The sequence below is a fragment of the Telopea speciosissima genome, chromosome 2 (assembly GCF_018873765.1).
Source record: "Telopea speciosissima isolate NSW1024214 ecotype Mountain lineage chromosome 2, Tspe_v1, whole genome shotgun sequence".
Lineage (NCBI taxonomy): Eukaryota > Viridiplantae > Streptophyta > Magnoliopsida > Proteales > Proteaceae > Telopea > Telopea speciosissima.
This window is the reverse complement of record NC_057917.1, coordinates 2,034,791-2,178,969: the sequence shown is the minus strand read 5'-3', so window position 1 is coordinate 2,178,969 and position 144,179 is coordinate 2,034,791. Positions and strand designations below refer to the sequence as shown.

Genomic DNA, 144,179 nt, shown 5'->3' with positions numbered 1-144,179 from the left:
AGGGAGAGAGAGAGAGAGAGAGAGAGAGAGAGAGAGAGAGAGAGAAGCAAGAGGGTTTTCCCGAGGCGAATGGATACGACGACAGGAGACTCAGTAATGGGAGGGGGTCTACTAAGACTGTACTCCGCGTTTCACGGCACTCGCAGAAGACTCGATGGCGACTCGACTCTGTGTCTACTGTCATCCACTCTCTCTCTCGCACAGCGCTACAGTGGCACAGGCCCAGTGGCCCTTTCTGCCTTTCTCCACAAAAGCAAACTCCATCCACTACTCGGCTCTCGCTGTGGTCAGAAAACTCAGATATGTCATCGATACGTAACATCGGTTTCGAATGGTCCCCTACCGCTCGACCTCTCACTGTCCTTGCCTCGCGCCGGTCCTCTTCGCCCTTTATTTCTGGGGCAAAATTTTTTATCAATATAAAAAGTACAAAAAAACCCCCTAAGATTATCAGTAGTCCACTAGTCCCCTCCCTCCCCCTGTCCTCTACCTATCTTCACAGAGTTATGAATTATCATCCCTACGACCCTAACCCTAGCTGTATTCGACTTGTTCGTACCTAAACATAAGAGAGAGAGAGACAATAGTAGTTGTCTCCCTCAGTTTTGCCCTGTCGAAACAAAAATTTTACATCATATATCCAATTCAAAAATTTCATGTTTTCATTTGTATCAAATTCCAAATTCCAAATTCCAACTTCCAACTTCCAACTTCGTCTTTTGCCCTTTTCCTTTCACGGGACACTTGTTTCATCAAAGGTGGATAGTGTGAGCCTGAGAGGAGAGATTGATTTGTTTTCGATTCTTCGACTTGTGGATGCAATTTGATATTGGATTCTATGATTGGGTATGCACAGAAAGATCTTTTGCAAATGAAAAATAGACAAGACAGATCAGACAAGGTCGTAAATTTGAGGGGATACATTCTCAGGTCACTTCAAAGTACTTCTGAAACATAGCTCCCCTATCTTATATTTTAATGCTAAGTTTTTAGTTTCAAGTGCCCGCGGTAGCCACGGATCATTCCAGGCACATGTTTTAATATAAATTAATATAATTTTTCTCTACCCACCATTTCAGGGTTCACAAAGTTTTCCTGGGGTTTTTTATGGTCCAGATACCTTCGGGATACCCATTTTCGTCATCTCCCACCCCATTCATCGAGGGTGGAGGAAAACTCGATGCATTGTTAGAATAAAGTTTTCCTCCACCGATGAAGGATGACTGTCCACTAGACCCACCATTCTAGAGATCACAAACCCTTTCTAAGGTTTTTAAGTATGGGAAAGAAGTTGCACCGCGACGGGGAAAGTGGGTTAATATTTTACCTGTAACCGGCTAACCTAAACTCCATCTTTTAATTTTAAAAAAAAAAAAAAAAAACTCAATCTCCACCGATAATACACAGGGATGACGGAGGTGGGAGGAGCGAACGGGGCGAAACCTATACTAAACCTCACTGGCGGAGGTGGTGCTCAGATCGTGCTGCCACCAAAACCATTTGTGCCTCGCTGGCTGAGGTGGCGATGGATTACTCTCTCTCTCTCACACACACACTCTGTTTCTCTTTCCCTCTCTTTTTTTTCTCTCTCTCTCTCAAACACCACTGCAAACTTCCCCGTCACCCCTGCCCCCTGTTCAATCCCCCTCCCTTCAGGCTGCAAACCCATCTCTGTTTTCCCGCAACCCGCCGCCGCTGCAATTTTTTCCCCCACCGCCGTGGCTAATCAGGCTAATCAAGCGCTGCAATTTTTTCCCCTCTGCTGCTATGGTAATTCTCACACAATCCTCGCCCTAAACGATGCTTTCCCATCTGTTTCTCTCTCCATCCCCTGTTCGTCCTCCCAACTTCACCCCCTAAAACCCTCGGCGAAGAACACAAGAGGGCGAATAAAAAAAAATTGAAAACCCCGATCTACAGTTTCAGATCTGAAAACCCAAATAAATTTTTTTTTACCTGTATGGTGATTTTTAACATTCACAATGGCTTCAACTCCGGTGAAAGAAGGGAGTTGGGATGGAGTAGGAGAGAGATCCGAAGTAGGTCACTGCCGGAGAAGAGGGTAAAGTTGTGAAACCTGCTGTAACGGTGAACAGGTTGAGTGGTATTAATATATATTCAATGGTTAAGATTGAAATTAAAAAAAAATCAACAGCTCTGATTACACTATTGTGTTTGGTGTTGAGTTTAACAAAATAACCCATAGCGCTGCTACCACCCACCCTCTAAGCATCTCCCATCTTTTTTAGTTTCGAGATTGATGAGGAGGGAGAGCATTATATTGGGATCGGTGAGCGATCAAATCAAATTAGTAGTCAACTCATTGTAATTGCTCTGGGATTCAGTTGTCAGTTCTTTCCATCCACGGGCCCGTCACGAGACTTGGCTCCAGTCCAGCCATGGTGGGAGCTGGAGCGTGCCCCCACATGTGAAATGATCACCCCACTCCTGGTTTTGCTGTTGTTTGATAGGATTGGATGCCTCCCGCTCCTGCCATGGTTGGACAGAATCCTTTTCCCCTAATTTTGTATGGCCATACCGTTCTTTGTACATTATTGGTATTTTTTTTTGGAATTTTTTCACGTACCCCCTTAAGGTTTGACGTAATTATGAAAATCTTTTTAGTTTTAAAAAATTCTATGTATCCCTTGAGATTCTTAATAGTTAATAGATACGTTCATTCCGTTAGTTTAAGTCTAACAGTGTTAAAATCAAAGGGTGAATTGATAAAAATGCCCTTACAAAGAAAAAAAAAAAAAACCTGCAACTCGTCTTCCCCAAACTATTTGGAGAAGATGAATTGCAAATATGAACTCTATTGGGTTCTTGTTGGTGAAGATGAGTTGCAGGTATGAACACTATTGGGTTCTTGCGGTTTTAGACTTGGATTCCAACAATTTTCCAAGATTTGAGAAGAATGAAGACAACTCAATAAAGAAGAGTACATGGCTCCACTTACTTTTCTTCAAGCTCTAGATCTCGACACCAAGGAAGAGAAGCATGAAAAATCGAAAGAAGTAAAGTCACAGAATAGGGGAGTAGTTGAGGGGATATGGCTGTGCAAAGTAAATGGATGTCATCCACTGTCTCACGCTAACTCGACTCTTTTCTTCTTACACACTCTTTCTTTTTGGGCGATAAATTACACCATTCATCCTTCTGTTTTACTTCTGATTTTGAATTTTGATATGGTAAAACCCTTACCTCTGTGTCAACTAAACTACTAAAGCCAGTTATCCCTGTCCTGATATCAAATTTTGTATTTTGATTTCAACATTGTACTTCTCTGACTAAAAGCAAAATTCTAAATTCTAAAAATTCTGCACAAACAGGGGAAAGATACATAAATGTTTTAAAAATTGTGATATCCAGAATTTATCTTTATCATAGGGTCCATGGCCTTGCTTCCTCTATCGGTTGCACCTATGAATCGATCACTTGCAGTTTGGCTTCTAGTAGAGGCCTGAAGTTGCTGTAAGCTCTCGTAGATAGCTTCGAAAGAGGGCTTTCCACTCTTGCCGCTTCCAGCTCCATCGTTCCCTTCTTCGCTCTTTACAATAACACTTTTCTTGTAGAGGTCTTGAAATGAAATAGCTTGAGAAGATGAGGACGAAGACATCTCGTTGGGTGGAGGTGTTGCGTCAAGAAATCGTCGGGTGGTCCTTCGGGTGCCGCAACTTACAAAAGGACGTCAGGGATAAAGGAGAACCGGTGTGGTTCCGGCCTAAGATTCTCCGATGCCTAAGTTAGATTTCTAAAAACAACAACTGAATTACTGAAATTCAACATAGGTTCATGGGGGGAGAACACTTGAGAATTTATAGCTGGGTATGGCGGTGTGGAGAGTCCAGGTAGTTGGTGATAGGCTTCCTTGGTAGGAGAGTCTACCACATAGTAGATCTCCTCCTCTTGGGAGATAGAGTCTGGGTAGGGAAGGAGTTCCCTCGCAGATAGACATGCGTGCTTCTCAAGTGTTGGATAAGATCCATGAGAGTCGTGCACGGGTAAGGTGCATCTCCTTTGGGATAAGATCCCCTTGCCTACAAGATGATGTAGATTTGGGTGGTGATGCCCTTGTTGACCAGTGTAGTGATCTTGGTCCTGGAGTGACCTACTGGGTTTGTCACACCCATATTCCTGACAAGGAATATAATATAATATAAAGGGTGACTAGGACGACGCGTGTCATCCTACTAAGCTGTCCGGATCACTGACACAGTGTCCCAACACACAATCATAACCAATATTAACACAATATAATATCAAATGCAGAAAAAGGAAATATTATATTCCAAAGATCAGTAGTACTGCGGAAGCGTATAAAATCAAATAGTTACAAGATGTTCAAAGGCTAGATGATAAATACAGTAGTTAGTTACATTTCCAATGACCATCTAATAACTATCAAAAGGGTATAACAGTAAATGTTTATACATGGGCCTAAGCCCCAAAAGTAAATCAAAAGGGACCAAGTCCCGAATATCCTCACGGCCCGTAGGCGCAATCATCACAAGGACACCTGTCGCCATGTTCCTCGAACACAGCTTCCGACTCCTCTTCATCAATATCATCATATCCTGAGGGCTGAACTCCAAGTCCCGCGAGATACCCGTAACCTGCATCATAATCTAAAAAAGTGTGCGCACGAGGGGGTTAGCTCCATTGAGCCAGTAAGGGGATGGGGATGCACAAACACGCAATTCACATAGTCCAATGATGCATCCACATGTTAATTCCATTTTTTCACCTAACAAACAACTAAGTCAGAGGTATATGCTACTGTGACAACTCGAAAGACAATGTGGGTCACTTATCTTATCACCACAATGAATTCTCAATTGTCACCAGGGGGCCTACGCCGATCAAAACCTCCAAGACCACTCAGTGGCAAACCCCAATAACCAATACTACCATGACTGGCCTCTCTCCCCTCCACAGAATCCGATGTACTGATTACCCAACACCTAAACCCTTGTTGGTAAGGGTCGTAGCATAAGAGTGCAAAATCCTAGCCGCAGATATACTACATGCAAGTCCTATCGTCCAGAGAGGTAATCCGGGCGCATCAACTTTTCATCTGATTTAGTGCCCAGTTACTAGCACGACACGGCGCATACAGTGCAACATGACATTCAACAAACTTACTTCATAAATATATATAGTATCCGGGGTTTCGGCACCGGCACCGTAACCCATCAAAGTAAAGCATCTCCAATCAACATCATAACAATCATATATAAAAGTATGCAATATGCGCAAGCATGCTTAATAATTTATAATGATGACATAATATACAATGCAATAATAATATCAAGCCCAAATAACCAAACCCACTCACCGTATGTGTTATCTCTCAAGTTATGGGTTACCGCCTGGGTTAAGTAACACGTTGCAAGAAAGGGGAAATATAACCTAATGGAAAAGTGAGAACAGGGTTAATTATGTAAAAAGGGAGAATCCCCAAAAGATACCCTATAATTTAGCTAAGTTTAAGGTTTCAGAGATAGGGTGGTTTTATCGGTGGTCTCATGCCCAAAACCTGAATCCACATGTAAATCCTAGCTAACCAGGGGCTCATGAAGGTCTCTGCCTAGTGTGGTTTTACGGGTGATTTGTCTCAGAACATGAAACCACACCTAAAACCGACTTTAACAGAGAGCTTTCTTAGGAGAGTGGTTTCAGGGTGGTTTCTCGTAGGTACTGAAACCATATGTAAAACCACACACCTGCAGATCCGAAAATAGAAAGGTTTCTCATCAGGGGTTCCTTCCCCAAGGGGTTTGAGGGTAAGGAGGCTTCAAGAAAGCTTCCCCCTAAGTTCAATAGGGTCCTATGACCTCATTAGGTCCATGTTATCCCAAGGACTCAAGAGGGAAAGCAACGAGAATCCTATTTTATGGCACAATAGGATAGAAACCCTAAGTCTTTCAATTGGAGAGGGATTGTGAGCTTTAGGACTAGCCATGGAGTGAAATAGCTCCACAATAATCACAGCCAAGGGTTCCAATCGATCTTTGAGTTCTAAGACAAACCCTAGACCGATTCTTTCCCATTTCTCCAAATCCCAAATCAAAATAAAAGAAGGGAGAAAGCTTTAATTGCTTACCTACCTTAAGGTAGAAGCTCCACATTGAGGCTCCAAGTGGTGGGGTCTCAAACCTCCCACTAAGCTGCTCCACCCTTCTCCCTCCTTTTCTCCTTCCTCTTTACTCCTCCATGTTTAGGGTAGATGAGAATGATGAATGAGAAGTAACTGCTCTCTCTCCTTTTTGGACTTATTTATAACAAGTGGGTATTAGGTACCTTAAGTTAAATGGGTCATGAAGGCTTAATGGGTTGACCCATTAATTCTATTTGGGTAAGAGAAAGGAATACCCAACCTTGGGTCAAATAGAGTTAGATGGACTCTTAGGTTAAATTGCCACTTAAGCCCAATGGGCCTCTTAAGCCCAATGGGCCTCTTAAGCTAATGGGTCTGCCCACTAGTTATAATTAAGAAAGAACCTAATTAAAAGATGAGCTCACATGATATGGGTATAATTGCTCTTCACATGTTTCCCCAAGGCAAGTGGGACCCATAAGTGAATTATTTTCTCACTCAACTAAAATAACCCGGGCGGTTCAACCTTGGCCCGTACTTCGAGGTCACCACGGGAAAAGGATAAATAAACAATTTAAGGGCTAGAACTTACACTTCTAATGTCATGGTTTATCACCCATGAGCCCAAATAGCTTCGCCACCGCAATGTCAAGCTCATGACTGAACGAAGTATCTAACCGAGGTAACGATCCAGGGTGCTCCCTCCTAAACTTCTCGCTTCCCGGGCTGGTACTTGGAGGATAGTCAACAAAATCGCCGTCAATGAACTTTCCCCACTGGCGGTTGAGGAACCTTTCCTCTACAGGTAAGCCCATACTGTGATCAATGATTTTGTAGCTGGGTTTGACCATCATGGAGAACAGGTCACCAGCATACATGGCAGTGGTATTTACACTTCACGAGAAAGAAATAATATTTAATTGCATTCTGGGGTACGGGTATAACAGGGTCTCTTCCTCTTGAGCTCAGCGGATGAGTCTTGAAATAACTGAGTCTGAGTTATTCTCTCTTCATGCCATGCCACGTGGCGGATCGAGGTTGGCCCCGAGTATTTATGATTTATCACGTGGCCCCACTCTCTTGGAACAAAGTGCTCAAGAGAGTAATGTTCTTGTCTTCATGCTTGTGAGGGGCTTGATGTAAATAAGCCTTCTTGGAAGGTGTTCCATGAGAAACTTTTTGTGAGTGTGAGGTGAGGGGTTCAAATTCTCTCTGTAGACGTTGAATTTTGTCACCCCCCCTGGCGATAATGATACCAGGACACGGACAGACATCGGTATCTTTCTCAAGAAGGACTCTTGTCCCTACATCTAAGTCAAATCACCCTAACATTCCTAAAATGACTTATAAAACTCTTTTACCAAATGCTGAAGGAGGTATTGCTCACCTTCCCCAACCACACCCCAAACAGCAAAGAAGCCCATTTAGGCTCAAAAAGTAGGAAAAGGGGGACCACACTGTCCACGACGAGGCACCGTGGATAGTTCCCCACTGCCCCGTGGAGGCCTCCCGTGGCAGTAGGGTACAAAACCATGCCACCGCGGAAGGCTACAATGTCAGCTTACTGACGTCATCCATGGCGTCGTGGAGGACTTATCCAGCACTGTGAGGTTGGGACACCCCCTATAAATAGGAGGGTCCCCTTCTCCTTTTTTTCATGGATTCCAAGCCTAGGGAGACCCTCCCAGTCTAATTTTTGCCCTCTTTCAAGCCTTTGTGAGTGAGTTTTGAGTAGTATTCCGAGTTGTGGGTAGATCCATCGATTACCCGCTTGAGTGAAGAGCGCTCACCTCCTAGTCAAAATGTTATTCCTTTTGCATACGGATAACAAAAGCCTCCTTTCATAGCCGTTATTCTGTCTGTATACAGATAACGAGAATCCCTTATACAGCCGTTGCTCTGTCCGAAGTCTGAGTAACGAAACCCATCTCATATAGTCCTTACTCTATCCGACAAGAGAGAGGCAAGTCGATCGTCCGTCTCCACCTGAGCCGTGGGACATCACATATTTCGTATTTGGTACATTTTTATTTATTTCTTGTATTTCTTGACAGATATCTGTCTCTTTCCTTCTTATTATTTTTTGCATAATGTAGACAATTAAAGTAACTCGCTTTAGTATACATAGTAAATGATTTTTCTTTCTTTGTCATGATTAGTGCATCATAACTTAACCTTGCATGTTAGTATAGGATATATTATTAAGGAAAAATATTTGAAAACAAGCATCTAGTAGAAAGACCAGTTTAACCGGACAAGGTGGGTGCCTAATACCTTCCCACTCTCGTAACCTGACTACTTACCCTGAATCTCTGACCAGACCACATGAAATCACATAGCCCTTTCCGCTAATCCCGGGTGGGGCTACACCCATTAGGTCCTAGGCCCTAACCCTAGTTGGCGACTCCATTTCTTTATGCAGTATGATCCCAATCCCCATGATGATATGTCGGAATGATATGTCGTTATTCATCGAAACCAATCCTTGTTGCCATAAGGCTGAGAAATCCTCGTCCCGAGGACCGCGGTACTTACACATGGTAGACTTGCAGGCTCTAGTAGATCTCCTCAAAGGCTCAGTATCAGCAGCAGAATCAATAGGAACAGGTGCCTCAGCCTCTGAATCTACAACAACCTCTTCAACGGGCAAACTATCAACTGCAGGAATGGTGTCGTCCACAATTACCTCAGACGGTGCTTCAACAGGTAAAACAATGCCAACAAGTCTAGAAAAGGAAGTCCCAGTCTCTCCAAAACTCCCAGCACACAGCTCATCAAAAATCAGGTTGCAAGAGACAGGCATCTCACCCTCACACTCAAGAAACTTGAATGGGTAGTCTCAACAATCCTATTTCCTGAGCCTGGATTGTAGAACCTGTAACCCTTGGATTTCTTCGGATACCCCACAAAATAACAATTCACTGTCTTGGGGTCAAAAACCTTCTCATGAGGGTTAAAGAGCTTGGCTTCTGCTTGACATCCCCAAACACGAAGATGTCTAAGGCTAGGTTTTCTCCGAGTCCAGAGTTCAAATGGGGTCTTTCTGACTGACTTGCTTGGTACTCTGTTGAGAATGTGAGTGACAGTTTTAAGTGCCTTAACCCATAGAAAGTCTGGCAAACTGGAATTGCTCATCATTGACCTTACCATGTCCTTCAGGGTTCTATTTCTTCTTTGGACAACCCCGTTCGGCTGAGGAGTTCCAGACATGGAATAGTGTGGAGCTATCCCATGTTCCTGTAAGAACTTGGCAAAAGGCCCAAGGTGTTAACCAGCATCACCACTTTTTCCATAATACGTACTCTCCACCCCTATCAGCTCAGATCTTCCTTTCTTCTTACTACCAGGCAGTACCCTGTTTTCCAGTTAATTTTTGAGTTCTTAGTCTGATCATAACTCTCTAATTAGGTGATCAGTTTGCTACTAAACTTCATATGTGAGCATTTGAAGTTGAATATTGCAAATAAGATCACTCAGCTCTAGTTTGCTGTTGCAGTTTTTTATCTTTTGCCATCTTGCTTTGTTTTCTGGTTTTTTCTATAGCAGACCCACCATACCATTCAAATCGGCATTAAAATTCTATTTTTTTTGGTTCATATTGATCTCTTGAACCTGGGGAATCTCTTTTCTACAGTTATTAGTTAATTTGGACCTAGGGGTATCATTACAGTAGCTATTCTTACCCATTCTTACCCTCTTCCCTGTCAGCTCTTCTTTGATTCTGGAATTTCAAATCTATTTACTTTTATGTACATATTAAGTATTATTTTGTAAAAATCAGTTTAATCTATTTTTCTGAATCTGCTTTAAAATTTTGAATCTTTTGCTTTTTTCAAAATTTTCAATTCTCTGCGAGTTTTCAGTTCTGGTGTAATATATTAGTGGTTTTCAGTAAGCTCTTACTCTAATTTGCTTCAATCAGGGTTTCAGCTTGCCATTGCCTCATCAAAAAGCCAATGTGTTTGGCCTTTTCCTCCCCTTTTCTTCCCACGTGAGGTAGAGGGTCTGCAACATCAATTTTTTTTTTGACAGGTTCTGCAACATCATTTGGTTGATTGCAATACATGAGACGCAGAAGGAATGGATTTACTTTCACTTCCTCTAGGATTTATTATAGGAAATGGATGAATCTGCAGAACATTCATATGCCCATCTACCTTGGCGTTATTCTGCAAAGAAATCTCTACTATTAACGACGAGTCATTTGAAATTGCATTTGTTTGCTCTCTCTCTCTCTCTCTCTCTCTCTCTCTCTCTCGGGCCATTTGAATTTTTTCCTCCCTCTAATGGTAGTTGAAGATGAGTTGTAGCTAAAAAATTGAATGTAAAATGGATAACTATGAAGAAAAACATGAGAAACAGGTTCTATTATCTCTTCACTAGTGGTGCTCCTGGAGTCTTGAGAGATTTGAAATCTTCTGAACCTTAAATTGGTACAACTGACAACACCAAACCGGTAACAAGGACATAGTAATTAATACTTGTCAAATAACTGTGAATGATCAAGTAAAGATGCCAGTATGTAAGACTTTGCATGATCAAGACAATTCAGACTTCTACCCTGATTCCTACTGCTAGAATAGTTCTCTATCACCACAGAGATTAATATTTGTAATTAATTTGTCCAAAACATCTCCAGATCATATCTTATTTGCGAGATATTGGGCTTAATCTGTTTAGACTTCCAGTTTTGTAATGAAGAACCCACCCAAATGATACAAAAACCTAATGAAACAGGTCAAAACTGAGGCCTTAAGGTATGGTATGGTATGGTATGGTGGGAAGAGTAAACAAAGTAGTACACTCAGATTATGAAATTAAATAACATCAACCCAAATTTGAAAAGTGGCTAACTAAGATAAAAATAATGTAGAAAACTTATAAGTAGAGACACTTATTGTTTCCAAATGAGGAAGTCTGGAACAACATTTATAAAATATTGTATGATCTCAGGTTGAAGATATTGCAAGATCTCAGCTCAACAACTAAGCCTGACTCCAATAAAATGGGATCAGATACAGGAGGAGCTCTGTTGCCTTTCCTTCAACTCTAGCTAATTCAATTCATATTTGTTTGTTGTCAAGCCAAGGGGCCATTAATGTCTTTCGTCAGTACTCTCTAGGTCACAAGTGTTTTGAAAGATCTCACGATCAAAATTAACACATTTATCCTTTAGATTTACTGCTGTGACCTCAAAATTTAGGAAAGAAAAAGGTCGACCTTGATTTGTCAACTAGCGAGCAGATGTGTTCCGGGTGAAGTAGACATGGGGGCACTACTGCATTGTACACATGTATTGAGAGTGGAACTATCCGTGGAAGTAGCTTCAAGAAAGACTATTAATGCAACAACAACGAAATGGAGAGATGTGATTGCTCTGATGGCTGGGGAAAATTACGGGAGAGTATGAGAGTAGAGACATAAAGAGTTTGGCGGAAAATTATCACCTCCAGTTTGCTGACCGGCCCAGTTCCCCAGTTCCTCTAATAGGGGGATGGTGGACCCCACTCGGGCAGGGTGTTTGGGCATGGGTAGAGAGGTCATTTCAGCCCCCCTTTGTTAGAGGAACTGGGGAACTGGACCGGTCAGCAAACTGGAGGTGATAAAGATCCGAGTTTGGCTAAGTGTTACTATATCTTCTAAGAAAAGAGTTTTTGCATTTAATGAAAGGAAACCGAAGAGGTGTGAAAGGTCTGATGCTTGAGAAGGAGAAAACTATGGCAGGATAGTATTAAGATCGAGTAGAGAATAGAATCCGGATCAGCTACCCACATGGGGACGGGTGGGGACAGATCTGACCCCTCCATGGGGCATGGATCCCACACCCCCATGGAGGGTTCAGATTTGTCCCCACTCATCCCCATGTGGGTAGTAGATCAGAATTCGAATAGAATCCGAGGGGTTTGTAGGGGTGTAAAAAAACCCCGAACCTGCCCTGAACCCAAACACGGCTGGGCTGGGCTGGGCCTGTGTTTAATATTAGGGCCGAGCCTGGGTTGAGGCCCCGATCTTGTATTATTATTATTATTATATATGTAGAGTGGCACTTGGTGCAATAGTCAAGGTTGCTTCATTGTGTCTTAATCTGGAAACAGCTTTTCTTCAAAATAAGTGGTTTTTTAATGACCTGGATTGTGATAGGGCTTTGTTAGTTTCACAACTCAATGGATCAAGATATTACGGGGCTGGGCTTGGGCTTGGGTTTAGGTTAAGGTTCCTAGGTTTGGGCTAGGGTTTAGGGTAAGCCCGACAGCCTGTTGACACCCCTAGGAGTTTGGCATGGATTCTCTAACATCTATAGTGAAGTGATCGGTAAGGATTTCCTCAATTCACTTCTTCCCGACACAACAAACACACATTTGTTTGTTTGTTCATACAGGCAGCGAGCTTAGGGGAGGGGTTTGCTTCCAAGGTGGTTAGTTTGTTCATACAGGCAGCAAGCTTCGGGGAGGGGTTTGCCTCCAAGGTGGTTAGTTTGTTCACACAGGCATGACTACTCAACTCTGGAACGAAAATTGTTACGACTGTGCCTTCCATCAAAGTTGTGCTGAATGGTAGGATTACTCTACTCTATAAATAGAGGTTTTGATATGTTTCTGTGCCCTAAAAGAAAATCAAAGATTTTTCTAATATTAGCATGGCTGAGATGTACTATGGATATCACAGAAAGGTCCTCTCATGTTGGAGAGGAGAAACAAGAAGTAGAGAATGACCTATGCAACTGTTGATTTATCTTTAAGGCCAGGAACTTTTCGTCCTGTAGGAGACCACATGCTTTGTACCCTCCTCTCGAGGACCTTTATTCTCTGTTCCATTGTGAGCATGCGGTCTCCTACGACGACAGGGTTCGCTTGGCGCAAGTGTCTCTAATAGGCCTTTAAGATGGCGGACACACAACCAAGGTTTTAAAACTCAGAATCAGGAACGGAATCGATCAGAGAGGATTCTGATCTGAATCTGTTCAGGAATCGAAAATCTAAACTATTTTATGATGAAAGTCGAATTGATAATATGGCCACTGGGGGGGGGGGGAATTATTAGAAAGAGCTTGGGGGATATTATTTTAGCCTTATGTCAATTTTGGAGTTGGCTCTAATATGGTTGCTGGGGCCAAATCTCTCCTTCTTGGGTTCTGTTCAAATCATAAGATATCTCTCCTAGTTTCATTGATAGTGATTCTAATATGCTTGTTCAAGAATCGGGAATCGGCCCAATTTAAGATGGATTACAAAGAAAATGATTAGGAATCGACTGATCCAATTCTGATCCACAGCAATAGCATGTTCAGCCTTTATCCTCCAATCAAACTGATCATTTGACACCTTAATCTAAGAAATTTAACCTACAATTCAATCATTTAGGATGACCGAGGACTCCATTTTAAAATCCTCACACACTTGTGATGTGAATAAGGGGATTATTGGGTCCTCCCTTCCCAAACTATAAAATTTTTGTCCCATTTAACATCATTGCCATTTATATGTTTGAACTAAAGTGATTGGCAAAGAGAGCTTAGATGCCTTTTCTAGTTCCTTAGGAACATATGGCCATTTGGGAAAAGTAGGTCCAGAAGAAATATTCTCATATTTTATCATATCATTTAGTTGGAGGAAGAATAGAAAAGCCACAGCTCACAGTCCCACGGCATCTTTTTTCCCATATCATCATCCAATTAGTTGAAGGAATAGAGATAGAAAAGCAAAATAATAGCTCACGGCATCTTCCAATGTTTCCCATATGCCAGGCCTTTTCGTGTGGAAAACTACTTCCAAAAGTAAATATTCTATTCATCATTTGGTTGGAGGAATCCAAAAGTATCTCTCAAGACGTACATCTTCCATTGTTCCCCTACCCCCCCCCCCCCCCCATGTGCAGGTGGGTGTGTTGTTTTTTCTTAAGAGTAGAATCGGGACTTGGATTCATCTCAGTCAATTTGGATTGGTGAAGAATGATTAAAAATATGCTTCAAACCTAGAATTACTATGTGAATCGGATTGAGATTGGCCTCAGCTGATTCTAACCCGAATGGTTCAGTCTGTTTTGATCTAATCCCAATTCTTGAGGGTAAGACGATCATTTCCAGGAAGGCAAGTGATTTGTGACCCTCTCACCCTAGGCATTTTTTTTTTGTCTTAATCGTGTCTGGAGAAGTACATTTGCTCTCTCTCTCTCTCTCTCTCTCTCTCTCTCTCATGAAATGGCTATTGTCCTCTTATGTATGAAATTATTCTATCGCACTGCATTGGTACACCCATCTATTTCTCTTACCCTATAAAAGGAGAGAAGGAAACAGGTGAGGGCCAGAAGTCTCTATCTAACTTGCATATCTCCTAGTGAGCATGGTTCATCACACCATGCTTCACCAATTGTGCGCTCCTCATCTATTTCCAATTTTTTGAATCCATGCTTTCAACAACTTTTAATTTTGTTATTTTTGTGTTGAAATTTGTTAGATGGGATAGGAATAGAATCCTCTATTACATTAACCCATCTATGTTCATATGTTTTTTATGTTACAGTTGATGTTGCATGTGGTGGCCTTTTAGGCTTTATTTTTATTTTATTTTTTTAATCATGAAACATATATTTGTTATTTGGCCGTTTAGATGAGACCGAAATTGTATGAATAAGTAGACCTATAAATAAATAAATAAACTCCTAACATATTTTTCGAATTTCAACCCAATTGAATTTACCAAGTGACAAAAAAATGATTTGAAAAATCTATAAAGTGAGAGAGAGTGCATAGAAATATATTAAATACGCAAGAACATACATGTCAATACAACGAAATATGAATTCACGGACCTTCTCACTCTAGCCATTTCATTCTCTGAACCAACAGGGGAGAGAACGCTAGCATTTCTTTCTCTATTTCTCACCTTGTCACGTGAAATGACTTTGCTGCCCTCTTATGTACGAAACTTTTTATCGGTATGCTCATCTATGTCGCTTATTCAAATACCCTCTGCTATAAAATTAAAAAAAAAAAGAATTGCGAGTGAACGTATCAGTTATGGAACCGTTGGATTGGAATGTTCTCCTTGGATACGTACTCTATTACTATAGTTTTAGACTGCAAAACCTCGTTTTTTGTAATAGAATTAAAATGAGGGACAAAAATAATAATATAAGATCCATGAGTTTGAAAAATTGAACCGGATCAACTGAACCTAACTCCGGCTGAACCTGTGGGAAACTAATAAGGTTTAGGAGTGTTTTAGCCGGTTTGCATTCCATAAACCCAAAATTCCTTGCATACGAAAGTCAAAATCCAACAAATTAAATTATGGGGACCTCTCTTTTTGACCATATCTGCATAACTTGCCTTTTAAAGGGATTTCAAGTCATCTGGAAGAAGCCTTTTCTTGACCATATGATTTCCTTTTGAATAAATCATTATGCACTCTTTATTGTGCGTCCATTGGCTTAGCGTAGGAGATGTCAATGTTAATCCACTATACATATGCCTCTCGTCTTCAAACCCACAAGGTCCACTACCATTAGATCATAATATAGCAAATTAGCAATTTTACCGTTGCACTGAGGTTCGCCCTCTAATTTTATTAATCTTGTATAACTAACGATATTTTCAACCTGCACATCAATACATGTCTGTTGCGTTTTTAAATAGAGAGAGGGTTTAGTAACTCCAAAATAATGAATACCGAAACCTATATGGAGACATCATTTTATTATAGGACTTAAAAGGGGGAGAAAGTATTTATCAAAAAAAAAAGGGGGAGAAAGTAAAATTGCTAAGAGTGTAAAAAATAAACCCGAATCTATTGGATTGATTTTAAAACAAAAAAAATCGAATTGAGCCAGATTGAATTCATTATTGGTACGATTTCAAATATGTGTTTTTTAAAGTTATTGCTTTGGTTTGAACCAATTGAGCTGATAAGACAAATTGAATGAATCAAAATTGGGGGGAAAAAATCGACAAAACAATGATAAAATCAATGTTTTTTATATGAGAATTGAGATCAAACCAATAACAACCCAATAATAAACTAAAACCAATCAGACCGATAACTATCAGTTTCAATTTGAACTTTATGGACTGATTGTTTATTGGTTCATTTTTAATTTGATCCAATATATGGAAGGGGAAAAAAAATCAGATCCAACCAACCATTTGACACCCTTAAATATTTGTCAATACAGACGGCGAAGAGGCAGACTAAAGGGTGTTAAATGGCTCCGTTTGGTGCAAGGATTTTTTAGATAAAACCAAAACCGAATTATTTACTGAACGTTCTCACATGTTGAAATTGAAACGATTTATAAACAGTTTTAGTTTAATCAATTTTATAAGATTTTTAATTTTTTAATTCAAACGGCTGTTTTCTTTTACATGTCTTTTAGATTATTTTTATTGAACTAGAAACATGAACTGACTTCTTATATGTTTTATTTAAATAATTATTTATTTGTATCATTACATTTTATTGTTATAATTAATACTTAATTTTTACAATTACATATTATTAATCGATTTATATGATTTGATTTGGTCCGATTTAAACTGTTGAATTAAATGATCTCAATTTAAAGTCAAAATCGAACCATTTATTAAAAGGTTAATTTCATGGACACCTCCTGTAAGTATGCAATATGTCACGGACATACCAAACTTTAAAAAAATATCACAAACAACCTTTACTTTATGTTTTTATTTAAACTTAATCCACTTCGTTAGGTCTGTGCAGTTAAGTTTCCGTTAAGTCTTTTATAATGACAAAATTACCCTTACCATAGGGTAAACATCCTATAATACCCTTAACACTAAAACTCCAAATACAAACCATTCTTCATCGTCTTCGTTGCTCTGACGGCAGAAGAAAAGAGCTTCTAGATCTCAGATCCACCCCAGGAACTCGATGAATCGAAGAAAAGAGCTTCCAGATCTCTGACTTGCGGGAGGGTTCGATGTGAATCGATTTCCGTCGACGGAGGAAACCGATGATGGGACCGTAGTATCTTCTCCTAACAACACTCTATCGTCGTTCCAAATGGAGAGGAGGGAGCAGTAGCAACAACAAAAGATACAACACTGAACCCATTGACGCCGATGCCATGAACGATATCGATACGACTTAGATAGCTTCTTCGAGAGCAAGCGATGAGACGAAAACGGTCTCGCTCGAAAGAAGCTCAGGCTCTCCAAAGAACAGTCCGCTTTCCTAGAAGAGAGCTTCAAAGTGCACAATACTCTCAACCCTGTAAGTAATGAGCAACAATAGAGAAGGAAAGAAGAAATAAAACGAATGAGGAAAAGAACCGTTTGTTTTTTTTTTGTTCCCTCCTTTTGGCTTACGTTTTCTCAATTCTTAAATGTTGCAGAAACAAAAGCTTGCTCTTGCAAAACAGCTCAATCTTCGACCTCGCCAAATAGAAGTTTGGTTTCAGAACAGAAGAGCCAGGTATATAATTTGTCATTAACTTTGTTTGATTTCTTCTAATTTTTTTTTTTAATCTTGAAGTTATCTTCTAAAAATTTTGAAACTAAAAAGGCCAGAAGGTGGCAGCGCTCAAGGCACTGCTATTATAAATTAATAATAGCAGTGCTCCATCAATCCGAACTGTTAAATTGTTATAATCTAATTTGAAACGTTTAATTTATTAAACCATCTTACCTATTGTTTACCCACCTAGTGGGTGAACCACATTAATAATAGCAGTGCTCCATCTCTTTCAAACACGATCCCCAAAATCTGATTTGTACCAAAAAAAAAAAAAAAACCCAAAATTAAGTTCTTTACAATAAGGGTATGAAGGGTGCACAATTACTTTGGATGATAGTGCACAATTACGTTTTAACCATTTTAAAAAAATTAAGTTAAAATTTGTAGGTTTTTCCTATTTTCAAGCAATGAATGTGATTTTACTCAACTATCCTTACAAAATTATTTCCAACTGGGTCCTAAATTGTAGTATGAAGAGGGCACTAGGTGTCTTGTTATGTTTGGATAAATAATAGACCCCTGTTACATTAATAATTTTTCAATTTTTTATTATCACTTTATTATCTATTATTATCGATTGAGCTTTTATTTTTATTTTTTAGGGGGGAGGGGGGGATTATTCATTTTTTTTTTCTCTAAATATCCTTAAATAGATAGGGATACCTCTAAACTATAACGGATGCGAATCTTCAAATATCTCCTTACGTCGGTTGCTATACCTTATAGAGATATAAACGGATCGGATATAATCGGATCCGGATATTCCACGATCGAATATGGGTATCCCTAAACGACTACGGATGAGAAACCAATGTAGTGATTTTTGAATATTTTGATTTACATCCCCTGATTTGTGTAACCAAGACTTGCCTGCACCCAACAAATACAATTTACTCTCAATCCATGTCTCTCAGTGGATCGAAGTCTCATAATTCTCATTTTACTATTACTTAGATCGGATATGATTGGATCCGGATATTCCACGACCGAATATGAGTATCCCTAAACGGATACGGATGATAAACCAATGTAGTGATTTTTTGAATATTTTGACCTACATCCCTGATTTGTGTAACCAAGACCTGCCTCCACTCGACAAATACGATTTACTGTCAATCCATGTCTCTTAGTGGATCGAAGTCTCATAATGCTCATTTCACCATTCCTTAGATCGAATACGAATCGGATGTGATCGCCTCATAAATCTCATTTCATCGAACCTTAGAACTAGTTGAATCATCAAAAACCCTAATGATCGCGGTCAATGATTAATTTTTTATTATCGGTTGAATTTTTTTGTTTTTTCTTTTTTTCGGATTATTCATATTTTTCCCCAGATATTCTTAAATAGATAGAGATATCCCTAAACGATGCCGGATGAGAAACCAATATAGTGATTTTTCGAATATTTTGACTTACATCCCTGATTTATGTAACCAAGACCTGCCTCCACTCGACAAATACGATTTACTGTCAATCCATGTCTCTTAGTGGATCGAAGTCTCATAATGCTCATTTCATCGTTCCTTAGATCGGATACGAATCAGATGTGATCGCCTCATAAATCTCATTTCATCGAACCTTAGAACTAGTTGAATCATAAAAAACCCTAATGATCGCAGTCAATGATTAATTTTTTATCATCACTATATTATTAGTTGAATTTTTTTTTTCTTCGGATTATTCATATTTTTTCCCCGGATATCCTGGTCGATCCCGTATCAATGGGTTGATACGAACAAGGGTAGAAATGTACAAAAAATAAATCTAATGTTTGAACAAAAAAGTATAAACCTAATCGACAGATCGATTCACATCGGTATCGCTGAGACCAATACCAACAAGGGTGTATATATATATTAAAAAAAATATTTTTTTTTTTAAGAAAATAAGATAACCTAACCGATGCAATCTAATACATATCGATCTCCATCTCCACCGATATCGATCCAGGACGGTATTTATTGAACTGGATCGGTTAGGTTATCCTATGTTCTTCAAAAAATTATTTTTTTTTTTTAAATATATTTTTACCCTTGTCTATACTGACCCACCGATAAAAGATCGACCAGAAATCGGTTTTGGTCTCAGCCGATATTGATCTAAATCGATCTATCAATTAGAAATAATTAGATTTTTTTTTTTCACATTTTGACCTTTGTCTGTACCAACTCACCGATACGGGTTCGGCTAGGAATCGATATTGGTATTTGCTAAGGAATTGAAGAGAGAGAGAGAGATCATTTAGAACAAAAATTCATTTGGGATTTGGCTGTGTTGTATATCGGATACGGATATCGGATAGTAAATATGAATGTTCGATTGACCCGTTTAGTGAAGTCTAAAATGATTTTGTATCTCAAGTCTCATTTCATCACCTTGCTGTTCACAATTTCCAAAGTTTGAAGAGGATAACGTGCATTCTCTTTTTATTTTTATTTTTATTTTTATTTTATTTATTTTTTTGGGGTACAAATCAGATTTTGAGGATCGTGTTTGAAAGAGACGGAGCACTGGTATTATTAATGTGGTTCACCTACTATATGGGTAAACAATAGATAAAGTGGTTTAATAAATTGAACGTTTCAGATTAGATTATAACAATTTAATAGCTCGGATTGATAGAGCGCTGCTATTATTAATTTATAATAACAGTACTCGAGCGCTACTACCGCTCGCCCAACTAAAAAATTACATAACGAAACTAAAACAGACGAAGGTGGATTGCGGGTATCTGAAGAGATGCTGCGAGACATTGACGAAGGAGAACAGAAGACTACAAAAACACTGTCAGAGAAAAGACCCAGTGGTGGGGATTTGTTCTCGCAGTTTCTGAAGCAAAGAAAACCCTTAGTCGAGCGGTTGGAAGCTGTGAATGAAGAATCACCAGTTGGGTCAACGACTAGTGTTGGGATTAAGAAAGAAAACAATGAGCCATGAGGTAAGAGTTGGATCGCTCTACGGCATCAATGAAAGGGGATTTCGGTAGCTCAAAAACTGTTTCAAACTCGTAGCAACGCCTTAAGAAAATTGGGGAATTTGCCCATAGTTTCCAAGACTCAAAAGAGTTGGATCGTTATCACCAAAAATGTCAAAATTCAAGGTTATATGCAATTTTGTCAGAGATTATATTTTATTTAATTTATTTAAATAACTACTGGGGGTTAAAATGGATATTTCAACTTTAGGTGTTAACTGGGCTTAACGTCAAGGAAAATGTTGATATTTTACCAAAGTTTGGTATATCCATGACATATTGATACTTACGGGGGGTGTCTGTGAAATTATCCCTTTATTAAATAGTTTCACGATTTATGTAAATAAACAACTTGATTAGACTTCGATAAATCGTTTGGATTTTATTTTGATACTCTTATTCTGGCAGGCCTCATGGGTCAAAGTCTGATACCTGTTGCCAGAATCTAACTAATCAAAAGTTTTTAGGATTATAATATAATAATAAGAATCTCTCTCTCACTCCCTCACTCCCTCACTCCCCCTAAAGTACTTACCTATCTTATGGATATAATAATAATAGGAAAAGTCAACAATCACGAGGGCTAAGCTGTTTATGTAAAAACAGGTCATCATCTGCTGTCTCACTCTATCAAACCATTTGAAAAGTCCCCACCCACCCAACACGGAAAGCAACATTAGTCTCTCATGGAAAAGGAAAAAAAAGGAAAGAAAATAGACTAATCTTTCTATAGTGTCCTATCTTTATCAAAGGTTTGATTATAAAATATGATTATTGTTTCTAATTTCTCCCCTAATTCACTCGTCCCTATTACTTTACGAGGAGAGAATGTTCTCAACTCTCACGCCATACTGACGTAATACATACATCATCTACAAAATTACAACGTTCTCCTTTAACTCATTATATAAACTGTTGCTTTCGTACTAAAAAACTGAGAAAAAAAAATCCATCTTGGAACATAGGAGGTTATTAAGGTATCCGAATCTATACCGATATGTACGGCTGTCAATTGATCAGTCTAATCCAATTTTGGTTGATTGAAACAGTTTTGATGTGAGAAGAATTCAAAACCAAACCAATAAAGAAAGCTTCGATTTCAATGGATTTTTGTTTTAGTTTGGTTTTGATTTATTTTGGTTTTTTCTAATCAATTTGATATCATTTGTTTTAATGATTTTTGGGTTATTATTAGTTTCTTATCTGTTTGATTTCGGTTTCAGTATAGTTTTTCATATTCAGTACAGTTCGATTTTCAGTTGATATCACAATACTTCAATCCAAAACCAACCCAATTAGCCTAAGTTCGGTTAAGTTCAGGTCGAACATAATTGGTTTCACAGTTTCGGTCCATATTTTGACATCTCTATCGATATGTATTGTTTGAATTGGTTTGTATCAATCTAATAGTCTAAGCCATCTTTTGAGATTGACCTTTATATTAGCTGCAATATTTATTGGAAAATAGTAAAAATAAAATAAAATAAAATTTTGAATGTAGGTTTTTTTTTTGTATCGGGTCACCATTAGTGATCCGATACCATGACCGATATGATCAAATGTGCAAGTAGATATGTATCGGTCAATACGATACCGATACCTAAATCCATGGATCGCATACTTGCCAAGTACGCATAGGTCATTTTCATGTCAAACCTCATCATACCTAAAGATGACATGTTTACTGTGATTAGTATCTTGTATAGTCCATCAATTTTTAGGTTATGGAATTTGCCAACGACACAAAAAATATCACACGAAAAGGGCTAAGGTCTCTTATTCATAAGAATTTTAACCTAAATAGAGTTGGTCAAATAGAAAAAATAAAATCTTGAATGAAAATAAAATTAACTATACAAGGAAAAAACACTTATATATTAGAAAGCTTATGATTGAATTCAAGCCCATCGTTTTACACATGACTACCCCAAACCATTTCCTAGATATCCATTGGTTAGATTTTCTTCGAAAATATGCCAATGAGGTAAATTACCTTTCAAAAAAGATATCCACAAGTTATTGGTATGGAATAGAATTTTTCGTGCCAAATCAACGGAAGCATGGGAGGACACGTTTTACAATTCATATACAATAAGAACCCAAATAATAGAGAAATGAGAGAGTATCATGAAAAAGGAAGAGAAAAATCTTTAATTTTATTCCTTTTTTTCCATGAAAGTTAAATATATATATAGAACTTTTAATGGGCTATTGTATAAGGATCGAGTTTTTCTTCAATTACCATGAATGAGAATCCATTAACTGTAGTAGTTTTCATATGCTTGCATGGTATGTTCTGAGGGCATTTTAAAGAACATACTAAAACCTTATAGGGATTTGTGAACCCTATGATGGTAGTTGAAGCTAAACCATCACCGTGTGGTGAAAGAAAACTTTGTCCATTATATAATATTATACTCTAGGATGGATTGGTAAGATGTAAAGAAGAATGTAATATTTGGGATTATTATAATTAATGTAGTATTTACTATGCCAAAATTTATAGGACTTCGATTGGCTAAAGCGTTTCCATTCCATTCCTTTCACATATTTTTGGATCGAGCTTCTCTGCGGTGCGGGGGTGCATTGGAAGATGTCTACGTACTTCTAGAGTTCGACACGTGGTCAAGGATGGATGCACCCCACCAAACTGGAAATCCTTTTCTCCGTCGCATGTGCATCTAGTTTGATGGTGTACAGTCATCCTCTTCATTCGAACAGCACCTTGGCCACATGTCGAACTCTGGAATTCACCGAACATCTTCCGGCGCACCCCGTGCGGTAGAGGGAGTTCGATCCCAAAATTTTCTTCTTTTCTAGGCTAATGCCTTCCGTCCCTAGTCCAAATCCAGTCCTATGTAATATGTTTCCAAATTTCAGGTAAGACAAAAAGGGCACAGGTAGCCCACTTTCTGGGCCTCCCTGGTTCTCGCACCGAGTTTCCAGGCTCTCCCTCTCTCTCTCAGACAATTTCACAAACACTTCGCTGGCCTGCTCGCGGGCTCGTGGCACGTGTTTTTATGCATGTTTGCCTCCCTCGTCTGAGTCTTAGGTGAGGTCCATGCATGGACCTTTTCTAATCCAGCTGGCATCGTCGAATCGGAGACATCGTACTCTATTCTTAAATTTTGACTCATTGACTATTAGGGTAAATCTATGCATGCTCCGTGAATCAAATTAAGCTTGAGCCAACGGAGACGGTCTCCCTGTCACTTACCAAAAAAACAAGAAATGGTCTCTGTCCCTCTCTGTACAAAATTGTCCTTCTAATCTTTATTCGTGTGATTAGGGATGTAAATGGATAATCGAAATTTGAATCCGCATCCATTCTGTTTATGGATATTCGTATTCATTTAGAGATATTAGAAAAAAATCTGAATACTTCAATTAAAATTCGTCTGAAAAAAAAATCTGAATATTTAATAATAAAAAATTAAGTAAATAATAATTTCAAGGGTTTTTGAAGATTCAACATGTTCTAGAATACGATGAAAAGAGAATCATGATCTAAGATATATGGATTGAGAGTGAATTGTATCCATTAGGGAGAAGAAGGTCCAGATTACACAAGGCAGAGATGTACATGGATGATCGAAAATCTGAATCTGATCTGCATCCAAATCCGTTTAGAGATATTCGTATTCGGTCAGAAAATATTCAGCTTCGATCACATCTGATCCGTATCCGATCCGTTTACATCCCTACGTGTGATGCTTATTATAGTCTTATACCACCGCTCATTAAAATTAGACATGGGTAAGAGAGTAGTAACATTATTTCATATGAAAAAAACAGAAATAGAAACAGGGGTTATCCCATGGCAGTTCTAAAAAAATTTTCCTACAAATAAAGAAGCAGAGAGTGATTGTTAAGGGTGTTATAGGTGATTGCAATTGGCATTTCCAAAATTGATCTAATGCCGATACAATTGACCGTTTTAACCCTCTCTTGTACTATAGTATCGGTATTGGTCACGATTGACACAATTGATCTAGTACCGATACAATTGACCATTTTATTTCTCTCTTGTACTATGGTATCGGTATTGGCTCTAACACCACTTATTAGGGACTTTGGTAGAATTCATCTTCAAAAGCTAATTGTTAAGGAGAGGGTGTCCAAATACCAATTAACCCATTCACATCCTTATTCATATTCGATGTGAGATTATTTTTTCTGTCTATCGCGTGGAACCTCAACAACGTTTTCCTATATCAAGTGGATCATACACCCAGATACAAGAACGCACAAAACTACCATCTTGATCTATATTAATGATCCATATTAATGCTCTTATGCATGCTCTCATTGATCCAATTTAGTTCATGGTCACACGATCAAGCTGTGATCTCTTGCTTCTAAATAAGTAAATAAACAAAAGAAATAAAGGGAAGAGATTTATGCACGGGACAAAAAGCCTCATTGAATATTCGAAAAGGGGGGGTGATTTTGGTATTTGGATATTGAGCTAAAAACTGATGGCTAAGCATGTAAACCCCCAATAAAGCCGCAGAACAAAACCGAATTGGAATGGCCCAACAATATGCCAATCGGACGGTCGAACAGCACAACAGTCAGAAAGCAACACTGTCCGTTTTCCGTAAGGGCGGGCGAGAAGAGAAAGGAAGAGCGGCTATAAGGTATAAAAAGTATAAAACGGATAAGCTTAAGCGGGACCAACCCGCCATTAATGCCATCTCTTGCTCTCACACTCTCTCTCTGTGTGTGCAGAAAGCTGGAAAGAATAGAAACGAAGCTTTAGCCAAGTCAACTATGAACTAACCTCGCCTTTCGGAAGGTCTAAACCAGCTTCCAAGAAACCCAACCTAACGAAACCTATACACGAAAAAGTTTTACCCTGTCTTAAATGTTCCTTTTTATCTCTGGATTCGGCTTTGTGACGAGGAAGCGATTGTTGTCTTCCTTTTTCGTGTTCGATTTGGTGTTTCAGTTGAAGTTTCTCTCCTGCAGTCAATTGGGGAAGCTGTATTTGTGGATGTCACCTATCTTTACAGGCAAAAGTTTGTGTTCACACTAGATCTGCTCTGCTTCACGGACCTGATTCGGTTTTTTTCTTAACAAATTCTCTGCACCTGAAACTCTAGTTCTACCGATCTTTAGATAGGAGGCAGTCGGAAAAAGAGGAGACATCCTTCTGTATTTTGTCTCCATGGGAGCTTGCTGGAGCGCTCGAATCGCTGAGAGTCCGCTCCACACAGGTGCTTATTTACTGAATGTTCGTTGCTTTTTTCGAGCTGCTTGCAGCAATATTTTTGGCTTCCAATGCGGATGTTGATCGGTTTAACGCGCTTAATTTGCTTGTTTTTTCCATTGCCCTGCTTGTGCTGGATGGATCCTTGTGGATTTTTGTTCGTTCGGTGTGTCTAGTTGATGAAACTCCGAATTCCACTGCGGTCCGGGTTCAGTTCGGTGGTAGCTTGCGATTTTGGTGTTTAACTAGAACAATTTTTTTACCGTGTCTGAGTTGGAAATTTTCCCCCTAACCGTCCCTTTATCCGTTGCATTTTTTTTTTCCTGATCATCTTTGTTGTAGTTTTTCAGTTAGATTTTCGCACCATTTCTTCCCGAAATGACGGTTTTGTTCTGGTAAGCTCACTTGTTTTCACTGGAAATCTTGGAGTCCGTCCCAGTATCTGTTTTTGACTGAAATGGTTGATCTGTGGAAGATTAGTTTGTTAGTTTTCTGAGGAAACGCGAGTTTGTTGCGGCTAGAGCATTTGTTGTTTTAATTGACAATTTTCTGATGTAATCGTGATACATAACTGAAATTAATTCCTGGTGTAGTGTTATTCTGTGACATCTGCTGTTCTTCCATCTCAAATTATAAATTTTTCTTACTTCCTTTTCCAAATATATATGAAATGTCTCGTTGATCCTGCAGGGGTGAACTCCAAATATGGTAGCAAAGAAGGAGGTGATCTGAGTGGTGCAAGTAGCAAAGTTTCTTCTGTTTCCGTGCCTCCAACCCCTCGGAGTGAAGGTGAGATTTTGCAGTCTTCCAAAGTAAAGAGCTTTACCTTTAGTGATCTCAAAATGGCCACTAGAAACTTTCGACCTGATAGCGTCTTGGGAGAAGGCGGCTTTGGTTCGGTCTTTAAGGGGTGGATAGATGAACATTCATTCACGGCTACCAAGCCTGGTACCGGCGTGGTTATCGCTGTCAAAAGGCTCAACCAAGAAGGTTTCCAGGGCCACAGAGAATGGTTGGTGAGTGATTCATTTTTTGGAGATCTGATTCATCTTTCTTTTGGAATCATATATTTATGCTTTAATAATGGTGGGTAGATCTGAATATGCAAGGATTCTATATACACTGAGATTTAACTACTCGATGATGCTTGTCTAGTATTGTGTTATCCTGGTTGAGTCTGCCTCTCACTTGTTATTTTCTTGCAAATCTCAGGCTGTTTATATGCAATGAAATATTAAACTTTTTAGATTGGAGATTTATTTAATTTTGAATGGTACTTGTAACTCTACAGGCAGAAGTTAATTATTTGGGGCAACTCTATCATCCTAACCTTGTAAAATTGATTGGCTACTGCTTAGAAGATGAACACCGACTGTTAGTATACGAATTTATGCCTCGGGGAAGTTTGGAGAATCATCTGTTCAGGAGTGAGTTCCTAATATTCTTCACTATTAACTTGACAAATTCCCACCCTTCCCTCCCTTCTTTTTTGCTTTGGGGACAATCATTCCTTCACAAAGAAACTTTTGTAACACCAGTCGACTCAATAGTTTATCCTTCCGTGAATGATGGATTTAGCTGTTTCTGGAACAGGGGGTTCTTACTTCCAACCACTTTCTTGGAACCTCCGCATGAAAGTTGCTCTTGGTGCTGCAAAGGGGCTTGAATTTCTTCATAGTGCCGAAGCAAAAGTCATATACCGGGATTTCAAGACTTCCAATGTTCTTTTAGATTCGGTATGAAATCTAGGAATCGCATTTAATTGATTCAAATATTATTACTGATTTTACTAGACCATTACTAGCTAACCCTTAGTTTTTGGAAATTAAAATCGCAGAACTACAATGCAAAGCTTTCTGATTTTGGTTTAGCGAAGGATGGTCCAACTGGTGATAAGAGCCATGTGTCCACTAGGGTCATGGGGACGTATGGATATGCAGCTCCAGAGTACCTGGCTACAGGTATTCAGTTCACTTGTCTTTGTTTGCCTTTATATATGCATGTCAATGTGCAGTTCTAAAATGTTTTCTGATTTTTGTAGACTTGTGTGGCGTCTATCCACTTTATTTTTATGTTCTTTGGTTGGTGTGGCAGTTGATGTGCCTGATTTTATGGCAGGCAAAAGAAAAACTGAAACTAGTTGGGTATGACATGGTTTTGTAAGTAAATGTCACCTGTTTTCTTGGACAGGTACTTGTGTCCAAATCCAACTTGGTTTTAGTCTGGAAATGGTTGATTTGACCTGTCTTTTCTGACTTGCATACTTACATTTGCACATTTGGAAGCCTTGTATGGTATTGAGACCAATTTGTCCAAATAGGGAAACCCCAGCCTGACTCAGCTTTGGTATGACATGGTTTTCTAAGTAAATAACATGCAGACCAAATTGCAAGAGATGAGTTCGACCTTCATAAAATGGATAAACTTAATGATTGGATTCACAAACTTCCCGTCATGCGAAAGCTATAGAAGAAGCTAGGTCTAGATTGTGGATTGGAATGAGCTCCTAATACAAGTGTCACTATCTTTTTTTGACCCATCTGATGAGCTGGACCTGCTCTATTTTAGTCCACACTAGAACGAAGACCAGTGTTCAAACAACAACCCCCCCCCCCCCCCCCCCAAAATGCCGGCTGATTATGAAGCTGAGTGAGGCTGGGGTTTTCCCATTTGGATAAATTCGTCTCAATACCATACCAAGGCTTCCAAATTTGCAAATGTAAGTATGCAACTCAGAAAAGACAGGTCAAATCAAGGATTTCCAGACTAAAACCAGGTTGGGTTTGGACGCGGGTACCTGTCCAAGAATACAGGTGACGTCTAGTGGAATTGCTGAAAATGCATGATCGATCTATGTGTGTGCTCACACAAGTTGTATTTCCCATGCTTTACATGATCTGCAAATCTTAGTCTGTTTGGTTAGACTTCTCCCCTAGCATTGAATATCTTAACTGTAATGAGGCATTTCTTCCATACATGTGTTCTGTACATTTTGACTTCCAGCTCAGATCAGTCTGATATATCGTTCCTTTGATCTCAGTTTGAGTTTCTTCTTTTTTAGGTCATCTAACTGCTAAGAGCGACGTATACAGCTTTGGAGTTGTTCTCCTGGAAATGTTATCTGGCCGACGAGCTATAGATAAAAACCGGCCATCTGGAGAGCACAACCTTGTTGAATGGGGCAAGCCTTATCTGACAAATAAACGTAAATTTTTCCGTGTTCTAGACACACGTCTGGAAGGCCAGTACTCATTGAGTGGAGCCCTGAAAGCAGCAACCCTCGCTCTCCAATGCTTGTCCACAGACCCCAAGTTAAGGCCAGACATGGATCAGGTGGTAGCAGCATTGGAGCAGCTTCAAGACTCCAAAGATGTAAGTGCTGAGAATGGGAACCACCCAAACCATCAGAGCCGCCCCACAGGTGGTCCCAAGTCGCGTTCAAGAAGAAGTGCAAATGAAGCTTCTAATGGGAAGGCTTCTTATCCCAGGCCATCTGCTTCACCCCTCTACGCTTGAGAGCAAAGGCAGGAACTCGATTCACCTGTAATCCTTCCTAGTGAGAGAAGTTCACCTCAGATGGTTTGGGAGTGGAAGACCACCATGGTCCCAAGTACTGCACAATGTAATGTACCTGTATCTGTTCGATTAATGTACAGTTCTTTTTGGGCTAATATATTTGAAGTCAGCGATAGGTAAAATAGTGGTTGTGTCTGGAATATGAAGAACATGAGCAAATTAGGAGCTGAGGTTCACCAAGAAGTCTCTAACATTTGATTGGTCAGCTTGGATAGCAAGGTTCCGTGTCATCTGGGGAAGGTGCGGGGTAGGCCCTTTTCGGAAGAAGGAAGCAGAGGGTGTGGGAAAGCTGATTTTTTGCATACATTGCAATACTTTTTTTTAAATATATACTTTTCTCTACTAATCCGGTTCATGCATGTCACTTGGCGTTTCGTTTTTATCCTAGAAATGATGATTCCACTAGCTTCACATGTGTTCCTTTTTAAGTTTCTTTTGTATGGATTTGTTTGCTTGTCTCGGTTCTCATCATCGACACTGATTGGATATTATCGAGGAAAGAGAAAAAGAAGGGATTTAGGGGGTTGGGTGAGGGAGTGGATTTCGTATGAAAGTGTCTGATACATGAATCCAACATCCAAGGATCTAAAATATGTAACCCCATGTCTAACATCGTTTTCTTGGTTACCTTTCTGTGCTGCCCGATGAATATCGGCTATTAGTGGTAGTAGTTCTCTTGTTCTGCATCTTTAACCATATTCAAAGTCTGTGATACACGAATCCAACATCCCTTTCTTGGTGAGACTAGTTCTTGTTCAGCTGTGAGATGGATTTTTTCCCTCTGAAAGAATAGTAGGTTTAAGACCATCTTTCCGTTATCAAGTGTAAAGTAGGGCAGTCGGGTTTAATGTAAGGTCCTTCCCTTGTGCTCCAACTGCGTCTGAAACGCATATAGTTATAGACTTGTGGACATGCTATGGCCATATCTTGTGACCGAAACATATTACAGTGGTCAAATTTCATATTATCTATCCAGAATGCTTAGAATCGTTTGATTTTTGAATCAGTAAAAAGTCGTTTAATTTCACATCAACTATCCAGAACTATTTGGCCCATTTGTCTTGCTAGACATGTTGACCAGCTATTGCCTACCCTGTGAAGGTATCCGTTCCATGACCAGACAATTTCTGCTAGCCTGCAAACTGAGTTATTTGGGCATCCAAAAGTATTATACACTTCATAAAATGTCGCAGACTTGCAAAGCAGATGCAGTCGAGTACTGGTTCTCATAAGTCGTTTGAGTAAATAAAATCAGTAACAGTAAATCCTATACCAGACCACCTAATATAGCCGGTCTGCTTTAGATTTCATAACTGCCATCAAATGGTAAAGCTGCAATTTGAATAAACCCACATTTTGAGCTCGAAATAGCTCTCATATTGTAAGCGTACTAAGACCAAATGGATATATATCCAAGCCAAAGCTAGACAGTAAGGTTTAACAAGTACAAGCCAAAAAGGCTTTATGTTGAGATCGAAATGGTTCTCATCCTTGATCCTCTTTCAACACCTAGTTACAGCAACACAGTAAGGTTCAAGTATGAGTTCAACACACCCCCACCCCCACCTCCCAAAAAATATAAAAAAAGAATATATATGTCGGCCTAAAGCAGAACTGGGTGTTTTTAGGACTCCCATGACGCAAGAAACGGAACCATGGGGACTTTCCCTACAATTGCACATAAATATAAAGAGAAGAACCTCCTCCAGCTGCAAGGTGACAACCACAAAAAACATGTCATAAGGTGTATGAAAACTGAAAAGTGAAAGACACCAGTTAAACAATCAACAAGAAGCTTAGACTGGTGGTCTTGCTCTGCAACTTGCCTTTACTTTATCTGCTGTGTCTGGGTGACAAGTCAGCAGACCTCGATCGTGACCCAGATGGTGATCTTGACGCACCTCCAGGAGATCTCCAACCTACTTGTGTTCCCTCTGCATCATAGATAGGCTTCCTGAAACCAATGCATGGCAAATGAATACATCACAAAAAATAATCAACTAAGGCCATCAAGGAAGTTGCAGAAACAAACTACTGCAAAAAAAAAAAATACAGAAAAAATTATGATGGCAGAAAAGAGTAGATCCAGCCTTTGAGGAACAGCTTGTCTTCAGCCTTCATGAATGTAAGAAATGAGATGACTACTCATGTATCATCAATGCAGCTTAGAAACCAACCACTACTCATGCAGTCCAGGAAAGAATGACTGTAATATGTTGGCACTAGAAGGGGTACAATTCAGCCTTCACGAATGTAACCAATGAGATGACTACTCATGCATCATCAATGCAGCTTAGAAACCAACCACTACTCAAGCAGTCCAGAAAAGAACGACTGTAATATGTTGGCACTAGAAGGAGTACAATTCAGTTGAAATCTTACTCATGATCTCTGTCAGCATCACCATAACCTGGTGAATACGACCGTCTCTGCAAGCGGTCATCTCGTTCTGGTGGAAGATCCCTTGGTGATCTAGAGCGATCTGCCTGCCTTGTCCTTGGGGAAATGGAGTAGCCACCTCGCTGCCTCGGTGCAGGAGAATAGGATCTAACAAAATCAATGAGAATGCATCATTTTCTTCAGCTCCATCTCACAGTAATAGGGGTGCAATTCAGCTGAAATCTAAGCAGCTTACCTCGAACGGTATCGACTCCTAGAAGGTGGAGCATAACGAGGGGAACGTGAGCGGGATACTGAACGGGAATGGGAACGTCCTGAAGCATATAGGGCGTAAAAAGCATTACTTTCAGGAGGGAAGGAAGAGGGTAAAACAATTCCAGATGAAAGTACTCACTGAATTGAGAAAGTAAATATACAGCTAGAAAGTGTGCCTCCTGCTGAAGGTCACATTCCCAATTCATTTTTCAGTCTATCCTCGGTCTTTTTAACACCTCTAATCTGGATCATACCTCCAGCCCAATCCAGTGGTCGCTGATACAAATACCCACACCACACCAAATAACTATCCTTCAATACCATCATGTTTGGTTGGATTCCAAACTTTCTGATTGTCAGGAATGGCAATACTGAAATTTCTTCTCCCAACAGAGACAAGTCCTAAATCACCTTGAATTTTTGTAATTTATTATCTTACTTCTAATATTTCCAATCATCTATCAAACATCCTTAACTAATAAGCACTAATTTTCTTTATTTGTTGTTTCTTTGTCTCCCAACATTCAATTCCATAAACCATTGCTGGTCTTTTGGTGTTCTGTGAGTTTTAAACAGAAGTCCCTTTGCTTAAGTAATCAATAGGGCATGGAGATGGGGGAATCACCATGAATCATTCATCACTGGCATATCAAAGACAAACCCAATAAAAATTCTGCAACAGGGAACAGCAAACTATGCCTATTATATGAAATTTAATAAGGATCTATCAGGAGGCAAGGAAAATTACCTTCATAGAGGGTGATTTTCTAGGGTGTTACTTGAAACTCACCTTTCAAAAAAAATAAGTAATTGTCCAAAAAGAGTATTACAATGTACACTACAAACCCAGGGTCCAAAGCCAAACTACCATTTGGGTGTATTTTTTATTTTTTTTACAATTTAGGGGTTCCACCATGTTTAAGGGGCCTAAAATAGTGTTTCCTACAAGTTTTGGAGATTAATTTGGCCATTTGGGCCTCGAAACAATCAATCTTACTTAATCTTCCAAGTTTCAACCAAAATTTTCCGTGTTCTGTAAAATATTTCAGTTTCAATCCTAGTCGAAACCATGCTTGAAATCGAAACCTTGAACCTTGCTTGCCTCACTATCTCTAGGTGGCCAGATAGAACCTCGAATTTTTATCACCTGCGGTTCCCCTGCCCGGTACAGTTCCCTAGTGCCTCTAATAAAAGGGGGGTGGACGTGTTCAGTCAGGGGGTGGAATGGTCATTTCAGCCCTCCCTATGAGAGGAACCGCACAACCGTACCAGTCAGCGAACCTCAGGGGATAAAGGTCCATAGAACCTCACTGGACTCCAAGAAATGAATGGAACTGCTGGTTCTTATTTCATGCCAAATATAGTTAAACAAACTCTATTATTCGAAAGGAATACAGACATCTGAAAGCAATTTCACAAATTCATTAACTAATTATTACTCCCAAAAAAAAAATATTCATGAAGGTTTTAAAAGAAAGCACCCAGTAGACTTCAAGCTTACCGTAGTATGATGATCGCTGTCCTCCATAACCTGAAGGTCCCCTGTATGTAGCACAACCAAGAAAATGTTCAGAAGGAAATATAACATATCAAACATTTGGGCATGCAATTATTTGTAAAGACATTGTTCGGTTGTAGGGAAAGGTTGGATGGAAAAAAAGTGGGGATCCATGTGTTTTGCAGTGTGAAGACATGGATAGTGAAGTGAGGAAAAGTTGCACACATTCCCACAGTTTTTCTGGTTGGCAGTGTGGGATAGCTACGAGTCTACCCTTAATTATAACTATATTTACCAAAGTTGTTCCCATCAAGTTTACAACATACGCCATTTGAAGATCCCTCTCCTCCAGTGGCTGTTCCAGTTGCTGCAATTGTCCAAGGCAATTCTGCCACGGCCGAATTTGAAAGCATAAGACTGAAATTTTTTTTAATAAAATCAGGAGAAAATCCTGCTTTGCAAAAAGCTCTGCAAATGAAGTTTAGTATGTTAGGACTAAACAGAATTGGGAAATTGAAGGTATATGAATCCCCATTCATATCCCTGCAAATCCAGCACCTTCTCCTTCGCCTGATTCCATTAACTAACCCCTGATCTCTCTCAATAATTCCTTTCTGCAAGTCTGGTATTTCCGTAAATCTGGCATATTCTCCTCTGATGACCATCCTCGGAACTGTTGATTAAACCCCCCCCCTTTCTACTTTTTCTGTGTTCATTGTTGTCTTCTAAATTAGGGATACATGGAGGGCGGGAAAGAGAGAGAGAGAGAGACTCACAGCCAGGAATAGTTGCACCAGCAAATCCCAATGATGCAATCTAGGCTTCAAACCCTAATTAGATCGTTGTGGACCCACCGGAGTAAACAAAAACTCAATTTTGTAGTGTGGCAATTTTGAAGGTTTTTCAGCATAGTTGGGACCCTATTGGAAGTAAGGGTGTCAACCGGTACAGTTTTGGTAATACGGTATGGTACAGAAAATAGGTACCAGATACTAATATCGTACTGCATAATATGTATATTTCTAATCCCGATTCGGTACGGAATATATATGGTATGGTTTCCTCAATGCAGCTTACATCGACACAGACTCTCTGCTTATCGCTGATCTCACCCTCTTCACCAATTTAAACAAGAAGGTAAGTGTGAAATCTAAAACAACTAAACCAAAGATCAAATAAAGAGAGAGAGAGAGAGAGAGAGAGGAGGAGGAGAGGACGAAGGAAGTGAGGAAATTCCGAGCAGCGCCAGCGATTGAAGCCATTTCCCTTCCTTGCGGCGATACTTTCGTTGCTGAAACCTGAAACCATGCTTGCCCTGTGCAGATACCTTCGTTGCTGAAACCTGAAACCATGCTGCTCTGCGGCGACTGAAGCCATTTCCCTTCCAATGACTCAATAGGTAAAACTATGTCTCATTGTCTCTACTTTTAAAAAAAATTACAGAATGGCATAGTTTTTTTTAGAACAAATTGGATAATGCTCTAAGTATTCCCATTCACGATCTTGGAGACCCACATGCGTTTTATTCAACTGTCACATTTGTGCCCCCCCCCCCCCCCCAAAAAAAAAGGTAAGCGTAGACTTCAATTACATGGTCCTTCAGCTCTACTACGAAAACACCCTCATCGCCACTCAAGCCATCGATCCTTTCTCCGTGTCAAGGACAGAGTCAAGGTTCCACACCGTGGAGATGATCTGTAGCCAAGTTCTGCCCATGGAAGTCACGCAGAAACTGAGGAAACAGATAAAGGGATTAGCGGAAGAGATCAGCGAGAGCGAGATGAGAGGAAAAGGGCACAACTTAGCAGAAAAAGAGAGAGTCACAACGAGCCGCGAGGAAGGGGAAAAGGCCAAAAGGATGAATCAATGATGATTAGGCATTAGGGTTTTGGTTTTCCACTCTTCCAGTTTTCTGTTTTCAATTTCATATCCCTTTAGTTACAATCTTACCCTCCAAAACGGTCCGGTATCGGTGCATACCGATGGTTTCAGCTTAGAAACCGATACCGTACTGTACCAAATGCAAAACCGTTTTCTCGTACCATACTGTACCGAAATTGTAACAGTACGGTTTGTTACGGTTTTATGCAGTCGGTTTCGATTTTGGTATACAACGTTAAGGGCGGAGGATCTTTCTGGAAATTCAATTCAGAATAGAAATAAATTAGAAACAAGTTACTGTATGAAGGGGATTTTGAGTTATTATTAGAGATTTTGTCCCTCCTAGCAATTAACAGAATCTGTCCTCCACTTCCTCTCGACACAGAAATTAGAGGCGAAGAGATAACGTTAGGCAGGGACTTCCGACTTCTTAAGGGAGCTGTAACCTCCTAGACACAATCCAACAGAGCTGGAACTCTGGGACTGCCATAGCCCAGCTTTGATATTTGTTCTAAAGCCAGAAAATATTATTTTATTGGGACTCCAGTTGAGGTTGTGAAGAATGACATGCTTAGTCTGGGTCTTGAGCCAAGTATGACCTCAGACAGAGCCTTTTGGAGGGCAAGGATCCATGTTATCGACACTATGTAGCTGAGATTTTCCTGATTTCCTGGGCTATCCTCTTCTTCTTACTTTCATTGTTCATTTTACATTACTTACTTTTCTTATCCCATTTCTTCATTGTAATCTGCATTCCTCTTACTTTGTTTTTTAAAGGATCCATGTAGCCGACCCCATTCAGTTAGGGATAAGGCTGAGTTATTGTTGTTGGGACTCCAGTTGGTGCAATAGATCTGCAACTGAATATTTCCAGAAACAGAGAATAGGTTCAGACTTGCCATATATGGAAGTTTAATCTCAGGTATGGGACCAGAAATCAATAGAAACTAACAGAATCTTAACTGCCAAGTTTGAGAAGAAGCTAAGCAACAATGAAGAAGAGGAAATGACAAGAAATAGATAATTCAAAAGTGGCTGGAAAACAGGGTATCCGCCCATAACTAGAAACAAGGAGAAAAGAAGTGGAAAGAAGAAAAAATTGAGGGAGAATAGAAAATGAATAAGGATTAAGAAGAGATGACACCTGAAAGGAGTGATTGAAATCTGCTTCAAACAGGAAAGAGGTAGAAGATAAGCTGTCGGCCAGCAAGCATACGGAGCAGCGACCTTTAAAAATCAGTTCGATTCAATCCAATTCCCACTGAAAATAGAGTTCCAACCTAATTAGGAGACTCACTCCTAAGTAGCTAAAATAGAACCCTACAGCATCACCCAACATATTTCACACATTTTTCCTTATCCGAGTTGATCACAAGCAAGAAATGACCATGGGGATTTTAGGGCAGGTGAGGTGGAAAAGACTGCAGAATATTACAAAATTTCCTGTTTTCCCTCCATGGTTTGCCAACTAGATACACAAAAACACTGTTCATTGGGAAAATCATTCAACTTTATCTTACTGTTCATCCCCACCCCGCCAACCAAATGGGGTCAAATAGAAACGAGGCTATTCAGTAATATTTTGCTACGACTATTTGCTAAGCAGAATTGAATATATAAAGATATACAATGTACCTCGTTGACCTGGATCGGTTACGCATCTCTTCTGGCCTTTTCCTGGTCTCCGCCGCAAGAACCACAGTTATCTCTCTCCCACAAAAAAGTTGTCCATTCATATGATACTGAGCCTCTGTAGCATCATAAGGATCCACGAACTGCACAAATGCAAAGCCACGAGGTTCCCTGCATAGGAGATGCACTGAATCTTCATGGAAAGTATCTAAAATAAGGCAAATTACAACTTGTGGATGACGTGGAGAATTATATGAAGTTCTCAAAAAATAAATTCCAGCATAGTACGTTGCTGCAATGTCATTTTACTTGGTATGCCTTCCTTACCTATAAATCAACTAGAGTGCACTTTCACAAGAAGTACACCCAGTTCAACTTAAAAGCAGTTAGCAATCTAAGCTTAGTGGCTGACCTTTCCTTCTATGGTCAAGTATGTACAGCAACTTCAAAAAATGCAATGACTTGAAAATTCTTCACATTCTTGTAAATATATGGACTTGAAATCAACGTTGCTCCACAAATAAAATCTTCTCATGCAATCACCCTTCAATTTGACGTTCAACCTCTTCCTCATCAAACTTCTATTGATGTGTGAATTATATAATTTCACTTCATACAGGAACATTCTTCAATTGAACAATACTCTTTAACACCCTTGAGGAGACCCATAATTTAGGCAATGCAAAACAGTATGCCTTCATCGGGGCTTCGGCTTGTTTTAACTTCAAACCAACAGACCCCCTGACAAATCATTTAAAAAAGTAATTCACAATGAAAAGCATAAAACAATTGACTTGACAGGAAAATCATAACCTCCCTCCCTAGAAACAAGTTTCTCCATACCATTGTCAAGCACCATGATCAAATATCCAAAAAAAGGAAAGAAATAACATAGAACAGGTATATGAGAACTAGCAATGCTAACTGCTATAGCTGGATCAAATTCACAACTGCATACACACACACACACACACACACATACACAGATTAATTTTGAAAACTGGAATAAAATGGAAGAAGCAGAGTAAAACTGAAAATAAGCTGGAGCATGCAAAAACCTCACCCTGTGTAATAATCTTTTGGCAGATACACATCCCTTACTGGTCCAAATCTTTCAAATGGAACTCGAAGATCTTCTGGTCTGCAAATACCGACAGATAAATGCTAAACTAGATCCATGTACAAATCAGGGGTAAGAGGATTTTAACAAATTATATATTGTATAGGAAAACAGACAGAGCTACCAATCACTTCAAGGGAAAGTTACCCGCAATTGAGAGGAACATTTCGAACCAAAAGACTTCCATTATTCTGCTCTCTGCGTCCACCATACCCACCATATCTCCTTCGTGGGGGACTCCTTCCTCGACCCCCATATCCTCTCCTTGGAGGACTATGATACGCTGGACTATACCTTCGCATGGTAAAGCTGTAATGGAACACTTGTTAGTTGTTACAAATATTTTTTTCTTGGTAGTTTTTACAAATATTTTTTTCAAAGTTCATATTCACGACTTTCAAACTTCAATGCCACCTAAAGGGCGTAACCAATGCACAAGGCTCCCGCCACTGCGGGGTATGGGGAGGATCATAATGTACGCAGCCTTACCCCTGCTTTTTCAAGACTTTAAAAAACGAAAACCTTTTTTTACCTAAACAAAATAATGACAAACAATGATCATAGTGCACAAGCTTAAAATGCTGGTTTTATTTTAGTGATTGACCATCTCTGTACTACATAGTTTGATGTAGGACAAAACATGAAGAAAAAGAGACCAAAACACTGTTCACATTACTACTCACATGAACCATGTCACAGCCCCTTATTTTGGTTTGGTGAGAATATTCTTAGGAGAATCGTGGGGGTATTTTAGTTAATATCACTTGGTCTTTCTTCAACACAGCTGCCAGCAGATAGTTTCTATGTGGGGACCACATGAGACTCCAGTTTTGACCAGGAAAGGATTGGCTGCACTTGAGAAGATTATATTTAGTTTCTATTTTCATGTTTCTAAAAATTAGTTTCTATTTTTATGTTGAGGAATGAGCTTTGTATGATGTACATCTTGCTTCAGCCCATAATAGAACTCTGTGCAGTAGATCGAAGCATATTTTTAAAAAAGTTACTGTTCACGTGAACAGTGATTTGGGGCTGATATGGACTACAGGCTTAGAGGAGTTATTTTTGGTGTTATTTTTATTATTAGACACTTATTTAGTTTCCTATTTGAGTTGTAATCCTAATTGGGATCCTAGTTCTGTTAGGAATCCTAGTTAGAGTCTAGTTTCTAGTTTATAGGTTTTATTAATTAATTTCTTACTTAGATTAGGATTGGATTGTTTTATTACAGATACATGTATGTGGCTGAACAGAAAAGAGATACAGATTGAAGAAAAAGAGCTACTGATGAAGCTGTGAGATTCGGCAACGGTGAGACATCATGGGTGAGAAGCCCTGGATGAGAGGATGAATGATGGGCTGAGATAGCTGATCCTAAACCCCCCCCCTCTTTTATTAGGTGGGCTTCACATAGAGAACAAAAGAAGAATTAGAAGGAGGGGGAAGAGGGAACTCACGTTCACACACTCACACAGAGCTTCACTAATAAAATCTCATTAATTAAATCAGAGTTCTTATAGCACGGTTACATCTATTTAAATAAAAGAAACCCAACAAGAAAGGAAACTAACTCTAACTTGGAAACTCAAATGAATAAGAAAACTAAATTCTAGTAGCCTACTAAAACTGAAATAAAATCTTATGTAGCTGACCCAAACAATAACAAGAAATAAAATAAATAACTAATTACTAATTAATTCCAAACCTTGTTGGACCAAAAAACCTTGGACCAGTTCTGTTTAGGTTTGGGTCTCCAGATCCTAACATGCTTGTCCAACCAGCCAAGTGATATTGCATCATCTATATCCCTTTCTTCTTCTATTTCTTATCCTTTTATTTTCTCCTTCATATGTAAACAGAAAATAGCATATATATATATATATATTTATTTATTCTTTTTTCTTTTTATTGTATTGATCCTGCTGCAATCGATCTCCTGCTGGTTTCCCTGGTTCGAGGTTGACTTTTGCATTACTCCGGTAACACAATTTAGGAATGTGGTTTTCAATTTGTGGAGATTTCTCTTCGAAGAACTGTGGAGGAATCACGAACTCGATGTGCACAACCTCATGCTCTTCACAAGGAAATCGAACAGGTAGTGTTGTATCCACGTAATAAACCATAATCTTCTCCCCTACCTTCACCATTACTTCCAGTTCTTCTTGTGGTTAGATTGCTAATGCTGCCTCTTTTGGCTTCTCCCCTACTTATGTCGCGATCAACAACACCACTTCATGCTTCCAACCATTATCAATCAACTTCAATGAAGAATTTGGAGGATTCCAAAATCTAAGAATAGGCACCATCACAATATTGAGAAATTGAAAATTCAAAAAAAAACAGTTCAAATTCAATGATGATCTCATTGATCTTTGATAACATCTCCACCACTTGCTGCATGACGAAATTATCACTTTGCCCATCATCTATGAGTAAAATAAGAGTTTCTCTGTTGGCCAAATCAACTCTGACCTTGTAAACATTGGTATCCATGGCCAAGTTCGGCTCTGATACTAATTAATACAATTTGAAAATCCAAACTATGGATAATGGGGGACCGAAAAGGAGAAAGGAAAAGCTAGAAAGAAATCAGAATTGCTGCAGGGGGGGAAGGAGTGCACACGCACATAGCCTTAGGCTTCATTTTTTTTTTTTTTCCGGGTCTATCCTACTCAAGGGCCCGCAGGCCAACTACAAGCTAAGGGGGAAGGCTAAGACAAGCCCACAATCTACAACTTAGTGGGGGGGGGGGGGGAGTGCCTTTTTGGCACAATATGCAATCCAGGAGAGTCGATCCCTTGACCTCCTGAGGGGCATGCACTCAACTTGCAATGCCTCCAACCAACCGAGCTAGCGGTTGTTTGCTAGCCTTCAATTCATTCTTCAATAATCTGTCCAATATGTTGTGGTTACAACCATATAAATAAGAAAATAAAAGACTTTAAAAAGGAAACAACTACTCAAGGACTCTTAACAAAAAAAAAAGACAATTTAAAACTTACTAAAACTCATCCTATGAATCCAACCACATTTGGATCCGGTTCATCTCCATCTAGAATTCTAGATACGCAACAAGGTTTTGTGTCGGTCCAAGGTAGTGCACCAGTTGGGTCACCCCGGTCCAAGAGTTTCCTGCATCAATTCGCCCAGAGTTTAGAAAAACTCATCCATGAGTTTTGTAGAACAAGAAAATCAAAATCGTGCGATCGACGTCAACTATCAGTCCACATCCAACTTGTATAAAATCTATGAGCCAAAAATCTTGATTGAAGTAACCATGAGAAAGCAAATATTCAAATGGATCAACTAAGCGTTCAACCGTCACGATTTCTTGATGTTAATCGGCCAATGGCATTGCTTGGATTAAAATCTGATCCTTCACGAATTCTTGATATTCATCGGCCAACAGCATTGCCTGGATTGAAATCTAATCATGGAACTTCAATTCTTAGATCGGACCGTATGATTTCATTGTGATCTTCAATTGTCTGGGTCGAAATTTGATCATGGAGCTTTAACTTAGCCTTCAACAATTCATGGTTTGCTTCAAGGGCTCTTATGGCTTCGTCATGTTGTGGGAACTTTAACTCAGCCTTCAACCATTCATGGTTTGCTTGAAGGACTCTTATAGCTTTGTCATTTTGTTGAAGTATTCTGGTCCACTCTTCAGGACTCATCGGGGTAGTGAATTGAAAGAGAAGAAAAGAAGTGTGGTGCAATGATGGGTGGGGACTGGGGAGGGGTAAACTTGGAAGCACAAAAATTAAGAGTTTAATGGAACATAAAGCTGGAGTAGGAGGCACTATGGGAATTAGGATAAAATACAAAAAAACAAATATAAGGTTTGGAAAGTGAAAAGTATAAAGGGTGGGCGCAATTCTGAAAACTAAAGAAAACAAATAGGCAACACTTAAGGGCGGGATGATATGGAGGAGGACTTTTTTAACAAAAGAACTTATCGTGGAAGAGGGGCAGACGACTTCGACGAGGAGTCTCCTGCCTCAGAACTAGAGGAACAGCGCGAAAGGGGTAACCATCTTTGACGAGGATTCCTTCCACGCGATATATTACGCTGGATTATTCTGCTACGGAACCCTGAAACCAGGTATTCTCTCTGAAACCCTTCTTTCTCTCTTCGCTTCTTCACTTTTTTTTTTTAGGAATCCTGGGCGAGAGAGAGGGTGCTGATCGAAGTTGCAGATTAAAAGAGAGAAAAGGGAGAGTAGTGGGGAAGCATTAGCGCTGGGGAATCGAAGAGGAGACTTCTGGTGGGGATTGAATGGATTACGGTCACAGCGGGGCAAACGAAGGGAAAAGGATTACTGTGAGTCGGCAGGGGTTGGGATGATTGAGGGCTGCAGGGATTTTTTTTTAAAATTCGACTTCTCTGTTTTTCAACAGTGTCATTTTTATTTTTTTTTGGAATGGAACTGCTGCTGTTGGGGTCAGAGGGTGAAGGAGTGTAATGGAGGGGAGGGGTTTTTTTTTTTTTTTTTTTTTGGTTCTGCTGGTGATGGCAAAGAAACAGGACTGTTATGGTGGTTTTACGGGAATCAAAGGAAAGGTGGGGGTTGCTGCTGGTGTTGTTCAGTCACAACAGCAGAGAAAAGAAATTAGGAAAGAAAAAGGAGGAAGAACAAAATAGGAAAAAGAGAGACTGAGAGGGATAGAATCTGAGAAAGAGAGATTCACCCAGGTTTGGGCTCTGATATCAGATAATGGGGGACCAGAAAGGAGAAACGAAAAGCTAGAAAAAAATCAGAATTGCAGGGGGGAAAGAGAAGAAACCGTGAGAAGAAGAAAGAAAAAGGGGGGGGGGGGGGAAGGAGTGCACACGTACACAGCCTTAGGCTTCAATTCATTCTTCAATAATCTATTCAATATGTTGGTTGCAACCATATAAATAAGAAAATAAAGGACTTTAAAAAGAAAACAACTACTCTAGGACTCTTAACAAAAAAAGACAATTTAAAACATACTAAAACTTATCCTATGAATCCTACCCAATTTAAAAGATCTCCTTACACAATTATCCCAATAAATTAAATAATAAAATCCTAAATATCTACCAGAATAAAACCATATCTGGATCCGGTTCATCTCCATCAGGATATGCAACTAGGTTTTGGGACGGTACAAGGTAGTGCACTAGTTAGGTTTCCCCGGTCCAAGATTCTCCTGCATCAATGGATCTCAGATGTAAGCAGGATCGATGATCAAATCCGTGATCAGATCTGATATAAAGGAAGTAACTGCATTATTAAGGGTAGAAATCAGACCGATCTTGTTGGAAGGACAGAAAAAGTGTGGAAGAAACGACAAAAGAAGAGAAGAAATCAGATTTGGATACCAATCCTGTATGCACTGCTCAACCGCACTGTAACACTTAAAAAAATTCATATTCTTTACCCAAATCATCTCAAATTGATGGGAGGTGTACTACATGTATAAAGACCCTATAAAATTCCTAAAATGACTTAAAGACTCCTAATCACTCTAACACACTCAATAAAGTAAATACTCTCAAAACAAAACTCTTAACTAATAAGTATATTAATCTAACCAAAATTCTTAACTCTAATCCCATATACTAACTTTATCCCCTGTAAGTTGTTATAAATTAGGTTCATTACAATGAAAACTAAAAAATTAAATGGTCAAACCTAAAAAAATAAAAGGTCCAACCTATAATATAACTACCCAAAGATCAATTTCAGCCCATTGGACCGCCACCAGCACTTTATGTTAATCCCTTTCATTCTTAGAGACGAGCCAATCTAAGGAATTTGGAGTCCATTACCTGTGTGGGTTGTGAGAAATCGAGTTCAATCTCAGGCTTGATTCTTGTGTTATCGTCAGGAACAGATTCAGACTACAGAAATATCTTCTTCGCTTGTTGTTGGGTTGGTCATTTTGGTGGTTTTCAAGAGAGTTATGAGTTGGAATTCAAACCCTAAAATCTCAACTCAAACGGACTTGGTGTGAAGGAGTTCTTCCACTTGAAATCCTTGCTGGTTCTACAGCCTGCAACTCCATTCAAAGGTTGAGGACAACCTAATCGTGAGTTGCTTCTTTTTAAAGCCTTACATATTTATTTCCAAATTTACCCCCATTCTTTATTTCTAATTCACAGAAGATTTTATTTGAGTTGTTTAACACTTGAGTGGGCTCAAAGCGACTAGGAATGGGGGTTATCAACATCCGTGCTCGAATCAATATAATTTGTAAACTGTTAATATTCTTTTCCGCATTCCAGTGCCACCAGTATATACATCAGCCAAATTTAGTACACAATTTTTCTTTCTTCCAATATATTTCAAAAATTGCTTGAAGAGTAGCAGGAATACATGAAATGAAAACAAAACAAGAAAGCAATATGATATCCAAAGCATTTAGTAAGAATATGGAATTACCAATAGAGTACAACAAAAATAATTCTCTTTGTTACTTATCAGAAATATATATAAATAGGATTAAGCATCATATTAACGAAACAGCTGAATTCCAAGGGGTACACACATTCATGAAGGGATTAGGGACCCCCGATTACAGTTGAAGTGCGATAAGTGTGGCCACCCACTGATGCAGATAAGTCACATAATGGGCTTATTTTATTGGAAATAAGCCTTTGGTGGGGTTATGTACACATTGGGCCTTTGATTCTATGTGTTTTCTTTGTAATGGGCCACTTTAATGGGCCTAAAATGTGGGTACAAGGAGGGCATACGGGATTAGGCTTAGTATACCCATGGGATCAAAAGCCCAAAACCTACATAACCCAACCCAAAGTATTTGCAATAAAATAAGTCCTTTAGGTGACTTATCTGCATCAAGCATAGTTCTTTAATTATTATGATGCTTGTGGGTAGTTTTGCTTTTAGCTCAAGAGTCATAGATCAACTTTGAGATCAATGTTGCTCACTCTAGTTTTTAAATTTCATAAATAAGAGTGAAACCCTTTTTTTAATGGTAGAATGGACTAAATTTAAAGTTCACCTCCCAAATTTGGAAAGCACAGAAACCAAACCCCTCCCATTCCAACAAGCTACTGAGTTGATAATCGAGCAGGAAGCATGCAAGGCCATAACAGCAAGCATCTCCCACAATGGAAGTAACATTGAGTGCTACTTCCAGAGAAGCAAAAGATTCAAGCACTATTATCCCTTTGACATGCAAATATGTGCCAAGAAGCCAAAGCACTCACCCCAACACCAAAATCCATTGCAAGGTAATTAGATATATTCTGACAACATCCTCAATTCAATAGTATAAAACAACTATTTCCCAAGAGGTCAGTGAAATTTATCTCCCAGTGATCAAACACCAACAAATCTTTTCTCCTTTGAGAGAGAAGAAAGGGAGGAGGAACTCATTCTCCATGTCTTCGTACAGTTGTGCTGGAACTAATTAGATATATTCTGACGACATCCTCAATGTACTAGTACAGAACAACTATTTCCCAAGAGGTCAGTGTAATTTATCTCCCAGTGATCAAACATCAAACAATCTTTTCCCCTTTGAAAGAGAAGAAAGGAGGAACTCATTCTCCATGTTCTTTGTGCAGTTATGCTGGAACTGGTGAAAAGGAGGCATTAAGAAATGCAAAGAGTTCACCAATGGCGATGAAATCAGAACTTGTGAAGATCATAGCTTACTTTAAGAAAAAGTAACTTCATGAGAGATTGCTGGAAAACCATAATCCTGCTGGTACTTGGGGCCTCACCAAAAAATAAATAACTACCATAAGGTTTCAGCAGACCTGCGAGGCCACAAAGAAACGACCTAAAAATTCCCCCCATCACTTGCTTAGTTAAGTAGATCAGAACTCCCCACGTATCAGTTGTTCCGCGCCTAAGCAAAGGCTAAATTTTCTAGCTGCATGCCCCAAGACTCTTTAGCTCCGACGAGATAATCCGTACAACGTCCACACCACAATAATAAGGAACAGCTAATAATCGAACTATAGTTAAAAAACAAAAGAGAAGAACAAATAAAACTTGGATGAAGAAAAATGTAATCGAAGCCAACAAAGCACACAAATTGACTACAAAAAACATAGGACAATCAAACTAGTATGGAACAACTAAACAAGAACAAAGAGAGCATGATTAATTTAAAAACCCTAATCATAACCGGAAAGGGGAAACTACGGACAAAGCTCTCTTATAGCGCTCTAGAAAGAGAACAGAATGGGAAAAATATGAGGAGAAGAAAAACAAAGAAGAAGAACAACAAAGATGCAGAATGGAGTAAAGAATAACCTCCTGCGTACCATTAGCATTCATTAAGCAAACCGAAATAATGGTGGGTTAGGTTTACCTGGAGAACGAGAGCCGAAGGAACAGGAATTGAGCAGGGAGGAACGTAAGTCCGTAACTTTCGGATGAAACCCTAGGATGGGATTGAAATAGCTTAGAGAGTAGCTGACGAGTCTGTTGAGCGGTATCTATGATCTTCAAGTATTGAACGAACCCTAGAATAAATCGTCATCGACCTGAGTCCAGAAAAATACTTATTGCCCAAACAACCTCTCACATTCTTTTTTTGGGAAATTTTCACGTACCTCCACCTTAGGGCGTATTTGGTTGCAAGGGGAATGGAAAAGGGAAAAAAAGGGAAGTGAAGGGAATTTTTTTTGCCCTTTTAAATCGTTTGGTTGCAAATGAAGAAAGTGAAATTAATTTTGCTAAGTCGTTTGGTTGTTTGTGAAATTGATGTAAAATTAATGTAAATTTTTTTAAAATTTATAATTCAACCCACTTTACTAATTTTAACTTATTAAGGTTCTTTTTTAATCATTTATGAAAAAAAACGCAAACCGGTGCTACAACGCAGTGTGTACCTGCGCTTAGGCATTGTTGTGCAAAATGGCCGATGCACCCCCTGGAAAGGCAGAAAGGACCAGGGGTACACCGGTCATTTCAAACTTTTGTAATATATAACAAAATTTCAATGAATTTGAATACTATTTGAAAACATATCATATCCACCCCATTGAGACCCATAACATTTACATACAAATGTGCATGGGCAATTAGAGAGCCTCTAAATTTTAACAATTTGGATGGTCAGATTGCAATGTCAAATTCCTAATTGAAGTTTTCCAACTACGATGTGAGCACTGTATACAAGGGCAAGGATAGGGTTACAAGAAAAGAATATATATACGAATAGAAACTAGGATCAAATACCATATCCAAAGATCAAAATTAAGTTCCACAGGAAACACCAATGAAACTCAACAAATGAGCCAAACATTATAAATCCAAAGTGCAAACAGTTCCATACTTAGCTAACCATGTTGTATCTTATGTAGCTAACAATGTTGTATCTTTTGCTAATTCAGCTGTAGGTTCCCAACCCCACACCAATGTCTTTGCCAAAGTCAGATCTGAATCCATCCTTAGCCTTAGAGTCATAAAAAAGTTCATTGAGTATGCCAGTGAACACAATGAAGGCAGTCCCTGCTCCAAAGACTCCTTTCCTCAAGATCTCACAAGAAGGAGGTTGGTCCCCAAAAACCGTCATGTATCTGGTATGGTAGGCATTCCTCACAAAACCCACAAGCAAGCAAATCTCCGCGATAAAAAATGCCAACCTACGATGGACAAATCAACATTATATTTAATGGTTGGAGCAAAGAAGGAGAATATTACTAATGTCATGGAGTGGAAAATTAAGGCATTGGGCAGATACAGATCAAAGAGAGTTCAATTTGAAAATTTATCCACCATTAATAAGTACCAACACCCTAAATTTCATCAAGCAAATCCAAGTATGCTGCAAGGGAACCTTTTCCCCAAAATAACAGAGTACAACCCCCCCCCCCCCCAATAAATAAATAAATAGCAATCAATCAATAGAATCAGTTGAGACCAATAAAAGGAAATATAAGTAGGACTTATTGAAAAGAAATAAGAGTTAGGCAAGAGTTTCAAGCATGGAGGTATTGAACGTGATTAAAATGGTTGTTTGTTTATCCTTCTTGCTGATCAGCCAACAACAAGCATTTGGCAGATCACATTTCTCAAGTATACAAACTGAACCCTTTGTTTAGCAGAAAAACACTACAAATTAAAAGTTAGTATGACTTGTGCACCCTTAATTTAGCAGAAGTAGAGACAAAAAATAGAAACTAAGAAAAAACAGAAAATAGCATGTAAGGAGAACTTGAATAACTCTCAATCCACCACTGTGATGATGCTCAAGTTTGGGTTGAATGGAGTAGAAGGGGGAGGGAATAATAACATAGTCAAAACTCAGCCCCATCTGATGTTTAGATACTCTAAAAACAGAGTCTAGGCTTCAGACTTATATGTTGTCAAATAACCCTATCGCAGACATGAAACAACACTAAAACATATAGTGGATAGAAAGAACTTGAAGAGAAAGAATAAAAGATTAAATAAGCACACAAAGTTCTAAAATCACCTAATAAGAGTTAGAGATAGCCGCTGGAATACCTATTGAACAATGATGAAAGAAAGAGGAAAAGAAGGGGTTATGATCATAGTCTTCACCATCTATGACGTGTGGGAAAGGCTTCACCACCAGTCCCAAACCAAGGTTTCACCACCTTGGGTTGCTACTTGCTTCCCCACAAGGACTGTGACTCTTACATGACCAATGCCATCAGTAGGTGCAACAACTGTACTCTTACTAGCTGAAGTCTCTGTTCTCATTCCAAAGCTATTAATATAAAATTGGATAACAAAAAAAGAATGAGATAACACAAATCATGCAAGTAATGTAGTGAATAACAAAAAATAGAAACACAACTTTGGTGATTTGTCACAAAGATATTCATTCCCTAATTCCATTTCAAATCTCAGTTAAGAACAGAATCCAACTTCATAGCTATTACAAGCAAAGCACAAAAAAAAAGATGAAGATATTCAAGAACATAATCCAACTTCACAGCTATTACAAGACCCCCCCCCCCAGAAAAAAAAGTACAACCAATGCCAGCTCTAATGGATATTATGTCGCCTCCGTCCGATAGTCAACCCACATTTGCCTCATAATTGCAGTCCTAATTCTAGCTCCTTCTCTTGCTTCTGTCACTCTACTAAGGTATTGCATTATGTGGGCATCAGGCTCAGGTTTGAGATTCACAGGTTGTTGTCGCAGTTCATTATCAACAATTTCTAAAAGGTAATCATTTGGCATTACAGTTCTGATGTGATTATGGACACAACAACATGCCATAACTATGTCAACCTGCATCTGGAATGGGTGCATAGGTACATTGGTTAGGATATTAAATCGCCTCTTCAAAACTCCAAATACACGTTCAATCTCATTTTGTAAGGATGAATGCCTATGATTGAATAACTCGATCTCGGTTTGAGGTGTTCTACCCCGAATTTCATTAAGATGGTAGTGTACACCTCAAAAAGGGATAATGAAATGGCACAAGAGTGGGAACCCAGCATCAACAAGATAATATTTTCCTACAAAGAAATATTACTAAGATAATTATTACTCTAATAGAGGTTGAATATGTAAATTATGATGTCAACAAAGAACTTGGTGCATACATTCTTTTTGTGTGAGTGTTTATTTTTATGCTAACAGGATTCATTGTACAATGCTGAAATCTGATGATCTTTTCTTCTATTATCAAGTGATCACAGATCATACTACATAACTTCTTCTCCTGCTGCTGCGAGTGGTGATGTAAGCGATTGGATGCGCATGAAAGATAAGGTAGGTTATTTGACTAATATAAAAAGCTTTAAGCTAATCTTTATTTAAAGTTTTTTATATCATAATTTTTTGAATCAGATAAAGGTCATTACCTCAAGAAGGCTGCACATTTGAAGATGATTATGGAGAATGCAAAGGTTGGAGGAAAGGTACAACTTTAGTCTGGATGTAGTTTAGAATTACAATTACTCTATTATAATTTGATTGCTCTGTTTTTTGTTATTTCGGCATAGAGATCGTACTATAATCAAGCTTTTACACACGTTCACGTGAACCAAGGCTCTGATACCAGTTATTGGAAAGAGTGCAAAAATCCTTTCTCACCTGTGTGTAAACAAAATTGGAGAAATACAACAGTATATGAATAGTAAATGTGAATAGTGTAATATGAATAGTGCCATGTAAATAGTAAATATGAATAGTGACCAAGTGTGGGGCCCATGTTAATACAAAGTGAGAGCGTACAAAAAACATATAAAATGATAAAAGTAAACAGACTCACAAACACAAGTGTTTACGTGGTTCGGCAATGCCTACATTCACGGGCGTAATTGGGATTTCTTCACTATGAGAGAACTTGAGAAAATAATCGTACAAGTCACTTAGATTTAAACCAAACCCAACCATGTATCCAAAGCCGGATACCCCTTGTACACCCTCTATCAACTCACACTCTCAAACCCCTGAAGAGATAACACAAAATCCAATACTCTACAAATAATCACCTACTCAACTCACTTCACCTCTTGAACTTGTATATTATTCAAGTGTATAGAACCCTTACCCTTTACCCCTATTTATAGGAAATGGCAAGGATGAATATGGCACGTTGAACGGGTGTAGATAAAGGGGCAGGTAGGTGAAAGGCACCCCCTCCTCTCCATTTTCCTTCTTGCATTTAATGGCCACCCCCTTTTATCCTATCTCTTTTAACTGTCTTCTCTTTCTTTTTCTTTTTCTCATTTGTTTTTTCCTTGACTTTTTTACACAACACACCACCACCCAACCCATTTATCAAGGGCGGTGGCTGGCCCTCATAAATGAGGAGGACCCAACATTACTGAAACTGATGCTGCGGGGATACAAGTGCCGAACATTGATTCGGTCACAGTTCAGAAAGAAAAATTCTTGCTTTCGATGAAGAAGAAGAGGAAGATACTAGTCGATTCACCTATCAATGAAGAACTTGGTGCATACATTCTTTTTGTGTGAGTGTTTATTTTTACGCTAAAAGGATTCATTGTACAACGCTGAAATCTGATGATCTTTTTCTCTATTATCATGTGATCACAGATCATACTACATAGCTTCTTCTCCTGCTGCTGCGGGTGGTGATGTAGGCGATTGGATGTGCATGAAAGATAAGGTAGGTTATTTGACTAATAGAAAAAGCTTTAAGCTAATCTTTATCTAAGATTTTTTGTATCGTAATTTTTTAAATCAGATAAAGGTGCTTTACCTCAAGAAGGTTGCACATTTGAAGATGATTATGAAGAATGCGAAGGTTGAGAAAAAGGTACAACTTTAGTCTGGATGTAGTTTAGAATTACAATTACTCTATTATAATTTAATTGCTCTGTTTTTTGTTATTCTGGCATGGAGATCGTATTGCAATCAAGTTTTTACACACGTTCACGTGAACCAAGTTCTGATACCAGTTGTTGGAAAAAGTGCAAAAATCCTCTCCCACTTGTGTGTAAAGAAAACTGAAGAAATACAGCAATACATGAATAGTAACTATGAATAGTAACACATGAATAGTTTTGTGTAAATAGTAAATGTGAATAGTAATCACGTGTGGGACCCACGTTAACACAAAGTGAGAGCGTACAAAGAGTATATAATATGATAAAAACAAATAGACTCACAGACACAAGTGTTTACGTGGTTCGACAATGCCTACATCCACTGGCGTAATTGAGATTTTTTCACTATGAGAGAACTTGAGAAAATAAGCGTACAAGTCACTTAGATTTAAACCAAATCCAATCCTGTATCCAAAGCCGGATACCCCTTGTACACCCTCTCTCAACTCACACTCTCAAACCCCTAAAGAGGTAACATAAAACCCAATACTCCACAAATAATCACCCGCTCAACTCACTTCACCTCTTGAACTTGTATATTATTCAAGTGTATAGAACCCTTACCCTTTACCCCTATTTATAGGAAATGACAAGGATGAATATGGCACGTTGAACGGGTGTAGATAAAGGGGCAGGTAGGTGGAATGCACCCCCCTCTCCATTTTCCTTCTTGCATTTAATGACCACCTCCTTTTGTCCTATCTCTCTTAACTCTCTTCTCTTTCTTTTTCTTTTTCTCATTTATTTTTTCCTTGATTTTTTTACCCAACACACCACCACCCAACCCATTTGTCAAGGGTGGTGGCTGACCCTCATAAATGAGGAGGATCCAATATTACTGAAGCTTATGCTGCGGGGATACAAGTGTCGAAGATCGATTTGGTCACAGTTCAAAAAGAAAAATTTCTACTTTCGATGAAGAAGAAGAGGAAGATATGAGTCGATTCACCTATCAACGAAGAACTTGGTGCATACATTCTTTTTGTGTGAGTGTTTATTTTTACGCCAAAAGAATTCATTGTACAACGCTGAAATCTGATGATCTTTTCCTTTATTATCATGTGATCACAGATCATATTACATAGCTTCTTCTCCTGCTGCTGCGAGTGGTGATATAGGCGATTGGATGCGCATGAAAGATAAGGAAGGTTATTTGACTAATAGAAAAAGCTTTAAGCTAATCTTTACCTAAAGTTTTTGGTATCGTAATTTTTTGGATCAGATAAAGGTGCCTTACCTCAAAAAGACTGCACATTTGAAGATGATTATGGAGAATACGAAGATTGAGGAAAATGTACAACTTTAGTCTGGATATAGTTTAGAATTACAATTACTCTATTATAATTTGATTGCTCTGTTTTGTTATTCCTGCATGGAGATCGTACTACAATAAAGTTTTTACACACGTTCATGTGAACCAAGGCTCTGATATCAGTTGTTGAAAAAAGTGTGAAAATTCTTTCCCACCTGTGTGTAAATAAAGCTAAAAAAATACAGCAGTATATGAATAGTGTCACATGAATTGTAAATATGAATAGTGATCACATGTGGGACCCACGTTAACACAAAGTGAGAGCATACAAAGAGCATATAAAATGATAAAAGCAAATAGACTCACAGACACAAGTGTTTACATGGTTCGGCAATGTCTACATCCACGTGCGTAATTGGGATTTCTTCACTATGAGAGAACTTGAGAAAATAATCGTACAAGTCACTTAGATTTAAACCAAACCCAACCCTGTATCCAAAGTCGGATACCCCTTGTACACCCTCTCTCAACTCACACTTTCAAACCGCTGAAGAGATAACATAAAATCCAATACTGCACAAATAATCACCTGCTCAACTCACTTCACCTATTGAACTTATATATTATTCAAGTGTATAGAACCCTTACCCTTTACCCCTATTTATAAAAAATGACAAGGATGAATATGGCACGTTAAACGGGTGTAGATAAAGGGGCAGGTAGGTGGAAGGCACCCTCCTCTCTATTTTCCGTTTGCATTTAATGGCCACCCCTTTTTGTCCTATCTCCCTTAACTCTCTTCTCTTTCTTTTTCTTTTTCTCATTTGTTTTTTCCTTGACTTTTTTACACAACACATCACCATCCAACCCATTTTTCAAGGGCGGTGGCTGACCCTCATAAATGAGGAGGACCCAACATTACTGAAGTTGATGTTGCGGGGATACAAGTGTCGAAGATCAATTCGATCACAGTTCAGAAAGAAAAACTCTCACTTTCTATGAAGAAGAAGAGGAAGATACGAGTCGATTCATCTATCAACGAAGAACTTGGTGCATACATTCTTTTTGTGTGAGTGTTTATTTTTACGCCAAAAGGATTCATTATACAACGTTGAAATCTGATGATCTTTTCCTCTATTATCATGTGATCACAGATCATACTAGATAGCTTCTTCTCTTGCTGCTACGAGTGGTGATGTAGGCGATTGGATGCACATGAAAGATAAGGTAAGTTATTTGACTAATAGAAAAAGCTTTAAGTTAATCTTTATCTAAAGTTTTTGGTATCACAATTTTTTGGATCAGATAAATGTGCATTATCTCAAGAAGGCTGCACATTTGAAGATGATTATGGAGAATGCAAAGGTTGAGGAAAAGGTACAACTTTAGTCTGGATGTAGTTTAGAATTATAATTACTCTATTATAATTTGATTGCTCTATTTTTTGTTATTCTGGCATGAAGATCGTACTGCAATCAAGCTTTTACACATGTTCACGTGAACCAAGGCTCTGATACCAGTTGTTGAAAAAGTACAAAAATCCTTTCCCACCTGTGTGTAAACAAAACTGGAGAAATACAACAGTATATAAATAGTGTCATATAAATAGTAAACATGAATAGTGATCACGTGTGGGACCCACGTTAACACAAAGTGAGAGCGTACAAAGAGCATATAAAATGATAAAAGCAAACAGACTCACAGACACAAGTGTTTATATAGTTCGGCATTGCCTACATCCACGGGCGTAATTGGGATTTTTTCACTATGAGAGAACTTGAGAAAATAATCGTACAAGTCACTTAGATTTAAACCAAACCCAACCTTGTATCCAAAGCCAGATACCCCTTATACACCCTCTCTCAACTCACACTCTCAAACCCCTGAAGAATTAACACAAAACCTAATATTCCACAAATAATCACTCGCTCAACTCACTTCACCTCTTGAACTTGTATAGAACCCTTACCCTTCACCCCTATTTATAGGAAATGATAAGGATGAATATGACACGTTGAACGGGTGTAGATAAAGGGGCAGGTAGGTGGAAGGCACCCCCTCTCCATTTTCCTTCTTGCATTTAATGGCCATCCCCTTTTGTCATATTTATCTTAACTCTCTTCTCTTTCTTTTTCTTTTTCTCATTTGTTTTTTCCTTGACTTTTTTACACAACACACCACCACCCAACCCATTTGTCAAGGGCGGTAGATGGCTCTCATAAATGAGGAGGACCCAACATTATTGAAGCTGATGGTGCAGGGATACAAGTGTCGAAGATCGATTAGGTCACAGTTCAGAAAGAAAAACTCCTACTTTCAATGAAGAAGAAGAGGAAGATACGAGTCGATTCACCTATCAATGAAGAACTTTGTGCATACATTCTTTTTGTGTGAATGTTTATTTTTACGCCAAAAGGATTCATTGTACAACACTGAAATTTGATGATCTTTTCCTCTATTATCATGTGATCACAGATCATACTACATAGCTTCTTCTCCTGCTACTGCGAGTGATGATGTAGGTGATTTTTCTACTGTTGAGAGTCGTGATGTAGGCGATTGGATGCACATGAAAGATAAGGTAGGTTATTTGACAGAAAAAGCTTTAAGCTAATATTTATCTAAAGTTTTTTGTATCGCAATTTTTTGGATCAAATAAAGGTGCCTTACCTCAAGAATGCTGCACATTTGAAGATGATTATGAAGAATGCGAAGGTTGAGGAAAATGTACAACTTTAGTCTAGATGTAGTTTAGAATTACAATTACTCTTTTATAATTTGATTGCTCTATTTTTTGTTATTCCGGCATGGAGATCGAGGAGGATAAACAAGCTCCTCCTGATGCAGAGTCTGAAGCGAAGGAAATTAGAGGATAATTTATTATGTGTACGTATTTTTTACACTAAGAGGATTATTTCTACAATGCTCAAATCACTGATATTTTTCTGTGATCATTCATTATGTGTACGTATTTTTTACAGTGAGAGGATTATTTCTACAATGTTGAAATCTGCTGATATTTTCCTGTGATCATTCATTATGTGTATGTATTTTTTACACTGAGAGGATTATTTCTACAATCCTGAAATCTGCTGATATTTTCGTGTGATCATTCATTATGTGTATATATTTTTTACACTCAGAGGATTATTTATACAATGCTGAAATCTGCTGATATTTTCCTATGATCATTCATTATATGTGTTGGAATTGTGTGTCCATCAAACCCAAATTATTAAATTATTGAATTTAATTTTTATATTTTATTATTTTATTTGGGCTTATAAGAATGTTTCATAGGTCTTTACCTAAAACTTGTCTAAACTGGTAACGAGACTGGACATCCTGTTTATATGGTTTCCATATCGCATGTCACGAGAAATGGAGATTTCGGTGCATGGATGTGGGTACAATTCGAGAACGTGTATAGATGAGAATCTAATACGTATATCTTATGTATTGCTACTGGTTGTGTGTGTGATATACTTACCCGCTACTCGATGGCCTTTTGACATGAGAGATTCCATTTGTTGCAGTGTGGCATTACGGATTTTGGTAAGCCAATGGTTGATGTCCAATCGGACTATAAACCGGTACACTGGATTCGTGATCCTGCATTGTAAGCAAAGGGTTTCTCAACATAGAATCCACTACCCGTTTACGGGGAATATCTAGGAGAGAGAAAGTTGGTGATGGTCAAACAAAAATTTGGATCCAGTGTTGATTCGAAATGTTTTATAAATTTATTTTCAATATAAAATTAACATATATAATATATTAAATTTTATTTTGAAGTTTTATGGTCGTCCGGTCGTAATCATATATTCTCTCGATCAACGTATATGATGAATTGGGGATACGTAGCATTAAAGTACATACCCTATAATTCATTATGGGATATTAAGAAAGTGAAAGGGCTTATATGTAATAAAAGAGTTTATTGGACACATGGCATTTTATGGGAGAACAAATTATTTATGGTTAAACATCTTTTTATATTATGGCAAGAGATATTATGAGAATATCTCATGGACCATAATATAGAAAGATTGTATGTCTTCACTTTAGTAGTAAATTGGAGTTGCAAAAATTAAAAGATTCACAAAACACCAAAATAGAATATTGAGCCAAAGCCAAGATGGAAGGAAATTGCTTGAGATTCAAGGATCTCCAAATCTATAAAAGAGGAAGAGGGAGGAAACTCCCACAATTTTTGGCAGTGCTCTCTCCCCCTCTCTTGTAGTAGTGTGTATGAGACTTGAGTTAGAGAACTCAAGAGGCTTTGGTGATTTTTGTGTTCTTCTAAAAGGTTACAAGGATTGATCAAGCTTCAAAGTGTTGAACAATTTTTCAATCTCCAAGTTTGCACAAGTTGGAAGACCTATTATCTATAGGAGGAGTTTCATTTGCGACTCTAAAGTAACCATGAATGTTATTTTGAAATTGTTTCTTCCCTACTCTTGATCATGGACCACAAGTATTGATCCGATACAAATTCCGCTACGCATCGGGTTTATTCCCAACAATATGTACATATTTTTTACACTGAGAGGATTATTTCTACACTGCTGAAATCTGCTAATATTTTCCTTTGATCAATAGATCTGTCTTCAAAGACAAATATGAGATGAAATCCTCTCTAGTATGTAGTTTTGGTACTTGATCAAGTTTCTTCCTTTGCTTTTGTGCTGTTTATACCTTTAATTAGATTTTGTGACCTATTTTTGCATTCTCAGAGCAAAGCTGCAATGGATTGGTTGACGATGAGTGATCAAGTAAGATTTTTTATAGCAAAAAAAGCTTAAGTTTTTTATGATCTTTGTCTGAAGATATTGCATTTATATGTCTAGGATAAATCTTCTTACGTGGAGACTGCTAAAGAAATGAATGCTATACTAGTAGATGCATTTGAGGGACGTGCACTGCTTTGTGGAAGGTATGAAGAGGGAGCGCTCATGTTCAGATGCTATGGAGACGACGAATATGAGGAGAATTAATTAGTCTCTGAAAGACGTCACTATTTTTTTTTTTACCTCTTACAGTGACCTAATTCTTCATCATGAGTCGTCTATATAGGTGAGTCAAACTTGGCATCATCTTTCTTGGAATGCATGGAATGGCGGATTGAAGAAGAAGTTTCTGGTTCTTGGCCTTTTGTTCTTAGCTAGTTTTTCATTAGTTGTATATGGACAAATGAACAAGTGAACTTCAAATTGATTCGTTTTAATTCATTAGTCGTATCAGTCTTCTTTTTCTAGATCCAATACAACACAAACAAGACCGAAAGACCCAGCAACTGACTGGAGACCATAGAAATAGGGTCATTACACCATCAAGTATAAGCATTTTTTTCTGAAATATCTTCTTTGTTTTCTGCCCTTTCTGCTCTGTTTACGCATAAAAATCATCCTTGACATACAAGACGACCATTGAAAGGCATACAATAACCACTTTGTGTGAAAGTGAGTATTACTATAAATGAAGAATTGAACGATGAAGACGAAGAAGAAGAGACATCAAAGAAGCAAAGCAGAGTCTCTCAGAGGTAAGCATTGAGTCGAGAGTTTGTGCTCTCGCTGCCTCTGACTTGCTTCCAAATTTTTTTGATGTTGAATCATTTTACTGCTGCTACTTCTATTGAGAGTGATCGCTTTGGGCTTCAGTAATCATATTGGTTACCACCGATTGTGGATTTATACTCTCGCTGCCTCTGATTTGATTCCTAATTCTACTAATGTTGAATCGATTTGCTGCTGCTACTTCTATTGAGAGTGATCGAGTTTCTTTTTGCTGTTCGAACAAGGGTTTCAAAGTGCTAATCGTATCTGATTTCTCCTATGCTCTTTGATGAATCGAAGATTTCTGATGCTCTTTTTGCTGTGCCTGCTGAGTTGATTTTTTGAATTGAAAGAGTTGGTGTATCGTTCATTGTTTGTTCAATGATTATTGATTTTCGTTTGCTACTAAGAAGGTTTTCTGCTACTAGTCATGAGTCACATGACTCATAAAATATTAAAAAATTATTATTACTCCACCAAAGTGTGTGTTACTGTCCTCCGCCGAAGTACGTGAATTCCCTTTGTCTTCTTCCTGATTTTTGAACCCTCTGGTTTGTTGTCAGATCTCAATCCAATCAATCAGCACATCACTTGCTTGTTTCTCCAATCACTCAGTTCCCTTTCACCTACACTTTCCTACCTGTTTCCTCCCCTCACCACCCTGCATGGAAACTCCACGCCTATCACCATCATCTCCCCCCCACCATCCACAACATCCAACTTATGGTGATCAATCTCTATCTCCCTCGTCCTCCCACCATGCTTTACACCTGAATCAGGTTAGCCTTCCCCTACCACCTCCATCCCCTTCCCACCAGACATACAACCAAGACCACTCCACCTCTTCAAACCCCCACGGCACTCATGACCACTGCTCACCCACTGTAACCCTTACCAAGAACCCCTTTCCACAACCGTATCAGGAACCCACCGATGAGGAAGAGGACGAATCCTTTGAGCTTGACAATGAATTAGAAGGTAGGTTAGCACAATAGTATGAGAATAGCCTTGTGGGATAGGTGATTGTCTGTCGTCCCTATCGTAAACAGGCAGTTACTGAAGCCCTGCCGAGTGTGTGGAATCTGAAGTTTTCAGTGGAGGTTATTTCTTTCCATGGGAACAGGTTTCTCTTCAAATTTTGCCGCCCACTAGATGTGGTTAATGTATTGGCTGAAGGATCATGGTCGATTGGAGGTAACTCGATCGTTATGGAAGGATGAAGATCGACGGAGGATTGGTCCTTTCAAATGGTCGAGTTCTGGATACAGATACACGAGGTTCCACAGGAACTGTTTTGTGTTGAAGTGGCAGCCCGTCTTGCGGCTAAAATTGGGGTGCCAAGTCAGGTCATTCTGTTTGAAGGTGTTCAATTTGGAGAGCGAGTTAAATACTTTTGATGCAGGGTTGCTATAAACATCATAAAATCTCTCTGGCATAGCGTCAAGATCAAGAGGAACTCTGGACTTGAGGTGTCTGTATTGGTGAAATATGAACGGCTTCTAAACTTCTGCTACTTCTGTGGGATGCTTGACCATGAAATGAAGAGGTGTGGCTCAATTGTGTGTCGCTTTGGCCCAAACCTCCGTGGTGTTACTCCTTTGCCACGACAGTTGGAGAATCAACAGATCACTAATCTTGTTAATGGAGTTCTCCCGGCTACTCCACCTACAGTGCCACCTCAGGTGCCAACCAATAGAGCCAGATGCGGCGGTGCTACGACGACTGGTAATAGTGACACCACAATGGTGGTTTCTGCAGTGGCTACCCCACTTGGTGGACCACGTGGCGTCATTTCTCCATTCCCAGGTACCCAGCCTACTACCCCAATACCAATTCCTTTCACATCTCCCGTTCCATCAATTCCCCACCCTCCAACTACCCACTCAATTATTAACCCCAGGGCCCACATAGACCCCAACATCAACCTCCCCTCTTTACTCCAAAACCCTGAGATAACCCACCTTCTGCCCAACCTCCTTCCCCACTTATCCAATATTTCCATCACGTCTCATACCCAACACCCCATCCATAACCAACTGCTAAACCCCATTACGTCAACCCACCAACTTACCCACACCCAATCACTACACCCCACTACACCAAGCCACGCCAACCTTTTAACCCCTCCACAAGTCCTTTCCCCGAACCCAAAGGCCACCTCATCACAGACACGTCACCAACTCAACCCAATAAAGACTGATATGAATGTAACTGTTGGGGCTGAGCTGCCTCCACGCCACCACCTCTCCAACAACCAAGAGTTTGAAAGAAAAGGAGACACAAAAAAGACCTCGACTGGTCATGGAGGCTGAGGAACACCCTACCATGAATGAAGTACCCGTGGAAGCTGGGGAGCAGCTCCACGGGGAACAATGAAGATCCTATCTTAGAACTGTTGGAGGTTAGGGAGGACCCCGACAGTAAGATCCTTACTTCACCTCTCTCGCTTGGAGAAGCCTGAATTTATCTTTCTGATAGAAACAAAATGTCAGTCAGATAAAGTTGAGCAACTTAGGCGAAGGTTACAAATGCAAGATAGTTTCTGTGTTACTTCAAATGGTGATTCGGGTGGTTTGGCGTTATTCTGGAAGGCCAATATTACTGTGCAAGTCTTGTTTTCTTCACAACATGCTATTAATACAATGGTGACGTTGGAAAATGAAGTCTCTTTTTTTCTAACATCTGTCTATGGCCATCCGGTTAGAGAAAGGAGACAAGAAGTTTGGGATGAGATTGTCAATATTGGTGTTGGAAGGCATGATGGGTGGATATGCTATGGGGACTTCAACTCTTTCCTCTCGTGGCATGAGAAAGAGGGGGGGAACAAAAAAGGAGAGAGAGACCTCCAAAATTTTTGAACCATGGTGAGCTCATGTGCACTAATGGATCTGGGATCTCATGGACCTACTTTCATGTGGTCTAATAGACAGAAAGGCTCATCCAATATCATAATCAAATTGGAAAGAGCGCTCGTGACCCTGCCTAGAAGGAAACTTTTGCTGATGCTGTAGTGATGGTTAAGCCTGCTCTCAACTCTGATCATGCCCCCAATAATTATTGACTCAGAGGGGGGAAAATTTAGAGGAGCTCATCCCTTCCCGTTTGAGTCCATGTGGTTTTGCCATCCAGACTGCAAACCGATTGTAATATCCGCATGGTCTTGTCAATCCTCGGATGATGACACCCCTACTTTGTTCCAGAAAATGCGGAATTACAAGAAAGTCTATCGGAGATGGAACAAGGAGACTTTTGGTCACATTCAGACCAACATTAGGAGACTGCAAGAGGAGCTTGAACAACTACAGAAGGGATCAACTTCAAATCAGATGCAAAGAAAGGAGGAGGAGGTCTCAACTTAACTGAATGGGGCCCTGGCACCAGAAGAGGAGATGTGGAAACAGAAAAGCAGGAACACCTGGTTGACAGAAGGTGACAAGAACACAAAGTTCTTCCACATGTCTAATATGTAGAAAAGAAGCCACAATAGGATCCTCCGTTTGCAACTGAATGATGGAGCGTGGATAGAATCTGAGGAGTAGGTGTACAAGGTCATGGAGAACTATTACCGTGATATATTCACCTCTGAAGGTATTGACACTGATTCACTACACTTTTCTCTGGATTCAATCCAACCTTCTATGACCGAAGATATGAATGCTAGTTTATGTGTTGTGCCTTCTAAGGAAGAGATGTGATCTACTCTCTTCGCAATGACACCCCTTAAGGCGCCAGGTCTTGATGGACTTCCTCCAGCTTTTTTCCAAAAATATTGGGACTTCACTCACTCTGACCTGTATATGTTTGTAAGTGATTTCTTTATGATTGGTGCTCTGCCTGTGCAATGTAAATAGAATATTCTTTGTCTAGTGCCGAAGTGCTCTAACCCTGTGAGTGCTGACCAATTTAGACCTATTAGTCTGTGTGATGTTGCTGTGAAGGTCATTACCAAAATAATGGCATGCCGACTGAAGGTGGTTCTGGATATGCTGATCTCACCAGCCCAATCGGCTTTCATTCCTGATCGCTCAATCTCTGATAATATTTATACTGCACACGAGCTCTTTCATTACATAAACAAAAAGAAGAAAGGCAAGCAAAGATTCATTGCACTCAAGTTGGACATGCGGAAGGCTTATAACAGGGGAATGGGAGTTTATTGACAAGCTGCTTCATCGATTTGGGTTCTTGGACCACTGGGTTAATATGGTGTCAGCATGTCTTCGCTCTGTTTCTTATAAGCTGCTGATTAATGGTGCAACTAGGGGAATGGTTTCACCCACTCGGGGAATCAGGCAGGGGGATCCCCTATCTCCAGCCCTTTTTATACTATGCTCTCAAGCTCTTAGCTCCATCATCAATAGGGCAGAGCAGGAGGGCTTGATTAAGGGACTTCGGGTTCGCAACAGAGCAAGGCCCATTACACATCTACTTTTCGCTGATGACTACCTTCTTTTCTCTGAGATGCGGCTCGAAGAGGTGTGCCACCTGCAGGAATGTCTGAATATTTATTGTAAGACAAGTGGACAAGCTATTAACCTGCAGAAATTATGCCTTTCCTTCAGCCCTAATGTACCTCCGAGATTTAGAAGATGGTCCTCAAGGATACTTAAGGTCAAATATGGGAATGGTCCCAATAAGTACCTTGGTCTTCCTACCAGTTTTGGAACATCAAAAGCTAAACTATTTCAGGAGATTTCAGGCAGGGCTGGGAAAAGGTTTGATGGATGGAAGCATCACCTCCTCTCGTAGGCGGGTAAGGAAATTATGATGAAATCTGTCGCCTTCTCTCTCTCAAATTACGCTTCCTCACATTTTAAGCTTCCTGCTTCGCACCATACTCACTTGCGTCAAGAAGCGACTAACTTCTTTTGGGGAGATGGGACAGAAAAGAAGAAAATCCACTGGATTTCCTGGAACCAATTGTGTTTATCTAAGGAGAAAGGTGGATTGGGTTTTAGAGACCCTGTGCTACACAGCAAAGCCCTCCTATCTAAGGTGCCTTGGAAACTGTGGAAAGAATCGGATGCCCCTTGGGCCCAATTTCTCAAAAGTATTTACTTTCTGAGATGTAGTTTTATGGAGGCACAATTGAGGTCTAACCCCTCTTGGGCTTAGCGCAGTATCCTTGTGGGAAGGGATGTTCTCAAGGCTAGACTTGTGTGGCGTATTGGAATGGGATAGCAGGTCAACATTTGGGGTGAGAAGTGGCTGCCAAACTTGCCTGAGTTTAAGCTGCAATTTCCACCGTTAGTGGATTGCCCATTAACCATGGTTGGGGAGTTGATCGATCATGAAAATAGGTGCTGGAAGAAGGAACTAATAGACCTATTCTTTCACCCTGCTGATGGTGCAGCGATCTTGCAAATTCAACTCAGTTTCTTCAACTTGGAGGATCGGCAGGTATGGGGAGGTTCGAAGCAAGGAAGGTTCTCTGTCAAAAGCACCTATCACCTCTTGTGCAACCTACAGGAAGCGGCTGTGAGGGAGGCAGCGACGTCTTTAACCAGGCATGCCTGGGACGAAGTTCCTGGGGGGGGGGGGTATGGAAGGCCATATGGGCTTGTAACACGTTGCCAAAAATCAAGAATCTCATTTGGAGAGCATGTGCGAGCGGACTCGCATCGGCCACGGCTTTAAACCAGAGACAAATTCAGGTCGATAAAATGTGCCAACTGTGTGAGGAGAGTGAAGAAATGACTTTCCATATTTTTCTCACTTGTCCGTTTGCAAGGAAGGTGTGGTTCGGCAGTCCATTGTCGCATTGAATACTTGAGGAAGGTAGTGTACAACTTCACAGTTGGATTCAAGGCTGGTCTATTTTTGCATCAGGTGGGAAGCAAGCAACGAAGGAGACTATCACGTTAATCTCCTTCCTATTGTGGTTCTTATGGAGAGCTCGCAATGACCAAGTTTTTGGGTGCAAGATTTGGCTTCCAGAGGAGTTTATTGAGGCGGCTTGTAAGGTGTGTTATGAATATATGGAAGCAAATCTTCTACAGCAGCACCAAGTTCCAACTACTCGGGTAACAGAGATTGAAGACCTGATACCGCTGGAGGCTGGGACCTACACCTTGAACTGTGATGCTTCCTTGATCAAGGGTGGAACTCGGTCTAATATTGGCTACCTGCTACGTGACCATACTGGGAAGTGCATGGTAGCAGTCTCAGATCCCTTCAACTTCACAGAGGTGGTCGTAGGTGAGGCAATTGCAATCCACCAAGGTTTATTGGAAGCGATCAATGAAGGTTTCTTGAAGCTACGGGTTGAGTCGGACAGCCAAGAGGTCATTTCTGCCCTTAAGAACCCCTCCCTTGACTCTAATCTGGCAGCCAGGCCAGTGTTAGAAGACATCCTTCACCTTGTGACGTACTTTGATGACTGTCAATTTCGTTATATTTCAAGGGTTGCTAATGTTGCAGCAGATACCCTTGCCAGGAGGGCACAATCCGTTACAGGGAGGATTGTTTGGCCCATTTTCGATCCCTATCTAGTTACCTCTCATGTCGTAGACGATAGGAGTTTATCCGTTCTTGTTTTATGAAGTTTGCATTCTAACCAAATTAAAAAAAAAAAAAAAAAACCTGTAAACACTGGACAAAATAAGCATGCAAAGCATGGCAAAAGCCAAGCTTCTTTCAAGGGCGGCGAGGGTCCAGATGCCAGAGTTATATATTTCTCTGTAAATAACTGTCTCGATCAAATTGTTTTCACACTTAATTACACAAACTGTTGGACAAGTGTGTGTCCATCAAACTCGGTTCGGTCCGGTTCAACCCGGTTCACCTTTGTATTGAACATTTATACATTTTAGTTTAATATTGTCACATGCGATATAAACTTTTTAAGCATTATGTGTCCGTAAGTTATACTTAAAATGGTAGTCACGACTAGGGTTTGGGCTGGGCACCCTTATCATATGGTCGTCGCATTGGGTATGCCTAGACATGTGATGTCAAGGTACGAATGCGAGTGCTCACATGTTTGATGTGTGCATTGGCGAAGAATCTACTTTATCGATTCCCTCATGTATTACTGCCGATGTAGGAAGGGATAGACATGTGTCACCGACACCTGCACTGAGGGAACCTCCTCACGCAAAGTGTGATCGCATTCTTTGGTTCATCAATGACCGAGACTCAAGCGAGTCAAAGCCGGTGTTCGGGAATGCGTGAACACTTTGTGAGTGAAGGAGTTATCCAACACGGTCACTCTTGCCCGATTGGGGAACACCAAGATAGAGACTGCCAGTGCATGGTCGGATCGAATCGGATCCAATCGCTTTTGGAAATGGTTTTGCAAAATTTATTTTACATAAAATGATACATTATTTATAGTTATTTTAAATAAAGTGTTTTATCGAGTTTTGCGGGACCCGATCGGATGCACAGACGCTCTTATATGGACATGTACTATGGATTGGGGTTTGGCAGTACATGTGTACATGCCCTAGATTCCATAATGATGGTGTTGATTAGTGGGGGGTTGTATATGATAAATTGTTATCATATAGGGAGTTATTTGGAATTTGCAAATTTAATTGGCTCTTTATTTAATTAATGGATTTGGTGCTAATTGTAATTATCCATTAATAATTAAATAAAGAATCTAATTAATACTTTTCCTATTAGATTCTGCTTCTTCACCTGTGTAGCACTTTGAGTTTAAACAGAACTGCCAGACTGAGAGAGAGAGAGTCAGACTCTCACTAGGGCTCTATTAAATCTATCTAGGATTTAATTAAACCCTATTATTATAAATAGGGGACCATAAAACGCAGAAGAGGAAGCTCTCCACGTTTTTGGAGCAGACACTCTCTCTCCTACATTTTTGGTTTCTCTCTCTCCCTCTTGTGATCTCTCTTCTTCTTCTTGCTTCTCTCACCTGTGTTTGAGAGTTGGGATTTATGAAACCCTAGATATGTGCTGAGGAGTTTGAGGGCATCTGGGATTGGCGTGTAGAACCTTGGTAGCACCATTGGAGGTTCAGATCTGTTTGCTTGGAGCGCTCACTAGAGGAAGAACCACTGTCTATTGGAGGAGCAACACTTGAGGCTCACCAGGTTAGCAGTTCTTTATTAATTCCTTCTGTTCATTGATTATTAATATTTATGGGGTGCGAAAGAAACTCGAATCGATTAATTTCCGCTGCGCATTCGAGTATGGGATGGATCCCTCTTGCCATGTGATGGACTAGAGACGAATTTCTCCGTCCCTATTGTGATAATTAATTTTATGGGACACAATAGGGAAGGAGAAACCCTAATAGGGATGCACCAGGGTTCCCATGAAAAACCATGGGACACCCTAAAATTAAAATGGGGCACCCATGGGACACCATGGGATAACCCAAGGCATGCAATACCCTAATTGGTTTATAATTGGTTTCCCTACGGAACCATGGTTTGATCCCTAGACCGTTGTTTGACCAACACAAACAACAAACTTGTACCTTTTCTCTCTCTCTCTCATCTTTGAGAAAAATTTTCTTAATGAGAGACTGAGAGTGTACCGCCCGTACTAGACACAGTTGGAGGGAGGGTGGGTGGGTAGGAGGGGGGAATTGACCACCCTGCACCCTATGAAAGGCAGAAATACCACCCGCATAATGTTTCCATGTGTTCTCTCATTGGCCCCACACACATATTTCTAAGGATCATAGCCATATTAAAGATAAGGGTCTCCTTAGGCGTCAACGCTTCACTATTTTCCATTTGACAATATATGGGGCTAGTTCATGTGTTAGAGGACCAGGCAAGCATCTCGTTGGTACAATTTCAACTTAGAATGAGTAGAGGAAGTAGATAAAATTACAAAACATATCATTTGTAATTTATATCCATCTCCATTTAATGGCATTTTGATAATTTTATTAAAACTTTGAATCAGAGTTTGAGCAACTTTCTTTGTTTATATAATTTAGACTAAAATTTGGCCATTCATATGCATATATGTGGCAAATAGTAAAGCGTTATACCTCATTAGGTGTAGTGACAGGAAAGAAAACCCTTGCATAAATATACCAGTTGAGCTTCTCTATCGAAAAACTTAAGTTTTTAAATTAAGTAATTTAACAATAAGAAAGCACAATAACAATATTTTAAACGCTTGGTAAACCACCCCCCTCCCCTCTCTCTCTCTCTACTTGTTTGTTAAAGCACACGAAAACTTATGTCTGACCACAAATTCACAAGTAAAACAATATTTAACAGCTAAAGCTCAAAAGTGTGAAAGTGAAAACTACTTGTCTTAACCTTTAATTTTGTTTACCAAAAAAAAAAAACCCCCTTTAATTTTGACTTCCCCCAATTCAAAGTGGTGACACTTATGAGAAATTAGATAAAATTGATGTTTCCATAAATCGTACCAATGACACAGTACATTGGGCTTATAACTATAAAGAAATTAAATTAAATTTGATATTTGATGGATCAAATTAATTATTAAATTCGTTATGAATAGTAAAAGGGAATGAGACTGAGATGGCAATTAATGTCAGCACAAACTATGTATACTATTTTTTGAATCCTCCATCGATCCTTATTTGCATAAGAAAAATAAGGGAAAAAGTTTATTAAATGCACCAAGAATCAATCCCAAGTCTTCTAACCGCCTCGCAGGCTTCTCATCCTACATATATTTTTTCTATGGAGATGACTTTTAACCTATCAACTATCTCATCATTTTGAATTCTAGATACATTATAGCTTATCTTTGATATTTTCATGTTCCAATTTCTTATCCCTTACATTGTAATTTCTTCCCTCACTTTACTACTTGTACTACTACTACTACTACTACTACTACTACTACTATTACTAAATGGACAATATCGTTCAATTATGTAGGGCATAGTTGGAAAATCTGGTTTTCAGACTCGACTCGTCTTTTTAAAAAAACCTGGTGACTCAGCCTTGTCAAACCCGATCATGGTGAGTCATATTTTTTTTTATTTTTAAATACAATAAATATGTATATATTATTTAAAAAAAATACAAAAATATGGAAAACCAGAAGAACAAAAAAAAAGGAATCACATATCAATGCATTTTGAATTTATACCATTGAACAAGAGAAGGGAGTCGAGGAGTTGAGGGTTTCTTATTGTTTTAGAGTACAGATTTATTATTTTACTCAACTTAGTTTCTAGTGAACCGGCTTTATAGTTTTTTAAAAAATGACAAAACTCATCGAGTTTGTCATGACTCAGGTAAAAATATCGAGTCTTATTTGACACAAATGGTTTATGGACCAGTATTGTTATTTTTTACAATGACCTAGTCTACATGACTCTTGGCCAGGTTTTTCAAAATTATGACTCGATTTGAACGATTCCACCCAATCAAAACCAAGTTTTCCAACTATGATGTAGGGATGTCATATCAATAAGATTATATGTTAATAGTTGAGTTTTGCTGGCTTACTTGATGGCTATTTGGTGGTCCTATCTGAACACCCCATGCTAGGTGGTAAGGGTGTCAAACGGCTGGTTTGGTCCAGTGTTGAACAATTTTTTTCATGTATTAGTTTGGCTCGATATCCGGACGATAAGAGTTTGATTTACAAAGTCAGAAACTGATAGCTATCGGTTACTTTTACTGGTCCCTTATTGGTCTATTGTCGCCCGGTCTCAACTTTTCATATAAAAAATATTGACTTTTAACATTTTTATTGGAATTTTTTTCTTCAATTTGGTCTAAATGGTTGATTTTGATTGGTCCAATTGGTTTCGGTCTTGTTTTTTTTTTAATTTTTTATAAATCAATACCGATCATAGAAGTTTCGATCGGATCCGGTCAGTTTCAATCAATTCAACCGGTTCAGTCTGATCGGTTTTGGTCTTTTTCGGTTTCTAAAAATCAATACCAACAGTAGAAGATTCGATCGATCTGGTCGGACCGGCTCCAATCTATTCAATTGATCCAGTCCCATTTTTTTGGCACCCTTATTACCATGTAGGATGTCCCCACATAGATTTTTAGTAAAACTATGGGCTGCATCCAATTAAATAACAAAATGATCTGATTGTGGTTTATTCACTACAGAAGGTAAGGCCACTTGTTTCTATGTTTTATCTTCTTTGGTAACAAAGAATCCATGGCGAGACCAGGGTAAATCCTAGGCTTAGATAAGACTCTGCAATCCAGATGGAGCAGAGAGTTTGAAGTTCATGATGACAACCATGGAACCTAGCTCATGCTAATATTCGTAAGGGGTAGAGAAGAGAACCACGTCAGGAGACTCAGGACCTCCATTTACTGAGACATACTGAGCAGTTTATCTTTATCTTTTTCACCGAAAATAATGTTCAATGGAAGATCGAATCTGAGACCACTTCTCTTATATGACTACTTGACTTGGGTAAATAATTACACATGAAAGGACAAAAGAAAAAGAGGCCTTCTAGGTAGGCTATCAAAATTGAGACCGAACCGGGGTATATTGGCCTGAACTGAACCGAAATGGCTTGGATCAAACCACACCGATGGCTTATTGGATAGGTTTCAGATTGGGGTATTATGACCCCGAAATTGAACTGAACCACACTGAAAATCGAAAGTTCAGCTCAAAACTTGGACTGAAGCTGAAACCAAACCAATCTACCCCAATAAGAAACCGATAACAATCCGAAACTCATTAAAAAAAAAATCAGGTTTTTTCCTATAGTTTTGTATAAATATGTATGTTAAATCGAACACAGACCGGACTGAAACCGAAACCAAACCCGGTAGAACCGGAAACCAAACTTTCCTTGTTGGTTGGTTTCATATTCACCTTCAATTCTCCCCCCAATAAAGCAAATTTTTTATCCCTTTCTTCTTTTCTGATCCCCCTAGTAAGGTGAATTTTCAATTCTCCTTGACTTTAACTTTTTAGAATATCCTAGATCAACTCTCAATAGGATTATTTGAATATTTTGTCACTTCATCTTTAAACCTATGGCGGAGGTTTTCTGTCTGGAAGCATGGCCCCTACATCAATGTGGGGTTGAATAAGATTTTTGCTTTTCATGGGATTTTTGCTTTTTATGGGTAAGGACAGTCATTTCACCCCATCCAAGGAAATTTTTCCAAGTAAACTTTTACGCCAAAACAAACAGAGCCTAAGTACTTATTATTATTAATTTTTTGGGTAGGCCCTACTCTATCTTATTCTATGGGGAGAAGGGGGGGATGTGAATTAGGAGACTAGCTTGAACTCAAGACCTACTAGTAGCAATGGGCTTCCACACAGGACCAGGATCCTCTGTTGCATAGCAGGGCATCCAACGCACATCGGACGGCCCTGCTGCCCAGGCTACGCAGCCCCATACATCACCCTTGTGTTGGGCTGTGTGCTCGGGGCAGCAGAGCCGTCCGATGTGCGTCGTACACCCTATTGTGCAACATAGGAGTCCTATCCTTTCACACACCACATACTACCAAGTGCACTTGTTCACATTTCTTAAGTACTTGTTGATATAACCTAACTGCATATTATAATTATTACTGAAATATCCTTCTTTTAAAGTCTATTTCATTCTAATGCTTTTCTTCAATCCGACATGTATTTAATGCATGTGATGCCGATTGATTAATTTCACAAAATATTTCTTATCTACATATTAATTTAGCTTAACTATATATTAGAATAATTTAAGCATTAATTCAATGAAAAATTTTAGAGAATATATACCATATGATTGAGAACATCCATATGAATATTAAAATTAAATATAAACATGAAAGAGTTGATATATTATAGCACGTTGCTAACTTTCCTAGAGGTAGCGACTCAACCAATGAGGGATTGTGATGAGAGGGGCAAGGGACTTTTCCATGGGGTGAGAAAAGAAGCAAACATAGTGTTTGACATAGCAGTAGCATACCTAACCTTTACCTATATAATACCAAAATTTTCTATCGATGTCCATAAAAAATTTGCACAAAATCGATGATATATTCGATCATTCGTAAATCAGGACAGAATTTTATGGCCATTGATCCTTCATCAGGTGGTGAAGGAAACTTCTTATTAGAAAACTATTGAAAATGTGGCATTTAAAATGTCAGATAGGAAGAAAATGCATATGTTTGCTTTATTAGGGCATTCTAGAAGTTTCTCCCAAAATTTTTAGACAGAAATTTCCATTCGACCAAATTTGTTTTTTCCCGCTCCAATATTTCTTCTGCCGTGGCAGCATTGGGTTTCCCCTCTCTCCTTTTTAAAGCTCCACAACGATTGGAACGTATCATATCCCTTCCAAATAATACAGAACGAGAGAGAAGAGAGAAGAAGCATAAGCAGATGCTTTCCTGCTTCTTCAGTCACAGCTCTCAATCGAAACTCGGAACCCCTTCGCACCCTTGAAAGGTAAATTACCCGAGAGCTCTCAGAGAGAGATAAAGTAATCATGCACAGTCCTCACAGAGAAGAATCAGAGAACCGAAAAATGAAAACGAAATGCCTTTTAAAGAGAGAAATATCGTCGTTGGAATGAGGAGCCTCTGCTTCACTCCCTCCAAGGATTTTGCTCTTACTTCCTCTTCTATTTCGCCTCGGCTTCACTCCCTCCAAGCATTTTGCTATTACTTCGTCTTCTATCTCGCCTCGTCCTCCTCGGAGAAGCTGCAGTACCTTATCGGAATCCAAGATGGAAGAGAACTTGGAGCAAGCCGAATCCATCATCACCAAGTGGGATCCTCTGTTGGGTTTTGGGCTTCATTAATGTACATTGGTTATTGGGCCCATAATAATAAATGATATCCACTCTAGGTTTTAAGTCAAGGGTATTCTTGACCTAACACATTGTGAGAGTGTGATTAGGGTCAGGATGAATATTATATATTCAACCTAAGGTCCCCACAGTCGTAACTTGATAATTTTTTTTTTCTTGTTCACGGGAGTTCCAAGAGAAAGGCTGTGGAAAAGTTTGGGGAAGGATTTGGAGCTTTGTGGATCGATTACAGCCGTCACTCAAAGGTATATCGTTTATAATTATTTATTCATTATGTTCCATGAATCCATATGGGATCTGTTCATATGATTGATCAAAGATTCCAACAAGTGGCATCAGAGGCAACCCATATGGATCTGAAATCCATGTTCTTGATTGAAATTTTTTTTTTGAAAATTTTCGAGTTTTGGATCGACCCTGTACTGTCGCTGCCGGTGGTGTATGACCACCAAAAATGAAAAACATTTATATGAAATTGTAGAGAAGATTAGGGCGGTCACGGCCATATAGGGTGTTTCACCAGAATGAACTCCACGCACCGCCAGAAAAAGCACGTGCATCTCACGCGCCTGTTTATGTTTTAAAAAAAAAAACTGTTTTTGACGACGGCAGGCGATTCATTGTCGGGTCGACTCGGTAGGGTTTCTGAGTCAACCTGGTGAGCCCGACCCAGGTGGGTCAGCTCGAGACCGATCCAGATGGGCTGACCCGAACCCCGTTCCAAGTGGCGACCCAGACTTGACCCAAGTGGGCAACCCGAACTCGGTTGGTCGAGTTAGACCGACCAGGGTTCCGGCTCGACCTGGGTGGGCCGATCTGGTTCGAATCGGTCCAGACCAGTTTGGGCTTGTTGGTTCAACCGACCAACGTGTGATATCACGTGCCGACTTCAAGCAGCGCGTGAGGGCGCGTGGGAGGGAATTTGGAGTCCCGATTTTTTTTGCTGCGTCTGTTTTTTTGAGACCTACACACTGGCATGCCTCACTTGCTTCAAATATCACTTCTGGGACCCACAATGAGCATGTTTGTGTGTTTTCCAATTCTTGAAATGTGTGTTCATGCATTCTTTATTTTCAAATGATTATGGGATAAATGTCAGTGATGCTATGACATGATCCAATGCAGAACAGTAACACTATTTCATTAAGTTGTTGTATGTGAAAAGTTTCATGAATTAGGTTGTTCAAATTTATGAATAAAACATCTCACAGCTGCGTCAAGAGTCATTGGGTATTCTAATAAGGTCAGTTGGAATCCACCAAAATGGTAAAACCTGATTTTATTGTAATACCCATAACTCAAGGTTCACTTTAATGGCAGCAAAGAAAGGTGATGCTCACCCAAAGGTAGCATCATCAAAGACCAAAAGTATTATACACTCACATATAGGGAGAGACTAACCTAGGAATAATTGTTTGCCCAAAGGTGACAATTTTATCAAAGGTTGGTGCAGTCCTGCAGTAATTGCAAAGTGTGAAGAGAACCAGTGCATTTCAAAACCCACAGGTTAGAGATGTAGTTTCGGTTAATACTCTTGTTTTATAAGTTAGTTCATTAGTTTATACACTAGCATGAACTATGAGTTATAGGTATTAATAATACCTGGTTTAATATATTTACTTTCCTATGATGGATGCATGATTTTGTTATACCCCAATGGTAAATGTCTTTGGACCATGATTTATAGGATATTCCAAAGCTTCGTGGACATTTATGGGGACTTAAATTTGACAAAGGTCTTATTTGTGGATGATAACATTACACATTAACATTCATTAAGACGTTAAAAATATGTAATATACATTACTCTACGTGTCTGGCTGCGTATTTTCTTTATAAGAACTATAAGGGAATGAGATGTCGATCACCACAGTGGCACATCGATATTTTCTCTGCAGTTCTGTCATGGCAGCAAAACAAGTAGTATATGCCCAAAGGTGTTGTTACCCAAGTTTAAAGAAATTGTGCATGCACATGCAAGCATAGGAAGGAATGGTACTCTGGGGCTCTATATGCCCAAAAGTGATAGGACTCATAAATTACCTTTTGTTTTTACGGTAAATGTGATTTTATTCCTAAAGGGCAAAGATGTAATCCAATTGTGATTTTCATGTGTTTTATGTTGCTAGTGATTTGTATGGTATTCAGCGCTAGCTAATTTACTCTTTTTAGGTGTATTTATATCACACCCAAGTTATACTCCCATAAACTATAATGTGCGTTTATCTGGATAGTAGTGACTAGAACGTGTGTGCTCTACCCTAACTGGAGAAAGATATAAGGAATGGAAGAGGACAATTGCATTCAGCGCTAGGTAAGAAAATGTAAAATACCTGTTTGGTCCGAGAACCATCTTCCTTTTGAGAAATGATTTGAGTAGTATAAGTAAGTCATTACCTAACTGTATCCCATAAAAAATTAATGAAGTGAGTTCACCAACCAAAAGAAAATTAAAAAAAAAAGGTTTAAAATTGCAATACTTCCACTAGTAAAATTAATAATATCATATGGACAGATGGAGGTTATTGGTTAGCTTAAAAAGGTATACTGGTTGCTTAGGTGGCACCAGGTTAGATTTGGTTTGGTTAGCCACGTTTTCACTAGAACATCAGCTTCATCACATGCACCAGCTATCACAAGTTCAAAGAAGAACTCTCTCTCTCTCTCTAATATATGGATTAGCATGGAGCTAACTACTAAGCACCAAGGAAGATTACCTATAAATGTGATCATTTCAGTAGGAAATTTTTTTAGTGCACATTTTATTTTTGTAGCAGTCATTCGTACATGTATGGTTCATGTATATGATTAGGTGATGACAAGTCCAAAGAAGAACTCTCTATCTCTCTCTAATATATGGGATTAGCATGGAACTAACTACTAAGCACCAAGGATGATTATCTATAAATCTCTACTTGGTCGCATAGCCTCTACACAAGTGTATGGGTCAATGGGAGAGCACGGACCTTTATCCCCTGAGGTTCGTTGACCGGTGCGGTTGGGCGGTTCCTCTCATAGGGGTGGGCTGAAATGACCATTCTACCCCCTGACCGAACACACTGCCCGGATGGGGTCTGCCCCCTTTTATTAGAGGTACTAGGGAACTGTAGTGGGCAGGGGAACCGTAGGTGATAAAAATTTGGGGGAGCACGCCTGAGTGTCTACCTAAGGGTAGAGACATCATTTCCCGGTGCCTTGTAAGAGGGCATAGGAAACACCACCAAATAGAGATCTTTTTTCCAATCTGTCTTTTTTTGGGGGGTAAAACATATTTGTAGGTTTCGAACTTAAAACCGGATCAGGTGAACCGCCCAATTTGAATTAGAATCAGTACCTCCAATCCCAGTTCTAATCGATTCAGAAAATCCTTTGTTGAATCAAGAGATCCAATCTAAGTTGATCGATCGATTCCATTGCAACTCCTGCCATTTTTCAAACCATGATGAAGGCGGGGGTGTGGCGCCGTCATGTTTGAGGACTTCAATGAGATTTGTCGGGTGCACTTTGGAGACGACGAAATCCAGCTCAGTGAAATCTTATGATATAGAGGTCAAAGTAAAAGCTTCTGACTCTTAGGAATGTCATAAATTCCCAATTATGGAACACTTTATTATAAATATATTTTTCTTTGTAAAGCAAAATATTTGGAAATATTGGATGTCTAGGAAGTAGTATGGATTTGCCATCCTTGTATGGACTGAATGTGAAGTGAGTGGGGGGACAATTGTTAACAAGATACCACCAAATTTCAGCACAATTGTTAGACATTGAGCTTTTCTTTTTCGGGTATATTTTTATATATTTTCCAAAAAGGGATAAAGGGAAAAGTTCAAATTACTACATTTGCTATTTCAGCAAAAAGAAAAAAGAAAAAACAAACCATTTGGTTAATAATTGAAATAAACTATCAAATTCGAATATCCAAGTCATTCCCTCACATATCTAATGGTTGGAATGACCAAATGAATAGCCTGTGTGTGACAAAACAGCCATTTCGGTTGGAATGCGTTCCACACATGTTTCATTTGGTTATTTTTTCCCTTTCCAAAAAAAAAAAATCCTTAAAAAAGAAGAGAACATGTTTCCTGTGGAAAAGACAAAATTACAATGGATCCCATCTGACTGCATTAATATATACTGGGAAAACAGGAAAACAGCCAAACAAAAATCATATGTATGCTTCAAAAGGAAGCCTTTACTAGTATTTGTATATATTTACAAAGAACCATGCAGTGAAAACCATTTACTGGAAAGTATAGACTTTGATAGATGTTTTAAGCAATGGCAACATAATCTGATCCGATGACACAACTTCTCGACAATAGGAAGAGGGGATACATTTTCCCACTTCCATGAACTCGTCACTAAGTCCTCACCAACCCCGGTGTCCAATTTCTCCAATCCAACCTCCCACTGGGTCTGTTTCTTAAGCTGACAATTTCTCTAAAATCAAATACCCTCTTCAGATAATTGGCGCCTTGTTTAGTTGATTCATTCTCTGCTACATTGTATTCCTTCACAGGTTTGGTTCCTTTGATAGATTGTAGGACCCCACCATCTGATGCTGATGATGTCTCGGCAATGATCTGTCCAAGCATCTCAACCACTTCACTCATCTTGGGGCGAGATTTGGGTTGCTTCATTAGACACTTGTTAGCAAGGGAGGCAAGTTTTTGGACAGATTTTATACAACAACTGCCTTCTAGTCGTGGGTCTAGTATAAGGTGGAATTTCTTGGAGTCTGATACATATGGTTTAACCCATTCTAAAAGCTTCTGCTCACTCCTAGGTAGGTTTCTGTCCACTGATCGTCTTCCAGTTATGAGTTCAAAGAGGACGACACCAAAGCTCCAAACATCACTCTTGGCAGTAAGTTTCCCTGTTTGAACGTATTCTGGAGCTGCATAGCCCACTGTTCCAACAACCTATACAGAACATCCAAATGCCAGAATCAACAGACTAAAAAAAGCTATTAAATAGTCTCATAAAATACTGCCATGCAGCCCCAAGGGATAGAAGGCAGCAAAGTAATGTGCATGAATTAGAGAGGGTGTGTGCGTGAATGTGTGGGCTGCCTTTCCTTCATACATAAATGGAAGATGTATAACTAACCGATGTTGAAACATGACCAAGTCCTTCGGCTGGACCCAACCTTGCCAATCCAAAGTCAGAGAGCTTTGCGTTGAAGTTCTCATCCAACAGAATGTTTGATGTTTTAAAATCCCGAAATATTAACTGCAATAAAACAAATCAAATAAATCCAATTCAACACTGATAAGGCACAGAGTAATTTTACCAGAGGAAAAAAACATTCGATATTAGACTGCAGCAGATCAGGTAACCCACCAAACAACCAACCAATGATATGAAATTTGGAAAAGAGAGTAATGGATGGTTCATAACAGGTATGATCTAAATTGACCTTGATTTCCCTATTATCCTTTATCCAACTGGGAATCTTAAACTGCAAATAGATCAGGCTGAAAGTCTATTAGACTAGATCCCACTGGAAAGATCGCATATGCCAGCAGAAGCAGCATGATTAAGCCCTCACTATGTGGTTGAAATTTCAAGAATCAGGAGGTTAAACAGCCGAAACGGTTCAAATTGGCAGTGCCACACCTCCACCAACAAGAAAATTGTGGGAGGAGTTTAGGTTTGAACACCAAAATACCAGGAAAACAACCAATCTGTGTATCTTACTACCCTGCATAAAAGAAAAATGTGGAAAGACACAGGAGATCACCAAAACATTTTTGGATTTAAGCAAGGCTTTTCGCCTTCACAAAGATTCCCAAATGAGAGAATAGGAAAAGAAAAATATAAACAAGAGTTTTAACCATCTCTAGCACACAATTTCAAAGAAACTCGGGTTTTTGTTTCAGCCCCAGCAAAGAACTAAAACTATCTCTATTAAGAATTAAAGCACTGGTTTGCAGCCTTCTAGAACATCTTAAGAATGACCATTCCTTGTTAATAAGCTTCCTCCGCAAGAAGACAAGTCACAAGCCTTCTCATTCACTAAAGAAACTACAAAAGGATTGAAGTACCACATGTTGCAATCTCTCCAACGTTGTTCAGCTAATGTTGCACTGATTGGAGTGCAACAGCTTATCACAAGAAGATGCAACTGTGTCCAGGGTTAGTGATGTCTCTGGAAAAGTAGTCCATAATGGTTCCTCATTTGTATAGTTGTCATAGATGAAGTTTTCCTTTGTTGGTAAACGGGGTTTTGTTATTAGTGGATTTTTTTCCTTTGTATGTTTAAAAGTTTCCTACTTGGTACACAAAAAAATAAAAAATTAATTATATCAAAACAACAACATCATCAACAAGAGTTAGGTTCTGGCTGCATACTTATAACAGTGGGAATGACCAAGCTTGACTTTGTTTACTGTTTTTCATCCCAAACAGGAAATCAAGGTTTTTAAACCGAATTTACTGTTGTGGAGGATAATCATTGATCTCGTTGAAAAGCATAGAGCACAATGTCTCAGTTGAGAAGCAGTGTAGCATTTGAATTTTATATTATTCTCGTTATACAATAAAAAAGTGTTCTTCATCCCAAACAGGAAATCGAGGTTTTTAACCGAATTTACTGTTGTTGAGGATAATCATTGATCTCGTTGAAAAACATAAAGCATGATGTCTCAGTTGAAATGCTGTGTAGCATTTGAATTTTATATTCTTCTAGTTACACAAAAAGTACAGGCAGAATACAAAACATAATGAACACATGGATTCATGTGAAGGTATGTAAGACAAATTGATTGTAGTAAAAAAAATTCTGAAGAAAGTTTCTGTGAAGAAAAGTATGATTGATTGATGATTCAGCAGAAAGAGAGAACCATCAATATGTGTGTGTGAATCATCTAGAAAAAGATTAAGAACCATTACGAAATTAGGCGCCAAATACAACAAGTTCCTTGAGAGATGCAAAGGATGCATGAATAGATCATGCCACAAATAAGAGAAGGTCAGTTTGAAAATTCAAGATCTCAAGGGATTGGTGATGAATTGGTTCAATTAAAACCTAGATAAGTATGGAGCCAGAACCAAACTCATATGAACCACGTGAATTCAACTGATTGAAATTGGGTAAAGGGCAGAGAAGGGTATCCCAAAAAAAAAAAAAAAAAACAAACACACACACACACACCCCTTTTCATTGAACTCAACACTGTGTTTTAATTTTGGCCCCAGCCCACTACCCACAGATTGAACCAGGTTCAGTGAAGTACCTAGTGTACCAGCTCTTGTATAGACCATCTAAGTATACAAAACTGCAATAGAACTCCAACAAACTAAGTACATTTATGGAAAAGGAAACTCATACCTGAAAATCCATTTCTTCGTGGAGGTATAATAAACCACGTGCTGCATCTAGGGCAATTGTTAATCTCATTTCCCATGAAAGAGGAGATGGCATCCGAATGAGAAGATGGTCCTCCAAGCTTTTGTTGCGCATAAGTTCATATACTAAAAGCCGTTGAATTCCCCTCTCATCATCCTCAGCACAATATCCAACTAATCTGACAAGATTTGGGTGCTTCACAACACCCAAATAGTTTACTTCTGTAATCCATTCCTTATGTCCCTGAGCAGTAGAAAGTATAAAAGGGAACAGAGCAAAACAAACTCAACATTTTAGATTGGACTCACCAAATTAGTGTTAAAAAACTCTTGTACATCGCATGAAAATCAATCAAGTATAATGTTACAGAAAGGGGTGATCTTGGAAAGGCAACAATAAAGAATGAACCAACCACATGATAACTGCTGATGCAATCAGAAACCTAAAGAGAAGCTCCCATACCCATTTTGCTTGGTTTATGTAGCAAGCCCAAGGTTTAGGGAGTGCAATATAATCTATGAGAGTTATTACCAAAAGATTGAAAGAGTTTCAGTCTGTGATGGAAATTATTTATTTTGTAGTTTGAATCATAGAAGAAATTTGAAAGGAAAAAAAAAAAATGGTCGCACCAAGTCCAAAGAAAGGCATCACACTCATAGTTGTATGAAGAATTATTAATCTCTGGAAAGTGTGATGCTTCTAATACCACTGGGTATGTTTCCAAGAGTTACTCTGCAGTAATTCTAATGGATTCTACCACAGCCAAGGATTTGATTAACCAGCTTAAGCTATTCGCCAAGACAAGTTGAGTTATTGAGCAAAGTGAGCCATGATTTATTTGCAATATTTCCTGACGGAAAGTTTCAAAAAAATAATATTCCCTCGAAGGAGTGGTGGACCTGTTTGTAAGAATAGGATGTACTACTTGCAAATCATAGAGAATGTGAAGCAAATTTTTGTTTTTTAAATTCAAATTTTATCCTAACCCGTTACAGAGAGTGTCAAGCAAATTTTTTTTATTCAACTTTTACTCTCTCTCTCTCTCTCTCTCTCTCACACACACAGTGACAATGTTTGTCCATATTGGAGCTGTAATTAGTAATAAAAAAAGTTTCCAGTGAAAACAGCCTACAAACTGAAATAAACCCAAAATGGATCATTTCACAGTAACACTCAAGCTCAACAAACTTAGTTTTGCAGTTTGTACTCACGAAATCGCCTCCCCACGCCCAAGGCCCCAACCCTCCCCTGGGATTCACGAGGGAGAGGGAGAGGGGGAAGGGGAAGTAATTTGTAATTATGTGAATGGCTACAAGTTTTTGTCGTTTTTTTTTATTGAGAGGGGGGGGGATCACCAACATACCATTCAAATTCATCTAAAGCTTTAAATTCAGAAAGGAAAAGAGAAGAGAAAGTTCGTGTGCGAGGAGAAAAAGAGAGAGAGGGAAGGAAGGCCTTGCCTGAAAACCATTCCGATTCAACTGTTTGATGGCAACATCCATGTTGGCATTAGGATCATCATCAGAAACCCTAACAACAGCTCTATAAACACATCCAAAGCCTCCCTCACCAATCAAAAGCGCACGACTGAATCCCCTGGTAGCTGATCTCAGCTCAGAGAAGGAAAAGATTCGCAGATCATTAGGTCTCCCGAGAGATAAGAAGTCTGGAAAAGCCAGAGAATCGAAGAAATCCACCGACTCCGAGCCAAACTCGAACCGCCGGACATCCACACTACTGGAAGCGACGCTCAGGGAACGGGCCCATGAAACTTTAGAAATCCTAGACATGAGGCCATCGTCGTCCTCTCTCTTCTCCCCGTTAGAGAAATGAAAGCACTTCATCTCTTAAAATGAGACAAATCCCAAGAACTCCGCAAAGGTAGACATGAAGAAGAGGGAGAGTTTATGTGAATCAGAAGGGCAGGGATTGATGTGCTGAAACGAGATTTGTTCATCAGATCACCCACCTCTTTCTTTGAATTAGAAATGAGAGAGAGAGAAAGAGATTAGAATAATAATTGGACGGGCGAAGCTGGATATAAAAAGAAAAACTGAAGGACGTAGGGGTGAGTGCGAGTTTGGTTTTTGTTTTGGTCTCTCTCTTTAGTCTCTATCTGAGTCTGCTTTGATGTTGAAAGATCGTTTTGGCCCCATTGACGTATTTGCAGAGAGAGAGAGAGAGAGCAGAGGGCCTTGTCTTTTTCGTTTCTTTCTTCTTGGGAGTACAGAGAAGAGCGTAGTCTGAAGCCCAGAAATCTGAATATGCAGACACGTTCACGAGGGAGGGTTTTCCCTGATTGAAGCATTTCAACGTTTTGGCGGGGTGAAAGCTTCTCCTTCACCCAAGAGTTCAAGTAAGCCGAATCGGCAAACGGTTCGGCTTCCGATTTAGATCGGTAGGAATCGGGATCGATTCTTTTAAATCCTGCGGATGGTTCTTTGAGCCCTCGGCCCGGGGCAAGGTTACCAGCTCTGTCCTCCCATGTGATATCATTTTGTCGTATTTTGTCGCACTTGATCTTTTCTAGAAAAAGAATCCTGATTGATTGTGTGGTTCGCCCCAGGAGCACATGAAATTAATTTCATTCAGTCTTTCATAAAATAAAAAAATCTCATCCTTTTTTTTTTCTCTTTAATTGTTGATATCTCTACACGTGTTCTTATTAATCTCCACACTGGTATAAGAGCTACACGATCAAATAACGATGTCTTATCCAAATATCATATATGATTTTTTAAGGGATAGTCATGGATTTTCTATGCAAATGGAAAGAGGCGATCTCTGCTAATGCCATCAGATTTTCATTTTTTTTTTTAAATACATTTTATTTATTATATTCAAAATTGATTTTTAAAAAAAAAAATTCTTCAAGACGCCAAGGGAGGGTATGCTTGACACTCCTCTTCCATGTTCTTGTTGCCCTCATATGTACGAAATCATTTATTACACCTCATAGGTGTGCTCCCCCATGCTGCTTGTTTTGAGAAACCTCTCATAAAATAAAATAAAAAAATTGTAATGGTTCCTTTTGTCTTTTAATATAACGCACATTTTGTTCTTTGAACAAGAATAAATTCTATCAAATCATGTACTAACAAAAAATATACAATAATGGTATCTCGCATTCAAATCATCTTAAAAATCTATTTTGACTTTTAGGAATAAACTAAGGCGCAGTCAAAAGAAACTTATAACTTGTCACTTCAACGGATTCGGCTCCTCTCCGGTGAGAGACGGTGTCCACCAAACATCCAACAACTGGTGAGCCAGGATACGCACGTTAGGATGTGTGTTGGCATGCATCATGGTTATCTAGGCATCAAATGTGCGTTGAACGCCGTCCCACACTAAAGAGGAGCCCGATCCCACTTCACCACTTTGGTTACAATGAGATCCACCTTTCGAGTCCAGTGAATCTTCAGGTGAGTGAAATGGGAATCCACTCCACCACTTTAGTTACTTCACCTTTTGCTACCTCTTCTTGGCCTTCTTTTGTTTGATCTCTCATTTGGAAATTAAAAATTCACCCCTCAAATTATTCTTATGGAAATGTTGTCACAGTGGTCTACAAACTAGATGTTATCTCAATTAAATATTCCAAGTAGATACCAAATGCATGCTTTGTAATGAATCTAAGGAATCTTTTTGGCATTTGTTGTTTGAATGTCTATTTTCTCATTTAATTTGGTTCTCTTCTAATATAGGGATTTCGTTATCATTGCGCTCTTTTATTTATGACATCTTAATGTCTTCTTCTTCAAAATCTGATGTACATTATTTTTTATCGTTTACTTCTTTCATTTTATATTTTATTCGGAATGAATGGAATCGGGTTTTTCATGACCAGGATAAGCCTAATCCTTATAGGTTCCCTCTAATATCAAACGGTGGAAAGCAACCTTGTTACCATGTCCATCACAGTGTTTCCCATCTCTGCCCATCAGTAAGGAAACTAACCTTCAAACATTGCATACTTCTCCTACTTCATGTATTATCCATCTGAAGTCACGGATACTCTTTACTTCTTACCGCAGATGAAGCAGAAGGCAAAAAAGGCAATCGAACAGGATTTCTGATCCACTAAAGACATGGACATCAAGCGCCTAGCCATTTGGACAGATTAGCACACTTGGTTTTTTGGCTGCAGAAGGACAATTTTCATTTCCATCTTTTGCATAATATTACGTCTCATTTTCAGTTTTTTGATCCTCTTATTATCGAGAAAGCTCATAAAACTATTATTCAACCAACTCATATTCTAGCTAATAGAGCTCATATATCTAAATGTGTAAACATGGTAGTCGGTTCAAACTCAGACTTGTGTAATCTTTATTTTTCTTTTCATATAAAAAAAAAAAAAAAGTTTTCCGAACGGATCACCCACCATCCTAAGGTTCACAAACCCCTCATAGGGTTTTAATATGTTCCACAATACACTCCCAATACCCATTCCAACCCTCTCCCACCCCTAAGTGAATGGGATTCCATTCACCACTGGTCCTAATAAATAAGATGATGTTTGATGAAACTTTGAAGTTTTATCTTTAAGCTCGACTCGATCACCAGAAATCTCTTTAGCTCGACCCTATCCCTACATCGATCCCTCATTGATGTACAGGTTCTTGAAGAAACAATTGGGAAACAGTTTGATCCCCACAGCCATCCAAGCTTTGGGCTTTTTCCCTAATTGAAGCCTTCTTTTTCCCTTATATATTAACAGAAACGCAATCTTTGGGGATCGGAAACAATACCCACTATTATGCCTGAATTTTGGGCATGAGCAAAACTGAACAGAAACGCAATCATGCAAGCACCACTTCCCCAAAGATGAGTTAAAATAAACAGATCTGCATATGCATATATATTATTACTTTATGTACCAAAAGAAACAGTGCATATTGCCTGTCGCTTCCATGAGAATTATTCATAATCGAAAAGGTTCACCAATACCAACCAAATTTTGAAAGAAAACTGTACTGATAGGCCTCAACTTTGATCACGGCCAGCCAGCGAAACTATGTGAATAAGGTCGAATCTAGTACATGAACAATACAAGTACTAGTCCATCAAGAAACAAATCAAAACTCATGGGCAAATTGGGTTAACCAGACACCACCAACCTTAAGAGTCAGTAGGGGTCTTCACAATAAAATTCTGGCGACTGATAGGGTTCATCACCACTGGAGGTCCTGCTGTACGTGGCCATGCCTGGAACCTCTTATCAGTTTCTGCCCACCATTCTTTGTTTGAAACAGTACTGGGAGTGGTACCTGTTATCAGAATCCAGCAATATTATAAACTCTTCAAATATGATATTTGTAAGTCTTAACAAAATAAATACAGCTTACCTCCGAAAATCTTCTTGTCAGCAATAAAATGATCCACTGTGTAAGCAATTACAGCGGTTCCCACTAAAGCACCCACAATCTTAGCTGTTGCCATGCTCGACTGCCAAGATCCATAGATATTCCAATGTTACAAGTGCATATTTACATAGGCATAACTAAAATACACCATTCAAACCACCACAACCCCCCCTCCCCCTCCCAACCAAAAAAAAAAGTGAACAGCAGAACCATCTTTATGCTTAACTTCACAAAAGATAAAATTCTAGAAACACTGAAACACGGTTCCTGAGATGAAGCAATTTCCATAGTGAACTGAATTCAGAGATGTCGACAAGGCACCAAGGCTTCTAATGCCCGATGCACAAGGCAACATGTCAAGTGCATACCTGACTTGACATGAGTAGAATAATATGAAAGAACCAATTTATAACAGTTAGCATAGTGTGACAATAACATCAGAAAATGTACAAAATTACAAGTGATCAGCAAAAACAACATAACCAATATGGAAGATAAACAGAGTTCAAGTTGCATGGGCTCAAACAGTGGCACCGAAATGTATATAGGTGATTCAAGACACCACAGGCGCACAACAGGTGTACAAAGGTGTACACACTGAAGTAGCGGCAGACACCAGACAACAAGGAACAAGCATTAGGCATGCACCTTAATAATACTGTCCTCATGTGAGGATAAAGTAAGAGCTCCAAGCAAGGAAATAATGAAACAGAGAAATCCGAACTCATCTGAACAAATAACCAGGCAATCTAGAAAGTAATTGATCCGACTTTCTGATGCTTGAAACCAAAATTCGGATGACGACAAAAATGATCAATAACAAACACATTTATACCCCCATCAAATCCTCTAAAAACTAAGACCTGGTAGAAAAAAGGGTCAGCAAAATACAGGTAGAGCATTCCAAATAGACGACGAAGCTCCTAGCTGCCTTAACCTCACACATAAATAAGATACAAAAGAATAGGAGGGGAGAAACTTGCATTGAAGATTGTTGCCATTATCTCCAATGAGCATGCATAAACCTAGTTATTGTTTGCATACCACATACCTATGTCTATGATCTAAATAATGCATGCCCCAGCAAAGATAAATACATACATACATGCAAGAGTATTCAAGAAATTACATGCAACCAACGTTTACACATAAAATTATGGGATAAGTGCACTTCATGACCCACCCAAATAAGATTGTCAGGTTGTTCCATGTAATTTTGCCACATGGCAGGGCAGTGGAGATCAATGTGGTGATTCCAACTAATTTGGATGGCAAGGACAACTTCTGGATAGCAGTGAGCTATGGAATAACAAAGGCTCTATATTGGTTAACGTAAGACTAGAATCATGATTCAACATTTTGGAGGATTAACATTCCAAGACATCCTCATCAAGATCTTATTTCTAAGGAACTCAGGATGCGGTCGACTAGTAACTAAAATGGATGACAGGAAAGATTCAAGGTTGGTTCTTTTAAACTAAGGCATAATTGAGCAAATGATGTAGATAGAAGAATGAAGAAGAGAGGGAGAAAAATAGAACTCGGAAAGATATTACTGTTTATGTGAACAGTGCCAGAGTTACTGTTCAAGTGGTACTGCTCATATGAATAGTTTCACAGCCATACTGCCTTGTGTGGGAATGCTTCTAGAAGATTGAATTAGAGTTTCCGTTTTAATTGTTTAGCTGAGTTAGAGTTTCTATTTTAGTTACCTTCTAATTTTGTTTCTTAGCAAAGTTCATTTGAAACTCAAGTTTTAGTTCTTCTACAAGACTTTCTATTTTCATTGTTTCTATTCACTGTCTAAATTGATTTCATCGATGATCAATAACTATTAATAAAAATAAATTTGATTTAGTACCTCAAAGTATCATATCTGATCACCCCTACTATCCTAACGTTCTTTATATCAAAATGATATAAAATTATTAAAAAAATATTGTTTATCTGATTTTCTTCGTTATCATTTTAGTCAGTTGGAGGTTGTTAATCAACATCAGATAAAACCCAGTCCTTTTATTGGTTTTCCAAATAAAACCCCTTTTAATATCAATCTGTTTTTTGTTGAAAAACAGGGAATATTCAACACAATGCTTTTAAAAAAAAAAAAATGGAATGTATGGCCCTAGGGGTGATCCAAAATCATTATCTTAATATGCTCAAGTGCTATCATCGATTTGCACCCATATCATATGCACAAACTGCTAGTTCGGAACGGGCCAGTATAAGATGGGCCGAGTCCCTATGGGCCACAATATTGTGTTCTTGGTTCCGTTGCGGTTGGTTTCTAAGTACAGTGGGACTTGCTGCACTAGACCTTATGTGGGACCCATTTTTATTGCCCTATTTAACGTTGCAATATAGGTGGCAGGTAAGTTTCTAGTAGAGAACAGCTGCTTTCCATCACTCCAACCCTAGCTTGAGCAGGTCAATCGGTGTTCTTAGCAGACCGTCTCACACATTTTACATCTCAGGTAAATCGTTCTCTCTTCCCCCTTTCTATTAATCGTAATTGCAGCTCGGCGTCGACTTAACTCTGGTTAATTCAATAGCCTTTTTTTTGTTCTGATCTCTCTTTTGGCTCTGAGATCTATGTCGAGTTTTTTGTTTGCAAGCTTTGATGTCTTCTGATTTACACAGTTCATGTTCTTCGGATTATGTTATATGTTTTCTGTTTGATTTGAAACCATTAAGCTTTATTTTTGTCAGTGATTGCCGTCATTTGACACAGACTTCAACAATCCTTGTTGAAAATGGAGAGTTTCAAAGGGTGAGAAGAGAGTTTAGGGATTTATATGGGGGTGGGATAGAGAGAGGAGATTTCCAAGGGGCAGGTCATGAGGAGTTTGAGGATGGGTTTTATTATATAATTCGAGGGGTGAATTTATTTACTGTGGGGTTGGTGATTTCAGATGTTGGTGTTCAGTCTTATGATTGTAAAGCTTGAGATATGCATGTTCAAGATACTGCTGCAGGTTAGAAATAAAGATCAGTACAGCATGTTTGAGATTTTATCGGTCAATCCTGAAGAAAAATCAGGAGTGTATGTCGGTCCGATTGCTTGGCTTCCATTGGATTCTATAGTTTCTTTTTCTGTGTTTTGGTGAAATTATGGATTCTATAGTTTATTGATAGCTTGGTAGGAGGACCCATCAAAGGAGAGAATGGAACATAACTGAATATGCAGTAAGTGTAGAATATTTCCAGCATGAGGATGGAGATGATTAGTTAAACATTAGATTTAACGTTTGCTTAGGAAGAGGACCCATCAAGAGAATGGAACATAACAGAATATGCAGTATGTAAAATATTTCCAGCATGAGGCTGGAAATGACCAGTTCAATATTAGATTTAACGTTAACTTAGGAATTGGACCATCAATGGAGAAGATAAATATAAAGAAACATACAATATACCATTGGTTCAGTTAGTGTTTGGATCTGAGTATCCATTGCTTGCAGTGCGCGTAGCTGTATATTGTTATGCTTATCCTATCAAAGCCATCAAATGCTTTTGAGTGCCGTGGGTTACCTATCAGTAATATAGAAATCACCTAGATAGCTAGGTCAGACCAATCTAGTAGCCTTAATATGTAATGAAAGCTAATGGAACTTTAGAATTTAAAGTTTGTTTAAAGTTTGATAGCTAAATATTTCAAGCAACCTTAATAAGTTTGCTGACCTTGTAAATTGTAGTAAATCTTATTAAATTTGCAGTCTTCATAAATAGGTGAAATATTGCTCTATTAATTCGTAAAAGTAGACCAAAGACATCCTAGCAGTAGATGTATGTGCAACCTTTAGAACCGAAGGTGAACTCAGACAAAAGGATAGGGTGGCTTGGATTAGAACTTCACCAAATGTTAGATTCAGTATCTGCAATTTACTAGAAACTCAACTCCAATGTTTCAGTACAGACAAATCAGACTTTATTGGTCTGCAACAGCTTGCTAATTAGAGTTTCCAATGTAACTTAATCCCACTGTATTTTTGAGATATTATCATTATTTGATATTTAACTCTTCATTGGAATGAAAAAAAAGACAACAAACCTCCAATGGAGGAACTGCTATAATGAGTTTACTACAACAACAAAGATAAGTACTAAACATAAAAACTGGATTCACAAAAGAATACTGACCCCATAACATATTTTAAGCTGCATAATTCTCTATTTGGCAAGATCATCAACCATCTTATTAACAGTCCTAGGCTACGACTGGAATGCAAATCCCGCCTAGAAGCTAACTGGCCACGATAGAGTATAGGCTTTTGAGTGTTCATTGTCATTTATTAGATTTTTAATGGTACTATCAAACTTTAATAGGGATGTTAATTGCTTTAATGTGGAGAGGAAGCATTCTTCTAAATTTTAGGTTTGCTAATGTAAGGTCAATTTACAAATAAACTAACCCCAAATAATCTTCCCAACAGAGGTCAATTTCACATTGTTTATAAAATGTGAGTTTCAAAATATGGGGGAAAGTTTTGAAAATCTTTCTTTTAAGGGGGAGGGGTAAAAAAGACATTTTCTTTGATGTGTCACAAGAATAAAAAGTAAAAAAATAATAATGAGGGAACGGTTTCAGCAAGGGAATCTCTTCCAGTTTTATAAAAATGGGTTTCTTCTTTTGGCAGTTTAAGAATTGAGAAGTCGAATCTAGAAGGTTCAAAAAGGAAAAATAAAAAATTGGAAAAAAAGACCAACAGAGGACATAAGTTTCTCAATTTCTTGATTCTTATAAAAGGGGTTCTGGGCGGGTTTTTTCGTTTTTAGAGGTTAACAAAGAGAAAAAATTGAGAAGTGAGGAGAGTAAGAGTGAAATCATAGGGAAGTCAGCGAGCAATTAGGGGGGGAGAGAGAGAATCGAGCTCAAAATAAGAAAAAGTACGAAGAGACCAGGGAGAAGAGGAAGAGTTTTCAGAAGGGGTTCTATCATCCAAAGAATCTTGAGTTCGACTCATCAAAACTCTTCGTCTATGGGAGGTTAGTCGAAAGTTAATCAAACCTAGGTTGGTGTAGACAAGATCGCGTCATGTTCTGTTGGAGATTCAGTTGCTGAATGAGATAATCAGCAAACTTTTGGTTGATTGTGCTTCTCTTTGTTTCTTTAGTTGTAATTTGATTCACTGTTTTGTAATAATTTCCCCACCCCAATTTGTTCAGGCCGAGCTGTTCGAATCCCTGATCTCTCCACAGTCATGACAAAGCTTTCTGCTGCAAACACTGGTTCTTGATCTTCTTATCAGGTAATATCCTCACCAGAACTCCATTTTCCTTTCCTCCAATCAGTTCTTTTCAATTTGCTTGCTTGATTGATCAATTTCTATTCTGATTGTTGGTATGATCCTCATCCCAAACTCATCTTCCTGATCTTTAAATTCTCATGGTGGCTAATATCTCTGTTGAGTCATGATCGATTCATTATGTCTAAAACGATTTCATCGTTGATCAATAATCTAGACTGTAAATGAAATTCCTGAGTCGGATCCATTTCCTTTTATTAATTGAGAATCATGGCTACAATCTTATTTTAAGATCAAATCGGACTTCAACCCGGCCTATTTTGTTGGACAGAATCAAATTGAAACTGAACATATATAGTTTAATGGGATTAAAACCTCGGAATTAAGAAGATAGCACATAACGAAGCTTCTGATTCTTATTGGGAGGATCATTTTTTTTTAGACTCGAATCTTAAGTCTCAAAGATGTAAAAGCAAGAAAAAAAATATGATAAAAAATGCTTTGGATTTGAATTCAATATCAATAAGAAGAGAAATGTTAACTAAATTCGTTAAACGAGATATCACACACACTAAGCGGGACTTTTTGGAAGGAGGTCAAAATTAACAACTTTGATACAGATCAAGAGCAAAGCAAAACTTTAAAAAAAAAATTAATAAGAAAATGAGTTATCATCCACTAAAACAGAGAACCGCTTGATGACTTCGAGAGAGAGAGTACCTTGAAGCTGAAACAGAGGACCGCTTGATGACTTCGATTATGTTGCAGCGTTTCTCACTTTTTCTCCGGCAGCCGTCGTCGAAGGAGAATAGGAGACCGAGGGAAGGAGGGAGACCGCGGCTCAGCCTTTAGAGATTAAGTATTTTCAGATTTAGGGTTTGCTTTGAATGGTCATACATACTCGGTGCCGATATCTTTCTTTCATGTGGTTCAGATCTAGTACGAGTATTGGCCGGTAAGGATGCCAAGAGGGACGTTGTCAAACTGTCAATAAATTCAGATCTAATTTTTTATTTCAGTTTAGATTTTTTTTATTTTTTATTTTTGCTTTTTAACCAAAAAATAAAATCAAATATTTTTTCACAATCTCAAACCGAAATCAAAAGGTAAGCTTTAATTTTATTCAGTTCCTATTTAGTTTTGTTTTTATTCATTTTGTATAAGTTATTGTAAGTCAGTTTAATTTATTTCGTTTATCATTTTAGTTTGTAGGAGACTTGGGAGTTGGGAGTGTCTCACAGTGACCTCGTATAACAGTATAATACGCAAGGACTGGAAAAGGAAATGAGTAAAATTACGGAACTACAAAATAGAAATGAGAAAAGTCGATAATCGAAGATAGAGATAAAAAAGAAAAAGCAAAAACAGAAATCTTATAAGTCGTGTTCAAGGCTTTTAGGATTTAAGTATGATTTAGGTTCGATTTATATGGGTTACATTTCATTTGATTTGGTTCGATTCAAATCGACAGCTCTTAAACTAGAACTGAAATAAATTGAACCGAATAAAATTTCAATTTCCAAAATCAAATTGAATTGAATTTTTTCTATTCGATTTGATTAGATTTTAAATATTTGATTTTGATTTAACTAAATTGACACTCTTAAAGAGAGTATCAATCTTGGATGGCTCACAGAATTTTAAAATCATGGTTTAATGTATTTTTAAAATTCAAAAATATTCTAATATAAATAATTTTAGGGAAAGGGAACACTACCTGGTCGCAGGTGACACACAACCCTTGTGCCCGGACACAAGGCTGCGTGAAATGACCACCGTACTCTTAGGGATTTCCACCTTTTCATAGGGGATCCTTTTTTCAGTTGGGATTGATTTTCTTTGGTTTAATGGTTGATTCAAAGAACACTGTGACTGAGTTGGTGTCTTCGTCTTCTCATCTAATCATGAGAAGAAATTAGAAGGAGCTTCTAATTTTCAGCAAGGGAAGAAAATGGTTCGATTGATATTGACAGACAATGATAAACAGAGTAATCTGATGAAAACAAAACCCGTTACTGATGAATCGTGGGACACTATTGAACACGGATTTTGAGACAAATGTTAAACTCTATGGAGAACCTGATTATTATTGATATGGTAATGCACATCGACACTGTGAAGGAGTTGTGGGAGTATTTGAATATTGTGTATTCTGAACAAAATAATTTATCTTAGATAAATGAGTTGTCTCAGGAGTTCTATCGGGTTGATAGAAAAGGTTGTCCTTTGACCCAATACTTTGCTAATTTTAAGGGGATGTATGGAGAGTTGAATTCACTACTTCCTTTTCCTTCTGATGTGTCACTAATGTAAAACCAGTGGGAGCAACTTGTGATTATGGGCTTTTTGGATGGTCTTGGTAAGGAATATGACTGTTCGTTCCAGTATTCTTGGTGGTAATAAGGTGGCTTCTCTTGCAAACACTTTCTCATGAATTCTCCGGGTAGCCCATGAAAACTCTCATGATTCTACACCGGTTGATATTTCAGCCCTTGCAACTTATACTCCTAATCGTGGGAACGGCAATGGAACTAGTGATGGTAGTACTCGTGGTTGTGGAAATGGTAGTGGTTCGGATAAAATTCCCAATCCTGGTACACAGGCTACTTCACACAGTTTGGGTTTTGTAAAGATATGTCACCATTATGGTCGATCGGATCATATCCAATGATTTTGTTGGAAACTTCATGGCAAACCATCTCAGCAACAGTTTGCCAATTCAGCTGCTAGTACTAAATTTGCTGCTCCACCGTCTTCACAATCTAAGGGTAGGATGGTGAAAATGTCTTATGAAAATTATGCGAGTTTCAGATCCTTCAACCTTCCCAACCCTCCATTGTTACTTTTGTCTAGACAGGTAATGCCACTACATGTATCTAGTATGCCTTTATTCTATAGGGAGAGAATGTTCTGAGCTAGTGGTATAGTGAATCTAACAATCAAGCGGGCAGGAGGAGAGAGAAGAATTACTAGTGTAGTCTCTACCGATAGCTCAGATATACTTTTTCTTTATAGTAATCTATATGTATTTCTTAACATCCGACAACCCTTTAATGGGAAATTTACAAGTACCTCCCCTTAGGTATCAAGTAATTTCAGAAACACACATGAGTTTTGCATATTTACATATTCCACTATTACTTTCCAAAATAATTAATAAGTAAACTCGTGAGTTTTGCATATTTACCTAATTTTCCTTTTTATCTCGTCTGTCAGTAAACTTACTATGATATATAATTGTTCGGTAAACTTTTATCCTGATTCATGCATTTTTCAGGATCTTACGACGAAGAAGATTGGTAAAGGGTGTGAAAAAAAGGGGGGGGGTTGTATCTACTTGAGGACTCTTCTTCCATTGTATGCTCAAGTGTTGCATCTCTGCATCAAGTTCACTGCCGTTGAGGTCATCCGTCTTTACAAAGTTTGAAGAAACTTGATCCACGTTTTAGTTTTCTTTCTAGTGTAGAATGTGAGTCATATCAGTTTGGGAAGCTCCGCTGTGTGTATTATTTTCTTCGAGCCAATAAAGAGTTTGCACACCCTTTTGCTTTGGTTCATTGGGATGTATGGGGTCCTTGTCCTGTTGCATCTAAGTTGGGATTCAAATACTTCGTTACTTTTGTTGATGACTATTTTAGAGTCACTTGATTTTACTTAATGTAACATCTTTTTGAGTTGTTTTCTATCTTTTGTGCGTTTGTTGTTGAAATTCAGACTCAATTAAATATACCTATTTGCATTGTCATTTTACACAATGACCAGGCTGAAGAGTATTTTTTTTTTATCCCTTTTCTTCTTTATGGTTGAACGTGGCATGATTCACTAGTCTTTCTGTTCAAACACACCTCAACATAACGGTGTCACTGAATGGAAGAGCAAATGGTCATATTTGATTGATTATATTTGTACCAAGCTGAAAATGATTAATATATATGCTCCGGCTTTGAGGAGTAACAGTAACTTGTGAATTACCCTCCCCCCCCCCCCCCCCAAAAAAAAGAACAATTACTCATGAATAATAAAACTTTATTATTATTATTTTTGTTAGACTATTTTGTCCATATGCAATGTGTTGCTCTATTATTATATACTGAATATAAGTGGGGAATCAAACCATACGATTGTTACTCCTTAGAGATGAAGCTAACACATTTCTTCTCTTCTTCTTCTACCTCTTTTATTCTTTACAGAAAAAAACACTACGGTACTGATATGTATGGTGCCAGATTTTATCCTTGTATTTGGTATCTTTTCTCTTTTGTACTTTTGCTCCAATATAAAAAATAATGCTATAGATACCATATACGAGGCCAAACTTGGCTCTGAAATTGACAAAAGGTTATCAATGTTGAATTTTAAAAAATAATATAAAATATAAGATGAATCATGGAAAAAAACTATGGTACTATGGTGCCGGATTTTTTTCATTGTATTTGGTATCTTTTCACTTTTGTATTCTTTCTCTAATAATAACAATAATGCTATAGATACCCTATACAAGGCCTAACTTAGCTTTTGATTTGAAATTGGAAAAAGTATCTCAAAGTTGAATATTAACATACATGCTTCAATGCACTAAAATGTCAATAGAAACAGCTATAATATCAAATATTATACTAAAAAATTGTTCTCAATGGAAGTCAAGTTTCATGTAGAGTATGTATTGTATTGTAAGAAATACCTAAAAGCTTAACCCTTAAAATAAAAAAATAAAAAAATAAAAAAAAACTAAAAGCAATGTATGTACAGAAATATAGACCCCTAAGCATGTATTCTAAAACTTTGAAATATAAATTAAGATACGATAAGTAATCATACTCCAAAAATAGCATTTTTCAGTGAAAATGAAAATATATTCAATAGAAGATAGGTTGCATTTAGTGCACAATTTATATGGTGTAATAACTAAATGTGAGAAACATTTAGTTAAATAAAGAATGGAAAAATTGAAAAACAAGAAGAAACTATTGGTTCCTCGAGAATTTATTAGTAGCAAGAGTATATCTCATCAGAGTGCCATGGTGCTAACAAATTCTTCAATCGGTCGGAAAAAAAAAAATGCATAAATGCTTAAAAACAACACAGAAATAGATCAGAGACAGAGAAGGGGGAAATGTGAAACGCAGAGCTACAGAGGAGAGATGGAATTTCTTTTGCTACAGAGGAAACTAGAAAGAGAGAGATTCTTCACTCGAGTCCTGAACTGCTTATGTTGTTGCTCTATTTTATTTTCTTGTCAATCTGTTATTGGTTCTTCTGATTTGTTTTTGAATCATCTATCTTTTGATGTGGTGGAAACGTACAATCACCACACATGCTCTTCACCCCCACCTACTCTGCCGCTCCTTGCATTATAACAAAATGTATATTGGGAACCAAGGACAAGGAGGTTTCCTTGCCGCAAATAACAAGAAGAAGAATTATAATGTTGTCGAGGCAGCTTCGTAGTATTCCCCGGCCACTTCAAGGGAGCTTTTAGTTCTGCCGGAAAACAAAGAGAAGTATGTGGTCAATTACAACTTAACCCTTTATTTCAAAATCCTGTTTAAGTTCTTTAATTACTTCTATTTTTTAAGATTCCAACTGTGAATGTGAATACACTCAATTATCCCTATAAATTTATTTTCGATCATGTCCTTTACTGTACTCTTATGAGGATAGTTGGTGTCTTGTCATGTTTGGATAAATAACAGATCCTTGTTATGATAATAATTCCCCATAAAATAAATAGTATTTTATAAAAATTTGATTGCTCCATCTTCCTAACCTTTTACCAAGTAAACCTAAAAAGAAAGAAATATTAAATAAAGAATGGAAAAATTTAATCTGACGCTGGAGCATTGGTTACCGTTAGATTTCAGTGAAATTTTCAAATTGAGACCACCGTCCAACGGGCCCACATGGACATAGGGAGCATGACTTATTTGGGTTCAGTGGTTAACCTTTCACGGCGAAAGACGCGGTGGATTCATATTTCTCTAGAAACAGGAGAAACTGAAGCGACTTTTTGAACACTATTATGCCTGAATTTTGGGCATGAGCAAACTGAACAGAAACGCAATCTTGCAAGCACCACTTCACCAAAGATGAGTTCTTATTACTTTATCATTATGTACCAAAAGAAACAGTGCACATTGTCTGTCGCTTCCATGAGAATAAGGTCGAAGAACCTAGTACATGAACAATACGAGTAATAGTCGATCAAGAGACAATTAAAAAACACTCATGGGCAAATTGGGTTAAACCAGACACCATCAACTTTAAGATTCAGTAGGGGTCTTCACAATAAAATTCTGGCGACTGATAGGGTTCATCACCACCGGAGGTCCTGCTGTACGTGGCCATGCCTGGAACCTCTTATCAGTTTCTGCCCACCATTCTTTGTTTGAAACAGTACTGGGAGTGGTACCTGTTATCAGAATCCAGCAATATTATAAACTCTTCAAATATGATATTTGTAAGTCTTAACAAAATAAATACAGCTTACCTCCGAAAATCTTCTTGTCAGCAATAAAATGATCCACTGTGTAAGCAATTACAGCGGTTCCCACTAAAGCACCCACAATCTTAGCTGTTGCCATGCTCGACTGCCAAGATCCATAGATATTCCGATGTTACAATTGCATATTTACATAGGCATAACTAAAATACGCCATTCAAACCACCACAACCTCCCCCCCCCCCCCTCTTCTTCCCAACCAAAATAATAAAAAAAGTGAGCAGCAGAACCATCTTTATGCTTAACTGCACAAAAGATAAAATCTAGAAACACTGAAACATGGTTCCCGAGATGAAGCAATTTCCATAGTGAACTGAATTCAGAGATGTCGACAAAACACTGAGGTTTCTAATGCCCGATGCACAAGGCAACATGTCAGGTGCATACTTGACTTGACATGAGCAAAATAATATGAAAGAACCAACATATAACAGTTAGCATAGTGTGACAATAACATCAGAAAATGTACAAAATTACAAGTGATCAGCAAAAACTACCTAATCAATGTGGAAGATAAACAGAGTTCAAGTTGCATGGGCTCAAACAGTGGCACCGAAATATACATAGGTGATTCAAGACACCACAAGCGCACAACAGGTGTACACTGAAGTAGCGGCAGACACAAGACGACAAGGAACAAGCATTAGGCATGCACCTTAACAATACTGTCCTCATGTGAGGATAAAGTAAGAGCTCCAAGAAAGCAAATAATGGAAGGGAACAAATCTGAACTCATCTGAACAAATAACCAGACAATCCAGAAAGTAATAGATCTGACTTTCTGATGCTCGAAACCAAAATTCGGATGACGACTAAAATGATCAATAACAAACACATTAAGTGATTAAGACCCCCATCAAATCCTCTTAAAATTAAGACCAAATAGATGAAGAAGCTCCAAAGCTGCCTTAACCTCACACATAAATAAGATTCAAAAGAATAGAAACTTGCATTGAAGATTATTGACATTATCTCCAATGGGCATGCATAAGCCTAGTTATTATTTGCATACCACATACCTATGTTTATGATCTAAATAATGCATGCCCCAACAAAGATAAATACATACATACATGCAAGAGTACTCAAGAAGTTACAAGCAACAAACATTTACACATAAAATTATGGGAAAAGTGCACTTCATAACCCAACCAAATAAGATTGTCTGGTTGGCCCATGTAATTCTGTCACATGGCAGGGCAGTGGAGATCAATGTGGTGATTCCAACCAATTTGGATGGCAAGGACAACTTCTGGATAGGTCACGTCTCAAATGCTAGACTCAAAAACAACAAACACTCTCCCATGTATGTCCAATCACCCATGCATTTTCTGCCGTCCATGCATGCACCCGTCCTTCAAAAGACCATAACTTTCATCACTTTATATTACCTCTTGGCCAACTCCAGTTGGGCTGACACTTGACAAATGGGCAAGGGAACTTGGGGTCTACCTGTCCACAAAACTTAGGCCTCATCCGACATGGCACATTATAGATTTTTTGGCCAACTAGACAAACTCATCTAGCTAGACCAACCAGATAAACTTTTCTCATTATGTATACCGATAAAATGGTGAAAGGTTGGAGCTACAGCAAGGACAATAAAATCAGAATGATATGCGCTATGACCAACCAGCAAAGAGCTACAGCTGAAAGTGGCACTAGTATCCCTAGTATTGTGTCTTTGTTCCATGAGCACAGACCATGGGGAATTGATGCAGGATCATCCAACAGAAGAATTCCTATGGTTTGATCAACCATTCGATCATCTATGGCGTTTGTAATGTAGTTCTAGTGATGCAGAATTATCACCAACACCAAACTTGGCTTCTTTGCTTAGGAATAAATCTAGGGTTGGGTTATATACATGTTGGGCCTTTGATCCCATGGGTTTTCTATGCAATACGCCACGTTTATGGGCCTAAAATATGGGTAATTAGGTTGCATACGGGATTAGCTGTTTTAGTTCTATACTTAGTTTTATTTTGGTGTTTTTGTTTTTAAATTGAACCGGTTCAACCAGTAGTTCAATTTAAGTGATATTAGTAGTTTTCTTTTTAAGTGTTTAGTTGAGCTGGATTAGGACTTTGTTTTGAGTCTATTTCAATTTCCTAGTCAGTTTAGGTTACCTAATAGGTTAAGGATTGGGTAAGGCCTTTCCTTTGTAGTGTAAGAGTCTATTTTTGAGTCTTTTATATATGGTTGTAAGGGGGCAAGTATTGGACACGAATTTTAATATCAATGAAAAGCTTTTTGATGCTCTTCTTCTCTGTTGAAGATTTGTATTGTGTTTGATCAAGGCTGGGGGGATCGGTGTTTGATCCAATTGACACCTTGTGTTGGGAAGCCCGGGTGGTTCATTTTGGTTATACTTTGTTTTCTCCATTACTGTTCTACATTCAAGCATATTTGATCTCAAGGTTTATTCATCATCAACAAGTTCAAATCACCAAACCCTTGGAACTGCACAAAGATGGAAGGGAATGCTCTTTTCAAAGATGAGAAACTTGAGGAGTACTTATGATTTTTTACCCCCATCCCTAACCTAATATATTTGGGTTCCCATTTTTCTCTTGATTTCCTCATACGATTTAGTTCCCATTGTTCTCTTGATTTCCTCATACGATTTAGTTCCCATTGTTCTCTTGGTTCCCTCATATGATTTCTTGTTTATTGGGGTGTTTTCCCTGACCTAATATTTTTTCATGGTTTTAAACCCTAAACTGGACCAATCCTTTGGTAAAAATCCTCCTTTGGTAAAAATCCTCTTTTGGTTCCTAGTTTGAGCAATTCAAATCTATAATATATTATCTAGATTGGATGTATTGTAACCCAACTAGAAGCCAAAACCAGGATCTGCTTCCAAAGGTGGATTGTTTAGGGTTAAAATAGGTGAAATAGGCCAATTAGGGTTAGGGTTTGTGGTGTCTAGGGTTAGGGGGTAGGTATGAGTCTTCCAATGAAATTACGTTCAGAAAACTCAAAACCAGGGGCTGTAACAGGCTCGGCAGCAAGGTATTATGGTTATTAATGCAGTTAGGGTTAGGGTTTTGACAAGGGAACTACGAGGAGTTCAAAGGGAATGGATAGCCAGAATAGGCTGCAATCTGGATCGAATGTCCTATAGGGGAAGTGGAGAACTCGATCCAATTATGGGACTGTTTCTATGGCTGGATTGGTCTGGGCAGTGAATGGAGCGTGAGAAAAGGTTAACAGATGGAGGGAATTCTAGGGTTTAGATGTTTGGAGGATTAGAAGAAGAAAGACTAAGATTTGGGATGATTCAAACTTACTAGTAGTTGAAGCAATACTTAGACAGCAGCTTGTTTGAATGAAAGATCCTTGAAAAATAAGAACTTGAACAATGTTAAAGAAGAGAGCTAGAATGAACCACTCGGGCTTCATACCGCAGGGTGTCGATTGGATCAAACACAATCCCACTTGCCTTGATCAAACACAAGACAGTTCTCCTTGGATAAGACAAGTTGCAGTAGCAGCAGCTTAAGAGTTCACCTTCAAAATTTTGAGGTAAAAAAGAGCCCCACGAATTTAGCTTCTATTTATACGGGCCAAAGGCCATATTCCTATTCAGCCTCGGAGACTAAGAAGTCCCCTAGCCAATTCCTATTACATAGCCAACAATTCAAAGGTTATATGTCTAATTAAAGTGGTCACATGACTATTAAATAGCTTGGAACTAGTCTAGCCGATTCTATGAGGTGACAATTAAGTTGTCACATGACAACTAAAAAGTCACATGATTTATAAACTAATTCAAATTAAAAGAGTCACATGACTATTATATCAAAATAAAAACTAAGTATGAAACTAAAACAGTTATCCCGTATGCAAACCTATTACCCATACTTTAGGTCCATAAAAGTGCCTATTACATTGAAAACCCATGGGATCAAAGGCCCAACATGTATACAACCCAACCCTAGACTAATTCCTAAGCAAAGAAGCCCAGTTTGGTGATAAATCTGCATCAATATATACCCGTATTTTTACAAAGGAACCGTATTAATAAATGCGCTGCGTTTTATTGTCGTATGTGCTTTTTCCAAAATTTTAACAATATTTTTTACACCTAATCTGTTTAATACAAGTATGTATCCGTAAAATTTCATTTTTTTTTATACCCGAACTTACTAACTATGCCCCCACAATGTAACTTCCCTGAAAAGATAAAACCTTTCGTTTAGAACATTGTCCTATGCAGCCAGATGAGTTCAGTAAATTGAGTGTTTAGCCCACCGTGCTATTTGGGCAAAAAAAATAGAAATACCATGGTTCTTAATTATTATGATGCATATAGGTAGCTTTGCTTTTAGCTCAAGAGACATAGATCAATTTCCAGATCAATGTTGTCCACTCTAGTTTTTAAATTTCATGAATAACACTGAAACCATTTTTTATGATAGCATGGACAAATTTAAAGTTCACCTCCCAAGTTTGAAAGGCGTAGAAATCAAGCCCCCTACCATTAGTCCAGAAAGATACTGAGTGGATAATCAAACAAGAAGTATGCAGGGCCCTAACGGCAGGCATCTCCCACAATGGAAGTAACATTGAGTGCTACTTCTAGAGAAGCAAAAGATTCAAATACTATTATCCCTTTGACTTGCAAATATGTGCTAAGAAGCCAAAGCAAATGCTATTCTATCCCTACAATGAAGGATACACAGCAAGAAGCCAAAGCACACACCCAAATACCAAAATCCATTGCAAGGTAATTAGATATTGACTCAATACCAAACACTCTTCTCCATTCAAAAATCAGGAGAAATAAATCCTTTCGAAGAGTCTGAAGCACCAAGGAGATAATTCGTACAACCACCACACCACAATTATAAGGATCAGCTAATAATCGAACTATAGTTAAAAACCAAAAGAGGAGAACAAATAAAACATGGATGAAGAAAAATGTAATCGAAGGCCAACAAAGCACACAAATTGATTACAAAAAGCATAGGGCAATCAAACTAGTATGGAACAACTAAACAAGAACAAAGAGAGCATGATTAATTTAAAAACCCTAATCATACCCGGAAAGCGGAAACTACGGACACAGATCTCTAATAGAGCTTTAGAAAGAGAACAGAATGGGAAAAATATGAGAAGAAGAAAAACAAAGAAGAAGAAGAACAAAGGTGCAGAATGGGGTAAAGGATAACCTCCTGCGTACCATTAGCATTCATTAAGCAACCCGAAATCATGGTAGATTAAGTTTACCTGGAGAACGAGAGCCGAAGAAACAGGAATTGAGCAAGGGAGGAATGTAAGTCTGCAACTTGGATGAAACCCTATGAAGGGATTGAAACAGACGAGAGTGTAGCTGACGAGTCTGTTGAGCTGTATCGATGATCTTCAACTTTTGAACGAACCCTAGAATAAATCGTGATCGATCAGAGTCGAGTTATTGTCCAAACAACTTCTCACATTTTTCTTTTATTTTTGGGTAAATTATACGTACCTCCCCTGAGGTATGACCTAATTACACTTTCACCCATGCGTTTTGGGAAATTACACGTTCTTTCTTTGAGGGATGACTTAAGTAACAAAAACACCCATTCGGTTAACTATACACGTTAGTTGCTAATGGTAGGAATTTTTAAGTCTTATTATGACCAATATACCCTTATGGTAGAATGACATTATTGTCCTCTTCTCCTTCTTCAGCTCATCATCTTCTTCTTAAAATTGCTATTTGTTGGGGATCTTTATCGTCTCCATTTATTTGCCCCCTATGAGATGAAATGGAGGAAATGGAAGGGCAGATAAATGGAGACGATAATTTTTTGTTTTATTGGTGTGATGAGGTCTCGAAAATTGACTGTAGGATTACATATGAGGAAAAAATGAATCAAATTTTTATTGAAATTTTTTGCATTTAAATTTATAATCGTTTCATTCGATTTTCCCCAAATTCTGAAACTTCAAGACAATAGTTTCTACAACCTTGCCTCTAGAACCTAAAAGAACAGGGATTGTGTATTTTACGCATACCGTAGAAACCATTGAAGGTCAAATCGTTTAGGGTTTGAAAAAAAAAAACTAAGAATCGAAAAAAAGGGGCCAAACACAGCAGGTCAATGACATGGGTTAAAATTTAAGAAAATTTCTGTTTTCTGAGTTTCCTTTTACTATTTAGTTATAGAGTCGTTAGACGTCCTCTGTTTTCGTCTTTATTTTTGGTAAATAAAACATAAAATTGGAAAGTTTTTCTTTTTCTCTATTTTAATTTCTTTCAGTTGATTTTTTAACCAACTCGAATCTTGAGAGAAGGCAAGAAATGTAAATTTTAAGAGGAATCATTAATACTTAAAAGAGGAGGGTGAGAAATAGGAAGAAGAAGAAGATGAGGTGAAGAAGAATCCTTGGTTTTGGAACCCTAGCCCCTGCCCTCTTCTTCTTCTCCGTTCTTAATTGATTGTAGCGGCCGCCAGTAAGTCTACATCTAAGGGTATTTAGGTAAATGGGTTTTGAGAAAGGGTCAGTGTTCAGAAATGAAAGATGGGTTTTGGGAAAACGATTTGGGGAAAATGAGTGCATTTTGGTCTATTAAATGAAAAAATTAACAACTAACGTATACAGTTAAAGGAGTGGGTGTTTTTATTATTTAGGTCATACCTCAAAGGAGAAACGTGCAATTTCTCAAAATTCATAGGTGAAAATATAATTAGATCATATTTCAAGGGAGATATGTGTAATTTACCCTTTATTTTTTTGGTTGTAAATGATGTCTGGGAATCGATTTATTTTTTCGCGCCGAACTGTGTCCTAAAATCCAAGCTCTTTTCACTGTTTCTTTCTGATATTATCTCGAGAACAATAGAACATGCGATTAAGATTCGTTGTTGGGTTGATGATTGGTTTCCAAGAACGAATTGACTTAAAATGAGAAGAAGATCTTGCAGTTGTAGAGGCTGAGAAGGAATCAATATTGAGATATTGGGAATGAAAATAAGGAACTAAGCTTTGCCTTAATTAATTTCGTGGTGTGACTTGTGAGTAGATGAAGTTTTTGGAATGCATATGAGAATCCATAAAGTAAAAAAAGTTCAACTTAAAAAAAATAAGAGCATTTGTACTTCAGGTTTCAATTTATTGGTTGTAGTAGGGAAGTTAACGAATTTTTATCACCTGCGGTTCCCCTGTTTGGTACGGTTCCCTAGTGCCTCTAATAAAAGGGGGTGGACCCTACCCGGGTAGTGTGTTCAGTTACGGGATGGAATGGTCATTTTAGCCCCCCCTATGAGAGGAATCGCACAATCGTACCGATCAACGAACCTCAGGTGATAAACGTCTGGAAGTTAACATCCTAACCTGCAACCTTTCCCACAATAGGAGGAGGGTAACCTGATCATTTTCTTAGGTTAAAACAATGAAAGGGTAAGTTGGTCATTTTAATTTTACAAGTTTCAGTTGAATAACTCATAAGGGTAAAATGGATTTTTTCAATCAATCACTAACAGCAGAACCGTCAAGTTTCATAGGGTTTTAAGTAATAATTTCAAAAGTTGGGTGTGTCAAACAATTAGACTATAATATAGGAGGTGAACAAATAATTTAATCTAAAATAAATGAAAACACCCCCAAATTAAGAGTCTATTATGTATTATGACCGTTTTTCTTTCATTTTTTTGCTCTTTAATGAGCATGTGCTCATATGACCAAAATACGAAGGATGTCAATGGAAATGTGATACGCTAGAATGTTGGTGAGAGGACGGACGGTTTGACTTCTCCAACCAGCTCAGCTCCCCCTTCATGATTATTCATCCCAAGGTGAACATCAAAAGAAGTAGAAACCGTTTCAGATAAATTGATGAGATTAAACAAATAATTGAACTCTTTGACAATTTCAGGTAACCCCTTGACTATTGTCCGTTTTCTTAACATATCCAAATTTTCAAATAATTGTTTGACACCCCTGAAACCCGCCGGTGTTAGGTTACTGTTAGTGGTTGAATTAGAAAAATCTATTTTACCCTTGTCATCATTTCAATTGTAACTTGTGAAGTGAAAATTACACACATGCTCTTTCAATGTTTTAATTAGATTTGAAAAACCCTAAAAACCCAAATCGAGGAGGTTACAGTCACCGAAGAAGAAGCTTGGCAGTGCTCCATCGCCCGCGTTTAATTGATTAGTCCTAAAAAATCCCTAACACTTTGATTATTTAACAAATTTATTAATTAGTCATAGAAAATATGCAGTGGATTTAATTGATTAGTCCTAGAAAATCCTTAGAATATTGCTAGTGGCTTCATCAGCGGCATCTGAAATCAGGAATTGGGTCCTTTCCGATTAGAAGGCATTTCTTGAATCCTGCAATACGCTCTTTCATCTCTTCCGGTAAGTGGGCTTTCCAGTTTTCTCGTGTTCTTTACACTTTTTTTCTGTCGAGGTTTGGTGCCATTTCTAACTCTAATTCTCTGCATTTGACTTTCCCCTGTTTTTTTTGGATTTCAGATGAGAAGAGAACCGAAAAAAAAAAAGGTTTTGAAAGAAATGATACAATACAGGGTTATTAAAGTAAGATTTTTTTTAAAAAAAAGGGATATTAAGAAAGCGGACCACACATGTGAAAATGAAAAATTATCAGGAAATGAAAATGAAAATGAAAAAATGATACCAAAAAGGCTATAAATTATTGACTCATTCAATTTTTTATTTTCCAAAGCTCTATTTCGTGGCTTCAGGCCTTAGGTTGTGTTTGTTTGTGTAAGTCAACAGATCGCAATTTTATTGGATCGTAATTTTAAATTAATTAAACTATTTGGTTGCCTAATTTCATTAAATTACCAGAATTACATAATTCTGATTACTGGAATTGGGATTTTAAATCTATCAGGATTAGTGAGGGACATTCAATCATAATCGACTCCAACTTGCCTTAACCCTAGGTTTTGGAATGGGATCACCAATCCAAATCGGTCAAAAATAGATTTGTCCCGTTCAAACAGATCCAAATCGGCTGATCAAACGCCCGTTCCGATTTTAAAAACCCTGCATGGTGATTGGTGGTATGAATTTGCAATACAGGTTCGAGCTTCGAGAATGGCAGGAATCGGGATCGGGTTTGGCCTTTCGATTTGAATAGAACAATTCGCCCAACCCGATTCCGATTGTTATATACGAGGTCCACGCTGATGCCACAAGTTGGCTATTTAATGAAGATTTCACATTCCATTTGATCATAGTAGCGGAATTCTAGTATGATTATAAGTCCCAAAGAACATTAGATTGTTCCATTAATTGCATAAATGAGAATTACATAGATCATGTGTATAATTCATAAAAAAGGGTCTTCAGAAGAAGCTTTGCTTCCATCCTCCCAACTCTTCTTCATTCTGCTCCATTTCTATTTCGGCCTGTGGAAAACACCAACAACAAGAGTATTGAGAAATAGAGCTAAATCGATCGGACCATTATCGCCTACGGTTACATGCCCAGTACAGTTCCTACAATTCTCTAACAAGAGGGGACGAAATGACCAATCCACCCCCCTCTTGTTAGAGGACTATAGGTACCGTACCGCGCAAGGAATCCTAGACGATAAAAATTCTAAATCTATCAAATTAGTGTTGGGTTTTGGCTCACATTTAATGTGTTGGGACTCACATGAGTAGTTTGAAGATCAAACTGGGTGGAGTAGAGTAAGAAAAGATGCTTGCATGCCAAGCTCTTTATCTCTACATATTTGAGGGGGTTCAAAGTGGGTTGAGGACGGTACATATAAGTGGGGTGGTGTGAGAGAGTGGATTGTTCTTGTGTTTATTGATAGATAATCTACAACGAATTTGGGTTTGAGTTTTGGGATTAAACTTAAACCATTCTTGTACTACATTTTTCTCTATTAGTGAAGAATATAGGAGATGCAGACAGGTTTTTGCCAAACCACGCAAATATTGCATATTATTTTTCTTATGTTATCTTTTCTATCATTTTTCCCTTTTTCATTAGATTGTTAAGGTGTGCGTTGTTTTAATCGAATCTAAATATCCATACGCTTCTGTTCGTGTGTTAATCCCAACAATTAGTGTTACCATGATTCTCTCGTTAGGGGACCTCATAGCAGTTCATAGTTCATACCAATGGGGTGAAAGTGAGGCCAACTCGAATCTCTCCATAGTAAGTTTGGTCAGTCTTGATGACATTATACTTGCAAGGATGTAACTCAGCCACTCCATTTTCCACTCCCAATGCAATTAGATCCTTCAAGTAGATCCTGCATTAAAATTATGTAAACCCACCAGTTAGATGTCAATGCATATGGGACCCAAATCTCCAATGAACCATTATTTGGTTCCCCTGTTCTACAACCTAGCAGTCAAAGATTCAAAAGTCAAACAACCACAAGGTTTCAAATCTCAATTTTTGAGCTACTTGTTAGGATGGGCTTGGGCTTAAAGATCAGACTTGATGGTCATAACTCATAAGTCACTTGTATATGCATGTGCTTGTTATGGGATCAAGTTTTCCTTCACCCAAGTCTCTTCACCAATGGTGATGTGATGCTATGATTGGAGTCTTGAGTTCATCATTAACTCTCACCCTTCATACTCTGAAATACCGGTATTCAATCCAATCAAGGAGTCAGATGGGGTGGATAAAGAGATACTCTCTTCTCCATTGGTGGAAAGAAATTGGGTCTTTCGTTTTAAATGAGTAGAAACATGATCAAAGTTTTAATCTGTGTTGAATTTAGTGAGCCTTGAGAATAGAGAGTTTTTACTTGGCTTCTCCAATAAAATCATCGGCCGAAAAGGTGTCCTTATCCATGATTCTGAGGAAGAGCTTGTATTGGTCATCATCAGCCCCAGGGTATTGCACTCGGAAAGTGAATCTCTCATTCCAGATCGGGTTTCTACCTTCTCCTGCATAAACAAGTTCTAAGCTTATTTCTTGTTAAGTCTTATGGTTCAATCTGAACTAGTTTAAAAAATTGTGGTACTAGTGAAGAAAACAAGATCCTAAATTGATTCAGAAAACCAAAAACAATCACACATTCGGACATAAAGATCTAAACTGTTCGGCAAGATTACATTTGTTATTTTTTTTTATTTTTTATGAAGCATATTTTTGGGTAAAGATTTTAATGTCGCATAGAAGGCTACAAAGGTCTTTTAGGTGGGGTAGGGAGGGAGATAAGAAAGCTTCATAAAAATCCCCTCTTGGGCTTAATACGTCCCATCATTATCATAACTTTATCCCAACTAAAAATTTAAAAAAGGGGAATAATCATTCAACTAGCTGATGATAGGATTCCATCTAGTATCGGGAGATTTGCTTAAACCAGCCAAGAAGCTCTTATAAAGATGTTCAATAAATAGAGCCAATGAACATAAGAGTACTAAGGGTGTTAATCGGTAAGGTTCTAGATATTCAAGGTAGAAATCGAACTAAACCTTTTATTAAGCTAATTTAATACCCCAAATCAGAAACAATTAATAAACGGTTCAGTTTACGCTGATTCGAGTCAAAAGGGTCCAATTATGAACAAACCTTTTTTAAAAAAATATATATAATTTCGATATAAAAATGTCATGACATTTGACCAAAATTCTGACATAAGAAATAAAAATGGTTTAATTTAATTTAAATGGTGTAAATCTATTACAAAGTACAAAACAGTTAATCACTAGAAACGATTCTGATTTAAATCGTTTGATTTAAGCAATTTGGATCCTCTACTGCAAAGTTGTCTGGCAGGACCGTGTTGCCAAGACACGGAGAGGCATGCAATGTCCGCCTTACCTTCACTCGGGTAAGGCATTCGGACAGGGGTAAAGCGGACATTGCACGCCTCATCCCACTTTTCTTGGCCGTGGAAGGATAGTACTGTAATTAAGTAAGTAATATAAGGATTGTGATCGTCTACGGCCTGGTGCCCGTAGTGGCCATAGCAACGCACTAATGAGGCGCGATGCAATGACCGCCTTATCCCTGCTCGGGCAGGGGTAAGACGGTCATTGCGCCACGCCTCATCAGTGCGCGGTTCTGACCGCTATGGGCACACAGGCCGTAGACGATCTGGATTGGTAATATAACCGTAATACCGATCTTCATTCCGCGGGAAATTGTTAATTGTCTCATCACATAGCTTGGGAATGTAACGAAAGTTGCATTTAGTTTGGGTTTTAAGTGACTGACCTCTACGGACGCTGCTCTTGCGTTCTTGAGTCTTATACTGAATCAACACGTACGGATCCAATCCACCTGGCTCCATCACCAAAGCAAAACAAATGAAAAGTGAAGCAAAGGAATTATAAAGAGGAAAAAGGGAATTCAAAAAGTCAGAGAAGAAGAAGAAGAAGAGGAGAACAGAAATTCCGTAATTTTTTTTTTTTTTTTTGAGGGGAGGGGGGAGATAAAAGTATAGTAGAACAGAACATGATAGACAGAGAAAAGGTTTACGAAAAAATCTAGAGAAAAGAAGAAGAGGGAGGGGAAGTGTATAGAGAGAGAGAGATATGATGTTACCTAAGAAATCAGATTGTTCCAAGCCTCGAGCATCCACTAGCAGCACCTCCAATATGCCGTTAACCATCTTAATTTATCTCCGACTATGCCAGAGGTGACGATGACGGAATGAAGAAGAACAGAGAGAAGAAAGTATGGTGCAAGAACCAACGCCGTCCTCCCTTTGTTTATATAATCACAGATCATGCATGCATGGGACGACCATTCACATTCGACTGCGCCATACCCTCCTTTGTTTATTTGAATTCTAAACTCACGTGTATTCACAGTAACTAGTACGTACGTATTGATATCAGAATACCGATACGTATCATTAATATGGGAATAATTAAAATTTCATTTTTTTTATAAAAAAAAAAAACCTAAGATCTAGGGTTCATAGCCGTTTCACTAATACCGTATGAACGTAATAATATCGGGTTTTGATCATGGTCGATACAATACTGATACCTAAAACCCGAAAAACCTTGCATGGAGATGGAATGAGGAACCTTCTTCTAATGCATCTTAGAAAAACAAATGGTGAGTGAATGTGCTTGAGGAGAAAGATTTATCGTATGAAATCAAGATTATTAAACTTGAAATCAGGATCTGGACCAGGTCCAGCTGGTTGAAATCGATAACCTAAACCCTATAAACTCAGTATCGATTTTAGAGTCGGGATCCCACTTGACCGGTTCATATCTGAATCCACTACGTTCACTTACGGATGCATCCTGTGCTCCTTTTTTGTACGGATCGGAGCAGCCAAAGAGGACCCAACACTGGATTTCTCTGAATTCGTATTTGAGAATAGAAAATGTCAAAAAGGAATTCCATTTTGACGTCTCATCCAAAAATATATATTAAAATTTTTTTTTTTGATCCACGCCCACAAACACCTTTGAAGTTTTAGTTCATAATCTGGCTTCAAAAACCATCAATTTAGACTCATACTTAATACTCATGTTTATAACCCATCCATCTAATGAATCTATCCAATATTTTTAAAGTCTTACACCCATTTATATGCTTGAAATCCCTAATACAATGGCTAAAGAACAGGAATTTAATTCCTCCCAAGAATTAGAAGATCCATGTCAAGTATAAAATTCCTCTACAGTGCTTAATCTTGCGGTGCCTTTGTAGTTCGGGTCTGCGAGCTTCACACGTGGAAGATGTTTCATCCAATGATGCAAGCATGAGCAAAAAGAAAATAATAATAATAACAACTGGGTCTGTTTGAGCTCGCATTGCTGGATGAAGCAGCTTCCACGTGTCAAGCTCGTAAACCTGAACTGCAAAGGCATCGCAAGATTAATCACTGCAGAGGATTTTTATCCTCTAACTTGTTGAAGCTTTACTTGCCTTTCCTGTTTACCCATCGAGTAATGAGATGTTTTCAGTTTAAGATTGTGTTTTGTATGTATTATTGGAATAAATTTTTCCCTATTCTTTGGCTTCATAATAGACCCATAATCGATTCCAAGAATATGCATACCAAACACAACCTAAAACTTTGCCCAATCGAATAAAAAAAAGGGCAAATACCACCTAAAAGGCTAAAACCCTGGAGACAATGTTTGACATATTAGGGCCTAGGGGATTGAGATTGAGACCCTCGGCCCAGAATCAGATGGACCCTCTGAAGCCCAATTGGACTGATCATGGATTTTGGCCTTTGGGCTTTGATCATGTGGAGCTATGCGTTGACTAACCCTAGTATCAGAATGGGCTTGGCTGACACCAGCCCTTGTGGGCCTCAATAATAGATGTTAACAGGGTCAGCTAAGTTACCTGTTTAAGTGGCTGAGACCGGCCCTTGGATGCAATGATTAATCTTTAAAAACTACTTAAAAGGTAAATTATGGTCCGCACTACTCTTTTTAAACAAGCCCACTTCAATACGAGTCTGAAGTTGGAAGGAAATCCAGCACAACGTACATTCATGGGGCAAGCAACAAGCCCGGAAAAAGGCCCATGATATTTTTACAAGATGCATGGTTGGGATCAAGTTTAAAGACATGTATCGGGTAGATTGATATTCTTGACTTGATACTGTTCTAAACCTCTCGATATTTGTTGGAGGGTTCAACCTAACATCTTAATAATACGTTATTGTAAACTCCTAGGACGACAAATCAAATGGAAGAATGAAAATTGAAATACAGTTCTTATCTCAATTAAATGGGATCGTGCCTGCCTAGATCCCTTTTATCTAATCAACTCTATTCAAAGTCATACAATCTGCACATGTTTTTTCTCTCTTCTCATCCTAGAGTGTCATTATATATAGACCTACTACCATTGGTTCTAATAGGTCATTCAATCAGAATCAGGTTTACTTAACCACAGAAGAGCATTTTAAAAGCCTCCCTTTTATATATATATATACATCGCCTCAAATGATTTTCTTGCAATTTCTCATGTATTATAGTTACTCTTAAATTATCTTTAATTTAAACATTGACTGACTTTAACTAAAATAGAAATTAAAAAAAAAAAAAAAAAAAAAAAAAAAGTTAGAAAGCAAAAGGTAATTAGGTGGTGAAAGTTGGGGTGTCATCATGCATGGTTACTAAACTCCTCTCACTTTTTGACCATATTTCCTTTGGTAAGATTCCGAAAATTGTGTTAGGTGGTGAATGCGTCTGCAGGTGACCATTTGGTAACTTCAAGGAGGTTGATAGAAAAGCAGAGCTAGCTAGTTAGCCAGAGCATTCGCATTTATTCACATTCTTATGTGGGTTTAGTCTTACATCGGGTGTGTGAGTGTGATGTGTGTTATGTATATCTATCATTTCACGATTCTAAAAGTCGATTAATCTTTTGGGATTGGTGTATGGTTTGTGTGATTACACTTTCATCAAAAAACAAAAAAAAAAGAAAAAAAGACAAGGTTGTGTGGGTTTAGTCCCACATCGGGAGTGTGTTGTGTATATCCGTCATTCCATGATCCTAAAAATCGATTAACCTTTTGAGATTGGTGTGTGGTCACTGGTTTGTATGATTACACTTTCATAAAAAAAAAACCCCTTCGTTTCTATATATCCTTATTTGAAATCCATCCAACACCAAGAAGATAGAAGAAATTTTAATACGATTATTAACATCAACAGCTACTTAGAGTTGATACGATTACTCTTTCCTGTGGTTTTTCTCTTTTGCCAAAAGAGGGAGACAAAAGGAAACGACTAAGACCATATCTTCTTTGGATGATAAGATGGATTCATGTTTAAGGGCCTATGGGTGGTTGGTCTTTCATACTCCTCTCTCTCCCTCTCTTTCTTTGTGTGCGTGTAAGATCAATGGACAAATTTATAGTAGGGGCCTTGTTCTCTGTGCCGCAATGCAGGCTGCACCCAAGCACATGGGGTGGGTGCAATGACCACCCACCCCCTGAGTGGCAGGCCCATGTGCCTGGGCGGAGCCTGCGATACGGCAGAGAGAACATTCTCCCTTCATAGTATATATTATTAATGGAAAAAGATTGGGTACACCGCTGGTATACTATAAGTCAGCGCCCATTGTGTCTCTCTCTCTTTTCTCCTTTTGAAATGATCACCTGCTCAGCTCCCCCCTATGATACCCCATTTTCCACCCCATTGGTACCACTATGTATTTTTTGTGGGGAAGTTTTTATATTGAAAGAATGAAGAGAGATCAATAATGATGAAAAAGATGGAAAGAGTAACCTTTTGCCAACAGTGGAGGGTACACTAGCACCTCTCTCTTGTCCTCATATGAATTGACCTCTTTGCCCCCTATGTACGAAAATTGTTTCGTCACGTCTCATGATGCATTCGTGTATACCGCTTACTTAGAAAACCTTCTCCCTTCTTTATAAAAAGAAATGAAAAATAAAAGAATGTTCTGTGTAAATATTGTTGGTGTGTTGTTGGATGTCATGAAAAAAAAAAAAAAAAAAAAAAAAAACATAATAAGATAAAAATCATGATGATACAATGTTTGATTTATGTGTCAATCTCTCTTTTTAAAGTCATAAATTTTTTTTATAGAAATATTTTCTGTTCTTGACCTTCAAACATTTTTTTTTTTCTAATGAAAAGAAAATGTATTTATAAAAATTTAAAAGGATGGCAAATTCGTACAATTTTCCAGACTCCAAGGGGTATTGGGAGCATTTTTAACAAAAGATCTGAGCCAACGTAGTAGAGTAGGATTTGTGAAATGCCTAAAAGAAACATCTTTAGTTCGATCCAAAATCTTCAAAAAATATGTTAGAATTTCAAAAGGCCAAGGAGACAGGGATGGAGTTGGAAGAAGTCCAGGTAGCACCTCATTAGAGCACCAAACTTCTTTCAGTTTCAAACTTCTCAAGGTAGCAAAATCTAGCCTGTTCAGGATTCCAGTCAACTCTGGTTCCAATTCATGGTTGTTTTTAATTCGTCCAGCTGTCGACAAAATGAATTTGCCATCTATCAAAAAATCAAAAGCCCATTCAAAATGATCTATGTCTCTGGAATCAAATCCTGCGCAGAACAAAACAAGAAAGTCTAGAATAGGTAAATCCAACCTAGGAGTATGAAAATGGTTAGAATTATTCGTAACAGAAGATAATAATAATTCCACATTATTGAAGGTTGGGAGAAATATTAAGTTCCAGCAATCATTGTTCAATCATTTGCATCACCTTACCAGGATTAGGTTTAACAGAATTAAACACACAATCGTTTCTGACAGTCCAAATAAAATAGCAAGTGATAATCAAAACAGAAAAAAACCAAATGAGAGTGAAGGGAATTTTTTGACCCAAATAAAAGGAAAATGAATGAACCGGGTCCCTTGGTCCTTCCCAAACATCGTATCTAAGGTGATGCAGTTGAAATATTTGGTCCAACGCTGCTTGTATTTGATGAGGAAAAAGATTCATTTGAACGGTCCTGCCTTGCGCAGGGAAAAAGTTCACTTGAACTGTCTGCCTCGTCCTTACATTTAATAATGGAAAAATTAATTTGAATAGTTCTACTTTGATAAGCTTATTAAGAGGACCCCATCTCATCGTGTCATGTGAATCAATGATGTCACAATTTTGCCGTTGGATCATTAGTGCATGACTTAGATTAGATACATGTCAAATTTCAATCTAATTCAATCAAAATACGCTCCCATACATTGGCATGTATCCCTAGTATCGCCAAATCTCCTTGCATGCATACGTTACTATGACCACTATTATGCTCTCCCATTATCCTGAATTTCGAGTCTCTGTTTCGCCATATGAAAAGCGTTGTTTGCCTAAAAATTTAACATAAGAATTGAAATTTGGGATTTACTTGTTCACAAAATTTGAGCTCTATCAAACCTACGATATGACAAGTATTTGATCGATTAAGATAAGTTTCGCCCAATAATAAAGAAGAAGATTATTTGATAAAAAAAAGCAAGTCACAACCCCATCTCACATAATATATATAAAAAAGAAATTTTACCAATCTAGGTAGTTATTTTCCCTTGGGTGAAAGTCGTCCTTCTCCAAAAGTAATTAAAGAGACTCCAACTTATGTGGGTCGAGCTCCTCAGCAGCACAGCACAGTATGTAGCACACATCCAACGGTTGTGATGCGATACACATGCCAGCACACATCCCAATGTGCATCATGACAGCACAGCCGTTGAATGTGCAGTGCACACCGTGGCGCTTAGCAAAGGAGTCAAATCCCAATATGCCATATGACCTCCTTTTTATACTAAATCTTTTTCTTATTTTTGGGTAAATTTTTATATTAGTATCCAAATTTTTTTTTAGGTAAATTACTAATTTCCAAATCATAGTTAAAACGGGATAGTAAAAACACTTTGCTTGCTACGACATATTTAAAAAGGCTCAAAATTCTAATGAGATGGTAAAATGTACTATCAAACTATACTTTTCGAGAATTATAAAAGACGAAATCGAATGGTACTGAGTTTTAAAAAAAAAAAAACATTAATATTTGATGTATAGGCTACAAGCTTATATAATAATAAATTATTTTTTTAATAAATCAATATTTAAGTTTTTAAAAAAAAGAGCTTTTTGGTTGAGGCATTCTTGATTGAGAAAAATGATTCCCTCCATACATAAGAGACTCATTCCTATACAAGTGGTGAAGAACTATAAAGAATTGTAGTTAATTGTTAACCAACGAAAAGCATGACAAGAAAAGAGAAGAGAAGTGGCTTTACCCGCCTTTTAGTAAAAAAATGGCAAATGCACCCCCCCCCCCTTTCTTTTGTGTCATTGAAATAAATTTGGAAAATAAATAAATAAATAAATGAAAAAAAAAAAAACAAAAAATGACATTTAAATGTGTTTTAACTTGGTCTAAACCCTCCTCACTATTTCAGCAATTTCATTCAAACGCCAAAACTTATGGGGGAAAACATGAAACGGAATCCATGAGTAAAGAGATTCTCTGTTCTTTCCTTTTTCTTTTTGGATTTTGGAGTGTTACGTTTGGAAACCTTCGTCGCCTGGTCCGCTCACAGATGCACCTGCCAAAATTGAGTTAGCATAAGAGAACCTATGTGACTCCAGCCGAGGACTCTCCAATGTGTAAGTCAGGTCTCCAAAATGGCTACAGTTCAAATTTGTGAAAAGTAGGATCTTCTGTTTAGTGCCCATACATGGGTATTTATAGGGCCATTCGGGCGGTGGAGCAGAGTCGTCGTATGAGAAGAGTCTTATTTTAGGTAGGAGTCTTCTAAAAGGGGAATGACTCTTCGTTTGGTAAGAGTCATTGTTTGAGTGTGGCACGATCCCACTGATGGATAACGGCTTGATCTGGTTGATTCAACAAATCTCGGGAATGTTTGGATGTGCTGACGTAGTCCCGCGATTTAAGCGGGGTATGGTTATCACTTCGTCTTATGACTCGGCTTGAGGTGTCCGACCATTAAATCGTGGATACCTCGGTACTCCCTGGATATGACCGCGGCTGGCTTTGTGTGATTGGACTATTGGAGACCCCTGAATATATGATAAGTATGCCCTGGTTCATTTCTTTGTTAAAAATGAAAACCAAGACATTCGCAGCTCGCGCCCTATCATCCAAAAAGAGGCGGTCATTACTAAATCAAAATAGTAGAATTTGACAAAAAATGGAAGCCGTTAGACCGAACGACGGTCTCTTAGGGGTAGTTTCCCAACTATATTTGAAAATAGATTAGTTATCCATAAAGATAAAGAAAGCTTTCTTGTAGTTCTTTAGGGCTCCAACTTTATCCCGAGCATGCAACACTCGACTGGGTGCAGAAGGCTCGGCCTAGCGTCCAAGTGTAGAGGGCTCGGCTTGGCGTCCGACCACGGGGGACCTGTCCTAGCCGCCGATCATGGAGGACTCGTCCCATTTGTAGACCATAGAGGACTCGGCACATCTACTAACCGTGGAGGACTCGACACATTTGTCGATCGTAGAGGGTCAGTTTTACTGGATCTATCGACTCTAATAGGTCGACATCTAACTCTTCTACATAACCGGGCTCTTCCACTTGGTTCTCAACCTGCCATGTGTCACCGTCTGATTGGTGATCAATTTGGTAGTTCGTCATGGAGTTTTGAAGGCAATTAGCCAAATGAAGTAGGATTTGGATCCTTTACTGCCAAGCTACTCGACAGCACCGTACTGCCCAGACACGGTGCTACGTGCAATGTCCACCGTACCTCTGCCCAAATGCCTTGCCCGAGTAGGGGGTAAGGCGGTCTTTGCATGCAACACCATGTCTGAGCAGCTTCTGCCGGGCAGCTGGGCAGTAGAGGATCCACATCTAATGAAGTACCAATGAAAAAGGAGTTTGGTGATACCGGATCTGTCCTGATAAAAGTACATAATCCTGTGGGTTTCACAATAGATTCCATGTAAGTGGTCTTGGCGATCCGATGAGCCAAAAAAAAAAAATTCCGTGAATAGATCTGGTCAAAGTCAAATAATTGATGATGGTCTTTTGACTGTAGAGTCGGAATTCCAATGGCGTACTATGCAATAACAGAAATTATCACATGCTTCGCTCGTGACCCGCGTGAGTTGGCACTCGGTACTGTCGAGAGAGAGAGTCTGATTCCTGACTCTCACAGGCTCAGACAGACTCTGCCTTCTATGAACCAACAACTCGTAACCCGTGAGCACGTCTTTAACCATTATTTTGCACCGGGAGACGGGAGACCCCAACATTTCAGAGAATGGTTTTTTTTTTTTTTTCTTTTCTTTTGGTAGAAAAAAGAGAGCGGTTTTCTTGGGAGAGCGAAATTGATTGGACAACTGAAAATAAAAAAACAAGAACCAACGTCAATGGGCTTCCATTCCTACCCGAATTATTTTCCTGAAACATAAGGGTAAAGAGCGGAAACATCTAGGACCCATCTGTACGGCTCGTAGTGTAGGTGTCTCTGTCCCTCCATGGTTTGATGTATCGGTTTTGTATCCATTTTGTAAGTGATCAATCCCGATATGTATCGATATTTATCAATTTGTAAGTGATCAATCTCAATACATGCTGATATTATATCGGTAAAACGATACAAATAAAGGATAAAATGTTTTTAAAAAAATCAGTTTAAAGGGGTGACGTCACAATATGAACAAGGGATAAAATGATTAAAAAACCTATTTTTTTTAAAAAAAATGAGGGATAAATTAGATCCATACTGATTTTAATCCAACACCATATCAGTGTTCGAGTTGATCGATGCCCGTTCTAATATCGTGCATTAAAACCGTATGTCCCACCATCAGTAAAAGTATAAAACACCCAACAGGCAACAGCTTATGTTCTTAACTTCTAACCACCGTTTCATAAAATAGAATCGCCGAATCGATCAATGCTGATCCTAGTTTTGGACGTTTCGAGTTTGATTTTAAGATTTTTGAGACTGGTTTTAGCAGATTTTGATCCAATCTAAGATCAAAAATTGGTAGGAATTGATTCGATCCTTGGTTCCAACCCAACTACCAAATCTCACCTCTTAATGGCTAAAAACTTTTGACAAATTATTAATGGAGTTATGGAGGTCCTACAACTCAATTGGGTCCCACTGTCCCATACTTTCTCCCACGGTTGGTAAATGAAGTCCCACCACACTCTTAATAACACATTTTATGGTCATGGTAGTAACATGACCTTTCTCTACCCATTCCCCACCATCCTATAGGATCCTATGATTGAAAAAAACAAAAAACAAAAAAGGTCCATTTACTAATTAGAAATCCAACTCAAAAACTCAAAAACTCAAAAGCGATTCCATTGAGATAATCCAATAGTATATGTTGGCATGATCAAGGTAAGGTCTCACATTAATGATGTGAATTTATACCTTGAGAACTCTCACCATATTTAATATTTCTCCAAACATATAAATTTGGCATACTGACTGTACACGTCAATAGACAATTTAAATTAAAAAACAAACAAATTACACTTGACACGGCCCCCTGAAATGATAGCTGTTGTGTACCCTATGAAATGAAAAATATTCTTTATTTGATGCTCTTCCAAAGTGTTCCCATTGACCCCTACACTAGTGCGAAAAAATTATTTTTTCCAATTCCTTGCCTAGCATAGTTTTCTAGTTCCTCTAATGGAGGGATGGTGGACTCCATTCGGGCGGAGTGTTCAGGCAAGGTAGCGTGGTCATTCCAACCCCCTCTTGTTAGAGAAACTAAGGAACTGGGCCAAGCATAGAACTGGAGAAGATAAAGCACCCACTAGTGTAGAGTCCACAAGACCAGATAACATTCTTCTTCCAATATAATAAAATAAGAGATGTCTACTTGGTCACATATTATGCATGGCCAACATACCAAAGGGGCAGAGACGTCATTTTATGGTGACTGTTACAGGGCATAGAAAACACCACCAAGTGGAGATCTTTTTCCCATAAAACAATCCATAAAATACCACTTGAAATCCATTCCAAGAACAAACCATATCAAAATTTCACCAAGTAATTAATCCATCCATGTACTTGGTATATATTTTATTTGGAAAGCAGTTTTCTGTATGAGAGTGTGACCTACACGGCTAGGCCAATACTCCTATGTGTCTAGCCCTCTCTTCATTAAAACAAGAAAGTAGAGATGTCTTTTTACATGAGAAGGAAAGAGATAGACTCATGGAAGTGCTGGCATAGACCACGGACAGAGAACTTTTTCCCTTTTTAAGAATAAAAAGACTGATCTCCTACGTTCCCCCTATCCAGCCTTGCACCCGTATTATTGCCACCCACAAGCACCCAGCACGCGGGCAGCGTGCCTATCTCTCTCCCTATCTTTTAGTGGAACTAAAGCAATGTAATGGCAAACACATTTATCATATCAATTACAATTATATATATATTAATTATATTATACTTGTTCATATAAGAAGGATCTCAATACATATTAAAGCTGCGGGTTACACATCTTTCTTTGCAACCACCTCAGCTGTACTACAATTTCGTTACACAATTCTTTTCCCCTTTCTAACCCTCACCTCTTTCCCACATTAATATTGTAAAAACACACAAGAGCACACTCAAAACAGTAATTCCACCCCCCCCCTTTCTCTCTCTTGTTTACCACTTTCCTACCAAAATCCCCATTAGAAGAAGAAGAAGATGATATGAAAGACCATATCAGACTCTGAAATTCTTGCCCATGAAGGTTTGACCGAACTGCCAATTGGCAGGGGCGATGTTCCAGGAGGTGGAGGTCCGGCGATCGCTACCGGTGACCCGGAAGGAGAGAGGTTGACCCACAAGGACAGCGTTGGATTGCCAGTTCTGTCCCCAGTTCCTGCTCATACTCATCCATCCTGTCTTCGTCCCTTTCACGCTCACCTTCACTATGTCCCCAGCCCCTGCCACGTTTGTTACCAATACCAAGTTGAAATATCTGAAGCCGTTGATCGTGAATCTCATCCCACCCCTCTTCCTGCATGGTACCCTGCGTAATAATACACCAAACATGTGCGTAGTACTACATCAGTTTTTTATTGATGAGATCACCAATTCACCATATAATAATATAAAACGCCTGAAATATGCCAATTCTGGTCTGAACAATCCGGATCGATCTAAGCCGGACCAATTCGGATCCGGGTCTGGAGTTTTAAAACCCTAATATTCGTAATGATAATGAGAAATGGAACAATGGGCTCACTTGCTTTGGTAGTTTTTTGTTTTTAAAAAAAACTCTACCATCATTTTTTGTTTTTGGTAGAAAATTCTACCATCATAATATAATAAGGGAGTGAGAGTAATAAAGGTACCAAACATTCCAATGGGATAAGGTGAGACCCGGATTTTCTACTCGCCCTTAAAAGTATGGTCAGTAAAATTGGTCAGATTCTTCCGTATGCGTTGAATGACTCCTGTACCCTCAATTTGTCACTCTATATAAAGTAAAAAAAGAACAAAAAGTGCCGATATTAGGTTTGTTCCAACTCCTAAAGGAGAGGGGCAATTGAGTCAACTCATCTGGAGAGGGCTAAGCCAATCTAGGGCCCAAGAGAATAGTACAAAGACGCCGAAAGCAGACGCATAAAAAGGGGAATTTGGTTCCAACAAACCCTAACCCGTTCCAGGATACCGTAGTCATTAGAGGAGAAAACAGAGGACTTTTTAGCAAAAAACTGCATGAATCCGATCCAGTGGGCCAGAAAAAAGCCCAAGAGGTCGGAATCTGACCCACAAGCGTCTAATCAAAGCGAAACAAGTCAGAAGACTCACCGTCGGTAGGCAACCGGGACAATTCCGGCACGGTATTCAGCGATCTTGAGAAACATGGGCATGGCGAGGTCGAAGTGTGGACGAGGAGGGTTGCACCATCCTCCATTGTCGCTTGGTTGGGCAAAGTTAGGTGGGCAGAAGTTTGTCGCAGTAATTAAGATGGATGGACTTCCGGAATGGCACCATTTGGGGTCGTCGGCGCACTTAAGCTCGAAGCACGCACCACAGCTAAGTCCGTTGTTAAAGAGGGCTGTGCTCAATGCCGCTGTGTTCACACCGTAGCCTTGGCTGTAGAGGTTACCGTACCCACACGCTCCTCCTGCGCACACAAAAACAGAATGACATGATGAGTTCATGGTTTCTTAGGAGATAAACTTGCTTGGGTTAGTCACAAGTGTGCCCTGTAATGGGTAAACAAATGGTTAGGAAAGAAGAAGCTAGACACAGGAGTTTATCTTGAGCTTTAAACTGGTATTCCAAGACCATAAAACGTGAAATTGGAACAGGGGCAAGGTAGGGCTTCAACATTTGGCTTCAGCCTTCCTCACTCAGTGGTCTTTGGTAGGGAATGTAGGTGTTATTTAGAGCTAAATCTTGACTACCCGAGGCCAGAATCATTTCATAGAGCTTCACTGAACTATGAAATAGAGTAAGAAGAAACGATGGAAAATCCGGACCAGAAATGTGGAAAGAACTTAACAGGAAAAAAAAAAAAAAAAGGGCATATCACCGTGAAGAGATTCTAGAAAATGAAAGGCTAAAAACAAACTTGGAGTGAGAGGAGAAATATGAGAACAGGGGACGAGAAATGTGAAGAGAAACCGGTAAGACACGAGACCAACAGTGGTAAATATGGCAGTGTAGGTAACATACCCATAGTTCCAGAGGCGTCGCTGCCGCCGTAGAAAGTAGCATGGGCATTCTGCCATGCCCCGCCGGAGTAAACGCCAGGGATGCGAGCATCAGCATTCTTCGCCCAGAACCAGAGAAAAGAAACCACACAAACCACACTTACTAAAGCCATTTCCCTCTCGCTGGCCGCTGCAGCCTACAGCCAGAGAAAAAGACAGAGATAGCGAGCCTGACAGAGTAAAGAGGGTTAAGGACGAATGAGGTGAAACGAAAGAGGGCTGGAGGGGACTACTTATGGTGGATGGGTTAGAGGGGTATCACAGAGGTAGGGGTAGGGGATGGAATTATGCCACTGTATTTAATGGTCTGTGGCAATCTCGTGTGGAAAAAAAAAGGCCACTGATTCTCTCCAGTCGACAAAACAGGTGAAACAAAGAAAGGGTATGTATCGGATGATTCGGATCAGAAAATTGTTTCACTATGTCTCACCAGTATTTTCAAGCGATTGGTGAGATTTTCACCCAAACACTAAATTATATTTAAAGAAGGGAGAAATAACGCCATCCGGTTGCCCCCAAACAAGCGGTCCTTACACCCTGATGTAGGCGCATAAAATGACCATTGTACCCTTGATCATTTCCATGGTTCAAGGGTGCAGTCATTTTACATAACCCAATGTCAAGGTGCAAGGGCAATGTGAGTTGCACAACTAGGTGGCATTCTCTTTCTCTTTAGAAAGATACTAAAATAAATATTAAATAGACTGTTTGATCTCCTTAGTTTCTGTCGGACTGATCAATCTCCATTAGTTTTAAATTAGAAAATCTCACCCTTATTGATGTTTTTTTTACCCTAGAGCCTCGTTTCATAACGTCATAATTATGTCTCAAAAGTATCTAATTACCCCTGTTTATTTTGGAAAATGATAGTACATAACTGATGGAGGGAAGGGAAAGGTTTACCCAAAAAAATAAATGGAGGGACAAAAACAGGAAAAGGAATTGAAGACAAAGGTAATACGATCTGAAACCGCTTTGCTTCCATTGCAAGTTGTGGCTTGTGCGGTCACCGGCAGTCGTGATTTGTCGACCATCTTTTTCTCTTTTTTGTTTTTAATTAATTGATTAAAGGTGGGTTTTTGTGATATTTTGAAGAAAGGTGAGGGACAGAGAACTTGAGGGGGGAAGAGGGAATAAAATGAACTCGCCCACTTGCGCAAGTCGCAGCAGCAGCAGCAGCGAAAATTACCCGCCAAGTTGGAACACGAACAAAGAAAAAAAATAAAAAAGAGCGGCAAATTCACGGAAGATGGGACCCAGATATCCATATTCATCGGTCCACGTATCACGCCGGACTTTAACAGTACATGGGACCCATCTCCAGCCTCACGCACACAGTCTGAGTTTTTGTTTCTCCACCAACGCCAACTACTCTCTCTCTCTCTCTCTCTCTCTCTGGGCACCGGCGCGTACCACCTCCTACTCAAGTCCTGCTTACAAGGCTGACCAACGGTGGAGATCAGAGAAGCTATTTCTTTGTGTCTCACACTCACAATACTTGATACAAGTGTGGGTCCCAGGGGTGATGTTCTCCATGTAACACTTAAGTACGCCCAATTTGCTTATTTCCAAGACCGGGTATAACCCAAACCCTAACCCAAACCGGATCCCATTTTACGTTTTCAAAATTGTAATTTTGACCTTGCAATCCATGCCATTGATGGGTAAAAGGTTTTTTTTTCCCTACAAAAAATTTTCACCTTGATGGAGATGGGGTTTTTTTTTTTTATGAGAAATTACCTTGCAATTTATCCAGCTTCAATGCCTAAGTAAAATCTTAGGAAAAAATTCCTCTTGATGTGACATTCAACGGTACTGAGTTCAAGAAGAAATTTAAAAAAAAAAAATGCATATCGTTAGATGAAGCTTCTTTCATGTGTCGAGTTCTCAGAACCGCATTACAGTGTACTGTCAAATGCCCACATTACAAAGGATTTTATAGGTAAGTGAATGCTTTTAAGTATCAGAGAAATGTATAGGTATTGTCGGAGATAGATACCATTGCGATCTTGATCCGGATTGATTGTATTAATTAAAAAATGGCTCATTTTTGAATTTGCATTTGAAACTTAGACGATAGAATTGGATCCAATATCATATTGGTATAGTGCTAGACCAAGGTTTTTTCTAACATTGCGATAGATTTTGAATCTGAATTGATGCTGGTTTAAATCCCGATTCCATGTTTTAAACACTAAGCAAGATGTTGAGGACAATCAAGGTTTTAAAAAGATGGAATTGAAAACGGAATTAGTCCCTATCGTTTCTAATTCAGGTTGGATTGGAGTAAATCAGAATCGGTCTCAAGAACCTTAAAATCAGCCCTCAAATTTAAAAAACACAGTGTGAATTGGCTATATCAAATCAACTAGAATCGATATCAGACTTACTATCGATTGATCCGATACCAATTCCTGATTCTTAAAACCATGGGTAAGAAAGAGAGTGTAACAGTGAAAAAAAATTGAGAAGAAGTTGCCACTAATAGACTACAAAAATATGCCAAAAGAAATTTTCACCCAAAATTTAATAGTTGGTCCGTTATCATCTCAGTCAAAGTCCATCTTATTGTGATAAAAATGAATCATTTATTTTGTGGTGGACTAACTTACTACTTAGATGTTTTGAGGAGTTATCCATTCTTCACTTGGATATCGGATTTGGGTCCTCTATAGTGCAATAGTGAATGTAACGCATCATTTGAAGGTCTGCAGTACTCGGGTACACAGTCCAACACACAGGCAAGGTGTTGAATTACGCATCCAAGCACTATAGACCATGTTGGATATACGCTACACTCCCTATCATGCTACAAAGGAGCCCAACGCCTCGGATACCCAGCGTTTACCATGGGCACGATAACTGAGTACACCAGAGGTCTCCTTTCTTACCTCTACTGTGTAAATGTGGAAGCTACAATATGTATGAGTCAAAAGGTCGATTGAGGGAAATACAAGAAAATAAAAAGGTCGATTATTGATTGAGTGAGAGAGAGACTGAGAGAGAATCCACTAAAATGACAAAATCTCTTTCTTTGTCTCTCCGTCATTCCATGTGAGTGGAATAATTGATTGGTTGCCTCCAAAATCCAATCCAGAAGCAGGCGCCCCCATGTGCATTCACTTATGACTTCCTCGTCTTCGCCCATCTTTTTTTTTTCTTCTGTTGTTCTCTTATCCTTTTTGGTCATATTTTTTTTGGGTTGTTGTTTCTTTTAATATATAATAACGAGAAATATCTATAAACAAGTAAAGTAGAAAAGCACATCAATGAAATGCGACAAAATGGTATCACATATTGAAAGAAAGTAAGGTCATTTTACAAAAAAAAAAAAAAAAAGAAGACATATGGATAGAGGCATGGTTTTAGGTATTGAATTAGACATATTCGCCAATCCATATCAATATTGGTCATACTTGATATTTATACTTGATCGATATTGCGTGATGAATTGACTTGAACCTCAAACTTTTGGTGAAAAGATAGTTTTCTTATTCAAATACGATCTAATATGATTGATACATATATCGACGTTGACAAATACTGGTGCGGATATCATGAAGTACATCCTTGCACAAAGGTACTAGTGTACCCTACCCATGCATCTCAAAGAACTTTTTCCATATATAATAAAGTGTTTGTTTTATATATATATAGTTATACACCCCCTTCATCAAGTAGAGATAGAATTGGTATTAGACATTTTTGCTCTTTTCGTATCCTATAGTCGAAGCAGTGGTAAAATGGGAGAGGAATCGACAAACTGCCTCCTTACATCGACATCATATCCGTTTAGAGGGGAAGAAGAGTTTTGGTGAATGTCAATTTGTATACAAAAAGAACCACACCATTTTGATGGTTTGTTCATAGGACGACTCTGGTGCAATGGTGCATAATACGATTCCCAAAAAATGCAAATAAATTCCATTTTTTTTACTAATGGTTAAAAAGGGTGTACCCAGTGCACAAAGGTTTCTGTCACTATGGGGTTTGAAGAGGGTTATAATGTACGTAGTTTTTACCTTTGCTTCGTAGAGAGATTGTTTCCTGATCAGGGTGTCTAATTGAAGATTGACCAGATCATGTCACCTAATAGTTCCAGATTGAATTGAACTTGATTTGCCAACAAAATTTGATGGAATCAATTATGAGATTGATCTCCATTTAAATTGCCGAAATCAACAAGAATGACTTGGTTGCAATTGGCCAAATTCACCTTGATTCAATCTAACTTGGTCGAACTGAGTATACATGCATTTAAAATTAATTGCAATCAACTAGGGTTGATTTTGGTTCAAGTTTTAAAGCATTGTGCAGAATGTACTGGAAGAAAAAGGGTAAGAATTATAGGTTTCAAAATTATAATGAATGGGGGATATGAAAATGCTAAGAAGGGAATTTCTTATGGAGGAGTGTTGGACATGCTATCAACTTTCGATAAGCTAGCAACATGCACCAATCACAGGGTTAGACACCTGAGGGCAATGTTCTTTATAGTTTTTCTTTAAAAAAAAAAAACAAAAAAAAAACTTTGGTCAAAATAATGATTCAAAAAATATGTGTTCATTTTTTTGATGAAATCCGACCAATGAGATGGCTAAATTTTTTTTATCCATATGGACCCATCCAAGTTAATTGATGTAGCATTAGTGACAAATATGGCAAATCACTAACTTTCATTATGCTTATTAAGATTTTTATTTTTTTAAAAGGGTGATTCTTTGGGTTTGGACGAACTTGAAGTACTAAAAAAAATTAAGGTGGAGTAATATGCAGTTTCCCTTCATCCAGGGCCAAGGAAGAAGGTCTATGTGTTTTGGGATGAACATTTGAAGCAATAGGGAGGGTATTATCGATTTTGTACACAGTGATGTGGGCAGAGTATTCTTTAATCCTACATGAATATATTTTTCCTTCACAAATGGTTGAGGAAAACTTTTTTGTTTTTGGTAATCACAGAAACCGCATATCAATCCCAAAAGGTTAACCAAAATTTTGAAACCGCGTAATGGAAGAAAACTTTCTTCATGGAATAAATGTCTGTGTTTATTTTCAATTTTTTCACCTAAAAAAAAATAAAAAAAAATACCATGTGTCATCATAATGAGTAAGGATCAATGAGCTTCCTAATCAAGCTGGACCAAGTGACTTTTGCCACTCACTCGTAATGGTTGATTTAGATTTTTTCGTATTTTTTATTTCATGTGTTTTATACGTTTGAATGATTATATACTTGTAGAAAGTAAGTTTTTTGTCTGAGAGTGTGGCCTATGTGTCTATCTCTCCTCCTAAATACAAGTAGTTCAAGGTCTCTTTTCATATATGGAGAACAGATAGACTCATGAAAGTGCTGATATAGGCCAAAAAAATGATATCTATATCTATTGAATCGTTTCATATCGGTTCAATATGGTTTGTCACATGCAAGAATCCATTTAAACTAGAATTTCACAGTTGGGTTATAATCTAACTTTCCCCTCTCTACCTACCTGTGTAACCTGGGAAAATTATCACCTCCAGTTTGCTGACCGGCCCAGTTCCCCAGTTCCTCTAATAGGGGGATGGTGGACCCCACCCGGGTAGGATGTTTGGGCATGGGTAGAGAGGTCATTTCAGCCCCCCTTTGTTAGAGGAACTGAGGAACTGAAACGGTCAGCAAACTGGAGGTGATAAAGATCCTGTAACCTGTCTCGACTCCGAGTAATTGTGCCTTCAAGTTTCACCTACCTTCTTTTTATTTCTTTATAAAAAACAAAGATTATTCCACATGGCAGTAAAGTTTAAGATTTATAAGATTCCCTATATCATAACTTTTTCTTTTTATTTAAATTAAAAGAGGAGAGTGAATGATTCGGATATATAGTGCTTGTGTTTGCCGAGATGGATGACAGAAAAAAGAAAAGTATGATGAAGTGACGGGCGGCTGATAGGATCCAGATGGGGCGTATCTACGTCCCACGTCACACCTTACCACCTTCCTCCTCCTCTCTACTCTTAACTGTCCCTTCCAACCACAATACACCCACCGCCACACCACCGCACCATCCCACCACTCATTCGAGGCCAGCAAGTCATGAAACCATGCCATGGCACGTGAGCTTGCCACCAACAACCTCCCTCTCTCCTCTTCCCTTCCCTAATCTCTAACCTCCCTCTTTCTTCTTCATCAGGCAAATTTCTAAAAGAACGATATGAAAGTTGATATAAAGATGTATAAGTACTTAAACAAACTCTCACATTTTCTTAAAAATAAACGAACCACATTAGTATCAGAATCGACTTAAAACAAATATCAATATCGAAATCTATAACCCTTTACAACCTTCATCACCTGTGCTGACTAGTGTCTACTCCACCAGTCCACATTGCCCTTAGAATGTGATACCCTTAACCCCTCCCTTGACCTATTCTCCTTCTTCCATTACTCCAAGCATAACCATATCACACCAAATTTTCTAGGGTTTCATATTCCCAATCACTTTGGATACTTGAAAGCTCAGCTTATTAAGATTGGGTGGGTTGGGTCTCACTTTTCAAATCACTCCTATGTGTCTCTCCTAAGCCTCCTAAGCCCCTTTGACTTTTTGTGTAAGATTGTCCCTTAGGGCCCAAACCTCACATGGCTTTGTCCACTTTTTCTCTATTGTTGTAATCTTCTACCAATGCTTTCTTTATTTCATCATCTTTGGCCACTTTGATTGCTAAAATCACGAGTCTTCTTCAACCTGGTGTTGGTATTATTGTTGGGGAGTTTTAGATCTTGTCTAGAGCAAGGTTATTGGTGGTACAAATATCGGTAGGTATCTGTATCGATTTTAGTTGATACTGATACGGTATTAATTATGAAGTGTAACTTCTACGATTTCATACCGCAATGACAGGAGTCTTGTGCACTGGGTACTCAAACATTGTTAGATTGTGATTTATACAAAACTGTAAATTGGAAGCATGGATTAAGGAATTGTATTATATTGATCAATAAAATCAATCTTAACTAATACCTGATATCAATACAATATCAATGCAAATCACAAGTATCAACCAAAAAGAGATTCAATTTTTGAATTTACACTCGATACAGACCTAATATATCTCAATCCATATCAATATCAATATCAGTATCCGTGATGACCGATACAACCATCGATACCAATAGATATGGGTAGAGCTAGGAGAGATATATATTGGGAATGTTTGTTTATAAAGAAAAGAAAGGGTTGTGTGTGGATCTCTCCCCTACCCTCTCTCCAGTTTCTTTGGGCAAAAGGACGGTACTTTGGATTCCTTTGCTTCGTACTACTTCAACAATTATCGTGTCGCTGACGCATGGACTTTTGATGGTTTGAAGAACTAACGATATTCCAAAACAAAAAAAAGTTAATGACCAGCTTTCCTCCATAATGGTGAGTTAAAATGGTAATTATGTTATAAAGGTTCTATCACAATCCACCAAATCAGGCTTGATTTTCGGAGGGACGACTAGTGAGGGTGGGACTGCCTGCCAACCCTAGTAGTGCTAGTGCACAACTTCACATGGTCCGTTAATATGGAGCTTCTTGGCTTTAGCCCTCCCACCTGCCTTGCCTCTTGGTAAAAAAATAGTTTGAAATTGGTTGATTCGATTTGAAATTTGTGGAGGCTCATGATTTCCACCGATGTTTTTAAGAATCAGGATCGAATTGGTTAAAATCGGTCAATTCGGATTGGATTCTGATTATGATTGATTTCAATCTTATGGAAATTAGGATTAACACTAATTTGAACGGATTTTGATTGATTTCAATGTGGACGGCATGAAGGTTATGAATTTCAAATCATGGTTTTAATCTTTGATGTCCATCAAATTCTCTAAAAGGAAAGCTGAATTGGTAAAAAGAAATGGAAGATAAGTATTTTTTTTTTTAGTTTTTTGTTTTGTTTGTGGAGACAGGAAGGGTATCTGACTTTAGGTCGACTAAAGCCCCCTTGGGCTCGTACATGACCCCCATGCCATGCACGAACCGAGATCTTCTGGACCCTAGTGAGCCTCAGACAGGTGGCCCTAAGGAATTATGCAATGACGAAAGTTTGATCATGAGACCTCACTTCCTGAGGAAGATAAGTCTATGACGAAAGTTTGATCATGAGACCTCACTTCCTGAGGAAGATTAGTCTTACTTTTAGCCATTTGTGTTCTTCTATTGATCATAAAAATTGTATATCACTGAAGATTCCAACTTCGACATCTAACTAGAATCTTCTTCCAAGTGGCCAACATAATCTGAATCCAAAAGAGGAATGATGGAAAGAATAAAAGCATTTATTCCCTAATGCGGAACAACACTTCTATAGAATAGTGAATAAGAAATGCATTTGGTAGCTTTTGGTGCATAAAAACCCATTCTTATTAGGAGGTCTTGAGTTTAAGTCTCATGAGCCTCATGGGGCACACCTGCCCTTCTCCCTTAAAATAGAATGGACTAGGACCTAAAAAAAAACACTTCCCTAGAATCTAGATAGTACTTTTATATATATATATATATGATGTCATCGGAAATGTCCTCTTTGTCCTTGGAGTCATGTATTCCTTAAGTAGGCAAGGAATTAGAACGGAAACTGTTAACAAAATTTGTCAGTAGTTGAGCTGGTGTTGTCATTAATCGTGCTCTTCGTAATCCATGTGTAAAGTTCCTTACGCATTATTCTGGCGTAAGGCTGTGGTTGAGGGTCCAACTGGTTCACTGGTTCTTATCTCATGAGTCGTATTTCAGTTTGGCTTGTTACAAATGTCTCCATATCATTGGAGATCATAACCTATATATATCAGCACCGGTATCGATCATCAACAATATTGATAACAATACGTATCGAGTTGATGCTGGAACAAGAAACTATTTTTTAATATAAAAAAAAGGGTGATCTTGTCAAGGTATTGGCGGCCGATCCATATCGACATCGATCACGACTGCTACCGATATGAATTAGCTCATTCTTCCAACACACATGGGGAGAATGAATTCCCCCTCATCACTGCTTACGTGACCATGTGATGAGACAATTGTCCCCATCACAAACAACCCCACCCCTATTCTTTGGGGTCGGACTACCCTACCCCTCCCCTTGGGAATCCGATAGTTACTAGATTTCTGATTTCTCCTGTTTCTCTTGGATCGTATCTTTCCCAGCCGTCTCAGTCGATGATTTTATTTCATATTTACGGGTCAATGGACAAATATAAAGCAGGGTAGACTAAAATGGAGAGCCAAATTCAAATGATCCCATTTCTTGACTAATTTAAAACTTCAAAATCAATTACCCGACTTTATTTCAAACCAATTTTATGTCTCCACAATCCACATGCCGTGGTTTCAAAATTGTTTTTGAATATCCAATTCTTGTTTGCGATATGTTGGAGGGTATCTTATAACATTAGGTGAAAAAATCAATCTTTACCCAAAAAAACAAAAGGGGAAGAAATCAATCACTAAGCTACGAAAATGAAATTTAATATCAGGTGTTACGGGACCCATGAGAGAACGTAAAACTATACCTCCATTATTCCCATCATCTCAACATAATAAATCAAAAAATTTTGACTGAATAGTAAATCATCTTTTTTTTTTTTAATTTAGAGATAATAAATGAGAGAGAGAGAGAGAGCATCAGTTTTGCCTTCGAACCGGAAGCAAGAAGAGAAGTCAGGTAAGGGAATTAGAGACAATATGAACATGCGAGCAATTGAGCTTGTGGAATGTGAAATGTGGATGGAACCTTCCCAAACGGGCCTGCCCATACCCGACAACCGAATGTGCAACTGCAAACCATCCACCTTTTCTTTGTCCAGCAATACATGTAATGGGACATTCATTCACTAGTGATCAGCCCATGGAGGCAGGACTTTCATTCATAACTCAAGACCCATCTCCCAGTCCATTTTAAAAATACGTACTGGACTGGGATTTGGATCGATCCCGATTGATTTTGATCCGATTGAATTGATCTTAGATTGATTTTCGGAATTGGTGTTTTAATGCCATTTAAGGCTTTTCTGTACAAGGATTGGATGGGTCGGATCAACTAAAATCAGGATCGACCTTGGCCAATGCCAATTCCGATTAATCAGGAACGGAATCGGATCAGATCAACTAGACACGATTTAGATCCCAATTCCTAGTTTTAATTAAAAATCTGATTCACACAAATCACGGCGTGAGAAAGGATATCGTTGATGTTGATGATGATGAGGTGGTCAAAAATCTTAAGTGTTAAGTCAAAATAAGGATGTTTTGCTGACCAATAATTTGGTTGACCACCAATTACGTGAACCTTTTGGTAACGTTACATTTACTAATTTGGAATTATGTATTAAATATTTGCATGTGCAATGTAGTGAGACTACTACTTACATAACAAAGGAAACCAAACAATTTATTATTAATTAATAATTTCCACAGTTGCAGTTTCTTGGAAGGTAAACCCAAGTTTGTCAATATCATTCTCAGATCAGAGTTCAGACCCAACAACTATTTTAAGAGCTCCATATATACTATATATATATATATATAGATAGATAAGGTTCCTTATTAAAGCAGGAGGCTCTTGCCTCCTTGCCTCCTTGCCCATACCTTTTAATAAATAGATAAGGACCTTGATCCTATTTAGAACAGAATAGTCAAGAAGAATTGTCAAGAAGAGACACTATAGAGGGATATATTGGATAAGGACTTGCCAATTGATGTGATAAGTAACACGGGAACTGCATCTGCATGTGATAGTATGACTTACACAGTCAATAACAAAAAGATCATTCTCATTGGAGAAAGGGAAAGGGGAGAGGTATCACTTATGGGAGAACGTTCTCTGTGTCGCAGCCCAGGCTGCACCCAGGCATATGGGCAGTATGTGTAGAGGGGTAGGGTGGTCATTGCGTCTACTCCCATGTGCCTGGACTGTGGTACAAAGAACAACGCCCTTTAAACAAACGAGGAGATCAAATTTTATCAAGGGCAAGAGATCGACACGCTGCCCACATAGTTTTAGTATCTCCATGCCCTACCAATTGGAGAGCAGTTCGTCAAATAGAAGAGTGGGTGAGTGGGTGGGTGGGTGGGTGGGAGCAGGGAGAACGAGAAACGAGTGTGTTACCGGGGGGGGGGAGGTGGAGGAGAGATTATGATGGAGAGATAATGGTATTATATATAAGAGGACTGCAAGGTCATTTCATGTGAGGTTGAGAGAGAGAGACACAAAGATGCTAGCATACCCCCTGCCTCAAAGGTCAAAGGTTTAAAAAACATTTATCCCTTGTTAATTGCTAAACATAATCATTTTGTTATGGGAGGTATGTCAAGATTTAATTAATCTAAGAATTTACAAATATTTATGTTCCCCTCTCCTTAAGTATGTAATAAGATGTTTCTAGATTAATTTTAAAAAATATCTATAAAAAAATAATTTTCTCTCCATCATTGTGAAGAGCGCCTTTTCGTACACCCAATATAACCCTAGATCTAATTGGATTGAAAAAGGGTACATCTGACAATGAACAAAAGAGAGTGGGAGTTAATGATGAATCCAGAGTCCAATCGTAACGTCACATCCTTCGTCGTATGAAGGAAAACTTAATCCTATGTTTTAAAATGTAATCTAATGGACATGAGTGAAATAATGTATGAAATTTTCTTGTCTTCTTCCACATCCTTCAGCAGGTGTAGCTGAATAAATAAAATACGTAGACCCACATTTATATATTAACTAAACAAGTCCATAATTTACACTGAAAGCTCTAGTCATCTTGTTGATGCATCCAGCTTTCTTGGTAATAATGAAATTTTAATTTGTTTTGAAGAGGAACGTTTACAAACAATAATGAAGAAAATTAGTTTTTCAGCAAACAAAGTTATGAATAATTATTCTTGTTGGAGAGATGATTATGCTTCAACATGCTATTTTTAAGATGGAAATTGAGTACTAATTATGGAGATCCAGAACATTATTTCATAATAGCCAAACTTTGATGACTTCATGTGCCACAATTAACAGAAATGAAACAACATTAATACTAGTTAATGAGTTAATTGTGATGAATGGGAATCATTATGAGCTAAATTAAAACTGGTCCATTTGTTGTCTTGAGTTGTGAAAAGAAGGGAGAGGAACAAGAGGTACTTAAAACAAGAAAACATGTTCCCTACCTCTTTTTGGTTTTCACTGTGGTCTCTATAATATTCAGTTTTTTTTTTTTAACTTCACACGACCCATCAAAGGTTATAAGTTTCCCAAGCAAGCAAGCCAAAACATGGAATCATATTTTGAAATTCTCTTTCTTAGAAGTTTCCCAACCAAGCAAGCAAGCAAAAACATGGAATCATATTTTGAACCCACTACCTCCCACGCTGTATTGGGCCACTTTGCATCTCTCTCTCTCTCTCTCATGTCACACAGGCCCAAGGAGGAAGGAACTCGGGGAAAGATCTCTCCTTTAATGATCCTTGTAGAGGGAGAGGGACCTCACTTTAAGGGCACCCACTAAAAGTTGTATTTGATGCACAACTACCACAACTACCTGCCCTAACTACCACTAGTAATATATCCAAAAGGGCCAAAAATTGTTAAGACAAGGGAAAAGGAGAAGAATATCAGCCATTTAATTAAGCCATTTATTATTCTTTTTATTCAGATTACAGAATCAGGGGAAGGGGAGGGACCCCATGGAGAACAAATCTCAGTTTCCAACACTTTCCCCCTGGATCTTGCTGAGAGATTTCTTCAATGAAGTGTACTCATGAAGTCTAAAGGGAAGAGGAATGAGGGTTTGACAGATTTTTTTTTTTTTATGGAAAAAAAAAAAAACGCAGAGCAAAGGCAGCTAAAGTTGTTGTTCATGTCGGAGAAATACAATTGCTTCAATCTTTTAATCAAAGAAATCTTATTGTGACCTAGGTTGGTGAAAAAAAAATTGCAACCTTATTTTTTTGGTTTTATTATATAACACATTTCTTTTTTAAAAAAAAACTTAAGAAAAATTATTTTGAATTTTTTTCCCCCTGAACTTAAATAACTTTTGAGAATAAGATAAGATGCAAACAAAAGAAAGTTGCAACTTTTCACTTCACCACTAATCTTCCATAATCTCATTATTGAAAATTTGAGATCGCCAACATATCTTTGTGAGTGATGAGCAGCAAGGGGTTATGGTCTGATCCTTAAGATTACAGTACCATTAGGACAGCATTTGGAAATAGTTCAAACCGTTTTGTGTTTCTAACAACCCTATAAATATGCTCTTTGGTTGGATGAAGACTAATGCATTGATATTAAGTAACTGTATTGAGAAATTATAAAACCTAAGCATAACTTTGAGGATATGTTTCTTTAAACTTTCAATTCTAAGGAGATGACATGCCATCCTTGGCCAAGGTTCAAGTAAGCAGAATCGGGAACAGTATTGACTTCAACCAATTCTGATTCTAATTCAGTTGGAATCAACCGTAACCCTAGAAACACTATCGGTGCTAGGCCAATTCAACTGATCTAATTCTTACTTTTTAAACCCTGCCCTTGGCTTGGTGGTAAAGTCTTCTGCTGTTGATAGTAGAGACTGGGATTGAATCTTGTTTCACCTGGGGGAAGGGTTGTTGCCCGTTGGATTTGGCCAATCCTCATGATCCCCCACATCTATCAAATTTTCTAGATGGTAAGATCAAACCCTACATTAGTTTGGTAAAAGTGGAGGGGGGGAGGGGGGGAAGCCTAGGTTAGCTACCACCTTTTACTATGGACTCTGAACTCTGCATTAGGCCACTGTTGACAAAGGGTGCAATACGGTGTTTGAAGCAAGAGATGTAGCATCAACACTGTTGCAGCCACCGGATCATGTTTTAATACAAAGATTGCACAAGCTCAGTTGCTGCCAACAGAAGTCACAGAGTCTCACTTTCCGGCTGACAAACAGCCAGAAAATATAACAATTGCAGCCTATGTCATAAGCCGAACAGATTCTTCTTGCATCACTTCTACTTATACAAACTGTATTCAGACATTCCTGCATTCAGGAATGCAACTTCATACATATGGGTAATCATCTACTTTCTTGTCTAATGACTAAACAGCCCAACCCCATAGAGCATACTGATCTGGAAGCTTCAACAGCCAATCCGCACTCACTTGGGTGTAGCCACAAGTCCACAACAAATTTGAGAGCATTACAACAAAAAACTCAACTTCAAACATTCACTGGCAATACCTGTTAGCTTTGCAGTGTTCCACCAAAAAAGCACCTGCATTGCAAATCTAAGCAGAGTGACCCTACATTGACTACAAACTTGGTTAGACTTGTGATCAAGTCAAACTATACGAGCTCACATTGCTGACCCAGTGAATTGAGCAAGCTGAACCAAATGGAAGAAATCAATTACAATATTTAAACCTAATCAGGGGAAATTAATGATACAAAGTTCCCTAATTCACATTGGATACACTAATACCGATACAGGGGTGCCGGTGGTGGAGAAGGAACACGACAATATACCGGTGGTGGGGCCACAGAATATAATGGATGACAGCATGGAGGTGGTTCCCTGTAAATGCTGTAGGGGATCATGATATTCAGTATTGTCCTGGTATCTGTTCTCCAAGTCAAAGACCCGGTGACCATGATGCTCAATGTGATGTGGGTGTCCCTTCCATAGTAATTCATATCCAAAGGCCTCTCATGGGCATATGGATGGCGTAATGGTGCTGGTAACACTGGCAATGGCAATGCTTCTCTTTCACATATGCTGGAGCCCTTCGGGTAAAACGAGTTCCCAACCAATGTAGAGTTTCTCATTCCTTCTCCACCCACTTCTGTCCCATTCTTGTGATGGAAATGCTCCTCTTGCATACATAAGGGGGCCTTCCGAGTACAGTGGGTTCCCACCCAAAGGGGAGTGGCCCATATGATTCTCTTTCATATATTCTGGGCCTTCATATGGTACAGCGAGTTCCCACCAAATGGAGAGCGCCTCACTCCATTGACTTTGCAGCCTACTTCTGCCCCGTTCTGCAACTTTGTAGGCTTCTTATCTGGTAGTTCTGCCAACTCGTTTTGAGTTGGCGCTCTTTGAGGTGAGTCGGAAAAGCTTGCACAAGTTCTTCAACTATTATCTAATATATCATGAGCCCCCTCAAAATAAGAAATTTTTAGGAATGGAATTGCACATATTATTGGTAAAATTGCAGAAACAAGATGAAAACGGAGTAAAGGAAACCGAAAATTGACCTGCTCAGAGTTCAGCTGGAAATGGAACTTGTTCTTCCCATAGTTAAGGACTTTTTTGAACTTTTCCTCTGCAAAGGTCAAGCAATCATCCAAAACAGTGAAACAGACCTGGCATGCTATGTTCAACTTGTGATTACTACCATGCATAGTATAATTGGAGTACTGCCAATTAAAGAGTGCTACTTGAGGTTACCAAGAAGAAGTAACAAGGCAAAGTATATACAATATGAATAACTTAAGATATGAAATCAGTGTATTCCCATATTTACCCAGAAGAAAATGGCAGAAAGTTACTGCCTAGTCTTGAAAGTCTTTGGCATGGCATGTGTCCATGAGTAGTTCCAACTATGGAACTTCAGGCTTGCAAATGTATATTTCTGATTGTACTAGATGCAATTGTTCTGTAGATACAAGTATTTCTGGTATTGAACTTTGAGAAAATACCTGCTTAAAACACCACATTATCCATGCATAAAGCAAGCCAAATAGATTAACCAAAGCTGCCAGATATTAGACATCATTAAATTATCAGTTTACAAGCTGAGCTAGTTGAGGACCTGTATGCTGATAGCGGGAGTTAGTTCTTCCAGTGAGAAGCCAGTATGTAGCAGCAATTTGCAGAGTTAAGGGCAAGGGTGTAGTGCAGCAACGAGGGTACTCTTGTACCAAGGCAAACATTTATGAAGATTCTCTATAACAGATGATGTCTTCTCTGTTCCAGATTACGAGCATTTAGCAGACCGGCAACCTTGCACAGCACCAAACATATGAAGGTAACCAACCATCAAGGCCATAAAGATTCCTTTAGTTTAATCCCACACTTAAAAGCTTCAGCCAGTGCTTCCCCAACCTCAATCTTCCCATAAAGATGGGCACAGTCTATATGACGGTAACCAACCTTCAAGGCCATTTTTTACAGCTTCTATGCAGGGGTTACCTCCGCACTGCCATGTTCCAAGACCTATAGCTGAGATTTTAGCACCAGCATTCAACACAAAGTAGTTTTCCAATGCTCCTTCTTTACCTCTCATTATCCTAACTTCCTTGACCAGAAGAATGAATCAAAGGAGAGGAAAATTCTAACTCATGAGAAACAACAACGAGAACACTAAAAAACATGTAGAACAAGATAGCTGAATAGAAGAGACAGATTCACTGGACAGGAAGAGAAAACCTCAACAAAATTCCTGCAGTGGAGGAGAAGAAGCAAATCAATGAAGAAAACAAGAATCAAATGTGTATCAATGAGAAGAAACGGGGCAAAATTAAAACCAATTAATGACAAGCTGAAACAAAGAAATGCATATCACAGAAATTTTGACAATTTTACAATCTTACTCATGAATGGGTCTTCCAGAAAAGGAAAACTGAAAACAATATTCAGAGCAATGAAGGAATTAGAACCGAGTGACCCTACACGCTCAGAAAAATAAAAATAGAGGGCCCATTTAAACGAAAATAGTCAAAATACAATAATCAGACAATCATTTCAGCAATGGGCCCTGATTCTCTTTACCTTGGAACAAAACTGTTTCATCATAGATCGAAGGTTAAGGATTTAAATCACATTATTCAGAGAGTCCGAACTAAATTGAGTACTTGGAAAGCTAATTGCCTTTCATATGCAGGCAGGCAAATCTTGATCCAATCTGTTCTTGCCTCTACCCCCTCCTACCTAATGTCATGCTTTCTTTTTCCCCAAAAAATTTATAGGTCATTAGATTCTATCTACCTAAATTTTTTGAACAATGATTCTGTAAATAAAATAAAAAAACCCATTTCATAGGTTGGGATAGGATTTGTACCCCAACTACACAGGGGGGGTTGGGAATTCGCAAATCCCATATCTACAATAAAGCTCTGATCCTAAAGCTTGGATGGAGACTTCTTTCCGAAGACTCTTCTCTCTGGGCAAAGGTGCTAAAATCAAAGTACTTCTCTCAAATCTCTATTTTCAACCCCAGTGTGGGAAAAAAAAAGGGATCATGGACATGGAATAGTATCACCTCCATTTTGCCTGATCTTAAGAAAATGGTGTGGAGGAAAATTGGAAATGGACGAACTACATACTGCTGGCATGACCCGTGGGTCCCTACTATTCCTGATCACTGCTTACCAACTGAAATTTATGACAATTCAATATGTAAGGTAAGTGATCTTATCTCTAATCACAGCTGGAATTTAATGTCTCTTACGCACCGTTTCCCTAATACCTACAACTATGAGATTTCCAAAGTGTATATTTCAGATTCTAAAGACATCTGGAGATGCTCCCTACAAAATCTGGAAGCTTCTCCACTCGACATGCAGCAAATTTTTTAACTCCACCATTACAAAACAGGCCCTAACTTTCCAAATGGTGGCATTTTTTCTGGAAACTTAATGTACATCCGAAATTTAAGATGTTTTTTTGGCATGTTTTAAATGCAGGTTTACCTGTCAAGGCCACTCTCTCAAAATGGATATCGATCGAGCCTACATGTGTTTTCTGTGGTGCTCGTGATGAATCCCATTGGCATCTCTTTCTATCTTGTGAATGGACTAAGTGTATCTGGGCCTGTGGACCCCTCGGACTGAGAACAGAGCACCTAAGCAGCTCTTGTATGGCACAGCTATGTGCTTCCCTCCTTCAATCTATAGCCTTGGATAAACCAACTGCATCATGGTTTTTCTCTGTTGTTACCAATAACATGTTATTTCATTTGGCATGTAAGAAACAAAGTAATTCGGGGTCTAGCTACTACTGACCCCAACCCAGTCCTTTCAAATATTTCTAGATGGATGTTGGATCTAAATTTAACTCCCCCACAGATAAATACTTATTTGGTTGATCCTCTTATATGCACACGAAATGAATTTCTCTCTAATTCTCCATCTAACCATGAAATGAACTTACCTGTCCTATGTTGCGCATGTCTTTTTGAACCTTCAATAGGGCTAATAGGATGGGCATATTGCTTTTTGCTTGATGATCAGAGTGTTTTAACATCTGCAGGATTTACTTGTTCGACGGACAAAATGCAGGCTGAGCTTTTTGGAATCTTGCAGGGGTCGAAACACACATTGAGGGATAAAATCCACCTCAAAGAAATTTGGATAAATAACTACGATCTACATGTTTTGTTGAATTTCCGAGAAGATATGTGTATCCCCTGGAACCTCCTCCCCTCCTATCTTGAACTTGCCGAACTAACCTCCAACTTTTCAAATGTAATTATAAGGCATAAAAACAATCTCTGGTTTAGAACCCTACGCTCTTTGGCCCTCTTTACAATCACTAATAGAACCCCCATTCCCCCTTTTTTGTATGATGTACAGACTTTCTCTCTTTGAGAAATAAATTTCTTCTTTTCCATAAAAAAAACAAAAGATCAAATAAAATAAATTTAGGGAAAATTACTTGTACACCCCCTGTACTATGGCCCGATTGCTTGATACCCCCAACTTTTCAAACAATTACTTGAACACCCCCTACATTTTATTATTTCTTACAAGTAGCCACTGTCCGTTAGTCAGTCACCGTTTAGTGATGAACTAATGATTTCATGGGTTAAAAATTTTCTAAATGCCTAAACTACCCTTTAAGGGTAGTGAAGTGACCCATTTACCCTTTGGCCATAGTAAAGGATACCTTCCTTTTCATCGTGCCGGACCGGCCTATCGAAGAAAAAGATCATTGAGCCTATTTAGCCGGGCTGGGAATCGCAAGAATTGAGAAGTCCTCCATTGAATTTTTTGGGGTGGGAAAAACAGGTTTGGAAATGGCCGGATTAGTAGGAGGTTTCCTATTGTTCGTCATTATCCACTTCATAGGGGCGATTTCCATCGGGTTATCCCTCTGGGTTTGCACTGGGGGTAGGCCAGGCCCTACCTTCCTGCTTGAAAGGGATATCCGTGATTTGAACAAGTCCTCCACCCTCCACTCTGCTGCTGCTACTGTGGCGATTAGTAGTCGCCAGAGAAGAAGAAGCAAGCCTTGAATGGAACCCTCAACCCTTGTGATCCTACTGCCAGCCATTGAAAAACCCCCAACCCTTCCCACAAACCCTTGCTGAAACCCCTCTCTCCTATCTAAAACCCTTACCTGGAACCCTCCACCGAAAAATACAAGGACGTGATCCGAACTCCTCTCCCTCTCTGATTCTCCCTTCCAGTCACTGCAAGTCACTCCCCCTGCAACTGTTCTCTCTTCTGTCTTTGGCCTCTCCAGTTCTCCCTCCCTCGCCTCTGCAACTCTCTCTCTCCCTTGCCCCCTGGAACTCTCTTTTGCCCTCGCTCTCAGCTCTGCCTGTCCCTCTACTCAGCTTCTCACCTCCTTCCTCCCGAGGGTATTGAGAATCCATTGAGGCTAGGATGTTCAATGGAAGAAGGGGCCTTGATTCAAGAGACCCCACCTAGAGATCTTGCAGTTCTCCCTCTACATTCAGTTCCCAGAATTTCTCAAACCTCATCATTTGCTTCGTGCAACCCCATCCTCTTCAGCAACAGTAGATGCAATATATTGAAGACAACTGAGACTAACAGTCTCCACTTCTCATGGATTTTGGCTCTGGTCAGCTCTCTCTTACTATGGATAATTAATTCAATGAAGTTCTGCAATTAAGTAAACCAGAAACCCTAACTGAACAAAACTAAGTTAACTGGCTGATAAAAGCTAAGGAAAAGCTAAGCGAAAAAGGAAACTTAAAGAAGCCATAGAGCCAAGTTGCAGGATTCACAATGGATAAAGACAACGCGGATTGTCCGATCTGAAATGAGGTGTTGAATTGATATGAATCAGTTTCAGAGACCTCTCATCCCCGAATCGCCTTCTTCACCTTCACCTTCGCCGGCGATGGATATGGAGCATTGCCTAGCTTCTTCTCCAACGATGGTATTAGTATCAATTTGGGTTTTTTGGGTTTTTAAGGTTAAAACATTGAAAGGGAAAGTCGGTAAATTAACTTCAAAATTTTTAATCGAATAGCTGATAAGGGTAAAATGGACTTTTCCATTCAACCATTAACAGCAGACTAACACCGTCAAGTTTCATGGGGCTTCAAATAATTATTTAAAAAGTGGGTGTTTCAAGCATTTGAGCCATAGTACAGGGGGTGTACAAGTAATTTTCCCATAAATTTATAACAACCAAACAACCTCAATAATGGAAGAGAGAGAGAAAGAGAAAAGAGATAGACAGAATACCATATTCCAAAAACTAAACAAATTAAGCTCCTTGAAAGAAAATCACTTGACCAAAAATCATGAGAAAGACAAGGGAAGCAGAATCTTTACACAAACAGAAACACAGCTTTATGCTAAAGAATGTGGATCAAGCTCAACACTGATGGATGTGCATATGGTAAGCTAGGTGTGGTAGGTACATGTGGAATTTTCCGTGATTACAGGGGTAGGCTGCATGGGTGCTACGGTCATTTCTTGGGTCAAAGAACTAATTGTTTCGCTGACTATACAGCTTTACTTATTGGTTTACAGGTGGCCCAGAATAAAGGAATTACTCACATTGGATTGAATGTGACTCAGAGGCATTCATTCAGTGCGTGAATCATATGTATATCCCTTTAATCTTTATTCAGCAATGGAAATCTTTAAAGAGCTATCTGTTATCTATTTCCTGGAAAATCCCTCAATGCTACAAGGCAATGTGGTAGTGGATATTTTGGCAAAGAGAGCAGCTTCTTCGTCTGAGTAACACATCTAGGATGATTGTCCTAGCTTCATCTAGAGAGAAATCCTATGGGATATACAAGGAAGACCAAGATATAGAAATAATACATATTGATTGTCTTTCTCCTTGCTGATGACAATGTTGAAGGTGAGATTTAAAGACAATTGTGGATTTGGATTTCTGCTGATGGCAATGCCGAAGGTAATGTAGGACAAAACATGAAGAAAAAGAGGCCAAAACACAGTTCACGTGAACAGTGTCACAGCCCCTTAATTTGGCTCGGTGATATTATTACTAGAAGAATCGTGGGGGCAGTTTTGTCAATGTCTTAAAAGTCTTTTAAACTGAACCGATGGAGGCAACTTAAAGGTTGGGGACCACAAGCTATGGAGTTCGGCTGCACCTATTAAGCCATCTAAAGTGGGTTCCACATGACTCAGTTGAAGAGATTTGAAGCAAAGAACTAAAACTCGGAACTCAACCAGGTTTCGACCTTGGGAAAAACCGAGTTGTCTCAAGATATCTCGAGATCTCGGTCGAGTTGGTGCATTTTTTGTTTTTTCAACTCGAAACCTAGTTTCGGTGGATTTTAGACCTAGTTTGGATCTGAAGCTTGGTACTCAGCCTATTTTAGGTCATTTAAACATAATGGCACTAGCAGATTTTGCAAAAACAAAGTCCAAATAAAAGTCTCACTTAGTGGGAAACTAGGACAGACACTTTCTAATACCAAAAACCAGGACAGACATAGGACATACACTTATTTATGCCTAATATCATTTGAGTAAATGTTTTTGTATTTGTATTTCATTTACTTAAGATATTATTCATAAATAAGCAAATACCCCCCTATTTGAATCCAATAAAAATAGTTAAAAAATAAAATTCCAAGAGGAAAAAAAGGCAACCCAACAGTTCAAGAACAAAAACTGGATTTTCGGCGGTAGGTGCAATTTTCAACTTTCCAATGCTGGGGTTTTTCTAAAATCTAAAATTTTCATAAATCTTAATATGGTAAAACATTGCTAAAAACCAAAAGTGCGATAAATTATTCATTTGTTTTGATGTCCAAAAAAATATTTTCATTCAGAGCAATTTTGACAGCATTTGTGCACACCAAATTAAGTTTGACCGGTACATAACTCCTTCAATATAAATCAGATTTAAACAATCTTTGACCAAAATAAGTGTCTGTCTTGTGTCTGTATACCAAGGTTTGCATAGTCTGTATACCAAAATGGCAGTCTCAATCATGAAACATGCCTCTCAGTCGAGATAGCTCAAGACAGAGTCCAGATCTCAACTCTCTCACGAGATCTAGAAGTAATATAAGGTGGGTTGGGACGAGATCTCTGATCAACTCGAAATCTTGGGTTGAGATCTTGAGTTGACCCAAGATCTCGACGAGATATTACACTTTTTTTTATCTTGTATGGCATCTCATCTCGACCCTGGGAAAAACCGAGATCTCGCGAGTTTTAGTTCTTTGATTTGAAGGCTTTAGAATCAATTACTATTTAGTAGTTTCTATTTTCATGTCATTCCTAGTTACTAAATTTTATTAGTTTCTATTTCCAAGTAGTTTCTATTTTGTTAACGCTTGAGATGCAAGCTATGCTTTTCTTTATATGTAACAGCCCTTAGAGGCTCCCCACGATTTCTATAGTGAATGAAAATTGCTAAAAGCTATGTTTCCTGAAACAGATTAGAGCCCTAAGTCTAATCAGCAGCAAAAGAATAACAGAGAAGAGGAAGAAGAAGAAGAAATAGAGA

At 38.6% G+C, this 144,179-nt stretch overlaps 7 protein-coding genes across 14 annotated transcripts; 1 reads left to right on the top strand and 6 right to left on the bottom strand.

Annotated features, from left to right (window-relative positions):
• Positions 1–25,504: 25,504 nt before the first annotated feature.
• Positions 25,505–29,506, top strand: LOC122652520 (receptor-like cytoplasmic kinase 176). Of its 2 annotated transcripts, none has more exons than XM_043846284.1 (6): positions 25,505–25,767; positions 26,451–26,776; positions 27,052–27,187; positions 27,354–27,496; positions 27,598–27,721; positions 28,822–29,506. In XM_043846284.1, exons 1-6 carry the CDS (start codon positions 25,719–25,721, stop codon positions 29,274–29,276), a joined length of 1,233 nt encoding a protein of 410 aa, XP_043702219.1. In that variant the 5' UTR covers positions 25,505–25,718; the 3' UTR covers positions 29,277–29,506. The 2 variants fall into 2 exon arrangements, with proteins under 2 accessions (XP_043702219.1, XP_043702220.1); XM_043846285.1 differs by lacking the exon at positions 25,505–25,767 and adding an exon at positions 26,063–26,155.
• A 1,471-nt stretch (positions 29,507–30,977) lies between these two features.
• Positions 30,978–101,721, bottom strand: LOC122650197 (serine/arginine-rich SC35-like splicing factor SCL30). 5 transcript variants are annotated; one of them, XM_043843527.1, is made up of 9 exons: positions 45,605–45,681; positions 38,270–38,431; positions 38,066–38,143; positions 37,006–37,173; positions 33,493–33,533; positions 31,972–32,050; positions 31,719–31,883; positions 31,163–31,290; positions 30,978–31,045 (listed from the first exon to the last, which is right to left on the bottom strand). In XM_043843527.1, the coding sequence occupies exons 1-8, from the start codon at positions 45,664–45,666 to the stop codon at positions 31,170–31,172; spliced, it is 876 nt and encodes a 291-aa protein (XP_043699462.1). In that variant the 5' UTR covers positions 45,667–45,681; the 3' UTR covers positions 30,978–31,045; positions 31,163–31,169. The 5 variants fall into 5 exon arrangements, with proteins under 5 accessions (XP_043699462.1, XP_043699464.1, XP_043699465.1 ...); XM_043843529.1 differs by lacking the exons at positions 30,978–31,045; positions 45,605–45,681 and adding exons at positions 101,458–101,498; positions 101,645–101,721 and having other exon boundaries at positions 31,100–31,290; XM_043843530.1 differs by lacking the exons at positions 30,978–31,045; positions 45,605–45,681 and adding an exon at positions 46,258–46,276 and having other exon boundaries at positions 31,100–31,290; positions 38,270–38,434.
• Positions 76,140–81,164, bottom strand: LOC122650196 (serine/threonine-protein kinase PCRK1-like). The gene is made up of 4 exons (XM_043843525.1): positions 80,756–81,164; positions 79,278–79,538; positions 77,054–77,176; positions 76,140–76,866 (listed from the first exon to the last, which is right to left on the bottom strand). The coding sequence occupies exons 1-4, from the start codon at positions 81,137–81,139 to the stop codon at positions 76,306–76,308; spliced, it is 1,329 nt and encodes a 442-aa protein (XP_043699460.1). The 5' UTR covers positions 81,140–81,164; the 3' UTR covers positions 76,140–76,305.
• On the bottom strand, positions 84,135–90,640 carry LOC122650199. Its single transcript, XM_043843533.1, has 3 exons — positions 90,631–90,640; positions 84,647–84,746; positions 84,135–84,568 (listed from the first exon to the last, which is right to left on the bottom strand). The coding sequence occupies exons 2-3, from the start codon at positions 84,738–84,740 to the stop codon at positions 84,420–84,422; spliced, it is 243 nt and encodes an 80-aa protein (XP_043699468.1). The 5' UTR covers positions 84,741–84,746; positions 90,631–90,640; the 3' UTR covers positions 84,135–84,419.
• On the bottom strand, positions 86,279–96,491 carry LOC122650200. Of its 2 annotated transcripts, XM_043843535.1 has the most exons (4): positions 96,398–96,491; positions 96,163–96,319; positions 91,380–91,383; positions 86,279–86,289 (listed from the first exon to the last, which is right to left on the bottom strand). In XM_043843535.1, exons 1-2 carry the CDS (start codon positions 96,489–96,491, stop codon positions 96,171–96,173), a joined length of 243 nt encoding a protein of 80 aa, XP_043699470.1. In that variant the 3' UTR covers positions 86,279–86,289; positions 91,380–91,383; positions 96,163–96,170. The 2 variants fall into 2 exon arrangements, with proteins under 2 accessions (XP_043699470.1, XP_043699469.1); XM_043843534.1 differs by lacking the exons at positions 86,279–86,289; positions 91,380–91,383 and having other exon boundaries at positions 96,066–96,319.
• A 3,862-nt stretch (positions 101,722–105,583) lies between the features above and the next one.
• On the bottom strand, positions 105,584–111,189 carry LOC122650198 (16 kDa phloem protein 1-like). 2 transcript variants are annotated; one of them, XM_043843532.1, is made up of 6 exons: positions 111,178–111,189; positions 108,897–108,977; positions 108,571–108,632; positions 107,153–107,294; positions 106,510–106,645; positions 105,584–105,788 (listed from the first exon to the last, which is right to left on the bottom strand). In XM_043843532.1, the coding sequence occupies exons 2-6, from the start codon at positions 108,965–108,967 to the stop codon at positions 105,726–105,728; spliced, it is 474 nt and encodes a 157-aa protein (XP_043699467.1). In that variant the 5' UTR covers positions 108,968–108,977; positions 111,178–111,189; the 3' UTR covers positions 105,584–105,725. The 2 variants fall into 2 exon arrangements, with proteins under 2 accessions (XP_043699467.1, XP_043699466.1); XM_043843531.1 differs by having other exon boundaries at positions 108,571–108,636; positions 108,901–108,977.
• An 8,253-nt stretch (positions 111,190–119,442) lies between these two features.
• Positions 119,443–121,712, bottom strand: LOC122652825 (expansin-A4). Its single transcript, XM_043846696.1, has 3 exons — positions 121,460–121,712; positions 120,587–120,905; positions 119,443–119,801 (listed from the first exon to the last, which is right to left on the bottom strand). The coding sequence occupies exons 1-3, from the start codon at positions 121,608–121,610 to the stop codon at positions 119,492–119,494; spliced, it is 780 nt and encodes a 259-aa protein (XP_043702631.1). The 5' UTR covers positions 121,611–121,712; the 3' UTR covers positions 119,443–119,491.
• Positions 121,713–144,179: the final 22,467 nt, after the last annotated feature.

What these genes read in the sequence shown, in the direction of transcription:
- LOC122650196 (XM_043843525.1), bottom strand. Translation starts at nt 81,139, where the DNA reads ATGAAGTGCTTTCATTTCTCTAACGGGGAGAAGAGAGAGGACGACGAT. An exon ending in TGAATCGGAATGGTTTTCAG is followed by an intron (nt 79,539 to 80,755) that starts GCAAGGCCTTCC and finishes TCTACTGCTCAG; the next exon opens with GGACATAAGGAATGGATTAC. An exon ending in ACGAAGAAATGGATTTTCAG is followed by an intron (nt 77,177 to 79,277) that starts GTATGAGTTTCC and finishes GTTTTATTGCAG; the next exon opens with TTAATATTTCGGGATTTTAA.
- LOC122650197 (XM_043843527.1), bottom strand. Translation starts at nt 45,666, where the DNA reads ATGAGTTCCTCCTTTCTTCTCTTTCAAAGGGGAAAAGATTGTTTGATG. An exon ending in AACCGATCCAGGTCAACGAG is followed by an intron (nt 33,534 to 37,005) that starts GTACATTGTATA and finishes TGCTACATACAG; the next exon opens with GGGACCTTCAGGTTATGGAG. An exon ending in GATGCTGACAGAGATCATGA is followed by an intron (nt 31,291 to 31,718) that starts GTAAGATTTCAA and finishes CATTGGTTTCAG; the next exon opens with GAAGCCTATCTATGATGCAG.
- LOC122650200 (XM_043843535.1), bottom strand. Translation starts at nt 96,491, where the DNA reads ATGGCAACAGCTAAGATTGTGGGTGCTTTAGTGGGAACCGCTGTAATT. An exon ending in TGACAAGAAGATTTTCGGAG is followed by an intron (nt 96,320 to 96,397) that starts GTAAGCTGTATT and finishes TTCTGATAACAG; the next exon opens with GTACCACTCCCAGTACTGTT.
- LOC122652825 (XM_043846696.1), bottom strand. Translation starts at nt 121,610, where the DNA reads ATGGCTTTAGTAAGTGTGGTTTGTGTGGTTTCTTTTCTCTGGTTCTGG. An exon ending in CGACGCCTCTGGAACTATGG is followed by an intron (nt 120,906 to 121,459) that starts GTATGTTACCTA and finishes TTGTGTGCGCAG; the next exon opens with GAGGAGCGTGTGGGTACGGT. An exon ending in GTCCCGGTTGCCTACCGACG is followed by an intron (nt 119,802 to 120,586) that starts GTGAGTCTTCTG and finishes ATTATTACGCAG; the next exon opens with GGTACCATGCAGGAAGAGGG.
- LOC122652520 (XM_043846284.1), top strand. Translation starts at nt 25,719, where the DNA reads ATGGGAGCTTGCTGGAGCGCTCGAATCGCTGAGAGTCCGCTCCACACA. An exon ending in TGAGAGTCCGCTCCACACAG is followed by an intron (nt 25,768 to 26,450) that starts GTGCTTATTTAC and finishes TTGATCCTGCAG; the next exon opens with GGGTGAACTCCAAATATGGT. An exon ending in CCAATGTTCTTTTAGATTCG is followed by an intron (nt 27,497 to 27,597) that starts GTATGAAATCTA and finishes TTAAAATCGCAG; the next exon opens with AACTACAATGCAAAGCTTTC.
- LOC122650199 (XM_043843533.1), bottom strand. Translation starts at nt 84,740, where the DNA reads ATGGCAACAGCTAAGATTGTGGGTGCTTTAGTGGGAACCGCTGTAATT. An exon ending in TGACAAGAAGATTTTCGGAG is followed by an intron (nt 84,569 to 84,646) that starts GTAAGCTGTATT and finishes TTCTGATAACAG; the next exon opens with GTACCACTCCCAGTACTGTT.
- LOC122650198 (XM_043843532.1), bottom strand. Translation starts at nt 108,967, where the DNA reads ATGGTTAACGGCATATTGGAGGTGCTGCTAGTGGATGCTCGAGGCTTG. An exon ending in CAAGAGCAGCGTCCGTAGAG is followed by an intron (nt 107,295 to 108,570) that starts GTCAGTCACTTA and finishes TTGTTTATGCAG; the next exon opens with GAGAAGGTAGAAACCCGATC. An exon ending in GCCTCACTTTCACCCCATTG is followed by an intron (nt 105,789 to 106,509) that starts GTATGAACTATG and finishes TGTTTTCCACAG; the next exon opens with GCCGAAATAGAAATGGAGCA.